Raw genomic sequence first — 125,166 nt, forward strand, 5'->3', positions numbered from 1 at the left:
GTTCCTTTGGTTTGCTACAATTTTCCAACTAATCAAGGCATCAATGTCAAACTATTTATCCACCAACATCCAATTATCACATTAATTGGAAGAAAATACAGTACGAGTGATTATAATAAAAAATAATGATAACAAAATATGCTGGATTTAATGTTCACAGCTACAAAACTTGATTCAATTTTTTACCCAGAATTTGTTGTATTTATTTTTTGGGTAGGTATGTACACAAGTGAAAAATAAAAATAATCAAGTAATGTAGAGTAACCACAACTGCAGATTTCTCTCGCTGCACGTTTGAACGTCCATAGCGAGGAAGAGACGCGAGAATTGCGACTCGATGAAAATCTTATCGGCCAACGGCTATCGGTGCAGTTATCTATTCACGCGCATGTTCACGATCATGCAGTTATACGCTGGAAGATTATGCACTCGGTTGCCGTAGGAAATTATTGTATTATTACGATGTCAAAGTACGCGTTGGGTCGCAGGTGATTCGTACGTGATTCGCGAAAGTGCAAGAATTATTTTTTGTTTTTCTCCAAGAGACGGAATCGCTGATGTGTTGATATCAAGCTGTTGAATTAATTCACAAAAATTAGATATTAGAATAATATCATTCGATAGTTGCTCATCATTCTGCAAGAACTCGTTCATTTTTATCCTTCGATTTTTTCACCAATTATTACTATATATGTGAAACGAATGATCAGACGCTCTTTTATCGTAGGAATTGATATCGCAATTTTTTTTTCCCCTTCTTCCTTCAAATTCGTTCAAAATTTATACCGAGTCATCTTCTAAATCAGTATATATATATATATATAATAAAAAAAAAAATTGCGATGTCAATTCCTACGATAAAAGAACGTCTGATCATTCGTTTCAGGGATTGACCGAGGAATTTTATTATAGAGGCAATTAATAGCTGCATCGTTGATATCAGTGATCTGGCATTATCCGAGAGATAAGATAAACTATTAATCGAGAAGCCCCTGGCATAAATTTATAATCAATTTTGTGGCTATCTCAACAACCGCGTTCTACATTTCTTGAATAGACAAAGCACTCGGTGTTCTCGAATATTTACAATAAAATATTATTACATCTTTGTGTTTTAACGGTGTAAAAGCAGTCGTCCTGAGCAAAGAAGGTGAGCGTTACTCAATTACATAATATATAGATAATCGTACAGAGATTCGCGTCATCTCTTACATGTCGCGATGAATCTGCGCCGTAAATCAATTAATACACACGCTCGGTGAAGCATCTGTGAGAAAATCATCTCCAGGAATTCGCAGATCGCGCAATTTCTCGATCGTGAAATCAGAATCCATCTTACTCGCGAAATTTGTGAAGCTTTTAAGGAAAAAAATAAAAATTCTCATACATCGTATCTTTGTTTCTAGTTTTTACATTTCGGAATGGAGCATCACGAGGGAATCCGGGTGGCGACTTCAAGCGCAGAAATGATGTGCAGCGAGCGTAGAAACGCGACTTCGTTATGCTGGGACAAATTTCGATACCGAACTCTTCTCACTCTGATAGCGTTGTTCGTTGTCTGGGCGGCGGTTTTCTTCTCGGTCGGATCGACGGTCGACGAAACGGAGGATCACACCGGACATTGATAAAAATATTATCCACCCTCTCTCGATTCATCGCCGAAGCTGCAATTTTTAGTCACAAGATGTAAACCGTAGTGAAATAAATGAAATGTAATTCCTGATGAGAGTTGATTTTCATTTCCCAAGAGGCAAAGGAGCCTGGGACGTCCTTTTATCCTCGGATCGCCAGGACGACCCGCGTCTGGAGTGACAGGAGTCATCGCAGGCTGGAAGGTTGGAGCATAGAAAAGCGGTGATATAATTGCGAAACGCTCGGCTCGCGGGTTCGCGATCTGTAAGTTTGTAGCTCCGGTAATTGGACGCAACTGCAACCGTTCGTTTCTTTATACGACCGAGTGAAGATGAGCCAAGAGCGTGAGAGGCGGTTTCCTACTCGTCATATTTTCTGACGCGAGAATCTCCGGCTGCAATCCGTATCTGTGCATGCAACGGATGAATATTAATACACCGACGCTTGTGAAGAAGGATAAGAATAAGAATAAGAATAAGAATAAGAATAAGAATAAGAATATGATAAAGCCGAAGGGGAAGAAGACGAGTCGAACCGAGAAGCCCGCGGGCATTTGGTTCGACTCTTTCAAAGCATCATCTCCAACGATTGCATTACATATCGCCGAAGAACCTTGGAGGATGATCTATGCTCACAGATATCGCCTTTTGTTGATTGCCCTCTCTCACTTCCAGTTTCTTAAACACTCCGAAGGACATTTTCAGAGGAAGATGACGGGGGAGGAGGGAGAAAAAAAATCGTTCGCAACTCTGTTAATTGAAAATTGATGCAAATCACAGAATAACGATGTCTCTGTAGAAATTCTCACTGGAAAGTTCTGCTAATTATCCTTTGCTCAATGATCCGCGTGATCCTTGTTAAAAAAAAATAAAACAATCAAATACAAGCAGAGATTTTTCGCACATATTATTCGTTGAGAAGGGGTCTTTATATAACATTTTTCAATGCGGTCGACGATCGATAGCAAATACGAAATAATCTACGCAATCTGTATTAATAATATCGTTTATATTACGGAGGATGAATCATCGATCGACAAATTATGCACATCATCCGTGTCTATTTTACACGCTTACAGCGTACGAAGTTACTTCGATCTTTTACGTTTTCATAATTGATAATTATACCTGTCTGTTATATTTTATGGCTAACGCACAATCGTTATTTTATAATATATACCTGATTGGTGCTGAGCGGTACGGAAGAAAATTATTAAATGAATGAGTTTTCAACAATTTTGCATCAACAATTTTTTATCATTCGCGCGTATTATGCCTGACTAATATTATTACGTATGTTCGTTCGTTGGAAAGGTTAATAATCACTGGTAAAGTACTCGTAACACGCGATAATTAATACATCGGGTACAATGGTTCTCACAATATAAAACTCAGCGGCAATATACAAAGTTTGCAGAAAATAATTGTTACACCGATGAGTTTTTCAATTTATTTACTCGTTCATTTATTTTTGATCAATTCGATATGTGGACAGATGTATTCTATCAATTCTTTTTGTTCGTTGAAATTCACATCTGCGATATTACGACTATCAAACATACATAACAACGCTATATTTTTACGTTTTTAATTTTAGCGAGAGAAAGTTGGTACGGCTGTCTGTTATACACGCGAAGGTGCATTAGCTGCGCGGTATCACTGTTACGCGATTGAAAAAAATCACAAAGTACCCAGACGTTTGAAGATCTTCGTTATAAGTATATTCTATTGGCCGAATGTTGGGAGATCCAGTATAAGCTGACACAATCTCCAATTACAATCGAGGATTCTGTCGGTGATGAGAAATGGAATGAGAGACATCGAGAAGGCTGAAGAAACTGGAGAGACCGCGGAATCCATCTCCCGACGTCCAAATGGATTGCATAATTTCTATCACAACAGCCGTGTGGCGCTAATCTCGAGCACAAGGAAATGCTTTCACCCACATACCGCGCCGCTCAGACAATTAACGACAAAAGCGTTTGAAAAATCGGCATCAGAAGACACGGCCGGGTGGGGGAATAACAGATGCGGAGATGCGAAGATGTAATCGGCCTGAGAACCGACAAAGAACCTCCGGAGAGTATAAGAATCATACACGAGCACCAAAGGTGATCCCGGCGATGATGGAACTGCCCGTTTCTTTTATAATTGAATAAGAATCGAGCCCGGACTAAGACGAGCGAAGAACAATGGATTTGATTGACACGACGAACGCCGAGATTTGATATCCGTTCAATTGAAACGAAGATCACAATGACGATGATTTCATTCGTTAGAAATCGGTATAAGATTATTGTATAAAAATTGAAACGTGTATAATCGTTACGGTAACGAATTCGAAATTGTTGGAATTGCGAGAAGATTATGTACAAATGACCAATACTATACATTTTCTTCTTACTGCAACGATGAATCCGTTTGTTTGAAATATCACGAGTGACTGTAATCAAAAAGAATCGTATCAGAAACTACTTTTTTGGTTACGGTTACAAGATACGTTTTTATTTTTTGCGTATTCACTTGTTGAAATCGCAAATCACTTTGGATAGCGGTCACTTTAAAATCGCTTGAAATCAGTTAATATGATTTGAAATTGTTTGAAATCACACGAAATCGCATGAAATCGCGTGAAATTACATGAAATAGTTTAAAATTCTTTGAGAACGTTTGAAATTTATTGAAATCGTATGAATTTGTATGAAATCGCATGAAATCGTATGAGATCCTTTGAAATCACATGAAATAGTTTGAAATTGTTTGAAATTGAACGAAATCGTACGAGGTCCGTTGAAATGCCATGAAATCGCAAATCAGTTTGAAAAGCAGTCACTTTAAAATCGCCTGATATCGTTGAAATCATTGCAATCGCTTGTCCCCCGATCTACGAGTGAACACTCTCTCGGTTTTCCCGTTAGGGTAAAAAATGGAAACAGAGATGATGACTGAAAATTCTGAAAAAAGCAGCGTCCATCCGCGGCGCGGGCAGCGCACTTCCACCTTGACCCATTTTCGCGTACTTTCCCAGCCGAGTGTGATAATCGCCTATTATGCGTCTGCACTCGGGTCTGAAGTCTCGGTATCGTGGCGCTATCGCCGGTTTCGAGTTCCTCAAGTTCACCTGGCTAACATATAAGCGCGTCTTTCGCCGCTCGACTTTCGACTGGTTTTATAATGCATACATGGCTGCTCGCTTCCCTGTTTACGGGACTTCGATTCCAAAATTTCAAATCTAATGGATCTCGCCTTGGCCCACTGCTACCTGGACAAACACGGAGAACAATAAAGATCGTGGCGCAAACTCGCAGCCTTTACGCCGTTGCAGGTTTCTCCTATCGTGTAAGCTTATTGTAAACCGTACCAAATCCACACCGCATTGGAAAATCACCGGTATTGTTAGTCGTTTTCTGCTCTAACGAGACCCGCGTCGATTTGCCAGTAATAAAACCCTGCACGATCGATCGACGATCGCGAAAACAATTTTATACATCGCCTGACTGAATTACCTGATCATTGAACTTGAATAGTTGAATTGATCGGAGTCGATGAAACGCGGCGATTTTCTCACGTTCAATTAATCCACCAGTTTCTCGCGGTTTTCTACATCAACGCGAAACGAAAATATGTTTTTCCCCTTAATTGTAGGCGGCGAAGATGCCCGAGTGATTCCGTGAGGTTGGGTCGAGTGCATATTAAACGTACCTTACACGATACGCGTATAAATTAGATGGAAATCTTTCGATCTAATCAGCGTAAACATATCGCACAAACTTGGTAAAAATATCCGCCATCCGTGATACTCGCATAGTCTGCAGCAATAATGCCTTGTACCGTAATTTACTGCAAGGGAATTTGTATAGAAAATGATTATGATTAAGCCTGCGGTTTGGAGTAAACAAGATTTGTCGCGTGTATGTAATAATTCACGCGGCGTTGAACAACGAATTATTATACTTTTTGAGGTCGGAATTCAACCTTCTCCTTTGCGCCGTTGTCACTGTCATATCGAAGCCGTCCGACCCGTGAATTAACAATTAAAACACCTGCGACGCGAGACGAATTAGTACCGAGTTACTCAAGCTTGTTACTTTTTTGCTCGAAAAGTCGGACACCCAAGTAATTTTTTTGAATTCGCGGGCGGGGAAGACGAGAGGGGGAGGGGGAGGAGGGGAAATTCTGTCGCTTGACAGCCAGACGTTGAAGATTGTATACCGTGCAAATTGACCCTGTCAAAATCATTTACTTCAGCACAGTGAGATATAATTGACTTTCTAGAAACTGCACCGAGTGAAAAATGAATAATATGCGTCACCCGTTTAGCAAAATGTTGGCAAAATTGTTTCAGAATTAGCAGACTTTGAGTCGTCGTCATCGTGATCAATAATAAGTGTACCGCACGTAGACGAAAGAAGAGATGGGTAAAAAGGAAATGTTTCTTGTAAAAAGAATCGGGCTTGCGAAACGAGTGGGCGTTCGTTCGGCGATTATTTCAACGGTTAGACGGAATGCAAATGGATTCATTGAACAGACGCCCGAGGATAACTCGCTCGTGAAAGAAGGTTCGCCATAGTTTCAGGCTTTATGCTGTTAACCGGAGTTACGGACGGGCTGGCCAAAGGATTTCTAGCTGCACCAATCCCCTCCTCTAGCATCCCAGTCCCGGCTGCTTTCGGTTTCGGATGAGCCAAGGCCGTCGCATTGTTTCAGAGCCATCATACGCGTTGATCATTAACGCTCATTTCCATAACACTTTTCCCCTGAGAAGATCATCGGCGTGTCTATCCTAGCCGCAGACTCCGCTTCGAGATCCTTGAATCGCTTACACGCACCGAATCGAGACGAAATTATAACCGGAAACGGAAGCGAATCAGGGATGAAAACAAAAGAAAAGCACAGCTTGTTAACCACCAGCGGTAATTAATCGCGCTTGGTGGTTATCGTGCCTGAGCAGTCTTGTAGTCCAAGTATCTGAAACTTTGGAAACGTTAAGCGGCGTGTTGCAGAATGCTGAAGATAACCGGGTATTTGCATATTTACGAGTAGAACCCGAGAAAGGGATAGCTGCAGCAGTTTGAATCGTTAAGTACTCTCTGTCCCGGAAGAGCAATGCGATTTTATACAGCGGTAACTCCAGGGAAGCGGGAACAAGTATTGACAGTAAATTTCATTCCAATTATAAATTCAAATAAACCACCTAAGAAAATTCTCGTCCTGCAGTGTCGTTAAAACGTTGTTGTTTTTTCTTTTTTTATTTTTCTTTCTTTTTAATTATTTTTCATTCCTCTCCCCTTCAATTCTTCTAATCTTATCCCGCTCCCACGCGTATAACGTAATCTCAACTTATCTCGCACGAAGAGAAATTCGTTTTCATATCACCTCTGAACCCCCGAGCCTGATCAGCTTTGATCATCGTTTCCGGGAAATCGGATTAGCATTTTCACCCACATTCTAAAAACTCTCAGCCGCGCATATAAATACAATTAATTAGCAGCCGTGCATCAACTGGCCACAGAAAACAAAAAATAAATATATAAATAAGAAACGTTCGTGAGAATTAATGACGAGTTTGGTAATTCTGGGTTAAATTTCGATCCATGTTTCATCATGAAAAAAAAAAGAAGAAAGAAACGTTGATACTCTCACGAGTAGATCTCGTTCCCCGGTTTCGTTTACACCGTCAAACAACGGTGCTAATTACCCGCGCCCGTCGAAATTCACCTCTCGAGTAACATTCGTTCCTTGATTCGGCAATGCGTTGCCATAAAAAGGTGTAAAATTGAAATCTCCTATCAGAACATGGCGATGCGAAGAAGAATAATCGAAGAAGGATCGATCGCGTGCGGTTAGATCCGATGCACGGATGAGCAATGACGGTCGATGCGAAACGAGCGAAACTCAGAGACAGACGCGGACTTTGAAGCAGGGGGGAAATATCGCCGACTGGGGGCAGCAAGCTGGCACCGTGAAGATGTTACTCTACTTGCGGTGTTTCACTTTCACTAACCCCGGCCCTCCCACGAGCCGATCTCCCGGGTGTCCCGGAGATGGGACTGAGGCCCCCACCAGACTGGCCCGCGAGGCTTCTTCCCCTCGCTCCCCGGGGCGGGTCAGTGGCGTCGTGAGGTCGAACCGTGCTTTGGATGGCTTCGGATGTTGGCTATGGCGACGAGGGGCGGAGGGGGGCGCACGGCGGTAGACAGAGCCGAAGAAAAGTCACCAGGAATCAAGTCACCCTGATGATCATCGCGCGGGTTCGCGCCTAACACCGCTGCATTTGATATACTCGGTGGATGGTGGGGGGCCTCCTCGATCCCCGGACACTCTGGGTTCAATCGTCGGGGTGAGATCTACGGAGGTATATATGTACCCCGAATACTCCTCCGTAGTCAGTCACCTTCTGACTTACCTTTGATCGACTCTTCTCGAGAGGATCAGTCAGGTGAGTTTCTTCTACTTCTTCTCTGGTTTTTTTTTTTTTCTTGATATTGTGAATCGCTTATGGCTCGCACGCAGCCACGAGTTTCGCGGTTTGTTTTTGTGATAAATTCACCTCGAAGTATCGAACTTTGATCCAGTTATTGAATTTTCAAAGTGGCTACGTCGTTCAGAGTTTCGTTTTTTCTCAGCATCCTACTTCAACCCAGTTCTTAATTTCAGAATTACACCTTAAGGGAGGCAGCACCAACAATCATGAAGTCGTGGTCGCTGTGGATAGGTGAGCCTGAAATTTGTGACACTTTCACTACTCTGACACTTTTGTTTTTTAATCAAAATATCGAACGTTTCAAAAAACTCGATCGTAAACAATTTTTCGCTACTATAATTACACTAGTTTTCTCGATTTCGAAAATAATATTTCGCATAAATCGAATCGTCATTTCTCTTCGTAGAAGAGAAAATATCTAGAAATTCGAATCGAGGGCGAAAGATTGACCCTCTTGTGCGTTATGGCATCATTGTGTAGGCAACATGACGGACGATGTGAGATGGGGTAGACAGTCGGTATTAAAGACGGTCGCACGAAAGAAATGAATTGAAAAATCTGTGACATAACTTCCCGCTAATTAATCAGGGGCATTGTTCTCGCTCGCTGGATTCACACAAGGTATTAAGCATATATATATATGTGTGTGTGTGTTCGTACATGGACGATAGTTCATGTACTTATGCATAGGAGTGGAGGCGAGAGCTGTGTGTTTCACATCTGAGAGATAAACAGACCAGATCTGGTCGCGCGTGTGTTGTTTGCGTGACCATCGGTGTTAATCACACGCAGCATGGGCGAAGTAAATGAAGGAACACGTATCCTCAGCGGGGATTATATAGTGTCATGCAGCGAAACGCAGAGCCGCGGGCTGCTGGTCTGACAATGAGATCGCTTATCTAAGTTTCGTAATAGAACTTACCCGCGATGAGCATTAACTTGGCAGCAACCAACCAACGAACCAACCAAGCAAACAACCGAGTATAAGGATGTAATTGTAACATTTCCTCTGTTTCAGCCTTGCTGGCTATCGCCCGTACATCTTTGGTAAGTTTGTGTACCCACATGCGCGTGTAAAGGAGCTTGGCGATATTGCAACATATTTAAATTACATACCCGCGCCGCTTTGACCTCCAGACCTGCGTTCACAGCTGCCTCTGCAAACGGCACATCAATCTCATTGTCTTTTCATCCTTTCAGGCAGAAGAAGGTTATAGCTATCCGCGTCCTGTCAATCCCCTGATACCCAGTACGCCTGGAAGTCCTCCAAAACCCGCAAGCCCAGGTGGCTTTCCGTCCACTCCATCCACCGGAAAACCGGAAGGTCCAACCAGTGGCCAAAATCCCCAAGCAGGATATCCTAGCTCAGGATTCCCCGGTCAGCTTGAGACCCAAGGACCCACTGGCTACCCATCCGATGGTCAAGGATACCCTAGTGGGCGCCCGGGTGGACAGGGACCCTCGCCAGGCTACCCCAGTGGTCGTCCTGGTGGTCAAAGACCAAATGGCGGACAAGGACCAAGTGGAAACTACCCCAGCGGTGGACAAGGACCGTCTCCAGGATATCCTAGTGGGCGTCCTGGTGGCCAAGGGCCCAGCGGTGGACAGGGAACAAACGGAAACTATCCTACCGGTGGACAAGGTCCATCACCAGGATATCCCAGTGGTCGTCCAGGCAGTCAGGGACCCATCGGTGGACAAGGACCATCAACGGAATATCCTAGTGGACTTCCTGATGGCCAGGGACCCAGCGGTGGACAGGGACCGTCGACTGGATATCCCAGTGGACGTCCCGGTAGCCAAGGACCATCGACTGGATATCCCAGTGGACGTCCCGGTAGCCAAGGACCATCGACTGGATATCCCAGTGGCCGTCCCGGTGGCCAAGGACCAAATGCTCCAAATGGTGGACAGAAACCAAGTGTGAATTATCCAATTGGTGGACAAGGACCGTCGTCTGGTTACCCTAGTGGACGTCCTGGTGGCCAGGGATCTAACGGGGGTCAAGGGCCGAGTGGAAATTACCCAAGTGGAGAGCAAGCACCTTCATCTGGATACCCCAGCGGACGTCCTAATAGCCAGAGACCTAATGGAAGTCAAGGAACATCATCTGGATACCCTAGTGGACGCCCTGGTAGCCAAGGGCCCAATGGGGGTCAAGGGCCGAGTGGAAACTACCCAAGCGGAGGACAAGGACCGTCATCTGGATATCCGAGCGGACGTCCTGGTGGCCAGGGACCGAATGTTGGACAAAGGCCAAGTGGAAATTATCCAAGTAGTGGACAAGGACCGAGTGGAAACTACCCAAGTGGTGGACAAGGGCCAAGTGGAAATTACCCAAGTGGTGGCCAAGGACCAAGTGGAAACTATCCTAGCGGACGTCCAGGTGGTCAAAGACCTAGTGGTGGACAAGGACCTCAAGGATCGGGAGAGTATCCTAACGGAGGTCAGGGTCCCCAAGGACCCAGTGGCGGATTCCCAAGCGGTGGACAAGGACCAACTGGCGGATTCCCAAGCGGAGGACAAGGACCAAGTGGTGGATTCCCCAGCGGTGGACAAGGACCAAGTGGTGGATTCCCAAGCGGTGGACAAGGACCAACTGGCGGATTCCCGAGCGGAGGACAAGGACCAAGTGGTGGATTCCCCAGCGGTGGACAAGGACCAAGTGGCGGATTCCCAAGCGGTGGACAAGGACCAAGTGGTGGATTCCCAAGCGGTGGACAAGGACCAAGTGGTGGATTCCCAAGCGGTGGACAAGGACCAAGTGGTGGATTCCCCAGCGGTGGACAAGGACCAAGTGGTGGATTCCCGAGTGGTGGAAAAGGACCAAACGGCGGATTCCCCATCGGTGGACAGGGACCAAGCGGTGGATTCCCAAGTGGTGGACAGGGGCCTGATGGTGGATTCCCAGGTGGGCAGTCGGTCCAATATGACGAAGGTAGCCAGGATGACGGTGATTACTCCGCGATTCCGGGTGAACCTGGTCGCGATTATCCCATCTACGCTGACATCCCCCAAACTGGATTCAGCTGTGACTCTCAGCAATTCCCGGGCTACTACGCAGACGTCGAAGCGCAGTGTCAGGTGTTCCACATTTGCTCCAACAACCAAACCTACGACTTCCTCTGCCCGAACGGAACGATCTTCCATCAGCAATACTTCGTGTGCGTGTGGTGGAACCAGTTTGACTGCAACTCTGCGCCTAGTCTGTTCTACCTGAATCAAAACATTTACGATTACTCCATCACGGGCTCCCCTGGCCCGCAAGGACCGGTCGGAGGTTATCCGCAGCCTGGAAACCAACAGGGCCCATCCGGTCCCTCATTCTCATCAAACCAAGGTCCTCAGGGTGGAAGTGGAAGCCCTGGCGCAGTATTCCCAGATAACAATGGACCACAGGGTCCCTCAGGACCATTCGGACCATCAAGACCATCTGGACCATTGGGACCATCAGGACCATCAGGGCCACTGGGACCGCCCGGATCATCAGGACCCCAAGGACAGGGACAAGGCTATCCCCAAGGACCCCAGGGTGGAAATGGCCCAAGCGGATATCCTGGAAACAAACCTCAGGGACCCCAAGGTCCTCAGGGAAATTATCCATCCCAGAGCTTCCCGGCAGGTAACAAACCCTCAGGTCAAGGATACCCGCAAGGAACGCAAGGATTCCCCGGCAGCAGCAAACCTCAGGGACCATCAGGACCGTCTGGATATCCTCAGGGACCTCAGGGTGGAAGCGGTCCAGGAGGTTACCCCACCTCAGGTTTCCCTGGAGGTAACAAGCCTCAGCGACCATCAGGACCCTCCGGACCATCGGGACAATCCGGATACCCTCAGGGACCACAGGGTGGAAATACTCCCAGTGGATACCCACAATCAGGCTTCCCTGGTGACAACAAGCCTCAGGGACCATCGGGACCATCGGGACCATCAGGTCAAGGAACGCAAGGGTTCCCTGGCAGCAGCAGACCTCAGGGACCATCGGGACCATCGGGACAATCTGGATATCCTCAAACACCTCAAGGCGGAAGTAGTCCAGGCGGATATCCAGGATCAGGTTTTCCTGGAAGCAGCAAACCCCAGGGACAATCAGGACAAGGTTATCCTCAGAATACGCAGGGAGGTTTTCCAAGCAACAGGCCTCAGGGACCATCGGGACCTTCTGGAACGGCAGGCCAAGGAGGTTCGGATGGATATCCGAGCGGTCGACCTTCCGGACCAGCATTCCCAACAAACCCGTTGGGCTTCCCGGGCGGCAAAGTTCCTCAATCGGACAACCCGTTCCCCTCCGAGGGACCTTCGGAACCAGACCGTGGATACCTACCACCGCGAGCTGGATAGGTGAGGTAGCGTGAACCGTTGAATTAAATTTAGCCAAGACCCCACAGCAGCCCCAAGAACCATTGGTGCTGAACCTTAAGTGTAAATACGAGCCTAATTCTTTTTTAATACATAGAAAACGCGGTAAGTTATGACAAAAACGGCCCAGCTGTATACCTGAACGCGTTTTATCCGTTAAGTAAATGTAATTGTGTAACTTATTTGTAACTGCCTTTCAATATTATACTGTCACAAAGACGTGCAGAGTCTCTGGGCCTTTTGTCGAGAAACCACTGTGTTCGGTAATGTTATCTGCAATTTTTTTCACTGCTGGCAGAAGAATACTATTTAAGATGCTTTGCTGACGTATGTCAACTTCGAGTATCACCGCGACATGTGAATTATTTATTTCGAATTGAACAAGAATTCCGCCCAATTTCCAGCTCACGGTCTTTGCTGTTCTTCGATATTCTATCGACTCATCTTTTTTAGCAGTTAGATAGCCGGCGTGTGACGATGTTGGTACTCCCATGCACAAAGTCACACCGAAATTTCAATGAAACGTATCTTCGAAGTTTCACCAATCGCGTAACTCGCGGTGAGACTGCGAACATACGAAATCACACCCGGATATCTTGTTTATTTTTGTTACTTTCTTTCTTCCTCTCTGCATGACGTCTGATTCTCGCGTTATGTGTTATACCTCTGAAGGGATTGATACAACCGAAGTTGAGCAACGCATGACATAATTGTAATTATATATATATATTATATATATATATATTAGTATTATATATATATATATATACATATATATATACACACATATATATATTTTTGTAACAATGGTCTTGATACTCCGACGGTGAGATGCCATTATATGTATATTTAATATTATGTGAAATAAAGGAAACACCTTTGCAACCATTATCTTATTGTATTACACGGTTACTTAATTCACCCTGCCCGCTCGAAGACGTGCGTGGAAGCAGCCGTAACCCATTACTGCACGTCCTCACTTCATATATACCTTTCCCTCTTATTACTGTAATTAGCAGAACTCCGCGCAGACTCTTAGTCGCTGAGTTACATAAATTTCTCCACGTTTCTTAACTCGCCGTAACGTCCACCGTCTCCAAACGCCCTTTACAATTTTATTATACAAACTATACGCAAATCGCCTCCATTTCGTCCATCCAGCCATCCATCCACAACAGTGCGTGCCTGCGTGCGATGCGTAAGGTATGAAAATTGTTTTTCAGCCCGATCATCATTTTGTCATTTGAGGTGAACTCTGGCTAATGAGTTGGCGTGGGATAATGATCTGATAGTAATTACATTCCGGAAAATAATTTCTTTTCGAATTCTCAGCCGTTGTTTGTACACGGATTGAGTCCTCATACCTTACACTTTGTCAAAGGTCAGATCTCGAGTCTGTAACAAGCCAGGCATGATAGCTTGACCCCTTGACTCCGTAATTATACCATATGTAATACCTTACCAAACAAAATAGCTCAGGGTATTATCAAAGCGTATGCACGCGAACTCTAGCAGCGTGTGAGATGTTTACCCGCGATCCCGGAATTCAGGCATAAATTTCACCAAAGAAAAGGTTTCAGGAATTTCACGATGCTCTCTTAACGTTGAACCGGCAAGATGAAGTGTGGTATGGCTTCGGAATAATGATCGTCTACTGCTCTCTTGAGCGTGCCGGATCCTATTTACGACGCGGGTAGGAAAAAATGAGCAGGCATTATGGGAGAAATTACCGCATAATCATTGAGGTAACAAAACACGAAGACCTTCTTCTAATGGTGCAATAAAAGAAAGATACCACCGGCTGTTTACGAGGAGGATTATCTTATTCCCTGTACTGTTGGAACAGTAGGGCTTCGATCACTTTTGCGGATGTAACATGCTAATTGAACGTTCGGCTATGACGTGGTCGAGTTTACGATGTGACGCCATTGCAAGACGGCGATTCTTCCCGCAAACCGATGGCGTAACGCTAACTGTACTCTGGATGTGTGATGACCGCGTATAGAGCGCGATTTATACCGGCTCTAAGGAGCTTCACGGCGCATTTCGCAACGCTCATTACCCGCGAACTGCTAATTATCATAAATTTCTGAGCATTGTTTGGTTGAATCTTACCCTCAGCTATCAGGGTCGGAGACTGCCGTCGGAGATTTCGTCCTTCGCCGATTCTACAATAATCCGCAGCTTGAATTCTCATCGCCGCGAAATTCCTCGCGTTAATTAGGAGACAATGATCATTCAATCAGAAGTCGATCGAGGCTGGGATGACGCGTTCATCAACGAAACGCGGTCAAGAGAAGCGGCGACTTTGTACCATATTAAGGAATACCTCAGTGACGAGAATTCTGGCGCATCTTGCTCGTCCTCAGCTCCTCGTCGCGTTGCATCCAACCGATCGAACGCATCTCGATGAGAAAATCAACTGCCGTTGTAATTGGACTCGAATGTGTGCTAAACGTTCATCCGTTGACATGCAACCGATTCTGGTAATATTTTTTCGTTTGATTACTGATCAACTTTTCTTTCCGATTGAACCCACCGAGATCTCTAGCTCCGGTGTAGCGGCACTTGACCGTACTGAAAACCGGTTGGTCCCGGTCTTTGCAAAGGCTGTTCACTATCAAGGTCATCAGGGTCGACCGGAGTTCATCTGGTTTCGCACTTTTCACGAATGCAAACTGATCGCGGAGGATTTGTAACTCGATGCGGTCGTGAGATGAGCAATGGCCGCGGGTTTTGAAGGTGCCAGATCCATCGAAACCCTTTCCAATGGATCTAGGCTTTGGAATCGGAGAGACCGCGACGAGGGGAGGATGGATTCGAGGTGGTGACCGCAAAATCTCGAAAAACTCCTCGGCCTCTGAGGTTTCAAAACTTTCAAACAGCCTCTCTGGTCTGTAATCACCAATCAAATGAAGATATCTCTATCCCAGAAGCTACTCAGCAATGAACAATAAACTCCTGCGGTCGCGTTCCAGGTTGGCTTTTACAGAAAGAAATTCAACGCCGCATCCGACTGTGTCCAATTACCTTGTATTCTCATCTAGCTCTTCTGCGAACAGTAATTTGAGCTTCCACCATCTCGTCAAGAACTCCCATTCCCAGAAATGTTGATAAATATGTTGGGCCGACAAGTGAGGGTCTTTAACTTGTTCGTCGTTACCAATTTTCGGCCAACTTGACTGACGCAAAATTCGTGGCAAGTTCTCCTCGGAGACGCCGCGTGTTGCCTTGATTGAAATTGATTACTTCCCGTGGGCGAGTTTAGTAACATTGCACGTAACTGCCAACTTCGTTCAAACGGCAAAAAGCCTCGGGTGATACTTGACGGGTTGCTTTTGTGTAATTGAGCTTCGGAGTGTCAACCGCGTCTAACGACGATTTAATGATTCTCAAGCGTAATACCAGGTGGATCATAATTTCCTGAGAGAGGAAGCAGGTATTAAGTAGGTTTGAATTTCTGCAGGTACAAACTAAGTCGTCGTTCTACGACTCATTAATCGCAATTTTAGCTTCAATTAGTTTTTTGGTTACATTAAGTCGTGTTTATTTTTCTAATTTTATTTTCATTTTTTCTTTCTCTCGCGCTGAAACGGCATTACGTAAATCACACACCGAGATAGCAGGCAATAAAATGTAGGTACATAAGGAATACGCGGTGAATCGATCCGATCGAAGAGTCTTGAAGTACTTATACTTGCATGCACCGTCTGGTTATAAAAAGTTCTTCCGCGATTGTAATATTCCGGTATAATTAGGCAGTAACTGATCATTACTATTTCAAAGCGTGAGAGAATACACGTTTATTACATGTATCGTACCCTTAATTATATACGGCCAATACACAGCTAGTTTGAAATGCTAACCGAGGATAATGAACGACGCGGTATTTATGCAAGCTTAGGCTCGACCAAATTCATGTGCAAAAATCGAAAGTCGATTACGGGTAATCGCACAATTTTTTGTCTGTTATTCAGCTTGATGGTTGCATATATTTGTATAGTACAAAAAAAAAAAAAAAAAAAAAAAAAAAAAAAAAAAAAAAAAAAAAAAAAAAAAAAAAAAAAAAAACTGTAATGTGCCCGCATTAACGATCCGGCAATTCAGGCTTTCGAACAAACACGATCCTCTCAATTCCGCTTATTGTGATAATGCAAAAAAAATCATCTGAACTTTCTCCACCAACTGTGGAATCCTTTGATAGATTCCCGAGCGGCTTGCTTTGCTCGATAACTACCGCTTGCTTTGCCTGTCCGCCTGTCTGCCTTTATGCCTAGGCATCCACCTTATCACCCACGCGGATACACGATCTCGAACTCGGCAAATATTTGCACAGAGTCGGTATAAGCCCGAGCTGTAAGGCTAGTCGGATTACATCTTCATTCAGTCCGCGTTTTTCAAAAACGGTAACGAGGTAGCTCGTTACTCCGGTACAAATCCGCTTCCAGCCAATCATTCAGGATCCGGATGCCAAAAAGTCTAAAACTGACTTCTCGGTTTGCTGTTTGGTGCAGCGTTAGGCAAACTTGCAATTAGCTAATTGAAAATTTATTATCATAATCGTATTTTGCAATTGGAACGAAATTTGGATACTAATTACAATTGTAATTTGTAGTTGAAAAGAAATTCGATACTGATTACATTTATAGTTAGCAATTAAAATGTAACTAATTACACCGTGTAATTAATGGCTCTGAACACTGCTTTGGAGGTCGTTCTAATGCGTTAGAGCGACGGCGGCTCGTTACTTAAACGAACATAATATTTTTTATCAAAAATATTTACAACGCTGAAATACCGATCTGGGTGATAAGAAATTCATTAAAAATTTACATGTTTCTGCAATAAAACAAAAAAAAAAAACAAAAAAAAAACCGAAACAAGTGGCTTTAGATTGGCTTTCAGCCAGTCCTCGAACTTTTAGTTTTCACACCGAAGGCTCCAAGTTTGTAGGGAAAAAAAAAGAATAACATCCTAGTCGAATTTTGAACTATAAAGTCAGATTTGTCATTAACGATTTTAAAGCCCTCGGATACCATATTACATGAAAACATGACGATTTTCTTTATTTTGAACCTGTATAATGGATCCATCATTACAGATTTTAAAATTCTGACTTTGGATTCGTGATCGGTGATCCAAAAATCCTCCGCCTAGGATTTCTAGCATAATCGAAATAATTTTACATTATTATCCACCATATTGGATCGCCATTTTCAGATTTCGCAATTTCAGATTCTATATCAGCCATCCGACAAACAGACGAGTAGCAATTTTCATCAAAATCCAAACGTTTTTAATTTTTTTTTTTTTCAGCTCATTGAATACGTGAAATTTAAATTTTGCAAATCTGATCTTACATTTATGATTAGCTACCCAAAAAACATCACGTTACCAATTTTCATTCAAATCCATACATTCATTCTCCAGATATCATCATACTTATTTTGTTTTTTGGAAGTTGGTTATTTCAATAATTGAAAAAGCACTGAACGAATCAAAACCAAAATCTAATCAGTTCTAAATTTGAAAAAGCCGCGTCGATTGAGATCAAATCTGAAAATTTTTTGAGGCAATTCTCCAAACTTCAAAACATGGAGATGTAGTTAAAACTCAATTTTTCATTTTCGGGGTGATTAGAATAACTTTCTTTTTTTTCCGCAGACAGAGAAACGGGAAATTAAGATAGAAAAATGGAATGGAAAAAAACACTTAGGGTGAAACAAGGTTGTCAATACCCTTCGCTCTGGTCTTGTAAAAATTAAAATCCGACGAGTAAATAACAATATAATGATTATGAATGATCAATCGAGTGCATGTATAACCCGAATCAAGACACGGACATTTACACCGATCAAAACGATAATTGGACAGCTGTCTGTCAATTACCGAATCTAATTAATTCTTCGTGGGATGGAAAACGGTTCAAATCCACTGCGGCAACAGCGGCATGAACCAGCTGACTAGCATCTGCTCGTTGCTTGACGCGTACTTGACGGTAATTAACGCCTATCCGTTAAATAATTATCCTCCACGTCATTCGCACGGCGTTCCGCCCGAAGCTGTGCATTTGACGTCGACCACCATCGCGATAAACATTGCGAAACGCGTTGTTCTCGGATTCAATCCACCACCCCGAAAGAAGAATGTTCAAACAAATTCCCCTCGGTTCCGCAAGACTCGAGGAAAACGATCCAATGGACGGAGCTAAATCCATTCCATCCAGCTCTCTTGATTCCGAGGTGAGACGATCTCGGCTTAGTCGCGACCAACCGTGGAGTGAAAAACCGCACAACACCTAACAAGAAGCCCCAAGGCGAAGTGCCTCTTGCAAAATAGCATTCCTACACCGCAGATGCATCGCGATCAACGCAAGCTACCAGGCATAATTTTATGCGCCAAGTGATCCATCCCATCTAGTGAAAAACAAACTGAATAATTGACAGCGAACTGCGGCTTATTTATTTTAATCTCAGGAGGAAAGAAACACGATTTAAAATTTTTTGATTTTTTGGCTTTCTTACTCTCGTCTTTCCCATGTCGCAAGGGTCCGAGTAGAATTTGCAAATCTCAAAAGAAAAGAGGATTTTCATTACCATTGATCCAAAAATTCGCTTTCCGCGAATCCGTTCCTTAGACTCGATCCCTTTTTCTCCTTCGGTTGTTCTTTCGCGAATCTATTTTCCGGATCCGTTTGTCGGGAGTTTGTTTGTCCGATTCGGGATGTTTTACGAACGGTGAAAGGGAACAGAGTTTTAGGGACTGTAAATTTGATATGCAATCATACCCGTCATCGATCTCTCAAGACGAATTCAGACGCGTTTCGAAAAGGTCACAAAAGTGATTTAAACTTCGGCCGCTGCGTCTTTGACGTGGGGATACATAAATCCTTCAGGGTATTACAACTACCGCCAATTTAAGGATCGGAATTATTCACGCCGAGGGTCACGCCGTTAATTAATATTTAATTAGCACCCTCTTGGGATGGCCCGAAATGCTAGTAAATTAACCCTCGACCCTCAGAGCTCGCGAGATTTCTATCGTGCTTGTAACTTTCCGGAAGTGATTCGAATTCGCACACTACCAAAGCAATTTATTGGAATTTGAGTCCCCTCTGAAAATTGGAGCTCAAGTTTTTACACACAATAAACAATTTGCCTGATATGTTTCAATGATAGTTGAATGGTTCAAGTTATCAATGGATAAAAATCTGGATAACTTTGTTTTATGACTAACAATTTTATTCGATCTTCGACGAATAAAAAATATACTGTTTTGCTTGTGATTATTTCGGACTTCGTTATAGTCAAAATGCGTTTTACTACTGACGGATTAATATTCACATTATGATTCGTACGGAAATCACATCAAATTGGTTTTTTAAATGCAATTTTTTCTCTTCTGCTCTCGTTACCATTCCCCTTTTCAAATTACCGGGAAATCCGCAAACTTCAAGATTAAACGCAGAAGGATTTCGAACTGCAGCACGTCGAGGATGTAAAGGCATACTTATCCTCCTTCGCTCGTTCGAATTGTCGTAAATTTTACGCCAGGTTGAAAAGCGTCTTAATTTACGATCCACTCTGGCGTGACTTTATACAATTGATCAAAAAGTAGGAAAATTTGCCTGCGGCGGGCTGTGATTCTTGTTAATTTACCGCTCACCTTATCGCGAATATCAAAATTCGCTGAAACACGCAAAAATCGAATGTCGACAAATTGGGAAAATACCGATGGTGAAGAAAACAGACATTTTTTTTCGAACGGTTTTTCCTTACACTGAAACGTATACTTCTTCGCTTTCGCATGTTTCCCATACTCGTTGCTTTCACAGGGTGAAAAACGAAATAAAAGTATAAATTTTTCTACATTTGTGTCTTAAATTTTACGAAAAAAAAAAAAACAACAAATTATCAAAAAATAAATAACAATCTTTGAAATTATATTGAGAACAGTAAAATTCATTGAAAACTGAGAAGTACCTACTGAAATAATCTGAAGTTGATCTTCTTTTTTCCATTCTATTTCTATTGTCGATTCAAACGAGTCCTCGAATCAAGTCTCTCAATTTGATTGTCCATTTCAGGGCACTTAACCGGCACCGTATTTTACGGGTAACATCTAAATTACAAAATAATTTCACCCTCAGATTAAACTGCATATTTTTTAATAGGTATATATATATATGTTAATCCAATTACCTTGCGTATACCTCATAAATATATTGCACATGGCCTGGATGAACTGGAACACAAGTGAATTATTTTTCGTTTTCACCTCGTTGTATAATCTGGATGAATTTTTTTTAAGTAACCATATGTATAATATATACAAATATGTTTGTATACAATGTAAAGTGTACGGGCATGCGTGTGGAAATTATCAACTATGTATTAACGCGTGCATGGGAAAGGAAAGGCGGAGTAAGTTATTAACAAAACCCTCGTTTCTTTTGTATTCACATTCTGTACAAACATATTTTACATAATTTCGGTATATACGTATATGTAGGGTACATATATATGTATATATATATATATATTTTTCTGCTTAGCTATTCTCATCTTCGTGTTTTTGTGTAGTACGTTATACTTGAGATTTCTTTCAGCACATACATGCCGTATATACATATATAGGTATGTGCTGTCTACATGATTACATACTATACTTATATAACCTCAGTATATAAGCACGCAATTAGAATTCTATAATTTTGTTTCCCTCGTCGAAATTATCGAAAAAAAAAACAACAAAAATTCAAAACTTGTGTTTAAGAATTATACCAACACCGATCGTATTTTCTAAAATACTATTTTAATGGTATTAATTCGCTAGGACTCATGTATAGGTAAATATTACGCTATATAATATACCATGACATATTACGAATTGAAATAAATACTTGATGCGTACCTAGATTATATATTACCTAATAGAATCGTCCGATTCTCAGTATTTCATATTGCCATTTCAGAGATAAAAAGTCTGCAGTATAACGTTGGAAACGGTTGAATTGAAATATGAATTTAGTAATTCGTGTCAAGTTGTTCGCTCGGTGTTCATCACAATTAAAAAGCGAAACTGTTATTATAAAATTTCGAAAGTTTTTTTTCCACTCAACTTTTGTCTCGGTTTACTTCGTCGTTCTCACGTTCTCCTGCTACAGTTCGCATACTTCCGTAGGTGTGTATACATTGCATCAATTTATGTTTTTTCCATCTTTCTTCCAAATTTCCATACGTTATTAATTAACCGCCAATTGTTACAAAATTTGTTCTCAATTTTTTTTCATTCTTTTTTTTCCCATATGAAAATCAGAAGTTTTTGAAACGAAAATAACAACAAATGCATCTTCAATGAGACTGTCGATAGTGCGAAATTTGAAAATCTGATTTCTTCTCAAAGTAAAATAATTACGTGTATCATACATATGATTCTCTGAAAAATTCATGCATATGATGATTGAATCTGGGAAATAATTAGAATGCTGTTGACAAATTGGATAATTTATGCATTCAGTATTATTATACGTATTTATAAATATTAACGAAGAAATTTCCTCGTCCTCCTTATTGTATATTCTTATTCTTTTTAAATTTATATATATTTAAATTTAAATGAATAACCTATGCATGTATAGAACCCTATTTCAGTACGTATGCAATGATTGCTTACATACCTTCAATTACACATATCGCGTCGTTTGCAATTAAAGAATCATATTCACACTCTGGGGAAAGCGAACAGCGCGATTTGATTGATCATCGAGCGCTTTTCATTGGTACTATTTGTCTTTAACGACAGAACGCGGAACGTGTTTCTGGCTACCGATGGCAAAGAAAATTAATTGACGATGAAAGTAAAGTAAAATCCAATATGAACAAATTCAAACGGCTTTGAAACTTCGTTATTATACTTCGATACTTACGTAGTAACTTTTACAAGTACTTTGCGAATGTTGGCCAAACGTACGTGTATATTATTTATTTATACTATACTTTTGATTCGGTTTATATTTACTCGCATCGAACTGAGCGACGCTATTGACCCACTTCTGTCCTCCTTATAAATGTGTATGTATTGTATTATATAACATGCATGAATAAAAATATTGTGCATTGTGTCACAGAGAGTTATTAATTATGCGTTACCCTAGATTTTTATTCCTCTTTTTCCATCTGCCCGAATCATTACTTTCACTCGACTCGTACAATATGTACACCTATTTGTATGATGCACATGTTCATAAGAGACTCCTTAGCCGTCATTATACGTGTATAATATGAGCGAAAAGCATGATAAAAATGAGCGGAATGACGAAGTGTCTCAATCGAAAATGGATTATGCCTGTCTAAAAAGCTGTTTTCCAGAGAAGATTTTTTGTGTAAGAATAAAATAGAAAAAAAAAAAAAAAATAGAAAAAAATATTCTTCGTATAAAAGTGTGAAATTTTTCCAAATCTCTGTCGACAGTTCTTCCCACTTTTTGTTAAATCGACTACGTTACAACCGATTGTGATTTAATGCCTCAATATATAACGTATCCGATCAGGTGACGGCTCAACCCCACTTAGCAGCTATGGTGTAAAGCGAGCGTAGAAGTTCAAGGGCTCGATTATCAGCGGGCGATTCTGCTTCTATAGACAGTGAATTGTCCGCCTCGGACGGATCGGTGTCGTCCGATCTAACGATCGGGGCCGGAGGATCGGTGGTGGGCCTGAACTTCCGGCTCATTCTGGAGCGGAAAGTTGTGACGGAAACTGGCGTCGTGGTGTCGACTATTTGGAGATCGCCACTTCCGGTTGAGAGGCGAAGGTTGCTGATGCCGTTCACGATGTCGCGGGACTCCTGGGAACTGAAGTCATTTACGGGAGTCCTGAGGAGCGCGTCGAGTAGCTGCTGCCTCTCCTGCTCCATGGTCTTGTTCATGGGTCCTTTGCAGTGGCTGATGAGAAGCAGCACGAGCTGTCGAACGGTGGAGTTGTTGTCAGCCTGTTTCATCACCCTCATCAACCTACTCGAGCTGGTCGAATTAAGGGCCCCGAAAATTTCTTGGGCTCTGATCACCTCGTTTTCGGTAACGTTGAGGGCGCTGACACTGAGGCTTGGACTCGTTGCCGAACTCACTGACGACGTGATGGTCGTTACAATGCTTGAATGTGTCGTGTAGCTCGGCGACGGCGTCGCTGTGTTCTCCGAGTAGGTCGTCGGTAGCAGGGTGAATGCCGTTGGCGAATCATTTTCACTTTGAGACCATCGCCACTGGGAAGAGTCGGTGGCCAGAGTTTCCTGACTTGGAGTCGGCGTCGTCGTGCCGAAGACGGCGTCTTCACCTAAGCCCGTCAGTCCTTGGTTGATTCGTTTCGGGTCGAAGAAGACGGTCGTTTCCCAGAGCCTCGTAACGGTCGGCGAAGCGGTCCAGTGAGTCGTCGACGGCTGCTGAGTATACTTCTGCGGACCGTTTTCAGTCTGTAGAGTCGTTCCGGCACTCGGATAGTCCGTTGTGGTGGTGGTCAGTTGAGGCTCCGGGGATTTTTCCCCGCTCCAAAGATCGTTGAAGCTGTTGCTGTACGTGGAGTAGGCACTGCCAGCGGTGGCCAGCGACTCGTCGTTGTGCCTCGGACTCCGTGTGGTGGTGTCGTAATAATTTATCCTAAAGGGTCTTCGGGTAGTAGTGAAAAGCTCGTTGTCATCTTGGTAAGCGAAGGAGGTGGGATTCGTGGTGGTCGATTCCTCGGTTCGGAATTCTTCGACCGGTTCCGGGGTGATGACAAAGTTGTCGACGTTTCCGTAGTCCGCGAAGAGGTTCGTTTGGACTTGATCATAAGACGCGGGTGTCATCTCTGGGACGTATCCATCTCCGATAGGCGTCACACCCTCGGGCTTCACTCCTTGTCCGTACGGTGAGTGAGTGAGCGCACTATTGTTCTGGAAACCGCCGAATCGGTTTCTCGATTCCACCGCGCCAATTGGAACGTAGCTGTCATAGTCGGCAGTCGCAGGAGCACTGGGTCCGCTAGCCTCGGAATTGTAGTTGAAAATACCGTCATTGCGGGATGATCTGAACGCATGATTAACCTCCTGGGCGATATCCTTTCTGGCCTCGTCATTCGAGGATCGGAAGTCACTTGACTGAGCCTCGTTCAACGACTCGTCAATCACACCCGGGGTAGTGTACAAAGTTTGATACGTGGTCTCAGCGGGTGTGAAGAGAGTCTGAGTAGTCGCGGGGTATGGAGTGGTCAGCTTCTTCCTTCTCGAGGTCTTCGTCACGTCGGAAAAGTCCAGTACCTCGTCCTTCTCCTTAGTCGCCGATGGATACTCGTCCTGGGTGGTCGGGTAGACAGTCGTGCTCTCAGTGAACTCAGACCCCGTTGATGTGGGAGGTTCGGTGGGTCTGATTTCGGTCAGTACCTTCCTGAAGGTTTCGGGGTCTTGGAGGTAGGCGGATAGGGCGTGAGTAAAGACCTGAGCGAGTTCACGAAGTTTTGGGTTATTTTTGCGCTGATTGGTCCCGCTAACCGGTCCCTGGCTTTGCTGGAGGTCGAGGTCATTGTCAGGGTCGTCTTCTTCAGCCAGCCTCGTGTTAGTCGTAACATCTTCTACCGCCTGGATGGCAGAGTTGATATTGAAGAGGTCAGAGTACGATTTGACGGTATTTTGAGTGAGCAGGTTCGTCGGGAGTTCAGCCGATGCGGATTTCTCCGTAGTGACGACTTCCTCGCCTTCCCCGTCGCCTATTCTGACCGCAGTATCGGTCGAAGTCTCATTCGAGTCAAAATTGTCGCCAGCAGTAGCGAAATATAAAGCCAAAGTGTGCAAGGTAGCTGGACCGGAAGAAGGTGGAATACTGAGTCCATCTCTAGTTCCGTTGTGCATTCCAGTAGTCGGCGCAGTCGCTTCCAGCTCCTGAAGAGAGTGCAGCATGTCGATGGCGTGCTCACGCTCCGTTTCAGCGATCTCGTGACCTGCTCCTGTCCTCGTCTGATCAGGAATAGTTGGTACCGTAGCCGTGTACCCAGGAGGCTTGCTGGTGGACGTCGACATAGTCGTAGAATATGCGTAGTTTTTGGTAAACGGAACGTAGGGTCCGATGGTGGATCCGATCTTGCCGTACTTGTAAGTGAAGCTCGTATCGTAAGGGCTCAAGCTCTTCCCGGTGACCGGGGATTGGTAAGAGTTGAATGGTTCAGTGGTCAGAGTTGTTCCTTCTGTAGTAAAGGCCGCGGAGTGCCTGGAAGTGGTTTGATCAAAGCTGGACCACGTCGTCGAGGCCTCGGTTGCTGTCCCGCCGCTGCCGCCGAGTCTGTACGTGTCAGTATTGACATACGGTCTCTGGGTGGAGGGAAAGTTGGTCGTCTGAGTGTAGCCCTGGGTATAAGTCTCCACCGTCGTTTCCGAGCTTTGCTGGCGGCCGGGACTCGCAGTTTGAGGATTCAAATATGGCGTCTGGGTCGCGGTGTTGTACCGGTAAGCATCGGTGTTTACGTAAGCTCTTTGAGTCGTAGTTTCGAGATAGGGAGCTGGCGTGGTTGATGTCGTCCGGGGCACGAAGATCGGTGCAAAGGTCGGAAATGGCGCTTTCTGAGGCGTCCCGTTCTGCCCGAAGGCGTCCTTGTATCCCTCGGTGCTGCTGACCTGGTTTGGTGAGTAAAAGCTGTTGAACTGGTTGTACTGGAAGGCCTTGTTGTACCTGTTGTTTCGACTCGTGGCAAAGGCCGCGCTTTCCGCGGGTTGTTGGTACTCTCTGAACGGACTGGCGGTCGTCGTCAATTCGTTAAAGTTGTTCCTTGACTCGCCAAAGGCCTTCGGATTCCTGTAATTCACCTTTTCATCTTGGGGAGCGTTGGAGTTTGAAGTGGCACCAAAGTGGTCCTGGAAATTAACCCCTTGCTTTCCCTGACCAGTTCGAGTGTTGAAATTCTGTCTAACATTCTGCTGGTTATCGATATTCCTATCGCCCTGTTGATTAAAGTTGTAGCTCGGAGCGGACTGACTGCCTCTAGACTGCTGCTGTTGACCAAATTGGTTCCCATTTCTTCCGATTTGCTGCGAGTTCTTCTCTCCACTCTCATTTCCAGCCTCCTGATTCTGGCCGAATGGATTGGTCCGTCCGTTCTGCCTTCCATCATAATCGATGTTCTGGTTCTGCGTCTGGTAGTAAACCTGCCCGGTATTTTTACCACTGGCTCTGTGGAACTCCGAGTTCATCTTCTTTGCCTCTGCACGTTTCCGATCATCTTCAGCTAGCTGCTCGGCGCTCTGCTCGTATAGTTCAGGCGACTTACCGCAGTCCACTTTGAACCACCAATCGCATATCAGCTGCGACTGTTGAAATACCGTGCCGTTTGGACAGAGGAACGAAATCTTCCTGCCGTTGTCGCAGATGTGAAAAACCTTAAGAGAAGAAGAATATCGAAAATAAGAAAACTTTCCCAATCACATTGCTGTGGGATCTGAACTATCTTGAATGGAAATCTCCCTAGCTCACCTGACAGTTCGTTTCCGGATCCGCGTAGTAGCCACCCTTGACGCCTCGGCAGCTGAATTTCGTGGCTGGAATCGTGGTCAGAACGGGAAAGTCAACACCGGGTTGTCCCATGACTCCTAAAGGTGTTAAATAGATTTATTTTCTGTTTTCTACTAGCGGTACTGACGAATTTAAGAATTCTACGATCGAGACAAGATGCCAAACCGAATCACGCGACGGTCATGCGAGGTCAAGGAGAGGAGTGAAATTTGGCGCAAGGTCAGTAGCCATTTCCACGTGTCTACCGTTTCAGAGAAAACCAAATGGGTCGCAGAGAGACGTAGGAAGTTATTTGAAACACGTGCGGGATTAACTACAACGCGCCCAAAGATCTCATTACTGATTGTATTTAGAGCCAATTTAGCCCTCACGAAATTCACATCATACCAACGTTGAGCAACAGGGATTAGTAAGCCGCTCTGATTAAACCCGACGCTTTGAACGTCTAATAGCCATGAATCGTTGGCGTGGATATACTGTTTCTTTGAGCGGTCACGAGGGAGAGACTGATACAATTAATGGCTCATGCTGGATTAGGGATAAGATAAGAACGAAGGATCATGCACGTGCTGAAGATACTAATGATGAGTGACAAACCCGCGCCCTTGAGCCACTCCTTAAGCAAGTCCTCGTTGCCAAAGAAAACTAAGAGACGATAGCGATTAAGAGGTGTTCGAATGGCACTTAGGCCGTAATAAGATCCGTGGTGATTGTGGCATCAAACCTTGGTACATTAGGTACTCGCCATTCTTCGCGGGCGCGAGCCGCTTGACGACAGTCTTCAAGGACTCGACATCCTCCTGGGACGCCTCGACACTAGCCAGATCCAGTTCCGTCAGGAGCTCGGGCAGTCTGCCTCGCTGATCATCGTCCTCACCCTGTAAAAATGCACAAGAATTAAACGGAGAAACACGATCAGTTGATGAGAAACGAGAAGCGAGACACCAGCGCGTGCGAATAATTATTTCCCAGTGTTCCTTCCTCTCGGGGAAGGAAGTCCCAGAGAGCCAGGAAGTCGATCAAACCGCTTCCCGTCGCTCTCGACTAGGTTATATAAACACGAGCCGGATCGGGTAATCCTCGCAGAACGAATGACGCTCGCAGGTTGTTTCCCAGTTCAGAAAGCCAGACTCTCGTACGATTGCTCGACAGTGCGCAATGCTGATGCTTCCAGCCCACCAGATGTGACTCGGTAAACTACAACGAGGATTAGGTACTGGAAACACGCGAAACCTTTGTCAGCGAATAACGGGTCGAGGGTGTCACGCATTTTAACGAGACATCCAAGATTCGCTTCCCCGAATTCACGTACATACCTAACATAAATCTAACCCTCTCCAAAAAACTGGATACTTTGAAAACGATTCCAGTTTCTAAATACTCTTTATTGATCAACACTACGTTACCAATTCCAGGATGAACGTCACATCGTTTTTTTCAATTCTTCAACCCATCTTTAAACCTCTGGTTATCCATTTCTTTCGCCTTTCCTGCCGGTATTCCTGACGGCAGTAGCTAAACACCCGACTTCACTGAGTCTCTAGGAATGTGAGTCGTCGATTAGATTTCGCAATAAGGAGTCGAGGGATCGAGGAGTCGTCCACACTCTCTCACTCCGTTCATCGCTCCCGCTACTCAGCTCCCATCTTTGAACGCTCTCCGCGAAGAAGCTGCTGCGTTCACACGAGCCAAAGCAGAGGAGCCCGGCAAGCGTGCTCCAGATTCTTCTCGGCCATCTCAAGGTCCAGAAAAGGAAAGGCCGAGATCCCCCTTTGGTCCCAGGTGGAGAGTATCTTCACCGCTAAGCGAAACTCGCTACCAATGATGCAATTAGTCACCAACCTTGCCGTTTATCACCCATCAAGAATTAAAAGTTCACTGAATTCTAACGGTTATCAAATCGATTAAGTTTAATTTTCACCAGGAAATCGATTTCGAGTTTCAGGCGCCTTGAAGCATCCGTGGTAGGTACAAGCTCCGAGAGTTTGAAAGGTCGCGAATGGCGTCAGTTTACGACGAGTCCGTGATTCCGTGAACCCCGCATCATCATCCTCGTCGTGATTCTCGGTGTGCGAACGACTATTAGCATTTCGAAGAAGAAGGAGGAGGAGGAGGCTGAAAATGTGCCAAGGCGAAGTCGAGATTTCATTCGCCGATTATCGAGCAACGGTCTGTATCGCGATGCCGCGAATACTCGGTCAGAAGGCGATGACGTGGCCTCGGCTACGCTTAATTGCGTAATTCCGTTCTGCCCCTGCCGCTTAATTCCGAACCTCTCAAGAGTACAGGTTCTACCGGTTCATTGCGGTAGTGGATCTGTCTGAATATTTACGAGACGCTCGAGACGAGAGCTGGGAGCAAGCTGTCCGGGAATTATAAAATAGGTACTCCGAATGCTCCAGTTATCCTGCAATGTCCTCGAGCAAATGCCTCGAACCCGTCTCCTCCAGAGCTTAACCGCTCCTCCGACAGTTTTACTTATTCTAATTTCTTCCGTTTTATTTCCCAGCTCGATGAGCGCGCACCGTGTTTTTTGTTTGCCAACTCGGTAAACGAGTCCCTGTTTCTAGTTAAAACGAGACAAATTTTTATCCTAGAAAAGCTGCGCAAGGATAAAAGCTCGAATCGAACATACACGAAAAAGTTGGAATTGATCGATCATTCTTCTTTCAGTCGCTGTTTGTTATATCGCTTATTACGCGCCAGACGACCTGATTATAAACTCATTGTCAGTGTGTAACGTGCAACTCGAGATAATTACACCAATGCCGGAAGACGCCGACTGGCAAACAATGGCTCGTTTTCGGCTATAACTTACAACCCATGCGTGTAAAGCGAACGCGCATGGCGTAGGTGAAAAATGTCTCTGATCCTCTCTACCGATTATTTTCGTCGTGATTACTCTCATGTTCCTGTCTCAACCCTTTCAGTCAAAGAAGCCACTACAGCGCCACCCTTGATATTTATCTTTTTCTTTTGTATTCCATACGAAATCTTGCATTTTTTTTTTTTTTTACATATTAAGTTAACTGAATTTTGCCTGACCGAAAGTGTTAAACAGTCGTCAGAAAAATATATTTAAAACAGATTTCAACATCGATAACAGGTGTGAAAAATCCCATCACTCCAAGCTTGGATGTTTTTTTTTTTTCATTTCCCCTTATACTGCATAGTATAAGTTCCTGACAAGTCCTCTTCTCTTTCCGATTTCCATCCTCCGGGAGGAAACTTTGCACCCGGCCGTGTTTACGCAACGATCGGATCAAAGGCGGATCAAGAAGCGACCCTAGTCGTAATTCCGATTGTCAAGTGGAACAAGACCGGCGGCTGCTCGTAAGAATTCAACGAGGCGAAACAGCGATCCGTCAGAGACAGACTCCGAGGGACGATCCCCGGTTGACGTGGTTCCGGCAGGCATCCTGTTCTCTTCTCTTCGCGTGTTTCGCCCATTGTTCCATGACGGATATTTCTCGCGCACTGACCACTCTACCGCGGCCCCTTTCTCCACGACCGATAGGCCTCGCTTCCAGAGCTTCCCGTTCCCCCAAACTTCACTCCGAGCTTCCTGTCTATGGACGTCAATGTTCAGACTGTCAAACATTGCCCCATTCGACGCTCTTCCATTGTCTAGCCACTCCGATGAGAGATATAATCGATAAGGCGGGTTTCGCAGAAACTTGGTTTTGAGAAAGCCGATTGGCCAAAAATGAATCCTTTATCTTCACTTTGCTAAGAGATAGTCGTAAGTCAATTATTTATCGAATTGTTACGCAGCGCAGGTCTCTTCAAAAAAATACAAAACTATTTATTTCTTCATTTCTGCAAAGATAATACTCATAGCTTACAAATATAATATGGTAAACTTGATAAGTACTCGATGTGCAACGACTATCTTGTAATAACTTCATGAAATGTATTAAATTTTGTCCAACCAAAGTATTTAACATTACAGTAATCTTGGATGCCACTAATTCGATTTCTTTGAAAAATTTTACTCTATATTTCATGCCGAGATTTGGCAAGAAATTCGTTTCACGAATTTCAAGATTGCAAATTTCAGGTAAACACAAAATTGAGAAATCCATCATTCGTTTGTTGCATGAATGTTTGAATACCACCACACCAATAGTAAACCACTCATTCGCCGTCTAACTTTAAAATAAATTTCGGACAATTTTATTTATTTATTTTTTTTTTTATCATTCCTGAGAGGATGAAGTCAGGAATGTGAACTGAAGGCAGTGCGTCAAGTTAAGCCAAGAATGCTTTATATACAGATCACAAAAGTATGCTAGAATTTATCGGCCCGAGTTCCTGAGGGACTCGATGGAATCTGAGAGGAAGAGTATAATACGATATATATATATACAGACATATATAGATATATAATATCTATATAAATCGTTTTTTTTTCTTCCTCTCAGATATATATTGTATATATATTATACACACATGCATGTAATGCTTGTGCTATGTAAGGCCGCGGAGGAAGAGGTCGTGCGAGTCACATCGACGGATCGATATGTACATAATAGTATGTACCACATATGTATATATGAAGGGAACTTTCATCTTATCATATCGCGAGAGCTTATACGGAGCTTATTCGATTCTTTACCCGTCACATACAATCCGGCATGGAAAAGACCCAAGATATCAAAAATAGGTATTATATCCTCATACGCGTCGTTGAAGTAAACGGTCAGTTTCGCAATGTGGTGAGAATTCGTACCAGATTTGTAAAAAAGCTCCGTATCAAATGGGGAAAAATTTCGGTGCCCCCCCTTTTTTTTCTAGAATACTTAATCGAAACTTTTTCTTTCGTCGCTATAATTTGTTCCAATTTATAATTTTTAATATCGTAGAATTCTTTGTCTCTCTAGATCGAGTTTAATTATTATCAGTCTGGCAATAAAATGGTAAAAGAATTCCACGTCAGAAAAATTATTCAAAGGGCGTACGGGAAGAAAAATTGCTGGAAACGAACCACTCGGCAAAAACGAAGAAAGAAAGCTGGGGCAGAAAAAAAAAAGGTAAAGAAAACTCAGCGAGAAACTGAAGCTGAATTTTCTGCATTTCGTAATCGATTCGCTGATCTAAAAGTCAATTCCTTATCTTTGTTGTTACTGGATAATATTATTTACACGCCGACGATGCAGAAGTAAATTTTCTTTTTATTCTTCAGCATCTTCTTTAACCCCTCTTTGAAATCGTCTCACATTTCATCAACATTCGATACTTGCAGCTTGATTTTAATTTCAACTAAATTCAATTTCTTATGATGAAAGCTAGGGGGGGAGGGAGGGGGGGGGGAGTAATAATTATTTACCAATGCTAAAATATTACCTTTGTTTTGCAACGGACAGATGCGACGATCGCTGCGAACAGACCTGAAACAGAAGAACGAAAATGAAAGCGTTAATAGTTACGTTACGCAAGAGATGAAGAGGTTTAAAAACGGAGTACAAGCAACTGAATTGAATGGTGATGAAAGGGGTTAAGAAAAATATCTGTCGATCGGTAGATCGTTTGATGGATTAGCCGTTCGAGCAGACTCGTCGGGAACCTAATTTAATCCCGACCAAACGGAGATTGCCCGAATCGACGAACGTAATCCGTTTAAAGCTGTGTACGGTATATATAGTGATACGCTCTATGCTGTATAATCTAAGATTCGCTTTATCGTCGGAAGCGAAAGAGCAGGCGAGGCTTTCTGCGTTCAGATAAACGAAAACGAAAAAAACGCCATCAAAGTTACGGTCTTGATTTTTTGTTATTTCCTCTCTTTTTTCTTGCCAAACTCATGAATCGAATATGCAAGGCTTAAATTCTTTGATCGTTTTATAGACCGACTTGCTACGTAATTATTGAATAGCTGGATAAATTCCTTTCAGAATTAACGTGCAGTTGAAAAAGGCATACATTAAAACAAATGCAACAAAAATTAAAAACGCAATTAACGTGTTGGTAGGTGTAATAAATTTGAAACGATCGAATTTTAACTGTGACTCGGAAGGTTTCTGATAAAAATATATCACCGAAAAATTGGTTGAATATCGATTTTTTAATTTAGAATCTTTAAAACTTTCGCGCGAAATGCTCAATCTTCGAAAAGAAATCGAAGAAGAAGAAAGAAGTACCGCAAAAAAAAAAAAGAAAAAAAAAAAAAAGAAACTGCACATCTTCTAGTATAACTCGTAATAAAGTAAGTACAGAAAATAAAAGTGAAGGGAAAACTTTCTTGACCCCGTTGTTTCTCTGGTGCGAGTAGTAAAAGCCAGAAGAAAGTTCGAAAAGTTGTGTTTTCTCACTTCTTGTTTTTCCTTCGCACCCTCAGAGTATTCGATTACCTATCACCGCGAGATTCTTTAACAGGCACGCGTTCAAATTACAACTTGTATACATATATACATCGTATAAAACATGGCCGAACAAAGTGGAATTTCGTTTCTCGATGAAGGCTGGAATATTTCTAGCCACTCCCGTGTCTCCTTTGTAAATACATATTTTTTTTTTATTTTTAATTTTTTTTTTTTCCTTTCTCTCCCTATAAAAGCGTCCTTATTCTCCTTCCTTCTTCTCCTATACTTTGTTTGTTATTTTTTATTTTTTTTCCTCATCATCTCATCCCCCGCTTGTTCCCGCACACTTTTATCCCCTTTATTTTCGCCCCTCTTCCCGTGTAACACGCTTTCTTTCTTCCCTTCCCCCTTGCAGGACTCTTCTTTCTCTTTGACTCGCTTCCTTTTTCCTTCTCATCTCGGATAGCTGTAAGAAGATATTTCCGTCACCGGTAGTTTCAGCTTCGAACACTTGCCCTCGCTTGGATAGAAAAAGGATTCGATCCCCCGCGAAAATCACACCGAGGATGAGATAACGCTGCCCTATCGATAACCCGGAGACGGATTTCGATCGTCCTCGACGACATGTTCGGAGGCTCGAACCCGATCCGCCTTTCCCTCATCGTCGGGGATTTGGCAGGGAAACAAGAAGTTGAGAGAAATGCAAAAAAAAAAAAGATGTGAGAAAAACTTTCTCCTCAAATTATTTGAAATCTTAATTTTCACGCGCTTTCGCGATCTTCATCCCTTGATTGCGAACCCTTGAAGTGAAAATTAGCGGATGAACGAACGTCTTGGCTGGTTCAAAATTATTATCATTATTATTCATATCCCTTCAATTGTAATTAGCACCGTATCTCAATTAAGCGAAATTGAGGTTTATCGAAGCGCGTTGATATCGTCGATTAATTAACAGCAATCACATTAACCTTTCACGCAGTTCAAAATGTTTCACAAACATGGGTTTCATCGCCTTGACTCATCTCCCAGCAATTCTTCTGACCTGATTTGTTTTTTTTAGATCGATTTACAAACGTTTCCAATATATTTCCACTAACGATCCATCCGAATAAAGTTACATCATAATAAAGTATCCCTAACTCGAATTTTACGATAAAACTTTATCGACTGTATGAGATGCATAAGTTTATCAACTCTTTCCTAAGAAACTTTTTTTTTTCACGAAGATAAAATACTACGACGCACTTGTTACAACCATCCAGCTCAACGTTCCGCTTCAAATATATTCAATTCTCAATTTTCTAACGATTGGGAATAAAACTTTCGTCGACAATTCATCGTGTGCGAAAATATGATGAGGTGAAAATAAAAAATCTCATGGAATTCAGAACCGAGATAATAAAGTGTGACTGGTTTTAGTTTAATAAGAAATAAAAAGCTGCAATTAAGCTCAGGTGAAAAAAAAAAAATTACAACGACAGCAGAAACACTCGAGTAGTTCGTGATATATGTTATGTTTTTTTTTTTTTTCATTTATTTCGTCGCCAATGCTAAAATCTCGTTTAATTAAAATCAACTTGATCAGCTTCGTCCATAATTTTTGTTGCTTCGACCAATCCTTTGTTACATCACTGGCGAAAGTGGTAAGTTCGAGATTTTCCTTTATTCCTGTACCTACGAGGATCTTTTCCTTCAACGTAGCGTTAAAATCGCAAATCCGGAAACGGGATACGTTCAAAGTCCGGAATAAATTCTCAGCGGTGGTTTGGACGCGAGCCAGCGTTCTCTAAGAAGAATTCCTACTCAGCTTCCGTTTTCTCCCTGTACTTTCAGTTCTTCTATGCGCCCCAAGCGTCGTTATCTCCGCTCGTCAATCCGCAAAACGAACCCATGTAATCGCCGTTTGAGTTACCGCGAAGTAAACTAGGCGGAACAGAATTATCTCGTCCCTTTGCGAGAATCAACGAGGGTGGAAAACAGGGAGGAAATTAATCCGGCAGTCTTGATCCGACGAATGAAACCATCCGCCGTAAGAAAAATGAAGCAAAAATTTTAACGCCATAATTTACCGAGCAAAGAATCTCGGTGGTAAAATCCGGTGAAGGGAGTCAAAAATCTCGACTCAATTCGCACCGGCAATAAAAGGCGAAAGGGAGAAAGGAACTGCCAGCTTTTCCCACAAATTTATAACCACTTTGTCCTGCTGTGTTGAATCGTGTTAAGGGAAAAAGGAAAACTCGACGCTCAAACTTCCGAAAGGGAAAAATTTCGAAAGGGCGTAACTCCGACAAATCAAAGTTCTAAAGTGCGAAAATGCGAAAATTTGAAAATCCGAAACATCTGAATTCAGAATAATCCTGTGAATTTCTGCCTCGGTGAAATTTCACCACTTTGATCTTTCTTTGTTTTGAATTTTCGATATTTTTATTTTCGTAATCCCGGTCATTCCGATCATTCGAAACTTTATTGTTTCTCCAAAGTTTGCTTTCTTTACTTCAAGTTTCGCCACCAAATAATTCGAAACTAGAAACTTTCGGAACTTCAACCCCAAAAATTCTGCTGGTCTTTTTATTTCACCCGAGTATCGTTCAACGTAAATTTGATCCTCATCGAGTGTATTATTTGACAAATTATCAATCAAGAACGAATATTTCTCTCCAACTTCGTCATGTTTAACTGTTGAAAAATTAACATCAGCAAATTTTCACGATTTTAACTCTGATCCTGATCCTAATTGTACATTTCAAATGAACTTTTTTCCACGAAAAGTCACTTCTAATCAATCGCTGATTGTTTTCATTAAATTTTTTCAAGTGTCTACTGCAATCGTATCGAATTATTGCGCAGACGCTTTCGATCCTCATCCTGATCCTGCGCCAGATCATCTCTTCGTTAAGTAAGCTAAATGCACGATTTGAGCGCTCTTAATTTTAATCACCACAAAATCGTTCACATCCACTTTCTCCAATTTCACCAAAGTTTCTATAAAATGAAAACCGTCCCAAGCACAGTTATTTCTAGATCCTGGGAATAAAAATCCATCAATTACCAGCCGAGGAATCCTTTCACATTTCGATGAACTTGCCTGGGGATAAAAATAACCGAATGTCTTTAGACTCATCTCTACGAGTCAGCTGATGATCGGTTATCGATAATTCAAACAATGTATTTATCGAAAGCGTCGTGTGCAGGATGCAAAACGACGCGTCGTTAAATCATCTTGCGTAACCGGATTGTTTTTTACGCATCTCCATGCGCGTTAAAAAGTTTCGGACTATCCGCGCTGTTGAACCCCGAGAATTCACCTCCGCATATCTAAAAATCCATCTCAAGTTAAAATATACGCGTCAAGTGTGCGTGACCTTTCCTTTTTCCCTCTGCAGATCTCGATTTCTCGATTAACTTTAACACTCCGACATGAATTTCATGCCTGCGTTAACATGATGAATAAAATAACAGCGTTAATCATAAACAATTTCCAAATATTGTCGGAACTTTTTTATATATTTCACTGAGAGAAATTTTAATTTCTTAGAGTGACTAGAAAAATTGATCAAAACAGGTATCGTTAAAAAAACTGTTTGAATATTGTTGGGATTACGAAAAACGAGCTATTGTCGATACTTTTTTGGTAACTTCAACGCAAAATGAGTTTCTGAGGTTAACTGGAAATAAAAATTTCTCTCAGTGTGTATATATTTATCTTATATGAAAATAAGAAACTCGATATTTTTTTATCAATCATTTATCAATAATTGAGAAATAGATTACGAGGAAAAGTTAGAGGCGATTTGAGAGGCTGATTCAACGATCGTGGATTGTTCGGACGGACGGAAATACATTCATCGTACGTTATTCACCCGTTATTACCAATTTCACAGTTCAGTATGAAATTGGCGTGATGAAATTTTCATTCATTGTATCTCGCCGGTGTAACAATGAAGTCTCAATATCTGAGAATCGCATCGGTGTATTAAAAATACTCGTTATACGTAAGTGAGGGGAAAATAAATTACGCGCGTTATGATACAAAGAAGCTATTTTCTCGTTATTTTTCTTCCTCTCCAACTATTGAAACTCAAAAATTCACAATTTCCTTTAATTTAATTAATTAAATTTCTGACTAAGTTGGAGAAGAAAATTGAGCATTGAAATTTCCCTCAATAATATTTACAAGAACAAATATCGCATTGGTATAAAATTGATACAGATTCTACTTTATAAATATGGTTGATATTGAAAAAAATTACAAAAAAATTAAATCAATCATCTCTTGTATTCTCGGTGCAAGATTTTACCAAGAAAATGAGAATCTTCAAACATCGCGAAATATCATTCCTTCGCTTTAACGGCAAAAAGGATGCAATTTATCATTGAACTATCCATAACCATTTGACCTTTTCAAAGCGCAAGAAACGAGAAAGGAGAAAAAATAAATACTGGTAGAAAAAATCGAACTGGTCTTCGATTATACCGGTGAAAAACTGAGGCAAATAGAAAAAAAAAAAAAAAACAACTCGAATCATAGAAATTTTCTTCACTTCCTCATTTTTCTCTTTTTCATTCGTCCTATTTCAATGTTCTCCTCTTCATTTTTTCCCCCTGGTGTTACATCACACAACAGAGGAATAACCGTTTGCACCGATAAAACAGAAGGATAAGAACATTCTTCGGCTTAGTTTTATTTACGATGTGTCTTATTTAGGCTTTGTTTTTTTTTTTTTTTTTTATTATTTTATTTGTTTTTATTCTGGGTCATCGAAGCTTGAGTTATAGACGTAGCGTGTATCGTATCCTTGAACCGCGTAGTGAAGATCCGCAAGGCAAGGATCTATCCTCACGTTTTCTCACGGTCAGTAAAAAGTGCCAAAGGCCATTCATCTTCTCATTGAACCCTTCTTCCAGTTTCCAGCAGTGTATATATGTGTGTGTCTATGTGTGTTTGTATGTGTATGTATATATATATATATATATATATATTAAGGTGAGCCAAGAAAAACTACACCTATCAAATCTATGGTCTTAAAAGGACCTATTTACTGAGAAAAAAATTCCCCCGTTTGGAAAAATTTTCAGCTCGGTTTTAAAAGGTGCTACTGGCCATTTGAAATTTCCCATTTTAATAACACGCAAGAAATTTTGTTTTCATTAAAAGTGCTATAACCATCGAACCGTTTGCGATGGAAAAAATTTCAAGGCATATTATTGTAGGGCATTAAATTCTTTAAAAAAAGACCCCCGAGTTGATTTTCCAGACTTAAAAATTCGCATACTTACGGGCCGTGAAAGTCGAAGATAAGCAGAAATATGCAGTTTTAGGGCTCTACGATTGAAAATATCTATACTAAATAAAAAAAACTTAAACTAAAATGAAACAGGGTGTTCGAAAGATGTTGTTCATAAGCTTGACTCGTCAAAGGAGTAGAGTTTTAACTCATTTATTTATTTTTTATTGCACTCTTGAACAATCATATTCTTTTCAATTGTTGATAAAACTTTGTTCGTTACGATCAGGATATCACTCGCGATGTAATTCCACTGTTTGCAAACTGGACTTTTTTGTTCTTCATTTTCTGTTGAAGTTTGATTATAATTTTGTAGAGAAAAAAAGATATCCGGAAGTGATAAGGCGGTAATCAAGCGCCGTTTTAAATGGCACGCAACGAGACGCCCATGTTTTGTACAAATACAGACCTTGTAACAGAATCACTCGTCTGTACAGTCCATCTTCACACCGCAGATCGGCGCAGAGAATTAACAAGGTCGTTCTTCCTCAATCCAATCTCTTTTAAATTTTTATCTCTTTTCCTTCCTTTCTTTTTCTTCGTTTACACTTCATACACATTTTCTCCGTACGTTAGTTAAAATTCAAAGATAACAAATAATTTCAATAGTTCCAAATTTTCTCCATCGAAGGATTCTCGTAATTATTGTATTTTCGGAAAGTTGACAAATTTTTGTTTTTCGTTTTTTCTTTTTTCAATACTTTTCAACGCGCATTCTCGTTATTTCCCGAATCGGTTCTACGTGCGTATTAAGCGAACGTCGAGTCAAACAAGTCTCGCACGAAAGAATAACATGCGAAAATGCGAATATATTTGGACAAGAAGTACTTTTGTTAAAGTCTGGAGACTCACTGTTATTACAATAATATTGGTTGGCCAAGTAACTGCAGACTAAACAAATGATTAAACATTTCGTGAATAATTATACCGGCATCGGCCGGGCCACGGTGTCTAACAGGTTTGAACACAACTGCGTTACAATATACCAAAAGTCCAAAATATTCTTCGAAATTACGAAAAACGGACTTTGAATAACTTTTGAAAGATTAGATTCACTATTAAATGATGACAGAGCTCTTTTTCAGAGCGTTAAGTTACCTACAAAAATACGTTTTGGTCTTATCAATACAATAATTACAAGTTATAAAATGCCAAAGTTTAAAAAAAAAATGTACATATCCCATGTTATTTAAATGGGAAATAGAAAAACGCGGTGAGGCACCTCTAAATATTAATATTGAGAGCTCAAATTTGGACAGCATCTTTTCTTCAAATCAATTAATTTTTATACAGTCAAATATATATTATATGTATATGCATATAATGTACATATATACACGCACGTACATGGAATTATATGAATCGTAAATTCGTGGGTGAGCTTTCGGTAAACCAGTCGAGAGGCAGCGCGCGAATTTCCCATGAGGTGGGAATTTAATCGGCTTGAAACGCGTGTGCATTGCTGAGGCATTAATTGCTTCGGTCAAATCCCTGGAACGGTATTCGTTGAAATTGCACGGCTGCGCAAAATATTTGCAATAGGTGAAGTTACGCCGATCAAAGATCGAATTGATCGGTTATTCCGCACATGTTTCATTGCTTTAGGTCGCACGATTTCTCGTCGAATGTGATCATAACGCTCGTTTGATACGTCGACGTAATTTTTCGTGACGAAACGATTTCGCAAAGTATCAAGTCGCTACGAGCTTCGGGTCGCAGGGTGACTGCCGAAAAACGATGATTTTTCTTCGTGTTTCCTGCGACGTTTTGAATGTCATTTCCGAATTCTTTGATTCGTTTCTGACCGTATTCCGTCGCGAGTGACGACCCGTTTCAAGATTCGAATTTACCGACGTACAATTTAACAAAAAATTTTGGCGTTGAAATTTTTGTCGTCAGCTCAACCAACCGATCATCGAGATGCGATTGTACGATGCGCGTCAAGTAGCCATTTGGCATGTCACTTGTTTAAACATTATTTACGATGTTGGGATATTTTCTTTGCCGAATGAATACGGCAGTGATGATTATTCAATTTGCATACGCTGTGAAAATTTGTTTACTATGTATAATTTGCGTCACAAATATAAAACAGTTACGATGTCATTCTGTGTAAACCGTCAATTGTGGTTTAAGGGTGTGCCCTGGCCGATTTCCACGTTGATGTGTACGTACATATATATATGCAAATATGGAAGTTCATGTATTTCAAACGCGAAAAAGGGCTTAACAGCCCCATTTTATGTATATATATACAATTCCGAACGCAAACACTCCAATGCATTTTCATTTGACGCAGGAATCAAAATCTGAGCACCTTTTTACGTTCGGTAAAGTTGCTCGGCGAAGATAGAGATTATTGCTATTTTTTTTGCTGCCGTCAATTAATACTGGCTTAGCTTGATGTTAATCATAAGTTTTCGATGCGATCTCATTGTGTGGAAAGATAAATAATTGGCTTAACGTAGTACACCTGTCTTAAATTGAAAAAACATTAAAAATACTGGAACATCACAATACGGAGTCGTCCGGAGCTTTCGCTGAGTCTGGGCAAGAGAAGCTGGTATCAGTCGAAGCAGCGCCTCAAAGGTGGCAAGCCCAAGGTGTGGATATCGAGAATTCGGATTGAAAGCCGCTCCGCAGCTGAAGTACAGATTTTTTTAAAAAGTGTTGAAGAAAAATGAAGAATCGACCAATCACTGACAATTACATCTCGCATCCTCTCAAGACCGAATGTACAGAGGAAAACGACGACACGTTCAGCGGCAGTCCGTTAAAAGTCCGGGTTTTCAAAAGACGATGGCTTCAACTATTCTTATTTGCTTTGTGCGGCATATGCAGCAGCTATCAATATCCTCAATTCGTCGTCATCAGCCACATAATAAGTCGGTAAGATAATTATTGATCACCCGTAACGGTATTCTTATTCTTCGTACAAATATAGATGAGCCACTAAAATTTGAAACGGAAGCGAAATCAGTACTCAAGACCTTGACTCGTGCTGCTCGTACAGAAAAATTGAGTCCTCAGGTACTACGACGTCTCGACGTTGGCGGTAGCATCGACCAACATCATGTTGATGGTAGCCTACGCAGTTTTCCTCTTCCCGGCCTTGTTTTTAATGGAACGGATCGGCCTGAAGTGGACGGTCGTGATAGGAGCCGCATCGACGTGTCTCGGAGCTTGGATTAAGGTCTTTTCGGCAGCCAATGATCGTTTTCCGTTGCTGCTCACAGGGCAAGCCATGGTCGCGATCGGCCAGGTTTTCATTGCTCCTGTTCCGGGAAAATTGGCTGCATTCTGGTTCGGGAACGACCAACTCGCCCTCGCCACCGCCATCGGCTCCTACGCAGCTCACGTTGGCTTGTCGATTTGCTTCATGACCGTTCCGATTTTCGTCCGAAACCACTACGACGTCGAGGAAGTCAGATACCGATTGTCCGTCATTTACTGGACAGTCGCGATTGCATGTTCAGTCGTAACGTTGGCCGTACTTTTTCGTGAGTCTTTGCAATTCTCCACCTACGAAGACGACGAATTCGTTCCTTAACCGACCCTCTTTTCCCATAAAGTTTTTCAGGACGAACCTTCCGCGCCACCAAGCGAGTCGCGGGCGCTTCAAAAATCCACGCACGAGCGTTTCGACAAAGGAGTTTTAGTGTCCTTCAAAAAGTTACTAACAAAGAACAGGAACTTCATCATTCTTTGGAACACCTATGGTCTGATTGTTAGCATATTTAACTCGATGGGGGCAGTTTTGAATCCGTTGTTCTTAACTCACTTCAAGGTAACGCTACTTCCGACTCTGCGCGTTCCTGCAGTGCCCTCAGTTATATTTAACCGTCTTTCAGAACTGCGAAGTTGATGCAGGAATAATGTTACTTTTGCTGTGCTTTGTGGGTACCATAGGTTCGTTAATCATCGCATCAATTCTCGACAAAACGAAGAAATTCAGGTTAGTTGACCGTGGCTGTGACGCGTAACGACTTGAACGGTTTTAACTACAGCGTTCAACAATTACAGAGTCATCGCCATCACCGTGAGCAGTTCGTCCTTATTTTGCGAAATACTTTTCGCTACGACCTTGAATATGGAAATTAAATGGACGGTTTTTCTGTCAGTTTCGCTTTTCGGGTAAATATATCACCGTGATTAGACTACAATTTGAACGAATCTTTATGTTATACTCACGTTTCTCAGTGTGACTACACGCAACCGTTTCCGTTTCAGCATTACTCTGCTCAGTTTCAGCGCGATTGGATTTGAATTATGCGCCGAAGCGACTTACCCCGAGTCTCAGGCACTATCGACAGGAATTTTGAGCACAGCGGGCCAAATATACGGAGCTTCCGTAATTCCTCTTATCCTCAAGGTGATAGACGTTTACGGCGACACGGCTGGACACGCGGTCATTCTAGCAATTCTCGGCCTAGGAACTCTGTTGACAATATCGAATAAAATCGATCTGCGTAGGCAAAGAGCTGAAGAATCTGCCATGTGATATAATGCGCTGAGCCAAGCAGTATCAGACGAAATAGTCAAATGATTTTGATTCTAATAGCCTTCGTCGACGATTCGAGTTTACTTTCATTATTATACATAACAACCGACAAAAGTGATCGATTGAAAACTCTTGCCAAAAGTCGAATATTCTCGGCATCCGCAAATAAACCATTAGGAATTGAACGTTGCAGAGATCAGAAACCAAGATAATTCTTACTCACCAAGTTAGTTGATTCGTCGTGTTCAAAGAATGTGAGAAGAATTTTGGTGCTCCTAATCCGCACGTGAAGTGTCGCCGAAAAAAATGGAGTAACTTTCTCGCGTCTCACTTGTGTTTTTTATTTTATACTAATCTTAAGATGAATTACACGAATAAGAATTTTCATAATCATCTTTTATCCAAAGTATTTTCTACAATTTATTGAAATTTATTCCTCACATCCCTTCCCTCCTCTTTGTAGAATTCATACAATATCAGTCCTGGATTGAGGAGACTTTCTGTTTCTGCATCCAGGCGGCTGAACGTGATTCTATATTATTTTCAAAAGTTGAAATGGCACCACGTTGGCAAAATGTCAAAGTTAAAAAATCCTGCATTAAATTATAAACGTTGGTCCTGACCGCATTTGGTGGTTTTCTTAACTCAGGTATATTTAGCGAGAAGTAAAAAGAGAACGTAAATTTTGACCCCTCAACGTTTGCGCAGTAAGTGTTATAAGCTGTGGGTGAAATCCTCTACGTACACGTGTGATTAAAATAATTTCGATTGAAAATTTTGGTACCCTCAAATTTGGTTGATCAGAAGCTTTGAAAGGCTTCCCTTATTACCCGAATTTTTGATCATTTCTCACTATTTCTTTACGAAATAAGCATCCTTTTAAGCCGATTCTTCTGTACATCCGAAAACCGATTGTTCGTAACGAATACGAGATTTTGCATTACCTGTAATTTCGAAATCAATTTATTTGAATCTGCAAGGCATTGGTCAAATTTACGTGTCCAATCAAACGAAAATTAGAAACTTTTTCATTTTCAAGACTCAACAAGAGTTTTTCATTCATTGCCATCACGTTGCATTGAAATATAAAATTACTTCATTGGATAAACTTTATTCTATATTTGTACGATTGTTCTTTACATCGATATAAGTATGAGTGGTTGCCAAAAAACTGAATAACAACCAAGCAGTCTAATTTCTAAGCAATGAGTGTAATTCAAGGACTAAAACTCTATTGATTAATACTGAGACTTAGATTGAAATAAAAATCTGAATGAGGTTAAAATTTCTTCGTACCATCATCCTATTTTCTCAGCTGTTGGTCCGACGATGTTCTACATTAAGCTTATTTAATTTTTCAAGTATTCAGTTAATCTGGATAATATTACGTGAATCAATTCCAGAAAATTGGAGTTTTCGGGTCCAAGATGACGAAAAAAAGGTTTTCAAAACGCCATTTTCAATTTTTTCGATCTAAGATTCGTGGCTTTCAAAAAACACTGGAACAAATTTATTCAGAAAGACTGTGATAAATCTGCAGAATTTCTCCCGTCTTGACGATAATTTACAAGTTTGAAAAAACTAGAAGCTGCGGAGAATGAGAAAAAAAAAAAGAATAAGGGTCAAACCGACACGAGAGTTTCACAGATCTTCTTCGACCTTTACATCCGATGTAAATTCAATGCAATTTACTAACGAGACCGGAAATTTCTCCAAAAGACGATCCGTAATCCATAAATTACGTGTCGTTGGGAAATTGGTAGCCGTATAATAAAAAGCATGATGAAATTCGTTCAATAGAGTTCAACCTTGAGCTGAATAAAGGTATATATATATAGTATATATATATATATATACATTGAATGCCTCAGACCGAAACGAAGCAATTTAACGAAAAATCCTTCGATTGCAAAATCATTTTTCGAATTGTTATAATATAATTTTGAATATTCACGATACCTGTTCTATAATTAATTCGTCAGTTTCGCGAGTCGGGTGATAAAAGAAAACAAAAATGTTCATTTATCGGATGATTTATCAATTGAAAAAATATTTGACTGTTTGATTCTTGTACAGTTTAAGAGACGAGTTTGATGCAGGAAAAAAAAGAATGTCGTTTTACAGTTACTTTTTGTTTCGTTTTTTTTTTTTTATTTACTCGGTTTTTTAGTGAAATCTTTTCGATAATTCAGATTTAATATGGTCAATTCCTCGATGGCGCGTCCTTGACGATTCGCGAACCTTGTCGAATCCTCGAGTTTGCCGGTGCAACGATTAATCGAAAACAATGGCCTGAAACGTCGATTGAGGACAAATTTATGCGCGGGAGGCTAAGAATGACGAAAAGTAATCAATTTTCTATTAAATCGATTCTTTTTTTTCGGATGAATCGAGTAGAATCGATTATTTTTCAAACTCTATTAATCGACACATTCGATTAGTTTTCCTCGCGATCGTTTTTTGTTTCCTGCTCGTATAAAGGACGCATTGCAATGTCAATTCATGCGATTAAAGTATCGATTATTATCATTGTCCTGACATACTAATTACCAATTTGACGTAATAAGTGAAAGACAAATGAATATTTTCACCTAAAATTGAAAAATATTTTCAATGAAACTACAAATTATCGAAATAAAACTTTTCCGCTATCAAGACCGCATACTGAAATTTACGAGATTTTGGTTTCGAATGCGCCGTTTCAAAAAAAAAAACTTACAAAATATTGGATTAATCGATTCATTTTTACCAATGTAATCGAATCGTGTTCGATTATTTTTAGCTTAGTAGACATCGCGTTTGAAACAAAACGCCCGTTTTATTACCAAACCTTCAAGCAGCCTTCCGAAAAATGGATGGATGCCCGTGTAATGTAACCATTGTAGAGAAATTATTTGACAGGTGAAATAGACGCTCTGTTACTTGACCTCGACTAACGTCTTCGCATTATTCAAAAGCATCGACTCGAACACGCACGATATTCCCATTTATCAACGCGGCTTCACGAGACCTCATTTATACGACTACTAAAAGCGAATTTTCACCCTCCTCACCCTCCTGGCCGTGAATATTTTTTACTCTTCTCTTCTTCTCCCTCCTCCCGACATCGTTTTCCCAGAGATAAAAGTGCGAAATCGTATCTCGGATAGACCGTCGTGCAATTTCTTACGTGTAAACGATTTGAATCTGTGTACATACATGTATTCGCTCCTTTTTTTTTTATCTAATTGTTTTTTATTTTTTTTTTTTTGTTTTTTGAAGTACTCATATTTTAGAATCCTTCTTTAAAACTCTCCTCGCGAATACAATTTTGAAATGATAATCGAATTCAAGCCTGATCAAAGGTTCGATTTCTTTGAATAATGTATCAGGCAAACGAAGAAGCTTGATTGCAATCCCGAAGAATTAGCCGCCGAGTGAAGAGAAGAAAGCAATTCCGTCTAATTATTATGATTGGATGTACTTACACAAGAGTGTGAATAAATTGGGATCCATTGTCCCAAGTAAATCGCTGCTCAGACCTCCTGAAACATGAAAAACGAAACACGTGGATTAATAAAAAAAAAGTATAAGGAATAATTATCGATAGAGGAGAAAATAATAACAACAACAACAACAACAACAACAATAATGATAATAATAATAATAAAAATGGCGCACGTCTCTTCTTCCCCCCTTGAAGGTCTCCATATTTATTCTTGTCGATATCGAATTACACAAAATATGCGCATACAAATAAATGACGATTTATTATTCATCAGCCAGAGGAAGGTTCGATTGTTCGTCGAGAATAATGGTTCGGTTAGAATCGGTATTGCGGCCGTTACAGGCAAACGAAATACGGCATCGCTGTAACAATGGCGGTTTTAGCTGGCGCGGCGCCTCAAAGTGCTCGAGACGATTTCGGAACAATTGGAACAATCGAAATCCCATGCATAGGTACATATAATTATCAACGCCTCGTGTTTTCGCCCGGAATTAGCATAAGAGGATTGCAATTAAGACCCGGGGAAACCGGCTTTGTTAAATTATTCAACTTGGTCCCAACAATTCGTCTCGCTGGGTAATAATTCGGATTATACACGTACACTCGGCACGCTAAGTATGCGGATGCTGTTTCGATAGATCGTTACGAAATCGAGAAAACTGAAGCTGAACCAATCGATCGTCGTGTTGTTCAATTTGCATACTGAGAAAAATTTCGTTTGTTACGGTAACTAGAAAAATTCAGTAAAACAGGTATCGTTAACAAAAAGTGTTTGAACATTGTTGGGATTACGAAAAACGAGGCACGCCTGAACATTTTGCGATATTGTCGATCCTTTTTTCGGTAATTGCAACGCAAAATCAGTTTGTGAGGTTTAATCTACTTTTTTAATTAAACGAGGCTTTAACGTCAATTCATTCTTGCACGAGCGTTAAATTTTCGCAACGGTTGCAAGAAAATATAGCAACGGCGATCGTAATGAGAAAGAATAGTAACGGATACTAGATAAAACTAATTTTCATTTTCTACCTAGAACAATATTTTTCGATCGTGGTAAAAAATGAAAATAGTTAAAGACCGAGCGGTAACCGGAACTAAAAATTTCCCCCAATGTAAAAACCGACTTTCTGGCCAAGTTCTTTTTCGTTTCTTATTTCTCTGTGTTCATGTTCAATCAAAAATTAAGAGGGGCCTTAATTTCGGTCAAAATTCATAATCGCTTATACACTTGAAACGTGTCTCTTACAGTTTTTTTTTTTTTTTTTTTTCGAATCACCGCGCATCTCTGTTCGATTTTCGACATCGTTAATCGTGTACGTTTATTGAAAAACTGCATTAAAAATTACAAGCGTCTATTAATCAATGACAATGGAATAAGATTTGGAACAAGAAAAAACCAAAAGAAAAAAAAAAAAACGAGCGCGGGACATTTAGCGAATAATTGATAGTTCTCAACAATGTTTTGAGAAATACATTTGTAATCGGTTTTTAAGCGTTGCGTAATGGCGAGTAAAACATTTCTGCCTTGAGTGTATTATAATTATACACAACGATATTGCGCATCGTTTATTCTTTAGGCGTATAATTTTCGTACAGGAATAAATCTGGCGTCGCTTCAATTTCGCACGATTCTTATAAACGATGTATAATAAATCCTCCTATTCCCCGTTGCAAGATTTATCATTAGATGCAACCGCGGGACTTTCACATTATTCCACAACAACAATTATTAGAATATAAACGTCGAATGCGGGGTAAATGTGTCGTCTCGTCATCGGCCGATCCCCGCTAAATGATTAATGAAAACGATCAGTGAATTTGAACGACACGTATACGAGGTATAATATTATTACATATATTCAATCCCTGCGGCGTGCCGTTGTTATTATACAAACGATAATTAACAGCGAAAACGACATTTATCCCTTTCGACATCGTTTCGAATATTGTTTAAGCCTTTGTTTAAAATCTTCGTAACGTTGAATCGGCGCTTCTTACGGTACGAAGTGCGGACCTCAAGGGCCGATCGATATAGATCGGTATCAAACGCCGAATGCCCGACCGGATACCGCAAAAACCCGTTGAGTCGTATAGAATATCAGAAATAAAGATAATGATACGTGCGAGGAAAACGATTGCGTCTGCAACGTTGTGAAAGCGGCGTAGAATCGAGCCTGGATCGAGAAATTAAACCTAAGCGCGTATAATTATAAGAGAAAAATTATATCGATACATCTGATTGTGAGATAACGGAACAAGTGCGTCGAGGCGAAATGAAGTGGAAAAATAATAATTGTACGTATTCGTTGATCACACGCACGTCGGTAAGAGCGTGGGATATTTTGAAACCACGTATTATAAACGAATTCGTATGATTATAAACAGTGAAAGCAGTCGATTATGATTATTCGCACTGTACAAGTACGACATGAGATGGGAAAACAAAGTTCGCTTACAATTAGGGTGTGGATAAATAAATAAACAAATGATTAACTACGATAATATTAGCATTGTGCCACCAAAATTTACACTAATTTATTGACAAATATTATGTATTGTTAAAAATTATTCAATCTAAAGTTAATGTAAGAAAGGCGAATTCAATTGAATCGTTTTGCACTTCTTATGTATTCTTTAAAAAATTGGCCAACTCCTAGATTAAATTTGGCTCAAGAGTTGATTAAATACGGTTAAAATTTTATTCCGATAAACATCAACTGATTAGTGTAAATTGGGTCGAATTAAATCGTATCAAATCGAAAACGTTACCGTCAGCCGAAATAGCTCAGTTGGGAGAGCGTTAGACTGAAGATCTAAATGTCCCCGGTTCAATCCCGGGTTTCGGCAGTCGCATTTTTTTTTTCTATTTTGCAATTTGCTCAACACACGTTATTTTCACCGGAGCATATAATAAACTATTACGATTTGAAAAACAATTATCATCGCACTTACGTATAATAACATTGAATTGTAAATAATTTTACAAGGTACAACTGCCAATGTTTGTTTTTTTTAAAAATACGACAAAAAAAATTAAAATTCCTTTCAAGACGAGCGGGCAAAATTACCATTAGAATTGGGAGATATACGGTTGTTTGAAATATTTCTCTATCGTAAGCGAGATTCGCGAATGCATCGGCGGAAAATTCTTAGGACGAATCAGATTTCCTTTAATCAAGCGCATCGCGGAGTGCATGTACATCAGCCTGGAGATATCTTTCTTTCTCCGGTTCTGATTACGCTTGGGAAATCAATTCGAGTGTCTTTTACAGACAGATCATGATCGCGATTATTAGATGAGGTTGACGAGGTTACGAAGTCCGCAATTAATAATCCCGCTGATCGTGGATTCAAAGCTACGGCGCGTAATCGCAATGTCGATTTAGGTGCAGTCATATATACATATGTGTATATATATATATATATATTTGACGGACATGGATGATTTGCCTGATTGAATATTACTGCATGTGATGTAATATAGACTAACGAAAGGCTGATTGCTAAAGAATTTTAGTGTACACGCGATTACAAGGATTCAAGATTTCGTAAAGATTTTACAAGATTTAACGAGACTCTGATAAATTTCCAGGGACTACGAAGGATTTCAAGTGATTTCAAAGAGTTTCATAAGACGTAAAGTAATTTCAAACGATTTCGTGGATTTCCAAAAATTTCAAAGATATCAGAAATTTCAGCGATTTCAAAGGATTTCAAAATACGTGAAATTATTTCAAGGATTTCAAGGGATTAGGGATTTCAAATAATTTCAAAAGGATTCTTAAGAGGTAAAGTAATTTTGTACGATTTCATAGATCAGCAAAGATTTCAGTGATTTTGACAGAATTTCAAGCGAGTACAATGGATTTCAAAAAATTTCAAAGGATTTAAAAATGCATCAAATTATTTTCAAATATTTCACCAGATTTTAAACGAGTTCATAGGTTTTCAGAGATTGCCAAGATTTCAAAGATTTCAAAAGGATTACAAAAGATTTCAAGTGATTTTAAAGTAATTTCAAGGGATTTCAAAAGACACTAAAGAATTTTAAAAGATTTCAATCGTTTCAATAAAATTTCGGATAATTTGAAATGATTTCATGGGATTACAAAAATTTCAAGAATTTCAAAAGATTCACGTAGGGTTGTACAGCAGATTTCGCGAGTGACCGAAATCTTGCAAAGAAGTAATTAAAAAACAAACGAGAATGCGAAAAATGGTAAGCGAGTAGACGGGATTTAAGGCGGCGGGAGAGACCGAAGATGCAGAATCCGAGAGGCGGAAATGAAATTGCGGAAACCGCGAGCACTTTGGAAGTTCGCGGTAATGCGGCGGTTTAGTTGCGGGATTAACAATGGGAAACTAGGCTACAACGTTACAAGTTCGGTAGGCTCCAGCTGCTCTCGGCCTCAAAACTAATTACGAGTTTATACCCAGACGACGGATGGATCAAGTCGAGATATATCATTTTCTTACTCTAATTGCGCGGATATATAAGTCATTCCCGGCGTGTCTTGGGTATGCGTGAATTAATAAGGAAAAATTAGTCGAATTGAACGAAATTATTCTCATATTGACTATTGCTGATTATAATTGTTTTGTTTCTATTTGAAAAAAGTTATCTTTGATTCCCTTTTTTACCATCAAATTTTATCAGAATTCGAACAAATGTGTTTTCATTCGTTTACATGTTTCTGAAAACGAGTATTGTCCACCGCCTTATCACGATTTGTAATCATCTACATTTTCAAGTAAGCTACAAATTAAGCGTCACCATTTCTTAATCAGAGATAAAAACAAAAATACTAGTTGAAGTTTTCGTCTCTTAGTCGGAGTGAGATATGAAATGCAAATTATAACACTCGATGTTTCGTAATTGCGAAGTAGCCAAATGGATAATTAAAAATACAGCAAAATACAAATTGTTTTTGTATATGTCAATAGACAGGAAATGAAATAAAAATTAAATTTGCATTTCGTTATTTTGAATTGAAACAAAATTAAGTTAATATTATACAATTTTATATTTTGCCAACCGCGGTAAAATAAATATTTAATAAAATTTGTATTGCGCAAGTCGGACAAAATAAAATACGAATAACATTATTTTATTATAATTAGCACCGAATAAAATACCAATTACGGTGTAAACGTAATTTGTACAATTTCATTGCGGTCTAAATTACAAATCACATTTGTAATTTGTACATATTTTGATCGACTAATTACGATTTTACGAAACGCTGTTTTCAACCATCTAACCAAAATTGCACAGTTTATAAAGCAATTTTAAACCGTGGTTTATTAAAATTTCAAATTAAATCTCGTCATTAATTTAGAAATTCAAACGATGCTTTTTTAAAGAATTTAAATTTTAAAACTGTGGTTTTTTGTACATACCGATTATTAATTTTCGCTACAATGATCGCGTTAAAAGATTGAAATTTTCACGCCATCGTTGAATACAATTAATTCCTTCGCAAATAAATAATTGCGTCCTCTCGCAAAGTGGAAATTAAATTTTCCCGAATCGTTTGATCCGCAGGCTACAACTTCCGGCGCGTAAATAATTAAGAGTGGGTAATAAGATTATCGATCTTGACGAAGTGATATATACATGTACGTGTGTGAGTCGCTTCACTTCGTCAAGATCGATAATCTTATTACCCACTCTTAATTATATATAATATTTATTAAATAATATATATATTTATATATATATATTTTATGCAGGTGATAGACGCGAATGGAGAAGTGCAGTAATGTCGTGGTGAGCAAAATACTTACTCGAGGGTTTCCGCAGAAGCGGGCGCCGAACCGAACCCAATTTACAAACTTGAATAATTGGATTCACCGAGCATGAAATATACATATATCAATATTATGTCTGTATACTCCTCGCAATAATTTAATAATCCACGTTACGCAAGCGTCAATCATTCGATTGTTGTGAATTTGGCAAACACGCATTGCACGGTTGTCCCTTTAAAAAACGAAATAACAAATAAAGCTCGGCGTAATTTTCTACAAATCATATTTTAGACCTGTGCAATTTGAATAATTTTGTCGCCTGTACGCGGGAATATTTATCACGCTAGGAAACAAAAAAAGAAGACGAGTTGAGTAAAAAAGAAAAACTTTGTATTTAGTTCAGATTTTTAACAATAATAATTTTTTCAAAACTTAATTTCCGTACCGATATTTGATAATTTTAGAAAAAACGTTTATGTGAAACTCTTTTTCGTATACCTATGTCAACTGGTTACGAAGAATAGTTGTAAAAATCTGAGAATTAGGAAGGAGTGAATTTAAACTCAAATGAAATTATCCACGACGGGCAGCAACGATTATATATTAAGTATAATATGAAAATACACCGTATGCGGTGTAAGAGAGAAAAGAGAGAGAGGCTCTGTTTACCCGTAACAAAGATATAATTAGGAGAAAGTGCTACGTATAAGCGTTGAACTATCTTTAATGGTTAGAAGGATAATTGTTGAAAATTGTTAGCATGAATACGGCTCATTACCGCATGTATCACGTGTCACAGGACAGCTGCACGTGATGCGCGCTTTTAATAATTATCTGCGAACAAACCTGCATAAATTACAAACACTCGACTCGAAGTGAAAAAAAAAAAAAAAAAAAATTGACGTCAAAAAAGGTCCAATTCTCTTAATCACGTCAGCGAGATGAGCAATAAATTGTCACAATCGTGTGTTTATTTTTATTTTTTTTTTTTTTTCAACTATACAATATTCTTTGGTTTTTTTTTTCTGTTTCCCTTAATTTTTGCCACTTGAACCCATTTTTTTTTTTTTTCTTCTTAACGAATTCTTTTATCGTCGGTTACGTTCTGTTTTTCGCATTGCAAATTTAACCGCGAACGTACGATTTGTAGATAAATATTAATACAACTGTTAATTTTGATAATTACCGCATAATTCGTTACGCGGTGCTATTAATTATGTTACAGTACTCCGCGGCGTCGTTTAATTATATTTATTATAAATAATTACACGACCCGCAGCGCGTAGAAATTACATTGCCGATTGTTTCTATTCGTTTTTTTTTTTTTTCGAACTGTTTTTGCTCCGGTTTATTTTCACCGACGAAAAACGGACGTCACCCCTTTTATATTGCCACAATTACGATATAATTGGCGATTTTTTGGCACCCGCGGTTTTTAATTGCAGGTCGGTTTAACCTCGCCGACGTTTTTTTTTTTTTTTTTTTTTTTTTTTTATCTTCTCTTCTCACATAAAACGTATATATGTATACATATAAAGACAAAAAGTGAATTGTCAAATTAAAAAATATGGAAAAAATAAGATGACACGTGAAATAATTTACTTTCTTTGTCTTCGTTTCTCTGCGTCTCCGATCCGTTATTCAACGTCAATTTTCAACTGTTTTAAAAATGGAGACTGCGTCAGGGGGGGGGGGGGGGGAAGTTAGTATCTAAGCGAATTTACCAAGGAAGTGTCGAAAGAAGAAGATGGAAGAGGGAGGCAAAATCTTGTTACGTACCAAACTTTCGTAACCTTCTATCAACGCCTGGTACTAGAGAGAGAGAGAGAGAGAGAAAGAGAGAGGAAAGCGAAGCGAAACTTGAAAAGGAAACAATATTTCTACGTGATTCGTACGATTTAAGGAAATTACAATAATCAAACTAGGGATTTGATCGGTGATTGCCAAAGAATGAGGGGAAAAATTCCGGGGGAAAAAGGATCAAGAGGATAACGACGAGCAATAAGATGGTAACATTGATCCAGGCGGATTGTCTCCGTAATTGAGCGATTAGCCCCGAGACTTCGTTGCCATGGTGCATAATTTACATGCATATATATATATACATACATACACGAGGCCAGTGTTTTTTTTTTTTTTTTTTTTAATACAACTTTTTTTCTTTTCACGTCCCCTCCGGAACCTTGATAGTTTTTAACCGCAAACGAATCCTCGTGAAACCGGAACTCGTTAGTAAAATTCTGAAAGATGAATCATCCGACTTGAATTTTTCAAACAGTCTATTAACCGAAATATCTTGAAAACTATGCAAGTTAGGAAGCTGTTTTTGGTTTTATTTATCAGACACGCAAATGTTCTTTTAAAAAAATGTCGTGTCTGCTGCGTGAAATTATTTGTATCAGGTTAGAACACGGTTGAGATAAAAATTTACAAGGTAATAAGCATCTTTTCACGTATTATTTCTGAAATCAAGAATTTGAAACTACATTATCACGATGCATATCTTTTTTTTTTTTTTATTTCTACCAAAGTACTAATTTTGCAGACTTACATGCAAAATAACATCAATTGCTTCATAGATTCTTGAACATTGAGTAAATGTTTTGTTTCTTCATCTCACGGATTGATTTTCAATTTCACATCGATCCCTGATGATTTCATCGTATTGAATAAAACGACAATAATATTTTGTGATTGGCAGATATTGTGCAGAGTTAAAAAAAAAAAAAAAAAAGTGAGTAAATTCGATTACTGCCAGCAGCTGATATCGAAGAGAAACTCGCTAAATAAGGAATAATAACAACAATAATGATAATAATACTACCTAAATCCTCGGGCTACGAAAAAATACACATTTCGCATTAAACCTTGTTATATACGTTCAGGCAAAAATTCGGCCATACAGCAAGTCGTTTTTCTTTATTTTTATCGATCATTCGAGAGCGCAGTGCAGAGAAATGACTGTGATTGTCGTTTCGTCAATTAATCACACGTACACATGTATGTTTGTATTTATTTCCACATGACCCGCATGCAGCGAAATCGCGTAAGTAAATATATATATATATAAAATACAGGTAGATTTGGTTTTTTACCACTGTTATCCTCCCCTCCCCTCCCTGTTTTGCCGAAATAACTCGCAATGCTAAAAGAAGCTCTCTCCGCGCAGCGAATTTCAATCTGCGCTAAATTGATTGAATATGCGACGATAGAATTTTTTGCCCATAGAGAATTCAAAAAATACGGTGAAAAATTTTGTCGCAGTGTGAAAAAAAACTTTCCACACGCGTACGGTTGTGGAAATTTTTCGTATTAAACGGCAGGCGATGATTCAATAGCGTGCGAAACGCGGAGAAGGAAAGTGAAGATGATCGAACCTACATCGTTAAGTGAAAGTCACGAAGACGTGTGATTGTGATTGACTTTCTCGGACATCGAAAAGTCGATGACTATTGTATTACATACACATATATATATATACGTGATGTAGGGAATTGACGCTAAACATCGTCTATAAACTAACATTATCATTATATTTATCGTCTATTATATTCCGCACAAAATTTCTCTCAAGGATATTTTGACGATTTTATTTATTTGTTTATTTTGTTATTTTTTTTTTTTATTTTGGAAGCTCTTTAGAACATTATTTTTTATCCCATGTTGCATTGTACTCGTCGTTTTGTTTATTGTTTCATGTATATTCTAAAATTATCAACACGATTCAGAAATTAATTTTTTACAATGAAACAAAATTACAAGCATCGAGTAATGAGATTTAATCGATTCATCGACCATTCGTGGTTATTATGGTAATTTAATAATCAATCGTGACGAAATTATTGCCTTGTGAAATCGATCGATTGTCAGATATCGAAGAGAATATTTGTGAAAAATGTTATCCTTTATTGTTTCCGTTCAGCTGACATCGGAGATTCAATTTCTATTCGATAATGAAAAATGTATATTTAAAAAGGGCATTCGCTGTCTCTTTGCTTTTGATAATTTAAAAAAATTCGTCACGTCTATAGACACCCTCGGTGATTTTATTTCTTCCTTTTTATTATCTTCTTTTTTCGTTCCATCGATATATCAGTAGGGTAGAAAAAGATGTTGTATACTTTCGAACGCAGTTTCGCCCGCATGAAAGAAGGAATTAAATTTCTAAAGTCAATTTGCTTCTGCCGCGCGTGAAGCGATAATTCGATTATTGAAAAAGCGAAGAATCTTCCCCGTTACAGCGGTGTACAAAGTTACGAGGGTAAATTTGCCCTTCATTGTACCTCAAGATGGTTAAAAATAAACAAAAAAAAAATAATAAAAAAATAATAAAAAAAAAGTAGAAGAAGAAGAAGAAGAATGAAAATTAAAATGAAAGAAACGCGTTCATGAAATTTTTATCAATTCTTTCTTTATAGTTTGCAGTTTGAGTTTTTTTTTTTTTTGTTTCTGGAAATGATATAATTTAAGCAGTTTCTTCGATTTATTCGAGTATATTTGTTTGCTTATACGTTTATACATAAATATATATATATATCTCTCTATTTATATGCAAAGATAATTTACATATAATTATACACCTCTAATTAATCACCGACTGTATAAAAAATCGTCCGTTAATGAGATAAGTGACGTGAATTCCGCAATGAGATTTTAATTTTTGATTTACAATTACGAACAGTTGTATAAAGATACTGTGAAAACACCGTTTTTATATTCCACGCATCCCGATCCTAAGCCAGGCGTAAAAAAATTCTAATCCCTCCCATGCATAACTTGCAACGATCATGTATAGCAAACACGGCGTTACATCCGGTCCAGGAATTTCAATTAACTCTTTTCCCCGGCGATGATCGACCGAACAAACGTCTAAGCTCGAAACACGGACGAAAAAGAAAATTAAACCAAAACGTAATAAAATGTGGAACACGCGGTCATCGTGTTTAATTACTACGATCCATTTTTTATTTTTTATTTTACCTCGGGCCAAAAAAACTTGACGCTACATTATAAATTCGACTAATGCAGTCTCTGACCTGTAATAAAATTCCTTATCGCGCTCTTCAATCCTAACAATTTGTGTCGGTTGGTTGGAATTTTAAAGCTAAATTTATTATTCGTTGAGAGTTTTGTTTAAAAAATTTTTTTCTTTCATTTTATTACACGTTGATACTTTCCGCGGAAAGTATAAAATTCTGATATTATAATTTTGTTGCAATAATTTGAATTCGTTTTATATCAATTACCTTCTTCGGTATCTTTTCTCTTTCTCTCTCTCTCTTTCTCTCTGTGTAAAGATTGCAGGTAATTGTATATATTATTATCGTTTTATGTTGTTGTTGTGGTTCTTTAAAAAAAAAAAAAAAAAAAACTTTTAACGCAGTCCACTTACGTTGAAAAATAAAAGTGCGCATTGCACAGAGAGGAGAGACGGACACGATAACTTTCCTCATTTTTCACATTTATACACCTACCTAGGTACAAACCCCGCTGCACTAAATGCAATTACGGTGTTTCCCATACAGACGTAGAATAGAAGCGGAAGGAATTCAGGTGCAGGAATTCAGAATCGCGGTAGAAACCGGGTTTCAATTTATCCCCTCCCCTCCCCATCTGGAGGCAATCTGCAAGATTTCTCGAGATAAAAACGCGAGATTCACTAGCTTTCTTTGAGACACGTGCTTCCTTTTCCTTCTTTATCTTCTTCCGCCTACTTTTATTTTTCACACCTTTTTCCTCCTCGAACGTTTTATTTTTCCCCCTTATTTACGCCTCCGCTACGATATCTTATCCACAGGACTCCTTTTAACTTTTTACCAACGAGCTTCTTCCTTGGCAAATTTTTTCGACGTGCCTGAACAATCGAAAAAAGAAAAAGAAAAAGACGGAGAGAAAAAAAAATAAATAAAAATTAAACTTGACCTTTCCTCCTGCAAAAATTTCAACTTACGCGTTAAAGGCGATAAAAGATGATAGATTCAAATGACTTGCTGATATTTTTTTTTGCCATCTATAGTACTCGGCTCAATTGATAAGAGGAATTCTTGGTCAGAGAGAGAGAGAAATGCTTTCCAATGAATCACGGATTTTCGGAATAGATTAAAATTTCAACATTGTTGAGATTCGATTAACGATAAATCGTCAGCGGTTGACTGAAATTGATCAATTAAAATTCCAGCACATTGATTTCATTCTCTTTGTTGTTACATAATTGATTCGTGATTAAACCCTCTTGTATGCACGGCTTGAAACTGCCTGCAAACCTAAATACAATACGCATGCCGGACAAATCCTCGTCACTGAATTCAGTCTCAGCGAGTTTCGGAATTTTGACTCTTCGAGTCTTTGGTCAGTCGTTATGTTGATAAATTCGGAACCGTGTAAGTTTTGAAAAAAGGCACGAGTCCGACATTCGAAAAGCGAACTTTTTGACTCTTCGTTATTTTCGCGATTCAATATTTTGTCCTTCGTAATCTTCGTGACTCTAAAAAAAAAAAAAAAAAAAAAAACTGCGGGTATTAATTTATTTGTACATATTTGCCTTAGCAATTTAAATCTTTTCAACAAGACAACCCCTCTTACGTATTTTTCTCGTTTCTCTACGCTTTCAATCGACGGTAATTTGACTTTCGGAATTTTTTTACAAACCGTACCCCTGGCTTCTAAACTCGAGTTTATATTTCATCCATATCATGTGTGTGGTGACGCTCTATTTGCTCCGCAAATACAAACGCACCAATGATTTCATTAATTTTCTATCGCGGAGGTACAATGGACGCGTCGAGTTCTATTCACAATCAGTCCGCTGTCGGTATCCCGTAGGGAGAAAAAGAGACAGAGAGAGAGAGAGAGAGAAAGAGAGAGAGAGGGGGGGGAGGGAGGAGGGGGACAGAGAGATTAATTTAAACAGAGCTACCGGCTAGCAAGGATCTCCTTGCTTTGTACGAAACACAATGGACGATGAATAAGCTCTTGTTTCTATTTGTTTTCTTTAACAATTTATTATTACTGTTTACCCGAGCTCCTCGATCGCTAAATCGAATTAGAAATCGTACTTGTTTTTTTTTTTTTTCTCGTAAATCTTTCTTTCTTTTTTTTTTCTTTTTCTTTCTTCCTCCAAAGGTCAACTATTACACATAAACAATGAGGACAATTTTCGGTGAAAACCGTTTAGCGAATTAAATCGGAATAATTAAAAACCGAATGTATCGAGAAAAAATAATACGCGGAATATCAAAAACTTTCAATTGTTTCGAACGTTTTGGAAACCATTCGCGTTTTGTGGCGTGATAAAAAAAAAAAAATAATTAAAAAAATGGCAAAAATTTTGCCGATTATAGCGAGTAAATAATTGACAAAAAAAAAAAAAATAATAAATTCATGCGGACTTGTGAACCGTAATTGAACTATGCTAAGCGTGATTTCTTCTTTTTTTTTCTCTCTCTCTTATTTTCTTTCCAGGGTTTGAGATCCAGGAAGAAAAAATCGTTGAATGTAGGATAAAAAAGTACTAGTGTAATAAAAGTTTAGAAACTGTAGAGCGGTGATTAATTGAAGGTGGATAAATTCGCGGCCTGACCTAGTCCTAAATTTTAAGGTATATGTATATATGTATATATATATATATATATATATATATATATATATGTATAGACGTGATGTTAAATCCGGGACACGATGATCGTCTAATTCTTAAATGCTAAAATTAGGAAGAAGAAAAAGAAGAAGAAGAAGAAGAAGAGGAGAAAAAATGAAACGTAAGAGTAATATAAGAATAACGACAGTCGTAACAAAAAGAGTAATAAGAGGTATGAGAGAAGAAAAAAAAGAAAAAAAAAAAAAAGAAAAAAAGAAGAAGATAAACGGAGTTAATTTAACGCGGAAATTGTCCTGGGAGTAAAAATATACAAGAACTGGCAGAGTAGAGTTTTTCCGTCTCTTCTCCGGTCTTTCCATATTTTTCATTCTTTTTCTTGGCCGCCGGAGGATTTATGAAGTACAGTTTATCAAACCTTTTGAACAGTTTCGCCTTTCACCCGAGTTTGAATGGGCACACTTTATAATGTCTGTAATATACGTCAAACTGTGGCTACTTCAAGTGTAAATACCGTGTGATGAATCCTTTGAAGACGCATCGCATTCCTGGCCTCAAAATCTCTGATTAATTTACCACCTTGGGATGTCAACGACCCGAGGAAAAATTAGCCCGCAAACCCAGATCTGGTTGAAAAAAGAATGCAAGGAAAAAAAAGAAACGGTGAAAAAAAGCAAAAAGATAAGAAAAAAAGAAAAAGGCACGTATCCTTGGGTCATTTGACCATAAAAAATTACAACCCAATTGTTTCTAATCTTTCGAAACTTTTTTTTTTCCTCATCTTTATCTTCTTTTTTCTTTTTTTGTTTTCTACGCGTTATTAATCGATGTCAATTTAATCAGTCACAAGAAAACAAAATATCAAAATCCACCTGCTGTGAAATTTTATTCACAACGGCGAGTGAATTTTGTCGGTGAATTTTTTTTTTTTTTTTTTTTCTCGCAATGACCTGGAAATGAAAAAAGAAGAGAAGAGAAAAAAAAAACGAACAAAACGTTCGTCCGAATTTGCGTAAACTGACGTGAAACGACGACGAAAAGAAAAAAAAAAAAAAAAAGAAAAATAGAGAAAGAAAATCGCGTCTCGACTAAAAATTTGTGTTTTTTGACTCGTTCCTTTTTTCAATATTTTCCTGTCTCTTCGTAAAAAGCATCAAATTCCAATATCCGTGTGACGGAATCGTGACGTAGTAAGCGACGTGCCCCGCAGCGGCTCGACTAACGCTAAATGTCAGCGCATCTTCAAGGGTCAACTTTCGCATTCGAGTTCCCGCGTTCTTCGCTCTCTCTCTCTCTCTCTCTCTCTCTCTCTCTGTCCGTGATAGCCGAGTGTAGGTGTACGTGAATTACCTGATTCTATCATAGCTCTGTGTGTGTGTGAGTGTGTATAAACAACCGATTGTAAAAAAATACTGTGCAACTAGCAGTAGAGACTCTACGAGTTGTTAGAAACACGTCACGACAATCCCTGGCTTAATTTATAACTCGCACTATACTTACTGAACTCGCACACCGAATGAATATTCTAGACGCGTATTAGACGTGATTAATTTATCGAATAAGCGTGTAATTATCTGGATTTTATTTTATCGATCATTTTCGAGAGTTGAGGAGGAAAATTGAAGAAGGCTGTGAGTGTTATTTTATTCGATATATACATTAGACTTTATAAAAAAAATCGACTATTTGTTTGTTTTCAAAATTCAAGTCGAAAATATTATTCCAAAAGACGAAAAAATGATGCTGTCCAAGTTTCGGCTCTAATAATATTTAGAGGTGCAGAATCGCGACTTTTTATTTCCCATTTAAATAACATGCGAAATTTTTATTTTTTTTTCTCAACTTTGGAATTTTATAACTCATTAATGCATTAGTGTTATATTACTGATATCATTTTATGATAAATCTACTCATCCAAAAGATATTTAAAATCCTTAAATATATATATATATATATATGGGAGATTCCATACGAACCCAACAAACGGCCGATCCTCACCATTTCTGATTTTGTTCAAAGCTTTTTTTTCTGCAATTGTTTCAACTCCGAAACGCTACCTTGAATTTTTTCCGATTATTTATCCAGCTGGTTAATTATCTATAAATATTGAGAGCGATTGTGAAAACGAACTTATTTAAGATTCTCAAAAAGTTTTACAAAAACTGTATTTTCTATTCCATACATTTCAACAGCAATATTTTTTTAAAACATTGTTTAAACGGTTTGAAAATAGCCAAAAAAAAAATTGCTCAAAACTTGTATTTTTCAGTTCAAAAAATGTCTAAACCGGTTTCATTACGATATCGTTGAAAGAAAATCTGAACGTGCCAAAAAAATAAACAAAAATCGCTCCACAATGGAACCGGTCTATAAATATTCCAAGTGAAAAACAGAAATTATGAAAATCTTTTGGAAATTTTCAGACAGTAAATAATACTGGCTGTAATCTGTAGATCATAGTTTGACTTGAATGGAAAAAAGGGAAAAAATAAAAAAAAAAAATTGACGAAATATTTTCGAAACTGGTCTGCATTTGTAGTCAACGATTAAGAATCGTAAGACCGAGAATTGCAGAATCAAATTACAGGTTTTGCACGTGGCGTAGTATATTATTCATTAATTCCGACGGTATATGTGGGCGATTTTTTTATTTTCATCCACTTGGTAGATAAGTGGCGTTTTGCATTAAAGCGATTATATACCTACTGCAATTTTCAGACGTGTATTTTGTAGGCATATAAGCCGGTTGTACGTACATACGTATAATCAGAATCACCGCCTATGATTAACGGATCAATCACTCGACTCGCCAGACGGACGCAAATATATTTAATCCATCGTCCCGTGATTCGCATGCCGGATATATATTTACAGTAATTACGATAATCCGAATAAGACAGCTTGATTGAGTCACTTAAATTTTTGACGTCTTACAGGAGAAAGATGAAACAATAATATTGGTGAAAGTGGAGGAGAAAAAAAAATGTCAATTTTTTGGTGAAAGAATAAGGAGGAGGGGGGGGATTAAGATCAGGAATAAAATACATCTGCAGTCTTTATTTCGATTTTATTTTCACTTTTCTTTTATAGCAAGTATAATAATCCGAATTAAACAACTTGATTAAACTTTTTAAATGTTCAACGACTTATAGGAGAAAGATGAAAAGGAATTAAAGGAGAGAGAAAAAAAAGTACATTTTCCAATGAAAAAATAGGGAGTTCGATATTAAAATCAGGAATAACACGAATATATATCGAATGTTGCTTTGACTTCATTTTTATTTATTTATTTTTTCTTTTCTTCTCTCTCTTTTACTTTGGAGAGGTAGGTATTCGTTATTTTTTCATCACCGCGTTTCTCAACGCGCAAACGCTGGCATACGTATAATAAGAAAAACCTTGCAGTACGTACGTTTTAAAACAAGAAACTCTCCGTTATTCAAGTCTGTATGATTATTATTAAAGGATTACGAGTTCGGATGTACTTCCGCGGCGGCTGAAATCTTCCCACATACTAATTTACGCGCTCACAATCACGTCGAAACACGCGCACGCAGCAAAGTGGAGAGAAAGAGAGAGAGAGAGAAAGAGAGAGAGAGAGAGAGAGAGAAACGAAACGGATTGCGGTATCCGGGGAAACAATGCGTCTTCTTATAGCGCAAGAAACCGATTCCCACATTATGCAAATTCTTTGCCATGAATCAAGTGTGCGTGAGCCGCTAACTTGCAGTTCTTTCTATGTTTCGAACATCCTACCGACTCTCCAATTATCCAATCAGTGGCAGAAATTTCGTTGATCGACGTTATTTTTTTTTTTTTTTTTTTTTTTCAAAAGCAATTCGTTATCAATCGATAACACGAGTCAGCAAAAGGAAATTTTTTTTTTACTTACTTTCGGTTTGTATTTAATTAAACAAATTTTAACTTTGTCTTTTTTACGTTGATAAATAACACCGATAAACAATAATTACGAGTCTCTGTTCTGGATGTCAAATTTTTCATGTTGTTTCACGTAATTGGTAAAAGAAAAAATGGTCTTGTTAGATAAAGTTTGATTTTGTAGAGACCGGAACGATATTTCGGATTGAAAAAAAAAAAAATCACACATTTTCTCCAAACATTTACTGTAAATAACAATTAATCACACTTCGGTTTCGCATTTAAATAACTTTTGTTCGAAAATTTTAATGTAAGACTGAAGTTTGTTTAACTTAAAATAATAATCATTAGCGACTTGATTTCGAAGGCTTTGAACAAGTATGTTATTTTTTTGCGAAGAGACGATACATGATCAAAATACGGAATTCGTATCGAGTGAATATCATCTGGTTTTTATTATCTGCGCTATATCACGGCCTCTTCTTCAATGTATGTATAACCTTGGATTTTATTGCCTATAATTTGGAGAAAGCAGTTGCGTCGTTCGGCAGGAGAGTAAATTTCGTTAGGTTACAATTTTGTCACGAAGATATTGAAGAATTTTCGTCGAATTTAAATTACAGATCAAGAGAAAAGGAAAGTAGTATCGAAAGTTATAGATAAATATAGATAGACAATTATATAAATTATTGAATAACATCGAGCGTGATTTATCAAGCGATATAATTTCAATTTTTTGATATTAATTCACAACGGATCAGCTTTTTTGCATAAATAACGTTACGAGTTTAGAATTCACTCGAAAGATCGCATTTCATTCATTTTTTTTTTTGTTTTTCTTTACATCCATTTTCATTTTATCTCCGTCCAGCCTTTTATTTCCTCGTATAACTTCCGTTTCCGTATAAATGTACAGCTGTGTCAAAAACGCAGGCACGAATTTAAAGTGAAAAAGTTTCACCTCGCACTGACCGATCTCGCATCTCTCTCGCATTCCAATAACCAAATTTTTATCAATTTTGACCTATTTGTTGGATACCGAATTATCCACGTTTAATGTCAGCAGCGCGGATCGTTAATCGCGGTCTTTAATCCACCCATCACGTTTTATTTATTTTTTTTTCTTCCTTTCTCAACATCACTTCTATCTCGACGGAATGACAAACTACCTTCTCTCGTACCCACTTTTTCACAGCCTTCTAATCCCGTCACGGAATATCTAAAATTACGAATCCCGTTAGAAATTTTAAACCCAAAATTTAACCTAAAGCTTAATCAACTGACACGAAAAAAAAAAAAGAAAAAAAAATATTTCATCTGTTCCTAATATTCTTCGCAAGAATTCTTCGCAAAAAATATACATTTTATGTTAATTTATATTGTTTTACGTAATTTTCAACATACTTTTTCGCTCGTCGTTAGCGGCGAGTGGAACGAACGGTTGATTTAGCTAACATATCGAATGCAACATGCAGCGCAAGTGTGTTTTTATTACGATGAACCTGCCCGAGAAATTTCCACACGCTTCCCTCGAGCCGTAAAAGTTATACCGTCCATTGTGCATAATCCGACTCTGCGCGTTACTGGTGTTGTAAAAATGCACTAATCATAATAAAAAAAAAAAGAAAAAAAGTCGAGGAAAAAAAAATCAACAATAAGTACGGAAGTAAACAAGACCAGATTGATCGGAGTAAAAAAAATGTAAAAACTTGCGCATCTGATGCAAGACTTGGGCAACTTATCATTGATTATTTATAAAGTGTTTGTGCCTTTAATCGTGAACGGATTGTTAAGATATGTATAAATTTTGTATCACAAGATCAGAGCGTTCGATAATATTTATGTGATATTTTATTTTCTTACAACCGTCATCTCGATCGAGATGAATGATTTTTTTTTTTTTTTCGTCATTGGAGTGATACTTTTTATGGTTACGGATAAATGGTTAACGATAGGTTATCAAGGAGACGATTTACTTGGAACGAAAATTTTATTCTCTGTCTTAAGGTCGGTGTACCCGGCATGACTATAAAGTAAATCCCTGCGGACACACAGGTGACATTAAAGATTACGGCTGGCCTCTTTGCGACATAGCGAAACTGGCAAATCGTTATTTGTTATTGCCTTGTTCTCGAGAAGGTAAAGTGTGAGAGGAGAAAAAAAAAAAAAGAGGTACAAGAAGAAGAAGAAGAAGAAGAGAAACTCCTTCAAGTCAAAGGCAAAAGAGAATAAAAGGCGGAATGCAAACGTAGAAAGAAATCGGAAAACTTTCTTCGAGAAGCTGAAGAATTTTCTCATTTCCCGCTGAATTTCCTTCCTTCCATTAGATATTGATTCTAAGTATCGCATTTCCATTTTGTAAACGGGAGTTTTTAATTATCTTAAGGTTTTCAAAAATGGGAAAAATTGTTTTCCCCAAAATTTTGCGGAAAATAATTGATAAAATTCTGGGATAATCTTTAAATGTTACATTTCAGGGCAAATTAATGAACTTTAGCGTAACACAAAATTTTTGACGCGATAGAAGAAAAAAAAACATAAAACAACGAAATGTCGGAAAATGAATCAATCTACTCGAAAAATCATAACTCACTGATTTTTCAATATCTCTGAGCTAAAAATTGACCGAGTGTAAACTATCAAGAAAAAAAATTATTCGAATTACTGCGCGATAGAATAAAAATTTCTAAATATTTACCGTTAGAAAATAGTTATCAAATAACGATGTTGGGTTGCAAATTCACAAATTATTTGCAGTGACGTAAACAACTGCATATTTGTCTTAAATTAAACACAAAAATGTTTGACGTAACGAAAATTTATAAGAAAAACCAGAAAAAAGTAATTCGAATTTACTAAATTGTGTGGTAAATTTGTTCTATTTGTAAACTGAATATTTGTAAATTCACTCTTCCCTATCCGCACTGAAATTTTTTGTTCCGGTTAACGCTCGGTCCTTAACTATTTTCATTTTTTACCACGATCGAAAAATATAGTTCTAGGTAGAAAATGAAAATTAGTTTTATCTAGTATCCGTTACTATTCTTTCTCATTACGATCGCTGTTGCTAGATTTTCTTGCAACCGTTGCGAAAATTTAACGCTCGTGCAACGATAAATTGACGTTAAAGCCTTGTTTAACTAAAAAAAGTAGATTAAACCTCGCAAACTGATTTTGCGTTGCAATTACCGAAAAAAGGATCGACGTTAGCGCAAAATGTTTAGGCGTGCCTCGTTTTTCGTAATCCCAACAACGTTCAAACAGTTTTTTTAACGACACCTGTTTTACTGAATTCTTCTAGTCACTGTAACAAATGAAATTTTTCTCAGTGCGAACAGGAAATTCCATCCGTAAATATTTAACAGTGTAAGCGCAAGAATTAAGAACAAATCCGTGATGCGTCGGTGTGTATAAATCGGGAGTTGATCATTGGACCCAAACTAATTACTACCCTCGCAGAGAATGCTTTGTGAAGTTGGCAGGGAAGTTTTCAATGCTCCTAATGAGCCCGCGGCCGACAAAATGTTGTTCGTTCCACTTAGCAGTGGCACCGGCAACCGCGTTAATTAACGGTTTAGATGATCCGAGGAATTTTCACAACACCGCGGTTCCCGAATCCCTCCCCCGAGATAATTAGTTTTCCATCCGAAATCAAGCCTCAAAGGGTACGGCATAATTCAATACCCCGACTTCCTCCTTCCGTCAACACCGGCTGCACACCCGTGGATTTATCCTCATCGATCCCGACCCAGATTCGAATATTCCCCAAGCCTGTGGAAGATCCGAATGACGCGACGTCGGCGAAAAATTTCAATAAAGATAATTCGCATTTATCATATTTATACATTTTCGCCAGCATTTTTATCTCGCTTTTGTGATAAAGATAATATTTTCATATAATTTCGGCAATTTTATAACAGAACGTCGCGAGATTTGGAAGCACCGTTGTTTTTGTTTCTTTTTTTGCGGACAATTTTTTTACCACCCTTTTCGGTTATCGATTATTTATTTATTTATTTATTTTTTCTGGGTACCATTTAACTCAAATTTGATTATCCTTGTGGAGAATTTCAGTGAATCAATTCAGTATCGAAATTTTGGAAACAACATCCCAAATGTATAATATGCAAATATTCGGGCTGTTTATAATTTTGGAAAATATCAGTTGATCGGTAAAGTTGGAAAATAAAGTGGAAAAATCGTAGTTTGGTCAACAAATACCAAATTTATAAATTTCTTGACGTTGCTGTTGAAGGTTTTGATGATTTTTTTTTTTTTATGAAAGTCGAATTTGATGCTTATACTCTCAAAATTAAGTGAATATTGAGTATAAGAATTTCGGAATTGAATTCTCCAATTCAAAACGCATACTCGTATTGCTTATAAATTCTCAAAATATTAGCTGTTTGAAAAAATTCGAAGAAGAAACCGCAGGAATAGCGATTTTCACGGAATCAAATTTTATGAGAATTGCAAATACGAATTCTTGTTTTCCGAAACGAAAATTTGTATCTACGGGTGTGGGTTATTATTATTATATACGAGTATTGCAAACATTTTAATTCTCGTTTTCACAAACTATAATTTACATACGGGTGTAAATTAGTGTAAATGAATATTGCAAAAACGTGATTTCTTGTCCTCAGAAGCTAAAATTTATTAAGTTTGTAGAAAACCAAAAAAATTATCACTAAGGCAAAAAGGCAAAAATTAGATCGCATTTGAGCGTATAATATTACGACGAATGGATAAAAACCGAGGCACGGAGCGGTCGTTTCGATCTTGATAGCACAAAGCGGATTCGTGGCGATAGGTTTTGACGGGAGTTGGCGGAGTGGTAGCGGTAAAAGGCGGTGGCGGAAATGGTTGAATTCCCAAGTAATACCACGGCGTTGCAACAGCATGAATATTATACATATATATAAACCGACACAGCTGCAGCGTCTTGGTGAAACGAGAAACTTGAAGATGCGAAGCAGCGCAGTGTCGTATAATTTTATTTAACGTTATTACGTCAATCTTCGATTTTTATTCATGAAAGGAACGACGGAGAGAGAGGAGAGAGAGAGAGAGAGAGAGAGACAAAGAGGAAAGTGCGAAAATTTCGTTTGACAAATTTATTGGACGTTTTTGTTTCTTTTTTTTTCGTAAAACGAATATCGTTGAAACAACGGTTTAAATGCTGTTTTAATTTGAAAAGTGAAAATAGTTACGGACTGTAAAATAGCCGCAAAGGAGAGAAATTTTTCTCGGTGCATCCCGCGCGAGTAAAAACTGTGAGAATCGGTGCCGGAACTTTGCAAGTTCCGCAGTATTTCCAGATTCAATTTTCCACCACTCGTAACGCTCGATAAATATCAATTGCAGATTCGTTTGTATTCATGAGGGGCTCGCGCTGAATCGAAATTGAGCCGTTATAGCCGGCGGCCTCATCTCGAATAGCAAATAGTTCCAAAATTTAGAAAAAACGAATAGAAAACTAAAAATACATCGTTTACAATCTTTGCGAAAAATTATGAAACCCTGGTAGAAAAATTGTACAGTTGTAACAATTCTTTTTCACCATCAGAGAAACTTCGAGTTATATGTATAACGCACACGCATTTTTGTGAAAAATTGAGAAACAAAAAGTATTTTGCAAAATATGCTCCCGGGCGGGGTTGAAGTTCCAAATTTAAAAAGTTCCGAAAGCGCTTAATTCCGAGTTATTTGGTCGCCAAATTTGAAGCAAATGAATCAAACTTTGGAAAGCCGACGACTCAAGATTTTAAAATGAAAGATTTTGAAAATTCAAGTTACGACAGAGCAGAATTCCGAAAAGTAAAGTTTCGATGGATTAAAATTTGGAAAATCAAAATATACTCACACGGCGTAATTTACTCGACGAGTTGGTGAAAAAAATGAGAAAAACAAAACAAAGAAAGATCAAATTGGTGAAATTGCACAGAGCCAGAAATTCACGGAACTGAAAATCTTGGATCATCTGGAATTTCAATGTTTCAGATTTTTAAATATTCTCATTCTGATTTATTTACTTCAAATTTCGCGCTTTCGGAACTTTTCAAATTCGGAATATCAACCCCGACCCAAAGCTCCTCGCCGTGTGATTCTCCGATAAGAAATACCATGGAAATTCATTTCGTTCTGTTACCCGGCAATAATAATACACACGCATGTTTCCCCAAAAATTTTAGAACCGAGTGTAAAAAAAGCTTTCGAAGATACATTTGTGAGTTTGAAAGCTTTCGAAATTCGCTACAAACGCCTTGTAGCAGTCTATACAGCTACACCCATACAAACCGGTTGTTTACCCTACAAGTGCGGGGAGGATTACAGTCGAACAAGTTCCGAGAATATCGTAACTTCCGCTCGACTTCCTAGGACGTTATAGAGAAGGAGAAAAGAAAATCCATAGCGCAAAGTAAACGGGAAATTGAAAAATGACCTGATTTTTCCGCAAGCTCGAAATACTTTACGAATTACAGGTAAAAAAAGGTACCGGAAAGCGTCCGAATAAAAATTTGTAAAAAGAAAGAGAGAAGAAAAAAAACATAAAAAAAAAAATACTACCAAAAGCTTTTTTCCTTTTAATCGCGAACGTTTGCGAAAATTCCCGTATAATATTCATCGACGATGTAATATGCGAAATTAAATTTTTCGCAATCGTTCTCTGAAGCAACGTTGTCGTAAAGTTATCTCCAACGATTCGCGTATTTGCAGCTTAGGAAGGAATGATTACCGAGTTCAGACCGAGATTATCAAAATTACAGACGACCGCGTATTGCGAAGCGAACCCGCGAATTTTTCAGAAATTATAAAAAAAATAAAATAAATAAAAAGGAGACTCGTGACGAGGCGAGGATTCAATTTACGCTTCGCGAAGCCGCGACGACGCCCAAAACCAATTACTGCATCTACCAACTTATGTACGTTTCAACGTCTTCGTCCTCGCATTTTTTTCTTTTTTTTTTTGGCAGCGTTCGTTTTTTTTCTTCCCTCTTCATCATCGCATCGTAAAGAGAAATTCAAATACCGCAAATGCGGTTTTATTATTCCGTAGCTGCGTCGCAACTTGAAAGGAAGATGAAGAATAATTATGAAAATATTGTAGAAGAAATTGCGATATATATATATATATATATAGTCGAAAATTTGAACTGAACTTGAAATCTTGTCTGCGGATTAAAAATTTCTCCGTGACTAATTGCAAGTGGCGGAAAATAATCGAACGAAATCAATGAACCCAAAAGCTAGACGAGGTGTTCCAGATACATTTATATATATATATATATTTGTTGGATCAGCCTCGATTCGAGTTGCGTAATCGAAAACAGGTTTTTCAATCTCGGTCTCGGCTGACAATTTCTGTCAAGTCGATGCTGCAGCTGCTACCGCGTGTCAAAATTCATCCGTATTCATTATCTATGTATGGGGAATTCCATGCGAACCCAACCAACGTCTGGCGAACCTCACAGTTTTTGATTTTGTTCAAACAAAAATTGAAAAAAATGTTCTGTGACTGTTGAAACTCTGAAACAGTACCCCGAATTTGTTCAGATTTTTTTTATTCAACCGCTTATCATTATTCAAAATTATTTTGAAAAGAAACTTTTTCATAATACATATATATATATATATATGTATGTATGTATATTATGACTGTACACTCAAAGAAAGTTACAATCCGTCGATAAGTATCTCTCGTGTAAAAATTCGCACACTTGTATAAATCGAGCGACGATTCCTTGCAGAGTAAAATCGAGAAACGACTCGAACCGGTTTTATTTTTATATAAATAAGCGTTGAATAATAATTACACTCTCTTCGGGAAGGAGGACAAGAAGCAACAGAAAAAAAAAAAAATAGAGAAAACGAAAAGTATGAAGAAATCAAAATCTACGGTCGATTCCGTTGTTTGTTGCACGCCTGATTTTTTTATTTATCTACTTTTTTTTCTTGTTCAATTTTTTAGAGATTGTCATCTTCGCAAAATAATTTTCGAATTTTTCTTGAATAAATAAATATCATTTCCCGACGATGATTCAAGTTATGAGTAAGAATATATTTGCCGAATCAGCTGCAAAGCAATTATATGTACATGTGAAAAATTAGAAACGATTTATATTATATTCCAAAGAGAATTTTATATTCCAAAGAGAGGATAGGGAAAAATAGAAAAAAAAAATTTCTTAATTGTCCCGTGCAGAAATTTTTTAATCACCAGAACAATATTCAAACAGTTTTTTTTTTTTTTAACGATACCTGTTTTACCGAATTTTTCCAGTTACCGTAACAAATGAAATTTTTCACGGTGTCGTTCGAAATTCAAATTGCATATCATTCTTTTTTTTTTTGTCTCTCTCTATAAACTTGGAACCTGCGGTTTGAGAACGGAAACTTCGCAGGCTGGCTCATGGCCAGTCTAAGGCGCCGTGCCTTTCGTTGTTTTTTCTTTTAAATATTTACCAAACTATAGCGGAAGAAATGCAGAAATCGACGTATATACACAAGTATAAACATATTCGATTCAAAGAAAAATAAGCAAAATTTATCCTAAAATTTTTATGCGTCGCTGAATCGAATGTCGAATATTCTTAAACCGTCGCTTGTAGATCTCGGTAAGAATATATAATATTTGTTCGGTAGAAAAGCTAGACTTCGTGCTTGGTTTGAAAATATTCCCTTTTACATTTACATAATGTACGCATATATAGGTATGTATAATACATACGTATACTTATATATATATATATATATATATTTGTATGTATATGTACATGTATACACGCACACACACTTATCGAAAGGGAAGAATATGGAAGTTGGCAGCTTTTGTCTTTGAAAGAATGGCTAATATCAGCGGGACGACGGTTTTCAAGCCTTACGAATCCATCTGCGCAGCGAGCTTTCGAGCTTCGCTTTTTACGCCTCTGACACTCGCTGACGCCCAGCTGAGAACGGCTTAAATTACTTTTAGGTTGAAAAAACCCCCGTTCCCTTCACCTCGCACTGTTCACCAAGTAATTACCGTATTCATACAGAACAAGGAATTTTCTCATCGCTCTTCGTCATCTTTCTAAAAACAAAACACGACGTTTTGGCTAATAGAATTATTAAATTCATGCCAATCGATGACTGATGTGAAATATTTATCAAATTCATGATGATTGAACGGAAACGGATGAACAAATTAATGGAAAATCGATACTATGTTCGTTGAATTTCAGTGGTAGGCCGATAGATGTGTTTAATAGAAATAGAAACACAACGTCTGATTGAAATTGAAATCAATACCACGTACTGTGTGAGAGAGAGAGAGAGAGAGGGAGAGAGAAGGGGACGATGATCCCCGTGATAATCGAAGCATACATATATGAGGGAGTAATTCGTGGCATAGATGCCAATCAGTTGTAATTAGTAATTAGCTTGTAACCATAAACTCGGGGCTGCTGAAAGCAATGCGCGATTCCGGTTTCGCATGGCCAGCAAATTTATACCTACATGTGTATGTACATTAGTGCCGACTGTGAAGGTATTATTGAATATCAGCAAAAACCAACAAACCGCCGATAATTACGGTCATTAATTATAACCGTAATAACCGAATCCTCGAACATCTCCGTTACCGATGTATAACAAAATAATAATCATACAGCCGTTAGCTGCTTTTGGATTATTTACTCGCGATAGTTTTAGTTTAGTTTCAATTTTCCGCATTCATTTCGAACACGCCGCGAATTAATGATCGATGAGCAATTTGCGTCTAAATTTTCTTTGCCACAAATTTTTTCCAACACTTTTTTATCTCGTTGCCTCAAATTTAAAACGAGCTTTAATTATTCTTAATATCGATTTTACCGTCAAGTTGTTACACGTATATAATACTGCTAAAGTATTTGAGCATTGATGTCGGTATATTTTTTTTTTTCGCTTTTATTGTCATTTTGTTTTGTCAAAAACCACGATCGCTCAAAAATTCTGACTTTTATGATAATTTTAACCGTTAATTCGAAAAGAAACGGCTACTTTCCAATTTAGAAAATTTTGTAAAAAGTAGATCTGTAAATAATCATGAAGTATTGGCTATAAACCGAAATTTCCAAAAGCCATTCCACTAAATTGAACCAAAAGAAAAAAAATAAGAATTCGATCGCAGGATTCTTCACATATGTTAGAGAAAGCGAAAATGAAAAAAAAAAAAAAAAAACCCCTCGCGCACGAGTAAAAGCTCGTTAAAAAAAAAAAAATCTGCTGGGGCGCCAGTCTGAATAAAAAGCACAAAATAAAATTCCTGCAAGTATAAAATTAGATGTATACGTGTATATATATATATATATATATATATGCGTGACGGGGTTGAGCTTTTCTCGTGCAGAATTTGCTTTTGGGGTTGTGAAAAGTTTTGGGTTATAAAAATTCCTCCCTTTTAATCAACTTTCCGATAGCCTCCGAGAAAAAATTGGGTGGGGGGGGGGGGGGGGGGGGGTCGAAGCAGAGAAGAGATAAAAATAAAAAGAAGAAAAGAGTTTTCATTGGTCGTTCGTCAGGCGAAATTACGAGAAGAGAGAGAGAGAGAGAGAGAATTTCGAGGGTAGTTTCGTAACGGTGGTGGAAGAAATTGGAAGAGCTTTAACCTGCATCGGCCTCGCTTCTCATCGGGAGAAGGGTAAAAGTAAGCTACTTCTTAGAAGAACCACCCCGACGCTAAATCCCCTCGATATCCAACGGCATTATGGGGAGGGAGGGGTAAAGAATTAGGAGACCTCGGCCATCAGCGCCAAAGTAAAAGCCTCGACGTGATTTTGCCAATATTTTCTGATTTTATTTTTCAAACGTTTTGAATTCAGGTTTTGGTTGCACATTTTTTTTTTTTTTTTTTTTCAGGAATCAAAATTATTTCCAGCTTGCGTAAAGATCAATAAATTTTTACATTCGCACTCACCGTTTCAAGCCAATTCTCTTCGTTCCAAAAGCCACGATAATCGTCCCACTTATGGTTGGCGAAAATTCCTGAAAAAAACAAAGAAACGGAGTAATTAGCTTGAGGAAAAAACGAGAATTGAAATTCGAATGAACAACTTGTGTCGATATTCGGTATTTGTACGAAGAAGGTGAAATTAATTCAGTTGTTTTGAACAAAAGTTGTGTAAAATACAACAGATTGAAAAACCGACGAATTCGCGTTAATCTATATTATATTACCCGAGTCGAAAAAAAATTTGTACAATTCAAAATTCCTTCAAATTATCTCCCTTGCAACGAGATTGTTTGATAGGAAGAATTTTTTTCAAATCGAACCTACAATCGTTCTCTATTTCGCTGTTTTAATACGCCAATCGGAAATGTTTAATTGCCTTGAGAATTTCAACACAAATTATTCCACCTGACTAGAGCAGCTCAAACTTTGACGTCGGCTAATTAGGAGCTAAAATATACAAAGACTGAAATACAATATACAAAGATTACGGCGGTGTCTCTGACTTTGACGCCTGTCGTAATGAAACTTGGAGTTGATTCTTGGAAGGTTTAATCGTGACCGTATCTGGGAAAGACAAACGCTTCGGGTGACACTTTCCTCGTATCTTTTGATCTCGTTTCCTCCGTGAAACGGGATCTTCTATTTCTTTCAGGGAGAAAAAAATTATCGGAAACTTGGCGAAAGCTAAAGGTTGAAAAAACTTTCAGGCTAACCGTTTAGGTGTAATCGAGAATCGACGACCGATTCGCGAAGCTCTGATTTACGGAAAAGCTTAATTGTTCCGAGTCAAATTTTATGAAAAGATAGTATTTTCTGGCTTTTGGGAAAACAAATGACAAAAATTCATCACAAAAACCAGTCGTTGCATTCCTCTTCCCAATTCTTCAAATTGATAAACTCAGCTCGACCCCCTCTATTATCCCTATCAGTTCGGTCACTTAGTTCTGGGACACCCTGTAGAGGCGGTTTGTTACACGCTTATGCAAATTCGAACCCTTTAGACTTAAGTGAAAGTTCACCCAAGTACTCGACCGGAGAATTTCTCTTCCGCGAATTCTCGGGATGAACCTACTGTTCAGAAATCACGAATAAATTCATCTCCAGCTCCTTGAACTTCAACGATTTCTGTAACGTCGAGTTCAACATTTTACTCCGAAATTATTCACCGCTTTTATTTTTATTCTTTCATTTGTTACTCTTTCTTCTACTTCTACAGACGGAAATTATAGAGTCGAAACGATTTTTCCTGCCAATTAATTTTCTCGTCAGAATTATACGAATTGTATTTTTATTGACATGAAATGAAAAATATTGCCATCGAGTTTCTAAGCGTTCGTTGATTTGTTATTCCGTATTTGATGTAACTTTGTAAATTGAACTACTTTCTTTCTTTCTTTTTTCTTCTTTCCTACATTAATATTTTTTATTTATTTCTTTTTTTTTACCTTTCTGTGATTCGGTTGCAATGTAAAATGTATCGAAATTCAATTATAATTATAATTTTTCATTATATAACGAGTATTCCATTTATCGATCATAATTTTTGCCTACTCAAATTCTATCGGTATAATAATATCTATGAACGCTGACTTTTTTAATTTCGCCAAAACTAAGGTACGGTAATCAGCTTGCGTAGGAGAAGAAGCAAAAAAAAAAAAAAACTGAATTCGTTAATGAAAACAGGGATCGGATACGCTTCAACAATTTTCTCGAATGACATTTACGCGGCGATGAGAATTTTATCAGGTATCAGGCTGAAATTCGATCTTTTCCCATTCCGGATGAGTTTCGACTTCGCACCAAACTGTCCCAGGGTTCAAAATACGCGTTTCAAAATTAATTCGATCCCACCAAATCGAGTTTCGATTATAATTCCCAGAAAAGCCTAATTTTTGCGAATCTGATTCCAGATCGAGACGCGATTCGAAAGATCTCTCAATTTATTGAGCTTTGACCGTCTCTACATTTTATCTTATCTTATTTTATTTCATTGATACGTTACTTTTCTACTATTATATGTTTTTGTTTTGTTATATTATGTTAAATTTCTATACTGTTTTGGAGGACTTGTCTCAAGATAAATGAATCGTAATTCTAATTTTATTGCTCGTATTTTTACATTTATTTTTTATTTGTCATTTGATTTATTTATTTACCCATTTCTTAATTTTTTCTCTCGACTTATCGTTCATTTTCGTTTTATTTACTTTATCTTCTGTTTTCTCTCTTCTTAATTGTCTTCTACTCCCTACAACTCTAGTTTTAATTTTAATTCTAGTTTGCTGTTTTAAACACACATTTCATGTCATATCATTATATGTATTTTACATGTCATAACAGGACTTGTGCTTGCATAAATAAACGCTTCTCTCTATCTGTCTCTCTATTATTGTTATCTACGTATTGTTGTATGTTATTTATTTATATTCATTTATTTACTTATCCGTTTATTCATTATTTTTTTTTTTTTTTGTTTTTCTCCTTAATTTTTATCTATTTACTACCCATTATTCTTCTATTTATTTTTATCCGTTAACTCTCTCTGCTTTTGATATCTTTTCTAACTTTGGTCTTAATCTTGTTGTTGATTTTATTGTAATTTGTTGTATTGTGATTCGTTACAATATACCCATGCACATTTCACGTTTATACGCGTGTCTATATACCGCCTAAAAGGACTTGTCCCAGAATGATTAAAGGTCTCTCTCTCTCTCATTCTCACTCTATATCACCCCTATCAACTTGATCCCTTATTTTTGGTACACCCTGTGTACCACAACTCGGTACCGCTCCGTATTCTCAACGAGCGATTCTCTCGGTACGCGAGGGCTAAATGAGCCGAGAATTCAGCCCTTATCACGCAAATCCCTTCGAGCGCAGGTCTCGGTTTTTTATTTCACCCTAAGCCTGAGACTGAGACTTAAGCCTCGTGTAAGAAGGACGAGGAGGAGGAGGAGGAGGACGAGGATGTCGCATTAAAGCGCGTGCGCTCGTCTTATACGCGCACATACTCGTATTTACACACATCCTTGGTGGGAAAAAAACAAACAAAAAAAAAAAAAAAAGGAAGAAGATATTTATACCTCAACCCTGACCTTTGAGGGCCGACCTGCACCCCTTTCCGCCACTTTTCACCGTTAAGCTCACGCACTTGAATTAATTTCACAGTTTAATCTTGAAACTCGAGAGAGAGAACTTGGGGCTAAGTGAGGGTTGGTTTAATTTACACACCGACGCTTCTCTCTCTAGCTCTCTTCTATCTCAATGCAGGGGGTTAATTTTCCCTCCGCAAATCCGGTTTATCATTGTTTACTCGACGCACCGGGATAACGTATCTTTCGTATGTTGTTGCATTATTCATACAGAGAATATTTATTCGCAGGTGAAAAATTTTAAAAAGTTCAATTAAAGGTCAGAAATCTTTACTTTAAATTAATGAATAATTTCCGAATCGAATTAAACCGTTTTATTTACGTCAAATTTCCACATCTCGCGGTCCTAGATTTATGGTGCATCTTATGATGCCAAAAAAAAAAAAAAAACCTACGAGTGTATGAAAAAAAAAAAAAAAAAAAAGAGAAAACACGAAGCGGCGCACGTAGAAGCGAACATCTCGGTATTTCTCGGCAGAGAAATAGTTTTACACAGAATGTACGAAATTGAACAGAACTGAGAACGGGTTTCATTTGTTTTCAAACGCTGCAAGCTCTCATGTACAATAAAGCTGCACTTTTCACGGAGAATTCCATTTCCTTCCACTTTTCTTCGTTCCGCGGTAAAACACAGGCGAAATGTAAAAATGAAATTCCCTTCTCGAAATGGCCGACGAAAATTTATTTGATGAAATTTCACTCTACAAAGGAGGAAGAAGGAAATTTTTAAATCCAATAAGAAAAAGAAGCCTTAGAATCATTGTTTTCTTCTCCTTTTCATCACTGTTCATTTATCCGCAAGTGAGACGATCCGAATTGAAATTGTAGGATTGCGGGGAAATAATGTCGAATCAAACGTATCGCTCCGCGCGATTTATCGCGATATTTTCGGTACAAGGAAAACCGTGCAGGGATAAATAAAGTGGTGTCTGAAAAGCTGCAGTGTCGAGGTGAATGGGTGAGCTTGCGGGAGGCGAGTAGAAGCTTGCAGGTGGTAAATTATCGGTCGCATGTGGCCTGAAAGCACAGTGGCTAATTTACTGTCTTCCATACCGGAAAAGTGCAAAGAACCGGACATCGGATCCCTTCCGCAAAGAGGAGAACAAGAGAGGAGACGAAGAGAGCGGAAATATAATGAAAGGTTATTACACGTGAAACTCAAAGTGAGGGAATTTTCCATCGTACGTTATACGCATACATATATATATATATATATATATTATATGTACATTGTATACACGTGTATATATGTAAGGTTTTCATATCGCGTCGCGCAAACTCTCTCAATGTATATTAATAAGGTGAAAATAATTCCTCCGAAGAATTCGAGCTCCGACGAAATGTCAACGACCAAAACCTTCGGCCCCAGGGGTTCATCGCTTACTCATCGATTTCATGTATACCTGATTTCAATATTACAGGGATTTCAAGGAATTACAAAGGATTTCAAAAGATTTGAAATCATTTCGGAGGATTTTTAAATATTGCAAGAGGCTTCATGGGATTTCAAAGAGCGTCAAAAGATATTTTAAAAGATTACAGATGATTTCAAAAGATTTCAAAAGATTACAAGAGGATTTATTTGTAGGATTTCAAAGGATGTCAAAAGATTTTAAAAGATTACAGATGATTTCTAAAAATTTTAAAAGATTTCAGAAGATTTCGAAAAACTTCAAGAGATTTTACAAGATTTCCGGAAAAGTATAACAGATTTCACGAGTGATTAAACCCCTCGAAAATTTTTAGTCATCGATTGGAAATCTGTGTGCAAAGTTACGAGATAACAAAACAGATTTTGCGATAAGGTGAAGAGAAGTTTTGGGATTCTTGTTTGGTATTTCTTCTTTACTTTTTTGTTTGTTTGTTTGTTTTTCTGCATTAGTGGGGGACCGATTGTATACAGAAAAATAAATGCGAACAAAGAAGTAATCAAGAGAGAAGAATGTTGGGTAAATAATGTACAAAACCTGTGTAAAAACATAAGACGGCCAATTAGCAGGAGAAATATTGTAATACGAGAAATTAGAAACAGACGCGAGTCGACTATCCAGGGGTGCGGATCAATACAAAGAAAAAAATACTCGCTGTTTTTTTTTTCAATACAAGAATAGATTGTGTAACGAGTCGAGATTTGAGACGAATAAAGAACGTTCGATGTAGCAAATGTTCTTGAAAAGAGAATGAATAACCGAGTCACAGGTGAAGCGGAATCAAAGTTTTGCAATTTTTGTTGCAAAATTTTACAGTCTTTGTTTTTGATTTTCAGTTTCATTACCGTTCGGATTGATATTGCTTTTTCCTTTTTCCCTCGTTCACCGTTTCACGGTGAAATTAGATACGGCAGAACCGAGAAATACTGAGAACAGAAATAATAAATTCAAACCGACGACGAGACGGAGAAGAAGACAAATATTGACGCGTGATTGTTTCGAGATATTCGGAGACACGAAGGACACGGCAAGTTGTAATCTGCGAAATATTGTTGCGAAATTTCTGGCAATCTTCACGAAATCACGACGCCATTTAGAGAGGAGCCCAACCTTAAGGTGTAACGAGATCGAGGCGTGAGAGAACACCGTGGATAATAATAATTCAACGAATGAATTGCGTGAGTGCGAATAAATTTTTATATTTAATCACGTATAATGTGTAATTACATTTCTTTCTTTTTTTCTTTTCTATTTTCAATTGTGTTACTTTTAATTTCTATTTGTTTCACTTATTTCTTTTTTTTTCTTTTCATTCTGTCATTTCAACACCATGTTTTCAAATATTTGTTTACATCTCTGCAATAGGTTGATAATTAACTCAAGTGAATGAATATGCATAATGACAATATCAAGATAAGCAGGTATTCAACGGCTGTACAAAATATGTAAATATATAATGAAATTGTGTGTTGTACGGGAGGATTCTCCCAGGCAAAATCCGTTAGAATTCCTCTCTGATTTTCTTCTCGCTGTGCGGTGTTTTTTTTTTTTTTTCTTTTTTTATTTTTTCTTTTTTTATCTTCTCTTTTTTTTATTCTTCCTCATCTACGTCAAGCAAGTCCTAAACTCGTTGAGTTGTGAAATATATTCGCAACGAGGAACCTGAAGATGAAGAAAAAAAGAAACTTCTTCCAGTCGTTAATTTTCCAATGAACTGAAATTTATCACACGACCGTCGATGCGCGGAAATAAAAGAATGAGAAGAAATTGGAAAAAAAAATAAAAGAAAAAATGAGCGACAATAATAATCGGCGAAGAAAAAGTAGAGGGAAAAACAAAAACTAGATCTCCAAGAGACGATGAAGTACGCATAATACGATAGAAAGCGTAAAATAAAGTAAAGAAGAAAAATGACACGGCAATTCGTCTTGTTAAAATTTACCAACCGGCGAGTTTCCAACGCCGTGAACAATAAAGCTCTCAAGCTTTTGTTTTCCCTCCGATAGTCTTCAACTTTTCCATTTATTTATTCAATCCTCTTCCTTTTCTATCCTACTCTCATTGTTATTTCCTCCGATTTCGCACTGAATTACTTTTCTTTGATTCTATTCCTCGTTCTACGATTTTATTTTCCAATTTTTTCTTCGCCGTGTTCTTCCTTCCTTCTTATTCCTCTCGTTACCAACCCCTTTTCATTTATTCTCTTGCCACTTTTAAATAGAAGAATAAATTGCGAAATTCATATGTTACCTGAAACGTTCACAGCTCTGTACCTAAGCGTATATCAACACCGGGTTAAAAAAGTTCCCATATTATTTCATACTCGTGTATACTTGTATATAAACAATAAAATCAGACAAAGAGTCAGACATCGGTATCATTCCGACATTCGAGAAACGCTGTAAAAATATGAGCAATAATGACCGAAGTGTAAAAATTTCGAGTCCTTGAGTAAAATTTACACACACACGCACACACGCACATATGTATATATACGTATACTTACGTTAATTAGCTTATTAATGATGAATTATTATAACCCTATTCTCATATGTGATTCTTGCGCCATATTTTTTTATCACCATTTTTTCTTCGTCATTATTAACAACGTTATACGCGATTATATTATATTATGTTTATACATATTCACCCTGAATTGAGTAAGTGTATTAAATCAGCAAACAAAACAGCTGAGACGTGTGACTTGGAAATATAACCAACACGTCGCGTGGGAGAAAATTTTTGCACAATTCTTACTCAACGAAATACGTGAATAAGTATGATATATCGTATATTACGCATTCCTATATCGTATTCTCTTGGTACAATAAATAATACTCTGTATATCCTTGCAAGCTTCACGGTTCCGTACGTTTCGAATTATTTTTAAATTTTCTTACTTAAACTTGTGCGTCAAACGTGTAAGTAAATAAAACAACCGCGGTAAGAAAAACGATTTCAACAATCGTTGGAATTATTATAGTATTTCTTCGATTATTTCATAGCTGTAATTAGATAAGCGATGAAATTTTTCCGCATATTCGAAAGCTCTTGAAAATTTGTTCGATTATTTATTTTTCTTTTGCTAAAATTCACAGAGAAACGACCGCGCTTTGACTCCAAATTCAAATCGTTTGGACGGTCGGTCACACGAATTGAGATTTTGGGGAGTAAATTAATCGCAAGCTCGATCCAACCCGCGACTTTTGACAAATCCAAACATCACAACGGTATTGCATATCAACGGTTTGCGGTGTCGAGCATTCAAACCATCTGACAGACGGCTTGACCGCAGGAACAATGGCAGATCAGCATGTATTATATTATAACGTGTAAGCCGTCTCATAGAGCGCAAAACTGTCGCGAAACTGACGAGGAAATCAACAATTGAACAGTTTTTTTTTAAAACTTTTTAAACTTCACGCATAAGCCGATAGAAGGAAGAATAAAACAGGATAATAATGTGGAAGTATTGGAAAGTCAAAGGTTACAAACAATATGAAATTTATAGAAACGTGAGAATCCGTTACTAAAAACTTAAGACTTAGACTTGAAACTTGAACTTGGTAAGTCAAAATATCGATAATTAAACTTTCCGATCTTTCCACATCTTCATTTTCGATCCGAAGAAACGAGTGAATAAACGGTTAGAATTAAAAAATTTCCAATCAAATTCGCTAAAATTACAGATTGAACATTGACATGAAACATTCGATGTTAAATTTTTCAAAATTTGATGTCACATTCTCCAAGAGAAGTGTAACAAGTAATAAAAATAAATTGTAACTGTCGTAACGTCATGTTTAATTGCTTCGTACAGTGTGAAAAAATAAAAAATAAAAATTTCCCACCCCCGTAAGAAAATCGCTCTCCCTGTGATAACGAGATTCGTTTTTAATCAAGACTTAACAATGATACGAGACGCGTATGAGTGAAAATCCATTTATTTAGGGAGAAAGGAGGGACGGCGGATGGTCAATTTCATTTGGGCCTATCAGGTTACACCATGAATCAACCCCTCCCGTGTGCGCCGGACAAGAGAGGGGAAGGGCAGGGAGGGAAGGAAAATCCTGCAGTGTATTACGGAACGAGGGTGGCGGCGAGTCGAAGGGAGAAAAAATAATAACCTCACTCGGAACAACCACCCCCTGAGTATAACATTTATTTCGCTCTATGTACTCAGCCACGCAAGGAGAAAGAAAAATGAAAAAAAAAAAAAAACAAAAAAAAAAAAAAGAAAAAAAACCGTCAATTTCTGAACGGAATCGATACACCACCCTCCACCCTCGTTTAAGTCCCTCGGTTATAGTTATCGGTTATCGTACAACGTTGCAGGGATTCCTGAATATTTCAGATATCTAATTTCAAGAATTAAAACGATCTGGAGGGATTTTTCTTTTTTTTTTTTTTTTTCTCTTGTTTCAAATTGCTTCCGCACAACCGTGTTTTAGAAACGCGACAAATATTTTTGAATAAATGTGCAAATATTCAGCTGAGTAAGATAAGGTAGACAAAAAAAAAAAAAATTAAGAAATAAATAAATTTTTGCTACATTTTTTTCCTCTCACGTTTCGACAGTCAACTTTGCCAAAAACATCGATTCCCTTGTACCGAGCAGTTAACGAAATCGTTGAAACGGTTTCACAGCATAATGAAAACAAAAAAAATAATTAAATAAATAAATAAACAAATAAAAAAAAAAAAAAAAAAAAGGTAACGCTACATTTCACGCGAACCCGGCAAATCGAGCCAATTCAAACCGTTTTACGAGTCTGTATCGCGATGCAGAGCGTTAATTGGCGAGGCAGTAGTACGACTCGAGTTTCGTCGGTCAGTGGTCAGTCCGCGGTTATGGTCGGACACGAAAACGTGACCAGTTCTACGGCTGGCGCGTCGACATCGGCGTTAACCTGATAGTTGGATGGACGGATATGAAGGAAGAATTGGTCCGATTTTATTATCGTAGACTTTCCTTATTACCCAGATCATAAATAAAGGCCTACAATTACCAATTTCGACGAATTCTTCCTTCGTATATCCGCCAAAGTCGCTGACTTCAAATTGATAGACGAATAGATGGATAGATAGATGGATGGATAGTTAGACAGATAAATAGACATATTTTATCATGCGCGTAGCAATGTTGGACAAGTACCTTCGTGGAAGTATAGAAAAGTCATACCGAATATTAAAAAGCGAACGGAGCTGCGATAAAGTAGAGGACAGAAAATAAAAACAAAGTAAACGAGTAAGGAGAGAGAGAGAGAGAGAGAGAGGATTTTTGGTAAAAAATTTGCCGAATCGGGACCACGATAGAATTGGGGCGAATTTTTCTCCCTCGTTTTGAACCGTATTCAAAATTTTGCTTCCGTTTCTCTTTCTTCCTTTACCGTTGTTCCAATTTTCACTAAAATTCTTAAAATTTTTTCAATTAGTTATCGCGTTGCGTGCGTGACATTTTTCATCCCTCGTAATTTCGAATCTATTTATCCTTTTACCCTAAAAACCAGCCAGCGATGTTGTTGTTCTTATTCTACTGCACGAACCGCTAATCAATTGGATTTCCCAGGGATCACCGGCGCTAAAAGCTTCCGCGTAACGCTTCGTGTTATGTACGTGGTCTATATATCTACAGAGCTTTATATACATACATATGTATATTTGTATTTATGTATAGGGGCTTGTGTTATTACATATACCTATTTATAACATAGAACGTACGTACGTGTTTAGCTGTATGTACCTAAAGGTCGGATAAAATTTCACGCAAGCTTCAGCGAGCGAGCTCGACGAACAATTACCGTTAAAAGTGAAAGCAAGACTCGACGGATTCAATTTTATTTCTTGAAAATGCTTCTCGTTGTAAGAATGATCTCGAATTTATATCAAATCTGTTGAAAAATACGCATCTTGCCAATTTTAAGAGTTCAACTGTACAATTATCATAATCAATGATGCTCGGTATACACCGAAGGGATAAGATTTGCAAGTTTTATCGAAATCGTATCAAATGATATCGGGAAGAAGAGTGAAAAGCGTGAAGAATAAAGAAAAAAATAAATAAAAAAAAAAATAAAAATAAAAACAACTTCAGACGCATTGTGAATTAGATCAAGTTTTAAAATTTGTTCAAAAATTTTTTGGTCGTTCCGTTCATTTGCTCCTGTGAATTTTTCCAGTGAAAATACATCTGGCGAGGGGGGGAAAAAAAAAAAAAAAAAAGTTGTCCGATAAAAAAAGCCTACAATCCGCGCAGCTTCGCGAAATGTGTTGAAAGAGAAAAAACAACGTTCGATATCTCTATAAAAAAATGTCGGTTACAAATCAGAATTCATGAGAATTCGCGTATATGATAAAGCTGAACCGAAAGCTCGCATCCTTGAACGAAGAAGATTTAAGCCGGAGGCTGTAAGGTGCAGCTAAGGACAGGAAGGTTTCCATTCCGCGGGTCGCTGGCAGAAGCCTCACAGCGGAGCTTGCGCGCTTGCGTTATACATACATACGTAATAGTTTTAGTTCAATGGTGTGTTTGAAACAGATAGCGCGTACTTAAACGGTCTCACCGGAGGGGGCGGGGAAATTACTATCCTGCAAATGGGAAAGCCAAACTCTCTCTCTCTCTCTCTCTCTCTCTCTCTCTCTCTCTCTCTCTCTCTCTCACTCTCACTCTCTCTCTCTCTAAGCTAAATGGCTACACCACGCGTTTATTTACGACGGATCTCCCGCAAACTCTGACCAAACTCTTAATTACAGGTGCGTGCATTATTCTGACGACTATCCTCCGGCTCCACTGTTTTTACTCTCATTGCCAAGCCATTGCTGCACTCAGTCCTAATGAGAACCGGACAATAATTCTGCCGTTCGAGTTATGATTATTGTTACGCGGGTGGAAAATTTACATTATTATTAAAAAAAATAATACAAGTTTTTTTTTTTTTTCTTTTTTTTAATCGCCTCATTTTCAAAACTCGACACATTCACAAAGAAACAAAAAACAGAAAAATAAATCGGTTTCACTTGTTCTTTGTATCATTTATACACATATTTGATCAAGTTTTTGTTTTTTTTGTTTTTTTTTTGTTGTGCCTGTAATTAATGATCGATGACGAATTTTTTAAAAAACTGGAAAATATTGTAGCCAATTATTGAGAAAGAAGTCAGAGGTAGAAAATTTCTTTGAGAAAGTTTATCTTCGTCTGTTTTCTTTTAAATTCATTCCAGGAGTAGCTGAGATTTGCTCTTTATTTCAGGTCGTAGAAATTTCTGAGACTGCGGGATGAGAAATATTGTTTGGAGGTATCGAATTTCGCGTTTGCAAACGAACGCTGCATTAGATTACTCTCGACCTGTTTCACTTCAAAGTTACAAGTTGTCCCTAACCTTTTGGGTAATGTTCGCGGCATTCCTCGAAACATCGATTAATATCAGAAATTGAGATTTAATATATGCCCGAAGAATTTTCCCACGAAATTGTTAATTCAAAGTTATTTTCAATTTTTTTCAACAATTTTTATCTGAATTGCGAATTGATTTGTTATTTTCGAATCGCCCATTTCCTGATATTTGGGAAAAATCTAAAAAAAAATCCAGTCACATATAATTGAGCCCTTGTTTAAAATTGAACTTTCATCGAATCAACTGACATGTAATTTAAAATAACAATTGTGAATATTAGCAAGTTAAAAAAATTTGATGTCACAATATATTCGCCAATTTCCGATTCTCGAACAGGGCTTTTGTTTCAACCCGCATTATGACAATCTATTTTCGCCACTTTGATGTAAAAATTTCATTCCAATTATTGTTTTCTCTTGCACTCATCATTATTCAAAATAACACATCGTTCTCTGTAACAAAGACCCCATGTTTAACAGTGACTCCAAAGTTTTGTTACATTTTACCAAATTTTCTAAAATTAGTTCAGATTTTATATAACGGGCGTTCTGGAAATGGCAAATTGAATCGTAACTCGGATTGGAGTGGTTAAAAGAATAAATAAAATACAGCCCATTGTTTTTTCGACCACAATTCTTATAGAAAAAATTCTAAAGCAGGTATAAAATCTCAAGTTTCAATCTCGACCGCTACTTCGTAGAATGCCCTATAGATACTCGACGCGTTCGCAATCCTGCAGAAAAGCCTCTTATTCTTATGCCAAGATGTTCGAGAGCTTTCTCCTCCCATCAAGTAAGTATTCAATTTTGAATTCGTGTCTGATATAAAATCGCGGAGGAAAAGTTAGATAATAAATATTATTATTAATATAATTATGCAAGTTTCAAGGACTCTTCGAGCCATTTAAGCTCTCTCTTTTTTTATTTACGACTCCTAACTTTTGTTTTATTTCATTAAATCAGAATTTTCTTAGCATAAAAATCTTCAAACCGAACTTCTTGCTTTATCTCATCATCGGAAACTGATTTTGGATATTTGACACTGATTTATTTTTCTTACGCCTTCTTTTGCACGACTACTGTTCCGGTTTTTCTCAAACAGAAAAACGTCTGGTTGTCAATAACACTTGAAACGAGGAAAACTTCCAGGTCTCCGTTTCCCCGATTGTGGAGGGTAAAAGCTTTGTGTGAAATATGCTCCGCCAATATCGCAACATGCATGAGAAATCGGAAATTGCGATCGAATGACTCGACAGTTTCCGTCCTTATCGATAGTCGGTAATTCTCTGAGTAAAAGCACGATCGCAGAAAATAATAGAATGCCTTTTGATTTATACATTTTCTCTTGTTCGTTACTTTTACCCTCCCTAAACAGAAAAGCAAAGCTCGCCAAAAAGCTCGCCACTTTTGTCTCAGCGGCGAACGAATCGCGTGTGATTGCCATTTATTCTCTATGACTTCGCGTGAGAATTTCCCTGCGGCAGCAGCACGCCGCGACAAAGGTTTATAATCTTGATTCAGACGGTTGAATATTTCTCGCAAGCTTGCACGCGAAAGCACAGAAGCGTTTCGACCCAGCGAAACCTTAAACGTTCTATCAAATGTCCGATGGTGAATCGGTAGTTAAACCTTCAACGTTCCTCGTCCTTTACTTTTGTTACCGAGCAAACATAATCGGAAAAACAATTTTTCGACCTTCCGCGGAAATAAAAATTTCAATTAAACATTTTCAAGTAAGAAAAAAAAAAGTCCTTTTCTTTTATACGCGACAACTCGCCCAACGAAAATATATTGCGCATGCAACGGAAATCGTTAAGTACACAAGTTTACATTTTAACGATCAATTATCCATAGCTGAAATGGAATTGAATAATTTATTAGAGTACCTTGCATGGGCAAACCTAAAAGCTCACGGCATTGAAAATAAAGCTCAGGGTTATCCCGTCCAGGTTCAAATTTCAATTTTGAAAAAGCCCAAGTTTTTTTGTGATTTAAATTCATCCCTCCTCATTATTTGCTAAAACTCAAGTTTCTACGGAATGATCGCATAAGTCATCGTCGGTAATAATCAGGTTTTAATTACCGTTATAAAATCTTATAAGGATGAAATATTTTTTTTTTTTACTTTCCTTCTTTTTTACCTTTTCAGTTTTACAATTCAGTTTTCGTCGAATCTATACAAGAATAACGAGGCTGGTTTTTCTCAACCTTTTATCCCAGAAAACCTGAAAGCGCGGAAACGATTATCCCTCAATTTGCGGGAAAGTCGAAAAAGGCTGATGCGAGCTTTGTTGTGAAATATTCGTGATGGCGATAAATTCGGATAAAAAATGAGCGCGACTCCGTCACCCGGCGAAATATTGGCAAGAGGTAGATTTTGGCGGTAGAAACCCTATATTTCAATCCCCATCCCTCGGTCCTCCCGCATCGTACGAATTCTGGGCCTGAACTGGGTGTATCTTCGCTCACTGGTGCGGATTTTTTGTTTTTAATTTTTATTTCTTCTTCAGCTCCATTTTTCACCAAATTTTATACCCTCTTTATTCTCGTACGATTCTCTCAGAGACAGAGACGCGAGCGCGCGAGAAAGAAAAAAAAAAACAAAAAAAAAAAGTGCTATACAATCGTCAAAAAGACGCCCGTAGTGTTCTTACCGGGTAAAAGAAAACGCTGTGGCAAAAAAATTTTCACCACAAGAGAACGAACGGAGGAAAAGTAGGAGAAGAAAATGTAAATGAGAGAAACGAGGGGGTGAGAAACGTCCCAAACACCTCGCGGAACGCGAGTTCAAACAGAACCCGCGAAAATCGTGTAAATCGTCGAATTCTACTCTCTCGGTATATTAAAAGTTACCCTAAAAAATTCATTTCAATTACCGTACGGAAGAAAAACTTTCGTTTCATGGAAAATACAACGTTATTCACGGTCATGTTCGAAACGTTTCAAGATAACAAATAGCAGTTTTTTTTTTTTTAATTTTATTTTTAGACTCCATTTTTTATATCACAAATATTTGTATCTCTAATAAATGAATTGAAAGTTTATCCTCAAGGTCTAATAACTCGTGACAAAATTCGTTACTCCAAATTTTTTCGTTCAACGTTATTTTTTTAATCTTTATGGTTTCTACAATTTTTGATTTCGAATTTTCCCCGAAATAAACGGTATCGAATGCTGTCAATTTTTCCAATCAGTCCTGTCCTATGTTTTACTTGAAAACACAAAAGGGAAGGGCGGTTATCCTGTCGCGATCGGGGGTTGTACAATTATTATTTCAATTACGTAGAACCTGATTTTTCTGGGGTTTTAATTCGATCCAGCCGCATATTAACAATACCAACAACATTACGATAAGTAAGACTCACCAAACAAGACGATATCTTCCTTTCGCGATATTTCAATAATCAGACTGAAAAAAATCACGACACACTAAGAAGAGAAGTCAAAAAGAAGAAGAAGAAGAAGAACAAGAACAAGAATCTAGGTATACGAATACCAAAAAGACTTTAGCCAATGAGAGCACAAAAATTGCAAAACTAAGAGAGTCGCGAACTTAGCCAGAGCCGATGTAGTGATACGAAAGCCAAAAAAAAAAGAAAAAAAAAAAAAAAACAATAAAAAACGAAGAAGAAGAAGAAGAAGAAGAAGAAGGAGAAGGAAAATATAAATCTGACACACGGATTAAAATTCTTCCATCGTAATTGTCGTTATTCGATACACGAGGCGGCTCATCGCAGGCTTGTTAATTAATATATTGTTGATGTTCAACAGTTTCGAGGCGTGTTGATTCGCGCTGAGATGCGACGTGGTCGAAACGCGAGAGTAAACTGACGGGCGAACGCCGCGGCGTGGAAACCTCATGCCTGATGCCACGACGTCCCCCCCCCCCCGCCCCCCCCCCCATCTTTCCCCCCTCGACACCCTGCCGACGACGCTGGCGTCGAGACGCCGCCGCCGATCTGCACTCCCACGCCTCGATCCCGGCCCTCCAGGTGAGCGCATCTTCTCTTCACGTCGGGTTCACTTTCATCTCCGGCCTCTGAGGATCAGCCGGTCGGTGGATCGGCCTTCTCTCTCCTCGGAGCGAGTGAGTGAGATGGGGCAGGGTGGAGGGGCGAGGGAGGGAGGGAGAGAGAGAGAGAGAGAGAGAGTCGCGGTCCATTCCTTTCGTGGACGTTGTCGGGCAGCATCTCGCTTATATCTTAGCTGGAGATTATTTCTCTATGAGACGCATTAAAGACTAACGGTATATTATCTCGTCCTGCCTCATCCTCGTCTTGTTCATTTTTTTTTTTTTTTTTTTTCCCCTTTCCCTTTCTTTTCGTAGTAGGTTGTTATACCGACGGAGAAAAAGTGATCCGATACGCGTTACGAAAAGTAGAACGAGAAGAAGAAAAAAAATTAGGCGCATCAATCTCATTTTGGTTTTTTTTTTTTCATTTATTTATTTATTTTTTTTTTTTCATTCATCATTTTCTTTGCTCTTCTCTTTTACTCACGGTGTGGATTTATTAGTTGCGGCGGTTTTCGTATTTTCGAGAATCGAAGAGGGTTAAGCGAAAAGGGCTGCAAATATAATTTTCTTTCGCTAATTGATAACTACGCGGTGTGAAAACAGTTTTTCTCCGTTTTTTAAAATTCAAGTACCTACTTGCAGCCTTTTTGTAATTCTCATTTGCAATTGTAAGTACCAACGGCAAAAAATGGGATCCGATACTCATTATGGAAAGCAGAAGAAAAAATTAGGCGCGTTGTACGCATTTTTTTTTTTTTTTTTTTCGTCATTCTTCTTCTTTTTCTCTTTTTCTTGCGGTATAAATTTATTAGTTGCCGCATTTTTCGAATTTTCGAAAATTGAAAAGAGTAACCGAAAAAGGCTGGAAATACAATATTCATTCTTTTTTCTTAACAGAAATTCCAGCAACGAATTCAAATACTGAACAACTACGCAGCGTGAAAACAGTTTTTCCCAGTTTTCTAAAATTCAGGTACATGCAAACTTTTTTAATTCTCATTTACAATGAAATAAGTATATCATAGAGTGATTGAGATTGATTCATAGCTCGATGATCGTAAGTTGTACTCCAAAATCTTATTGTTAATTTGTTTGATTTTTTTTCTTTGCTGTTGTTTCGCATTCAAATCTAGCAATTATTGTATTTTCCCCCCTCAGAATTCAACGATCTTATGAATTTGTCTCATGAGGAAATTGTCCACAATTTTTCAAAACGTTTGACGAAAAATCTTCCCTCGCGTATATTGATTTTGGACTTATTTATATTCACTTTTTTTACCCTCCAGGAGATAACTGAAAGACTTTCAGGCATTGAAAAACGATTATTGATCTCCAATCTTTCTTCGGTTCACTTTATTCACACTTTTTTTCTTCTATTCGTGATACTATTCAAAGTTCCGAGATACCCTAACAATCGTCGATTCTTATAATTTCTATGTTTTTTATTCAACTGTAATTTTTCTTAAGTTACGTACACAGAAGAACCCTTCAAATTTTCACTTCAGTTTCGTTGTTTAATTTTTTATTTTCAGCAACATCGAACTCTTTTTTTTTTAACCACATTTGGCGAAAAACCCTTCTTTCCAACCTACATATTTTTCATATTTTAATAAATTACATGTACGAGGCACGCATACTCTCATTGAATTATACACAGCAATCCCATACTTTCTATGCAATCTACCGTTATTATTTTTTTTTTTTTTTTAGTTCTCGTATGAAATTATTAAATATTTTATCCGCATTTTACGACGATAGTCATACAACTCGCAAGCTAATCAGTATCTCGTTTGTTGTTTCACAGAAACTTACCACGTATAACAATCTTTTCAAATATTTATTATACTTGCACACCGTAACGGACGCTTCCTTTATTTCATTTCTATATAACACATGAGACTTGAAAAAATTTTCCGTCACATTCGATTCATCAGATAATCTTAAAAATCCAGAATAAAATTGGTAAAAAAGAAAACCACCGCAGAAAAGGACGAACCAAGAATCACAGTATATGTACACGGAGAAAACAAGGAAAAATCCTCAAGCTTTGAAATAACGCTTTCGCCAAGCTGGCTGGGGATAATAACTGGGCGAGCAATATTTGCCAAAGACGGGAGCGTATCGGTCAATCCTTGCGTTATACTTTCCTGCTCGATGTGTGCGCATTCATATTTATATATGTATATATATGTGAGTTATATATTAAAGCGCAGAAACCTCCGTGCGTGGGATACCGTCCACTTTTCTCCGGACACACGGCACGAGGTCCTGACCCCGCGTCGTTCGGCTCCAAAGAGCCATTCATCGATCTTTCAAATCCGAAGAGGAGACCCGCGACGTCTTTCTCCCTCGATGCAATTCAACCGCTGCTTCCGCATTCCCCGTCTATCTTTCTCTATTTATCGTTCTTACTTTTTTTTTTTTTTTTGCAATTGCAATCGCAATTCTGCAGTCGAATTGAAAGTAAATTGGCCGAAAAGTCTTTGTTCTCTCAACGCCATCAATTACGAGTCAAGTATAGCGCGAATTCGTCATGAATATATATAAAAAGAGAGTTTCGGCCGCAGATTCCTGTTACCGACATTTACCGACCCTCGTATGTTGCACGTATTAAATGTGAGACGAGTTCTGGACACAGATTCCTACTACCGACACTTACCGACCCTTGTATATTGCATACATGCAAGAAGAGTTCCGCAGATAGATTCCTATTACCGACAATTATCATCCCTAGTATACTGCATATATGGAAAGAGAGTTCCGGACATTGATTTCTATTACCGACACTTACCGACCGTCGTATTTCTACGATCACGCAAATTAGATTCTGGCCAATTTTCCATTCGTACGTGTACTTTGAGCAAGTTCCTGTTTCTTCTGCTTTTATTTCTCTTTCGATTCTTTCCTTTCTTTTCTTCGCCAGTTCTTCTTCTCAGCTTTTCGCTACTTTATTTCCTCGCACGTCATTGTATATACATATATATATATATATATGTACAAGTATTTGCGAAGAGCTTTTATCCCCGCTGAGAATCGAAGCGATACATCTACTCTGGAGTGTCTCCTTATCCAATTGTCGAAGTACCGACGTACGTATCTACATCACGTCGGTCGCTTTACCCTTGATTTTATCATTCAGTTGAGATTATTATCGATTCTGCATTATCCCGACAGGGTAGAAACTATCGTTTGCATTCTCCGTTTCAGTATTGAAATTCTCGTTCATATAATATTCAGTCGATCGTCTCGGTGATTCTTGAGATCTAATTCGTAGGAATTCTTTTCAAGAGATTTCAATCAAGATTCATACAGAACCAGCTCCTTTTGGAACGTTGAAAAAATTTCTTCGCCTTAATAAATTAATCATAATCGTATCGTCAAAAACGATCAATTATTTTATGCGAGTATACGTGGATGATTAATCGATTTCGAAACAGCTATTTCTCATTCGTTTGATCAGAAATTGCAGAGGCCAAATTTATCGGGTTAATGAGGACGATAAACAAGAGATTTAAACAAAATTGCAATTGGCTAGAAAAGCGAGATTATTTATCCTTTTTATTTCAAATGTACGATAATATTGTTTGAAGCGAGTTTCTCAGTCTTCGATTATTCACAGAATGCCATTTTTTTCATCAACGTGTGAGTTTTTCAACCGTCTGGTTCACGTTCGCAATAAATGAATTCAATTCCATCCGTGCATTTGACGGAAATATCAGGTTTGACGTTGCCTGCCGTTGTGCGGTTTTTCCGCTATCGTATTCAATCGTAGTGATAGAGAGCAGGGACGTTGACAGACATTCCTAGAATTGTTTCACTTCACGAGGAAAGTTTAAACGAGGCGCTGCAGCCACGCCCCGGTAAAATAGAGAATTCACTTGTCTCGTCTAATAATCTTACACAGTGTCCGGAGTAATTATTGTAATAAACAATATCCCGTATCGAAAATTCTCTCACATAAATTGAGCCGGAGAGGCGGATTTTCGGAGCGCTGAATAGCATTTCGACTGTCGTTGAGATTCGGTGAAAATTTCTTCGTCACTTCAGCCGCGTATAAATTACCATTAGTTTGAAATTTCACCTCGGTTTGCGGGAGGTCGTGTTTGCATATTTTAGTTTTGCGGAAAACCCGGAATCGGGGGATGGAAATTCAAGTTTAGAACGAGGCGCGTCGATCATTTTGCAGCGGCCGTTTAATAAGGATATATCAAACGTACAGTCGAGTCGAAGAGCTGTGGAGACAGAAATATCATATAACGAAAGCTTGAAAGTGCCACCGAAGTTCATCGAGTTGAATTCAGTTGAAACAATATTCTCTTGGGAGAGAATTGCTCTTTTCTAACCATAAATTTCAGCTACAATAGAATTATTGATGACTGAAGAGATCCCAGTATTAAATCGTTTTCACAATGAAATCATCGCTTCATTTGATCAACGAAGAAATATGATTAGTGAAATCATTGAAAGTGATAAACAACAAGGCAAGTTCTCAATAAAAAAAAAAATAATCCCTTCATTCAGATTTTATTAAAATCGTACAAAGGATGCGATTTTTTTTCCTTTTCTTCTTTTATTACACAAATTATTCGATAATGGAATATCTTCACAGCCATCAATAATCGTGTTATTGTAGCCGAAAGTGGTTTTAAAATTTTTTACCTGTCTCAAGAGAATATTGTCTTAACTAAAATCAATTTGTTTAACTTCAGTTTGACTTTCAAATATGCGTTATTTCATATATTCGTCTTTACAACTCTTTGACCGAACTGTACGTTTGACAGATCCTTAATTCCAGAAGCGACGAGACCGCAAATCGTGGATTATTAATTAACATCCGGTTGAAAATTCAGATTCTCAGATCAATTAGGCGAGCCGAGGCTGAGCTAATTGGGAAGCCGTCGGACCTAATCGGAAAGCCTTACCGGAAACGACCATCCTTGACATTTCGATTCTCGGAAAATTTTCAAGCTTCTAACAGCTCTTCGAATTCCATTGTTGTCTTTAGTGCCGCTAGTATTATCATTGTTATAACCATCATGACACGAACTCGATTTAGGTGGACGCTGTTAAGCGACAAAGCGGAAACTTGTAAAGTGCTGAAAAAAAAAGGAATAAAAAAAAAAAAATTACAGGACATTGACGTCGCTGCATGGTTTCGGAACTTTGCTAGAATCTCTCTCTCTCTTTCTCGCTCTCTCTCTCTCTCCTTTTCCCTCTGCGTCGTTATCCGTTGAAATTTTTACGATAGATACAAGGACAAACGGGAACCGATAATATTACATAAAGTTTAAAATTAATGCAAATGGTTATCCTAGGCAACTATTTCGCCCTGTAACGACGATAAAATCGTTAAATCCGCGCAAGTTATGCAAAACTGTGGCGAACGTTTAACTCGCGAAAAAAGTAAGAAAGAACGACGGGAATGCAAAGATGGGAAGAGACGGTGTTTTATAAACTTGAGTGCTGAAACCTCGCAAGCTTTTAAGCTCGTTTAGTGCCGTGCATATAAAACCTTGTACATACCATATACGTACGGGAGTATTATTATCCTTCGGAAATTAAGCTCTGAAACATGGTTCAAAGTGTCGTGATAACCTCGTTATGCAGGTACATAAAATGTTTGCATGATTGTTATTTATTAATATTATTATCAATAAATACCGCATTTTCGATCATTCGCACATGAATCTTAAACTGATTTTCCTGCAGCGTAAACGGTTTTATTTTCGTATCATTTAACTCAAGTTCTGTAATGTTTATAGTCAAAGAATGATAAAGAAAGAAAAGAAAACAATTTTTCGAGTACACTCAGAAAAAATTGAGTAAAACAGGTATCGTTTTACTCAATACAAAATCAGTTTCTTCGGTTTACTCTACTTTTTTAGTTAAACGAGGCTTTAACGTCAATTTATTCTCGCGCAAGCATTAAATTTTCGCAACAGTTGCAAGAAAATATAGCAACAGTGATCGTGATCAGAAAGAATAGCAACGGATGCCAGACTTTCCGGTAACAGCTGGAAAACTAATTTTCATTTTCTACCTGGAACTATATTTTGTCGATTGTGGTAAAAAATGAAAATCGTCAAGTACTGACCGTTAACCGTAACGAAAAATTTCTCTCGGTGTATTAAGAATATTCGCTCTGATATTCAACCTGAATCACGATCCCGATAGTATTTTAGTCACGGAATTTTTCATCAGGGTTCTTCTCTACTGAAACCGGATGTTAAATTTGGGCGAGTCAAGGTTGTCGCCTGTTTAAATCGACCCGGGTTTAATTGCGTCGGTCGCAACGATAGACGATAGAAACACGACGAGGTGGAAAAAAAAAAGTAAATAAAAAATAAAAAGAAATAAAAGAACAGTCATAACGAGTGACAGAGGATTGCAGACTCGAAGAAATCGAACCCGGACCCCATTAGCTTACGTACGAGTTATTATAATGATCTATGAAACCGCTGCATAGATCTCGTTGGGTAATAAATGCATATCGTGAACGAAGGACAAAGCTAATGGATCAAAGTAACTGACCGATCTTTTCGCATGGTTTGACAAATCGGGTTTTCAGAAGCGTCAAATCAGGGACGAAGGACGGTGTTATTTATTATTCGCCTCGTTGGCAAAAAGTCAGTTTATACTTAATCCCAATTCGCAATTTTACAAGTAAATTATTCCGATTTCGCGAGATTTCTACGATATTCAGTTTTGTCTGAAACAAGTTTTCTTAAGGAAGTGATAATCGGATTGTTGAATTATCGATGGAACTTTACGAAACGATGAGCTAGAAATTTTTCAAATTCTTGTATAACTGACGATACGCTAGTTTTCGAAGCCGTAACTTACGTAACATTTGAATCGTGGGAAAAGAGATGGTGAAAAATGATCATCTTGCCCGGATAATGAGTGTAAATTTTGTTCCTTTACTAATTTGATCGCGATCTTGCCGGTTATAAGTTTTGCAGTGAGACGTGTTTTAATTAAATATTCAAAAATATGGAAATTTAAATTCGACCAATTCTCTCCAAAACCGCAGGGGTATATAATAAAACGTTACAAGAACAATGCAATAAGCCTGGGTATGTGGTAAAATATTCATAATACATAACATAATTTCCGAGAACAATAATTGGGAATAAGAAAGTGAGCTCGAGGTAAATTTCATTAACGGTATACGTATAATATTCTGCAGCTTCAGCTGCCTAAAACGCCAAGAGAATTATAGGCTGCAGCTGCTGTGTCGAGTGGTCGAAATTAACAGGTGCTTAATTAACCGTAGAAAATTATATATATATATATGTACATAAATCACAAATTTCCAAGGTAAATCCAATTTCGTCGAAAATTAAATGAAACGAAGGGAAACTCTAACGCAAAAGATTGCGCAATTTGTTTTTACAGTTTCGTACGATGTTTCTTAAATACCTGATCTGATCGATCAGCATAGATCTACATACAAGAATTCTACCTTTACGGATATTAAAACTAGTTTAGAGTAAACGAAACGATCGAAATATCAACTTTCCCCAAAGCTCGACGATCGATTTCGTTTTTCTAGTTTGCTTAGCTTCTTTCACGCGATCGTGGATATGACATATTCCTTCGCTTTTATTTCCAACTTTTACGACTGAGGAAAGAATTTTTACGATCCTTCACAGGATACATCGGCCTACTGTTGATACCTAGGTACATATATACATATATATACCTAGATCTGAATCCCGAATTTTCCTCCTATCGAAAATGAAAATGTTAATATAAAAAAAGAGATGAAATCAATTTCGGGAAAGTTTGTTGCGCGAATTTTTTTCGTCCTTGTTATAAATTAAAAGGAAATGAAAAATGTTGGCAAGATTTTTCCCAGTTATTTGAAATCGAATTTGATTCCGCCTACGGTGGGATGGAATTCGTCCTTCGAAAAGACGAATCCTTGACAAAGGTAAAAAAGCATCGATTTCTGACTTTCGTTCACCTGCGCGTGCCTGATTTTTCCTTTGTAGCTTTAACCGTTAAGAAAATCCCGCAACCCAAGCCCGAAAGCTCTGTTTTGACAAAAAGGGGTGAAAGGAAATCCCGGATTTGAACCGTGGAAATCCGCCATTTTTCTTGTCCGAATTTCCAGCTAGTAAAATCGGCGCTGCGATAACTCGTAGAAAAGTCTCGTCGAACTTCTCGAATTTCGCAATAACCCGATGAAGTCAAGTCTCTGGAAATATTCGCACCTCGTGAAAAAGTTGCGAGTTACAATTGAGCGAGAGCAAATAACGCGCCGGGTTAATTAGAAGTTTATTCTCAAGGAAACCGCGTTTCTCACCTCCTTTCAAACTTTGTACAAAAATTTTTCACCGCAACGATCGAAGAGTCGCAATTTACCAAAATTTTATTCGCGCGAAAATAAATTATTATATGAAAAAATGAGTCGATAAATAAATAAAAATAAACTTCAAGTAAATATATAATTGATTCGATTTTTATTTTTACGCACGCCAATTTTTCACGTACTTTTGCAGCTCGATCAGCCGACACGATCTTCGTTTTATGACGTGTGCAAAACACGTCGTACATTCCGATGGAATTCGCCTGGTTTTATATTTCACGGTATTTTCTTATCAAATAACGTTTCGCATATGAATTTTTTTCACGTATCAAATACTTTTATATCAGCGGCCGATTCGCACGGCTTTCGTTAGGATGTTTTTTTTTTTTTTTTTTTTAGCAGTTGATACACTTAATCACTACTTTTTTAATTAATCTCATACGCAATAATCGCATAATGGATATTATTAACATTCAGCTACTCGTGAGCTTAGATAATTTTCTTTAAATCACCCGAAAACAAATCTTAAAATTATGAGCAACAGCTCAAATATGAATTTTTCATTTCAAAGTGTTTTTAAATTAAGAATAATCCATCAGATTCGATCGATTTCATTCAACATTGTCACATTTTGTTCAGTCAACTATTCTCCATAACTTGACCGGGAAACCATTCTTTTTTTTTTTTTTTTTTATATAATGTTTTGTCGTCCAATATTCAATTTTTTAAGATTACATGGACATCAGTTTGGATCAATTCAAAACTGAGCATTGGAAGCAAACATTAATTGTTATGGTGAAATTGTAGAAAATAGTCAACTAAACGAAATAAGCCAAGATAAAGTGAAATCGATAGAATCTGATGGATTTTTCTTAATTTTAAAATACTCTGAAATGAAAAATTTATATCTAAGCCATTGCTTATAATTTTAAGAATTGTTTTCGGTAGATTGAAAAGAAATTCTATAATCCACGAGTAGATAAATGTTATCGACAACCGATGTGTTAATTATAAAAAGTACTGATTTTCGTTTTTCATTATCCATACAGCGAATTATTGGTTTGTGTAAAAATATGCAAAAATGCGTTAATATACAAAATAATACCATTAAATTATAAATATCGACGATGTAATGATTTGGACGTGAAAATGAATGTTAAATTCCGATAAAAAATTACCTTCCGCAAATATTCTTACCGAGCAACAGCAAAGTGTAATGTATAATAATTTTTTCACCTCGGTATTGTTTTCTTTTGAATTTGTTTTTTTTTTTTTTTTTTTTCTTCTTCTCTTCGTCCGATATTCCCAAAGGTATATATAATATATAAGAAACGCTTGGGATATAAGAAAAAAAAAAATAAAAGACGGCTATTTATTTTCTTCTAGTTTTAATAAAATTTTCTCCGTTTCCCGCAAAATACGCGTCTGGAATACGGGAATATGGGAAGCGTCGCAACGACGTCTCGGAGGCGTGATCGGGAGAAAAAGAGGCGAAATGCGCGGAGAGACGGCGAGAGAGAAGGGAGAAAATAGGAGGAAGAAAAAAGGATTGAAAAAAAAATCGCATTATTATTACAGCTATGGGTGGGCAAATATTCGCACGTGCAAAATCACCCCTCCAACTCTCTACGTCAAACTTTTCTGCACACCGCCTGCAATATTTTCGCACACCTAGGAGCGATATTTTTCCCCGCATCGGTGTTATGAATGGGGTGTTTTCACAACACCATCCTGAGTTATGTGTTATTCCCTCGCTTCTCTCGATTTTCAACTTTCATCTATTTTCTTCTCTCAACGTCGCTTAAAAATTTACAAAAATCTCACTCGCCTCGCGCGCAACGATTTTGCAATTAACCCGCGAAAGCTCCGGCTGAAAATATGCGTTAAAAAAAAAAAAAAAAAAAAAAAAAAAAAAAAAAAAAAAAAAAAAAAAAAAAAAAAAAAACGCGAAAGGTAAAAAAAGAAAAAGGTCCGACCTGAATTTTAAACCTTCTCGCGGCACTGAAATGTTACGCATTTTTGTTGCGAAAGTTTCAGAAGCATGTGTCAATTTAAAAAAAGAAGAATTTTTGTTTTTTCATCCGGTTTCTTTCTTCGGTTATTTCCATCGGACAAAACGATCCTTTGAGTCCTTTCGCACTTGGATTTTATCATCGTGTGGTATGAAATTTATTCACTCACAGTTATTAGTCGCAAGATCTGTGTGACGAATTTGCAAAATTCCTCTCTTCCGCGAATAATAATCTCTATTATTGCGTTTACGAAACTTCTGCCGTACGGTTTTGTGAAATTTTATTTTGCGAGGATTTGCAGCTTGAGTCGGGAGAAAAATCGTGGAAACCGGCTGCAGCTTTCCCGAAAAGTTACGGTTTTAATTTCGAAATGCACGCGAGTTTCGTACCTTCGGCTGCCGGAGAATTTCGCAACTCCGCACGTATACTCGTTTTCCGGCGGAAACTGCAGCTGTGAAACGCAAAATTTACCACCTCGGAAAGCTAAGCTTCGTTCAGCTCCGTGAAGTGCTGGGAAAAAAAATGCGAAATACACGCTCTCGTATAAAATTGTAAAACGTGATTTTTTTTTTTTTCGCACTGAATTTTGGCGGATTAAAAAGAATTTTATACACGTGAAACGATGAAACAAGCGAACGAGATTTTATTTTTCCAATTACTCTATCCTCTTGAGGTTTGATTTTGCAAAAATTCGCAATTAGATTCAGAGACTTTGTCGTACGGTTGAAAGAGATCGTTATTTTCATCCCGCAGAAGCTTCGCAGATTTTTTTTTTTTTTTTCCTCTATGCTTCTATTTTCTTTTAAAAAAAATAACACGTGGTTAAAATTTGTTTAACTTTTCCAAGTGTATAGATTGAATTCTCTATTTTTGCTCGAAGCCTCGAAATCAATGTAAAAATAGTGAATAAAAAATTCTGTAACAACATTCCCCGAATCGTAGAAAATTGTCGCGCAAATTAATACTGAGGAATAAAATAACTGTTATTTTCTTATCGCGGTTCGTTTTCGATGACGGAAAAGTTTTTATCATATTTTAGACTCCCCGAGGGGTGAATTTATTATGTATACCTGTATTTTTTTTACCGTTCGTTGAAGATTTGAATATCATTGAAGAAGGAAATCTGCAGACGACACGACGTACGTTGTACACTTTGACATAATTGTGAAAAAAAAAAGAAAAAGAAAGAAAGAAAATCCTTTCACATCTTCTGTTTATTTTACTTTTACGTTCTTCTTATCTACTTATTTTCCGCAAGCATATATAAACATGCGTCGTTAAAAGAAAAACAAAGTTCTTGAGAGCAAATTTTTTTTTCCCCTTACAGAAAGAGAATTCTTCCTTTGTCTCGTTTTCTATATTTTTCTTTCTCGTACAAAGATAAGGGTAGAGAATTTAACTCAAGGGTCGGTTATATAACATCGTATATAATGTAAGTAAATGAAAAAGAAAGATACAATTTAATTCTGGATCTCGAAAAAGGTTTGGAAACGAACGTTAATTGACCTATTTTAATGGAAAACTATCTCTTTCGCAAATGATTTTTTAACAAAGCATTTTCGTTTACGTTTATTTTAATTTTTTTTCATCCGCCAGCTGTTCGGTTTATTCCTTGAATATTAATGCCCGTATATCTGGAGGCCGTTCGATAGCCGAAGCGGCGTTTAACAGCATCGCGGATTCATTACCATAGAGACAAAGAGCGATTGGTTCCGCCAGCATTGCTTTACACCCCTCGGCTCTTGTGAGGTAATAACACAAGCCAGTACGATGCGTATATTTACGCGTCTGTACGTTTTGCGCAACGCGCCGCGCATCGGATACGTTTTTTTTTTAAATTCATTTTTGATTCCCAAAACGAAAAAAAAAAACATTGTCCGTCCTTTACTTCCATTTTCAGCTCGATCTGAATGCGGGGCATTCCTTTGTTTCGATAAAAAACAATACCTCTAATTTTTCGAAATTTTTCAACAATTTTTCAAAAGTATCGCGACCTTATCGAGTGAGGTAAAAATCCTTGATACGAAAATGGACATTTTCAGAATCGATGAAACGTTTTCGTAAAATCCGGGAATCGGAAACACATTTTTATGTCATGGTTCCAAAATAGGATGAAAATGTTGAGTGTTTTTTTTTTTTTTTTTTTTTTGTCAAAGCTTCGTTTGAAACGATGGGGTAAGAAATTAAATTTTTTAAAAACCCTGCTATTGGTAGAATTTGATTTTCCTTTTGTTTCAAGAGTGAAACGAAGAGAGCGATGCTTGATTCGAAAAAAATAAAATAATAGAAACTCGATCAACAGGAATTAACCTCGAGCGAAATACATTATTTATTTAAGAAAAATACGTAATATCTTTGAACAAACGATGTATTTTATTCAAGGATAATTCCTGTTGCTTGAGTTTCTATTATTTTCTTCGAGTTGAGCATCGTTTTTTTCATTTTACTTTTGAACAGAATGGAAAATTGAATTTTACCAAAACGAAGTTTCTTTATTATTTCATTTTTTACCACAAAAAAAACTACCGTGTGAAATGAAACAAAAAAGGATAAAACTTCGATATTTATTTAACGACAACACGTGACGTGAGGTTTGCGAATCCCACGAATAATTTGAATACTTTGCCAGTGAAAAATGCAGATTTGAAAATACCTGAAAAAAGTCAATTCCTCATTCCTGCTTCGCCGGAACCTTTATCCTTTGAAGAAAGAAACCGACGAGACAAATTCCAAAGACGATAATACAAGGAAGATGAAAAATTCCGGAGCGTTAATTTTCACGTTTACTTAATTTTATTTCATCATAACGAACTTTTTACAAAAGAGAGGAATCACACAATCGACCATCCAGAGTTTGTAGAATTTTTAAAACATTGAATAATAATCGACAGACGCGTAGGACTTTTTATTCTTCGTTTCACGTGCGAGTAGCTTCGGCTGACATATTTTATTTACCCTTTTCACGACGAGACGTAAAACGACGTACCGTTTGAGCGTAACAGACGACAGATCCAATCTCGACTAGACGCGTGGCTCCATGTTTACACACGTAAACGTACATACTCGGTCTTCATTCAGCATTTCCTCATTCTCTTCTTCGCCATTCTGATATACTTGCGTTTTTCGCATTCCGACATCTTGAGCCAGCGACAAGCAGCCATCCTTGCAACTCTCGTGACTCTCATGCGCGGCTTGCGCTTCAGCATTGTAAGATAGAAAATTATAAAACCGTTCGCCCGCCTCTTTTTTCCGCTGCGACTGCACTTCGACTTTCGTCTTCGTCTGCACGCCATTCTTCTTATTTATCAAAATATAATACGCGACGATTTTCTTCTTTATCTTCCCCGCTTCCGTCTCTCTGTCGTTACTTTTACGTACGCTGAAAAATTTTCACAACCATTTCCAATCGGCTCACATTTCACGCGAATTTTCAACAATTTCAAAACCTTTTTTCCATCTTTTCAAACACGCCCATCTGACTGACGTTTCCTCTTTACGTTATTATTTTATTTATTTTCACGTCTGTTTTGTCTTCCATTCTCTTACCTTCTCTCTCTCTCTCTCTCTCTCTCTCTCTCTCTCTCTCTCTCTATCTCTACCATTCCATCTTTCTCTGCCTTCGTAGAGCGTTTGTCGAAACAAAAAATATAGGTAGGTATATTTTACACGTCGCATATTTGTGAAATTATTTTCTGTATTTTTATTAAAAATTTGAGATTCTTGAACGTCGGACGATCGGTAGAAAAAAAAATAAAAAAATTAAAATAAGAAAGTGCAAAAAAAAAAATCAGCTAATTTGTTGGTTTGTCTCTTTTCATATTAATTATTCCAATACTTTCACGATTTCAAATTCCCTCTGCGATAAAACTTACGCAATTCTTTTACTTGAATGACTTGAAAAATGTTCTTCTGTAAGAAAAAGTACAAGAAATTCTTATGATTAAAAAAAAAAAAAAAAAAGCAAATCAGTATATATCCAACAATTTTACCGATAAAAAAAATTAAAAGACGAACAAAAATAGAGTCCTTTTTCGATCCGATTTCAACGCGATGTTCAATTTGTATAAATAACAGGTAATATTCGCAATGAACAATCAAGGGGCGAATTTTTCTAGAGGCGATCCGGTTACCTGGAAACTTTCCCCGGTCGCCTCCCGTAGTTTCTACGTCCGAACCATCGGCGTAATAATAACGATCGTCGGGCGTCGGAAAATTCCGCAGCCTCTTCTTGCACGCAGGCATTGCACCGGAGCCTCGTAATGTCCCCGCAATTAACGACCTCGAGGCTTTTATCGTCAAATAATGAGATCGCTTAGGTCTCTGATCGTTGCAGCTGCGGTGAGAACTTTTTGTTACAAACAGCCAGCCGATATAACCTCCGTAGAGAAAATTACCAGCCGGTCTACCGTTTATTTTCTTCCCGTAGTTTCGAGGCTTCGTCACCGTCGGACGTTACTGTAAAAACTTTCAACGCTGATCCCGTCATTTTATATTTCTTTGTTCTTTTTGTTTCTCAGCTTGTCAAAGCTGCAAGTTTTTGCTTATCGCGCTACTTAAGTTGCTCGTAGTTGTTAAAAAAAAACACAGCACTCGGTATAAAGAAGCAGAAAATGAATGCCGCGTTTCACTGATATTATTAACGACGATAAATCGTTAGATAATTTATTTCAACCGTTGGTAAGATTCTATGTTCGAGCAGTGATGAATCGATGCCAGAGTCTCGCTGGGTCGGATAAATTTAGTAAACACTGAAGAAACAGACTTGAACATTCCGATAACCATAAAATGGAGTATTAAAAAGTATTAATAATTGAGAATAAAATTTTTTCCGTAACTCCAACAAATGAAACATATCTTTCTCAGTGCAAATTCCCTGGCCCAGCTGTCTGGGAATGGTTGCAGGTTGTAATCTCGCCGGGTACAATCGGTCAAATTGCGACGCTGTCTGCTAATTGCACGCCCTTTCACAGCTTCGCAATTACCTACATCGATTTCCGTTCTCAGCTGCCTGAATCCTCGTCTCTTCGCGCTTCTTCAATCAGCACCAGTCTCTCTCTCTCTCTCTCTCTCTCTCTCTCTCTCTCTCTCTCTCTCTCTCTTCAGCTCTCTTTTTTAGCTTTTTAATTTCTGGGCCCTAGTTTGCTTCTCGTCCTCCTTTCGATTTTTATTCATCCACTCATTCGTTCATTCATTCATTCATTCATCCCTCCATTTGTCCATTCATTCATTCGTTCAATTATTCATTCATTCTTTTTTTCACTCATTCAGTCATATATTGATTTGTTCTTTCGTTCGTTCGTTCACTGGATCATCCATTCACTCATTCGTTTATATGTAAGACCGTTCAATAATTTAATCATTTATTTGGCCTTTTGATTATTCATTCTTTCCGTTTTATTTTATTTTTCATTTTATCCCAATTTATTCCGTGCTATCTTTCAATACATCATCATTCTATTTTTCTTTTCACCTTCGTACTTCTTCATTTACACCTGACTCAATTTTATTTCTAATTTCTGGATACCTTTCATCCGTTACGTATCATATTATATTGCCACTGTCTTACACACGCATACATGTATGTCACTGCCTCTTGTTCAACATTGCCGTGGACGTATCGCAACGAATGATCTATCTGTCTATCTATCTATTTATCCGTCTATCCGTCTATCAGAATGTCTATCTATCTCCCTACCAATTCGTACGGCTCTACTAAATGCCGGTGAGTTATTCAAAGTCACGAAATGCCTAATGGATTTTGGCTCTGCAATGCTTGAATGCAGCTCACTCGAACCTCTTTCTATCTCTCGTACCTTCCTGCTGGTATAATGAAACCATTCTACCGGAGGAATGTTAAATTCTACCTTCTAACCTAAGATTATATTTTAATCCAGGATGACGAACGAATCGATTCATTAATTGAGACTCCTTAGGAAAAGAGAACGGATAGGACGAAGAATGAGATAGTGAAACAAACGAGGTAACAAAAATATTTTCAAAAACAGACAAAAGACGCACCGGCCGCCTTCCTGTTTCTTCTCATTCTTCTTATCTCCTCCTTAACTTTTTTTCTCCGCATAATACATAATTCCGACAAGCACAAAAGAATTTCCCAGCTTCTTCTTTTCACGTAAGAAACGCGAAAGCGGCATCAAGGAAAACACGAGAAGGGATGACGGGATCAGCACCGAATGCTGATTGAACGTGTTAATATCTCATTTACACGCGAGTGATTCTTTTCCTCTCTATAATATAGACACACGTCTATTTTGTTTTTACCTTTCTCTTTCTGCTTTTTATTTAGCTATTTTTTGCCCTTCGCTATCGCATTCGTCGCGATTCTTCCGCAAATTTTTATATATCAAATAACGATTCAGCTATTTTCCGCGCGTTTAAAAATCATCTCGAATTGTCCCTGCGCGATTATTACGCTTCTGCATAAAGTTCATCACCGTCTCATCATCAACTTTCAACTCTGACTCGTCCGAGTCTCGCTCGAATAAATCGCTACGGCGATGATAATCCCCGATAAATCATCCGGGATGGATCATTAGTCCTTGATCCAAGCGGAGAGATAATTTCCGATCGTGTGTTGGTACCTGCATCCTCAAAGGTTTGCAAAATCTCCTAGAAGATCCGGGATTCTAATTTATACATATATATACAGTATACACCCGATCGGTGGAAAAATTATGTTCAAAGGAACAATTCCCCGAGTATATACTTAAGAAAATTCCGGCGACGAAGAGAATAAATTGCAAAAGTTTCGAAATTCGCGAGGATATGGAACAGAAGGCGAATTCTGAAGAAGCGTGAGGTGGAGAAAATGGAGCGGTAAGGGGGAAAAAAGAAGAAGAAGAAGGAGGAGGCGCGAGATAAACGAAAGGAGTGAAAAGCTGCGTTACTTCATTCACTTCCTTGTTCTGTCACGCAAATTACATTGTTTCGCAATTTCTTCACTGCGATTTGTGTGTGTGTGTGTCTGTGTGTATTTGCAGAGGTATAAAACCAAAGTGTTAATAGCCACTTTTAACGCTTTTGCGGTATTTCTTTTAACCTATTCGAACCTCAAAATTATGCCTTCTCTTTACGTTATATCCAATTTTCAGCGCTGAAGTGGCGATATAATTAACCGTAAGCCGTACAGAAAGGCGGTGAGATATTATGCCGTAAACGGTGGTAATTTGTGCAAGATGGAAGAAAAAATCAAGAAATTTGGGAGCAACAATTGTGACGAATCTCCGTAAGGGGTTATAGCTAGTCAGGAACCCGAAAAAAGCGATATTTCAAGAATTTTTCACGAAGATATATCTCAATTTATTGTTATGAAAATTTATATGCATATTCGAGCGACATTGAACTTCATTCTGATATTCTTTACTTGCAAAAATAATGATTTTCAAAAGCACCTTTAAAATAAGGCGTCTTGCGGTGAGCGATGAAAAAAACGAAAAAGATTCAGTTGATACGAGGTATTGTCTGGTCTTCAGTCGAAGGCGTAAGCAAAATATCAATTTTTAACAAAACGGCAGCGTCTCAAATTAAAATTTTCAATTCTCCATAAAAAGTTTCGCCTTAGTTTGTTTATAAAATGGAAAATATTTATCAGCAAAGAAAAACCTTTGATCAAGGACTGACAAAATCTGTTCATAAAGCTCGGCTGAAATTTCATACTTATCGGTTGAGCATTTTCCGAGAAATCTTGCCCACCGTCTTTGAAAACACAATTTTGAGAAAAAGGCGTTCAAAGTTTCAAAAGCACTTTCAAAGGTTCCGAAGCGTCTCTGCAAACGTGCGCGTAACTTCGAGAATATTTGTCGAACCGACGTAAAATTTTCTGTGTATATACTTGAATACACGTAGGTGCATTAAAAAATTAAATTGAAAAGAAGATCGATTTTTCTGAAAAATCCCGACCAGGTGTAACCTTCGGACAATTCGATTTTTCAACCCTCAAAGTCTGAGGCGAAATTATTCCGACACGGGTTAAAGCCAGACGAATCGAGAACGCCGCTTAAGCTCGGTCAGGCTGGAAACGATATTGATGGAATTGCATTATTCTTTCCAAACAGAGATGCAACCGTCGTAGTCTTCGCTCCACCCTCGCCAACGCGTTATGCATATCAAAGAGCGACGCCATTTTACCCCTTCTTCTCCATCTTCATCTTCTTCTTCTTCTTCTTTTTCTACACCTCGACGAATTATTTTCAGAAGAAAATCCAACGTCTGTCGTAAGCGGTGTAAATTTCTCTCTTCGACATGTTTATATCATTATACGCGACGAAACGGGTATAATTTTCCTCCCCCTTGCATCAGTTCGCATTTACAATATAAATGTGCAAATTTAAATCCGAGCTTTAATTATTACCTCGTAGATGAAAAGACTCGGCAGTCTTAATCGCACGGATTTCTTCATCCGTCATTTATTACCCTGTCGGAATAGTTGAAATGAAAAAAACATCTCGTCCAATGTCGTTCGATCGGTCAAGATCGGTTCATAAAATTCGTTTTTCAAATTTCGATTATCAGACTCTAAATAGCGGAAAATTCAAATACAACCGCAATCGTTTCTGTCGAGCAATAAATCGTAACGGAATATTTCCAAGAAAGAGAAGTTGGCTAACGATAAAAGGATAAAAATAGACAAGCGTCGTAATCTGCAGTTAGAAAAATAAAAAAAAAAAGATCGTTAATTTTTTATCGATAAAAAGAGTACAATTTTCATGTTTATTTTGCGTTTCCGGTTCCGGATACTATCAAGCGGGCAAAGTTCTAAACAATATCACGAACGATCAAATTACCGATTACCGCCAGCACGAGACACGGCGGGGTGACTCAACGATCGTGACACAGACGCACACTTGCATGACAATATGTCATAAACGCAGAGAAATATTGTAAAGGTAAACGCTTTCACCGTACGGCACGGTTCGAACGCAAAAAGACAAAAAGGACGACGCGACGATCTCTGACCATCTTCAATAACCCGAGAGAGCCGCTTGAGCTCCGGCAATTATCGATTTTATTACACACATCTGCGTGATCTGTTCGAAGGATCTCACGACACTTTGGCGCCATGCAGCGATCGGCTGAATGGATTCGTTCAAAATTTTATCACATTGCGGTTGATTGTTAAACGAAACAATGCGATCTTTGTTTTATCACCGATCGTTGCTGCGCTCGGACGTACAAGCGATCCTCAGTTTTTCCAAAGTCGATCGAATAATCGGTGTAAAACCGGTCGAGATAATCGTTATATATTGTACGAGAAATGATAAACTCGGTCAAAAATCTAAAACTTGTTGTGCGGTAATTGATTATACGGTTGGAAAAAATCGGTAAAGTTGGATTATTATTATTATTATGAAGGTATCGTCAAGATTCATACTCAACTATACAATTGGAGACTTGAACGATTACTCAATGAATCCTGCGCAATATTATTACCGATGAGAGATCGCGATTTTTATCCCCCCTCTCGATAAATTGCGACGCGAATTATATCCTCGTCAAACAATCATCTTGACCTTTATTTTATTGTGCGCAGCGGCAGTCGACAGTATGCAAACATGTAACAACATAACGATAATAATATAAGGTTAAGGCAGTAAAATCTTTTTCAAACTTCACTTCTTCGATTCGTTTCGACCGACTTGAACAATTTTACCCACCATTCTGACCGACGACGTCTGTTCTAGAATTGCAAAATCGGTCGAAAAATCAACGAAACGCGATTACGGATGGGGTTTGCAAAAATCGGTTATAACCAACAAAGAATGGTTTTCAATTCTGAAACCGGTCGAAAAATCCGCTGAACGTGATTCTGGATCCGGCTTGCAACTATCGATTGATACAAATAAAAAATGGCTAGTTATTCTGAAATCGGTAAAAAAAAATCGGCAAAACGAGATTCCGGATCATGTTTGCAAATATTGGTTGAAACAAACGAAGAATGGCTTTTCGTTCTGAAATCGGTAAAATAAATCGGCTAAAAGCTGTTCCGGGTCAGGTTTTCAAAAACCAGTTGTGAACAACAAATAATGATTTTCAATTCTGAAATCGGCTGAAAAATCGGCTGAACATGATTCTGGATCGGATTTGAAAAAATCGGTTCGAAGAAACGAAGAATGGTGTTTAATTCTGCGAGAAACTTCCATCGTTCGATGTTTCTTGTTCCCAGTTGGAAAGCCGCCGATTTTTTATCGTCACAAACTAAATTTTGGGGAGGGGGAAAATCGCGAGGTAAAAAGGATTCGATTATCCCCTGCATTATCGGTTCTAGAATCGCTGACGGCTCAAACAATTATCGGCGTGTAAATTTTCTCCCCGCGATTCCTATTCAGCACCGTTCAGAAACGATCTACATTTCCGGCTCAATCAAGACTGTATAATTAGCTGGCAATTAACGTCGCCCGCTATTTAACTAGATTGAGAGTCCGCCTTGCCGATTTAACCCCGGCCGGTTATTTCGCGACCCAATCGGTTCACCAGGTCGTCGGCTTCAATCATTGACACCAACTTGCTCGCCTCGGTTCTCTCTTGATCCGACAATTCGCGCCTTCTCGGACGACTTGATTGGATTAGAAAAGCGTTTGCTATTTTTTTTCTTTATTTATCGTTACATTTTCACGATTAAAAATGTCTTCTTGTTAGAAAGAAGTTAGAAGCTTGTTAAAAAACGGTTCACTTCACGATTTACAAATTTATCTTTTTATCGAAATGAATCAAGTGCGTAGAGTGGTCTCCACGTGATATGGGACTATATTTTGAAACAAGATTTTTCGTTTGCTTCAACTTTTTTTTATCACAATTTGCCTGTTGGAAACAGCATTACCGATCTTTACGAAATTTTTTATCTCAATTTTTTCTTCAGTTCTGTTACAAATTTGCGAAAAATTTCCCGTTTCACCTTTCCAAATTGATATAACTAAAAATCGAAACAAGATATTGATAAAGTTATTAGAAAGAAATTGTTTTTTTTTTACTTGACGGTCAAGTTTTATTTTCTCGCCAAAAATATGCTGACAACTGTTGGTTTCTTCACGAATTTTAAACCATGTATAATAATGGATCGAACATCGATAACATTTACATTATTTTGCTATTAGATTTGTCAATTAATCTACGTTCCAAGGCACAAACACGTGTGTCAAATTTCGTCTACATGACCTCATTTGCGTTCTCGAGCTAACAGAGAACTTCTTGGTAAATTTCTAACTGAAGTGCGAATTGAGAGGAAAATGTCGAAAAAATTAGAAAAGCTCTTTACAATGGATAGATTGGAACAAAAAATAAATTGAGGAAATCAAAAATCTAAAAGTCATATATTAATCATATATTGAATTAAAACCCGCCAATTATACGTTGATTGAAACTAGATTAAAGTCTCACGCCGCAGCGTTCGAAGCGAAGATTAATTTAGGAAATCATTGAAACGTCAGCAACGAAGCTGTTAAATAAAAATTACAATACGGGGGAATATTTTTCAACTCTGAACTCAAGTCGGAGTATTTTTAACCGGCAATCGGCTAAATCGGCAGGCATTGCTTGTGACTGAACTGAACTGAACTGTGCGGCTGAATATATAGACCACTCTTAATCCGAGACAAGGATGGATTAGGTAATCAACTCTCCTGTCCCTCTGACGCTAATGGATTGAGCAAAGTTTGGATTACCGTTTCGTCGAATAATAAATTTGCAAATTGAATGTAAAGGCGAAACGGGGGGCCTCCTGTACTCGCGCGATTTCGCCCGACTAGTTTTTCCTTTTTCACTCGGTTTTGCAGAAAAAAAATGCGTTTTACTAATAAATTGTTCGCGGTTTGAGAGATTTATTTTTTTCTCGTTATTTAATACAATACTATGAGAGAATGCTTTTCATGTTATTTTTTTTTTTCTTTTTTTTCAATCTTCTCGTATCATCATATTTTACTGATATGTTTAATCACCCTTTTGTTATTCTCACAATTTTGTATTTTTTATTTCTTTTTTTTCTATTTCGCACTTTCCCTTTTCTCCCGTCAAAGCCAAGTTCCGGTTTATCTATCGGTTGATAATTCGTGCCTCTCGGTAATGAGAGACGGAAAAATCCTCGATTTAAATTCAAAATCGTCATGTTTATGTCGTAAAATTAAATCTCACTCGTCGTGAGATGAAACGCGATTCCTTTAATATCAGCTTGAATTAAATAAATTTCAAGTTTTATTTAGAACCCGTTTAGAAAACAGGTTGTGCAGATTCGACGCGGTTACGTAATGAAAGTGAAAAGAAGATGTATCCGTAAGTTTTCAGCATCCGGATCTCGGTTCTAGAAATTTTCGATCACTGACAAATCGCGGATAAGAATTATTCCAAATTTTTGCAAAGAATTGTAAAACCGATATCTTAGGCGATAACAAGAATTCCGGATCAGATTCAAGATTCAAAAATCTGAGCTTATCGCATAAATCGGAAAAATTCTCCCTCCGATGTTTCAAGAAATTTTACTGTTGCCGATCTTTTCGGAGCCGCAGAACGAGAAGAATTCCTGATATCCTGAGCTCTGAAAAGTTCTTGACGGTAGTTTAAAGCTTTAAAGCTACACACCGGCCGCCGATCGATGCATAAATATATACGAATAAGCTTTAAAGCTTTCGGCGAGAATGCGAAACTCGGTTCTGAACGAAAGTTTCCTTCGATCACACGTGAATTTAATTATTGTATGGGTATAAATTTATTCTTGCACATTATACGTATACGTATGTGAATATCTTTCTCGGTCGATCAACCCGCCGATAATTTCAAAACTCAATTACGCGGATAATTATCATATTATACCCAAGTCTCGAAATAAAATTCTCGTAATTGTGTTTATACAATTTTTTTAATTTCAAATATTTTTATTTCGTCGTACCTACAGCATTGTACACGCAACATTGAAAGCGCGTATGTAACGAGAATCGCTTTTACACTCGTTGTACGATAATAAATTTATTGCCCAATTACACACGTCAACTTTCGACAGTCAATGTATTAACAACGAGTAATTTTGCAATTAGAAAATTTCGTCCAAGGTTTTAATAATTCATTGTTGCAGAATAGACGATCATTTTTTCACTTCTTTTCGTCTATCGCGCAAATTTGTAATCTTACCTATATGCCAACAATATGAATAATTAAGCGGGGCGGGGGGGGGGGATCATACCTACTTTTAGGAATTGTTTTTTCTTCTTTTTTTTTTCTTTAAAGAAAATGACGACACTTGGAGGAATTTGAGCTTCGAGACTTTATTATTTATAGTTTCAAGATTATTTTAGAATTTTTTCATTGATATTAATAACAAAATGGCGGCATATCGGATATAAATATCAAAAGACCACGTTTTCAATCCGATGGCGCAGATTTCTCGATCAATTTTTATCCGATCGAATTGAAATTTTGGCACATTCTTCAAAACTCGTTTATCGATTCGAGGTCGTGGCTTGATTTTTTGAAAATCAATCCCGGCGTTTGTTTGTAAAAATGTTTTTCAACAGTTTTCCAGTCTAAATGAGAAATCTTTTGTTCACAATCGTGTATATATTCGACGAAAGAAAATATTTTCTCATCATTTGGGCTATTTGAGCTCGAGCCTGAAAAAGTGTTTTTAGCTCTGAAGAATTCTTCTATTTATCACAAGTTGGAAATTGATGCGAAAAGATGCGCCACAGCGAAAACCTTCGACTTCGTAGTCGTTTGCTACTTATACGCGCCATGCCGCCATTTTGTTATTAATTTGAATGAAAAAATTCTAAAATGTTGTCGAAACTGTAAATAATGAAGCCCTCAAGGTCGAATCGCAGAAAGTGTTTTAATTTTCTTCAAAAAAAAAAAAAAAAAGAAAAAGAAAAAGAAAAAAAACTCCTAAAAATAGGTATGATTTCAGAGAGACCCCTTAAAAAATTGTAAATATTTTTCTCGTACTTTGCTCGTACGTAGGTGTCATTTAAAAAAATCGTCCATACAATAAGGTCGCCTACGGGATAAGAGGAGAATGGCCGTTTGACGTTGCGAGCTGGCTAAGCCAGGAGGAGTATGTTGGTATTTGGTAATGAATGCGAGTTCGAAAGTGTCCCGAAGAGAATTCCGAGAGTCGGTAAAGGAGCCGCGGTCACGGTTTTTAAATAAACAGTATATGCGCTAACGGGCGCATTTCGTACGTTCGGAACGGGCGCTTGTTATTATATACCGGACAAAAGCGAGCGCCTCGGATTTTTCTGCGTCCAAAGAGAAGCCGTGTAGATATATACACGTAAGCTTACTTCTACATTATATACAATAACAGCTTGTCGCCCATTCTCGTTTTCGGAAATCAAAAACCGGCGACTATTTTTTAGCTCCACTTTCTCCCTCACTTTGTGATTCAAATAAGCCCGTCTTTTATAATAATAATAACACAACAAACAACGATCGTTTATTTATTTTTTATTTCATATTTTTTTTTTTTTTTTTTTTTACTTTTTTTACTCGCTTTTCAAATCAAATTCAATGCAGCCTCGACCGAAGAAAACCAAAAAATTAACACCGCGGAAACTCTCTTCTCAACGCTTCCGATCAAATTACTGTTTAATTATTATTATTGTAAATAATGACATTATTGTTATTGTAACAATATCTCTTGGTTATATTGCAAGTTGCAGAGAGTGAGAGTGAGAGTGAGACTCGTTTCGATGCTTGGCTATTTTACTGTCACTCGATAAAAATCTATGTATATTAAAACGGTAAGAAGGGAAAATCCGGGTCTAGGCTTGAAAATTTTGATGTTTGACGCAGGATTTTTCGGACGTTTTTTTTCAAATTTTTAATTATGTTCGGTCGATAAGATAGTTTCCAAAAATTGTACAAAATTCAAATCGAGTCGGAAAAAAAAAACAAAAAAAAAAAAGCAGAGTACCTTTCAAAGTGAGAACAATCGTAGAAAAAATAAAAAAATCGCGCGTCAAATCTGAGACGTCAACGGTAAAACCCGGGTCGAATTGGCGTAGAATGCCCCATATACATAAATACACATATACATATACGTTAGAATCTCCAGGTGCTTAAACGTGAGATTGTCGCTTAATAAATTAACCTTCACCGGTGTAACGTGTCAACGATCTTGAAGACCGACACTTTCCTTGAAACCGATTTTCAAATTTCTCGTCTTTTTTTTTCAGCTACTTGTTTCTTCTTTTTTTTTTTTTTTTGTTTATTACTAAACAATAATAACAACGAGAAATTGATATTACGTGTTATTTTATCACTTTTCTTCAAACGATAAACAGGGTGCATCTTTGTGCAGTTACAAATTTTGCAATAGCTGTTAAAAACGACTGGTCGTCAAATTATCCGCTTTCGCCTATCGACAAAATTCTATCTACCCACGATAATATTATAATTGTACGTTTGCGCAGGTGATAATAATAACAACGACAACAACAACAACAACGACAACAAATACAACAACGAAAGTTTAACTCGGTATTAAAGTCGAAAGGAATTTTCTCCATCGGCACGCGACGATGGCGGACAAATAATAAGAAATATCAATAGAATTACAGAGAGGATCGATTAATTGTTCGCGACGGTGATGCGGGGTGAAAATTCAATTGTCGCTTGCGTGATTAGCGTGTGTAAATAGTATTGTAGAAAAAAAAAAAAAAAAAGAAAGGGTTTTTAAGAGAGAGATTCCGCAACCGAGTAATTGCAATTTGTTTCACGTTTTTTACGCTCAACTTAACGATGATTGTGTTTTTTTTTTTTTCTTTCAATTTTTCTCTTTCTCTCCCTGCGATTTCCATTAACATCTCAATACCGTGCAGCTTTGGTTCAAGCGTTTCGTCCTTTTACGATTTCTCACTCAACTACTCATATCCTAACCTTATCTATCTTATTATCAGTATTTTCATGTTTTTCCTAGTTAAGTTACATAATTTTCACGCTTTACCGTCTTGCTGAACTTACTCTTCCCCATTTATCATTTCTTCCTTCTGTCATTTTCACTTCACTCTATCTATGTTTAATCGGCTCCAAGTTTTCACTCTATTATTTAGTTACTATTATTTTCTAATCTCCTCTACTTTATAATAAACGTATATATTTATTACCAGGAATAAATTACAAATGTATTTACATGTAAGTAAAAACGTACAAAAACCTACAATAAGTTAAAAAGAACCTGTGCGTAGGACTGGTGTACCAACGCGAAAAAAAAAAAAAATAAAAAAAGGAAAAGAACAAAATCCTGGACTAAACACTAAACTAAAAGGAAAAAGAAAAAGAAATTTAATCCAGCTAATTATACTACAATAATTTATGATTTGTTACTTTACTTCAATGAATTTCGTAACTCTATTTGTCTTCGTTACCGTAACGCTCACGTTTTTTCTAGCTTATTGTTACAGTCGTATAATTTACTCTCGTTATTTACAATTTCTCGCTTTTGCGAATTTTCATACCGTTCTCTATCCATACAATCTTTTTCCCCCTTTTAATTTTTGCCAAAGGCACGACGAGAAACGACAAATCAAATAAAATCGAACGAAAATCTCTCTCGTTTATTTTTCGACCGACGAGAATAGCTCGGAGAAATTACACGAGTGCAGCAACAAACAATTATATTATGTATTCTTCTTTAACAGTAGTTAAATCCGCTGTACCTACTTCGGCCAAGTTGCGCAATATTGTTAAATAACCAAATTCACCTCTCTTCGTTTCCTCACCGTGCAACAGCAACAGCAACAGCTACGAGCCGAGTTTTGTTGGCTCCGTCGGTTTAGTCACGCCCTACTTTGCGAAACAACAATTATCCGTTCTTAATAAAGATAAGATTCGAGCTCCGTGGGCGTGGCTCTTTCAAACCGAGGAATTAAATTCCTTCAACTTGCCGTCGCGTTTCGACAAACCTCGCTTCGTTTTTTATATCTACCACAAACCGAATCCCATTATGCATTCCTCGAACAATGAATTACACGCGTGCGTAATCGATACATACGCGCATACGCATGTGTGGTGGTTTATTTTTTATCAACATTACGCTTCACGCGCTAATTAAGCTTCGCACGACTGAAACAAGGACTTTCCAAACGTCATATTTTAATCCCAACGTTTTTTTGCACCGCATACATATATGTATATACATATATATATATATATATGTATACCGCATCCCTTGCCAAATTCACAAACTCCGATTCGATTCGTACACTGAGAAAATTTGTTCATTTGTTACAGTAACTATAAGAATTCGGTAAAATTGTTGGAAATACGAAATCGTCAATATTAAAATAAAACTGTCGACTGAATCAAAGAATGTTGATTCAATTTTTCAGTTAAACTGGGTCGAAAAAAAAAAAAAAATGAAACTTTTTAAACAAGTGGCAAATAATTAATTTCCGTTAAAAAAATCCATTGGAAAAGGGAAAAAAAAGTGTGCATCAAAAATTTGACAGCCCGTATTTGCGTGAAGACAAAAGTCTTTCGCGATTGCGCGAGTCGTATAATAACAATAATTATAACAACGACAACAACAACAACAACGATAATAATAATAATACGGTAGTAAAAGAGACTCTCTTCCGAGATCTTGTTAGCGATCGGCGATCCGTGGATCGAAGTTGAAAAAAAGGATGTTGAGAAAACAGCGCTTCTCGGGGGTCACGTGAGGTTAGCCGGGGTTATTGTCTAACAAAGAAGATTATTATATTACATCCAAGGTTCCGCTTCGCACGGCTTTTTCCCCCCCCGATGGTTTGAAATTCATTTCTCACCCCCTCTCACGATGTTCAATATTCGATTATCGATCACTCGGCACGACGCGACGGTGCGAATATTATTATCGAAATCGTATTTTCGAAGCGACAATTTTTCCTCCCTGCGTTAATCGAGGCGCGATCGATGATCGATATTATTAACATCGATAAATTTAACCGTAGATTTGTAGGGTTTTTTTTTTATTTTTTTTTATTTTTTGATACAGGTTTTTTTATTTAAAAAAAAAAAAAATCTTTATTCGGTTATATTTTACTTACCTCTCAAACGTGTATTTATTAGAAATCAATCGAAAGTTTTTACGTATCATTCATTTATGCGTACGACGTACAAAGATCGATCGGCTGCACGGATCGATGACGATTTTTGCCATTCCGGCAAACGCGTAAACACGAATGCCAGTGTGTGCGGTTATTGATACGGAGATGAGACGACGGAGAAAGTTGTCGACATTTTCATTCCTCCGCATCTCGTCGTGTATTTTTACGCTATTCGATCGTCGCGTGCAGAAGCGAACAAAAAAAAAAAAAAAAAAAAATACACATATTTTTGCCATTTTACGATCAATTCGAAGGAATCGTCGATTTAATTCAGAGCAAAACGTGAAGCGGATTCTTTTATTAATGAAACGAAAAAGAGAAAAGAATAATCTCTGTACGGAAAATCAACGTTTATATCGTCATGTCCGTTTTTCTTTTTTTTTTTTCTTTTTTTTTTTTTTTGTCGCACTGAAAGAAATTTTTATTTCCGGTTACCGCTCAGTCCTTAACTATTTTAATTTTTTACCACAATCGACAAAATATACTTCTCGGTAGAAAATGAAAATTAGTTTTGTAGCCGTTACCGGAAACTCTAATATCCGTTACTATTCTTTCTCATTACGATCGCTGTTGCTATATTTTCTTCCAACCGTTAGGAAAATTTAATGCTCGTGCAAGAATGAATTGACGTTGAAGCCTTGTTTAACTAAAAAAGTAGAGTAAACCGAACAAACCGATTTTGCGTTGCGATTACCAAAAAAGAATCGACGATAGCGCAAAATTTTTACGCGTACCTCGTTTTTCGTAATTCCAACAATAATTCGAACAGTTTTTTTAACGATACCTGTTTTACTCAATTTTTCTAGTTACTGTAACAAATGAAATTTTTCTCAGTATGTTTTTGTCGTACGTCAACTGCTGCAAAAAAATAAAAAAAAAATTAGCGTGGGTTTGAAACCTAAAAAATGACGGCACCGTGACGAAATCTGTGCCAATTACGAAATAACGGGTAAAAATAGTCCAAATTCAACGAAATTCATAACGCGTGTAAACTGCTTATTTAATTAAGGAACTAATTGTTGGAGTTTCAATATTATGAGAATAAAACATTTTTGCGCGTGTATTTAACGTGCCTAATCTTAATACCAAATATGTATTTAAATAATCCGGAAAATTATTTTGGTACTCATATATCGGTGTATTATATCTACTTATTTATGCAGATTATTGCAAAAGCTGCGGAACGACCGTGACTCCTACAGTTTCTGCATTGACCGAGAATTGAACGCGTGATTTTAACCGACTTTCTAGACGGCGCGAGGCGTCGCGACGCGGTTGGCGGAACTGGAAAAACCTCGGCGATTCCAGTCCCTCGTCTTCGGGGACCGGGGTCAAAGGTTATCTCGACATAGAGATTCAAATGAAAGCTGAACGAGAGGAGAAAGACTCGAGGAGCCGGAGAATAGAATCCTTTGAATCGGCTGACCTCCTCGGATCTCGTTTTCCTTGGCTTATGTCGAGTCGCGAGACTCGAAAATGGGTTTTTTTTAAAACTGCTAATCGGTGAGAAAGAAAATTGGAAAATATGCGACAAAAATTTAACGAATGTTAAATCAAAAGCGTCGGTAAAATTGTGTCCTGAAATTGCTGATCAAAGTTTTAGGTTTTATTTTTTTTACGAAAACAGATTTAACGGTATCCAAATATTTTCAAATGTTTGAATGAAAAATCTAATACGGTTTATGTGGAAATTTCTTTACGCTACAGGTAATGTACACAAATTTGAAATAATGTTTGGAGGTGTGAAAATTTCATTGCAGGTCTTGCCCGCGTGAAGATTGACAAAGCGGGGTTGAAGTTCTGAGTGCGTCTAATTTCGAATTATTTGGTGACGAAACTTGAAGTAAATATATCAAACTTTGAAGAAACGACAAAGTTCCGATGGAGCAAAATTGCGAACAATAAAGTTTCGACGAATCAAAATATACTCAAACAGCTCAGTTTACTCAACGAGTGGGTGTAAAAATTGAAAAAAAAAAACCGAAAATCGGAACGAATCAGGATTCCTAACGTAAAAATATCGAAAACCCAAAACAAACAAAGATCAAAGTGGTGAAATTTCACCAAACCAGAAATTCACAGGACTGGAAAATTTTTTTCTCTCATTTCCGCCCTTTCGGAACTTTGAGCGTCGATTTTCCGACCGCTCGAAACTTTATTGTTTCGTAAAACTTTCACTTCTCTACTTCAAGTTTCGGAATCAAAAAATGTTCACTCATCAAATTCGTAATTTCAAACCCCGCCCCCGAAACATTTCTGAATATTCGATTTTCACGATTCTTCGACGTTTCCTCCATCCGTACAACCAATTTCTAAAAGTCGGAAATGATAATAAAACTAATCTACCGTCTAATAAAAGTCAAGTTTCAAGAATTACGCTTCAACCACGCAACAATAGATACACACAGATACAGACGGCCGTTGGGAATCGTTGGCGAGAGGATGTCTTCCGGCAATTTAATATTCCGCGCATACATACACGCGTATTTATATACATGCACGCACACACAAAGACTTCGAGCCGGTTTTCTTTAGGTTCGTGATGCATACCTGTGCAGGGGAGACAATGAGAGCAGAGCATTCTGGGACGGCGGAGTGGAAGGCAGCAGGGCAATTAAACTTAGAGCGCAATCAGTCCCACGCCTCTGTATCAAGACCGACGGTGCCTGCTTCCTCTGCCCCAACTTTTACCGCCGGAAATCACGCCTCCTCGAGGATAATGTCATTCGCGAATTACACGGTCCGGGCATCGAAAGCGAAGGAACGATAATCGAAAATCGAAAAGACCCGCAAACGAGTGTTCGAAAAACGTGACTCGATCGGTCGAACGGTGTTTGATTTATTTCAAAAACCTATCACTGACGAAAAAGAATTTTTTCAAATCCCACAAATTTCGAGCAAAAATGCGGGGTCTGCAATAATTTCAAAATACCGAATCCGGTTTTGCATGATAGTTTTAAATTATAAAATTTGTACCGTTGGTTCGATTCCTGAATAATTTTCTGTTTTTTCTTATTTTTTTTTTTTTTGTTACACGTGAAATCTTTGTCGATGATCTAACAGAAATTTTTTTATCGTGATTGAAAACCAGTTTCAGGTGAATATACGTTCCGTAAGAATCTAAATAAACCCTGATTCATTGCAGGAATAAATAATTTAACGGGCCGGTAAATTTTAGCGTCAATACTGTCACAGCAACATTTTAACTGTCCAAGTAAAAATTTTCACTTCAACGGCAAAGGTTTCACAAGCATAGCCAAGTTGAGTTTCAATGTAGCAAACCTGTAATATTCAACTTGCAAAATTATAGCTATTGCAAAAAATTTTCTCGCACTGACTGTACCAACACTCAGATTTGCAAATACAGAGAATCATTTTTTTCGATAGATATAAACCGAAACCTGTATAATCTTTTGAATATGAATTTTCAGCTACGGATTTATTTCCATACATATGAATGATCGAGGATAATTTTTTTCAATGAAATTCTCCTGAGATCATTGTTTTAAAAATTTCATCACATTGTTCTGCTATTACAATTAATTTTCAATCATTTTGCGATACAACAAAACCGTCAAAAACCGGAATATTCAACAAAAATTAATTTTCACGTGATTTCTGCTTTAATCTTGAATAACTTTCGAAAAAGTTGTTTAATCATCAAAAAATTAACACAAACCTTTTTTTTTTTAGAGCATAAAATAGCTTATAAAATGTATATCGGACATTAATCTACGTTTATTCGTTACTAGGCTAAAAAAATTTAGAAATAACTAAAATTCTTTTCTCACATATGTTAATTAATTGGAAAATTGAAAATAACGTTCGGCAGCCGCTGAATATTAATATTTCCTATTTCTGCGACTATTAAACATGTGACATTGGTAAAAAAAAAAAAAAAAGGAAGAAAAAAAAAAGAAATAGGGCCACCGAACGGGGAAAGTGTGAAGTACCAGGCATAATCCTGTAATTTAGCAAAGATACAGTTACGCGTATGTATATATGCAGAGATGTACGTATGCCGACCGCGATCGAGATCCAAGATACCTATACTGTGTGTGTATATATATATTATATATATTACGCGGGCGGACGATTTCTGAGTTATATACAGTTGTTATTTCATACTTGGGAACCTTGGAGATATTCGCGTTGTGCAGCGTATGAAGCATATATAATGTAATCTAGATCGAATACGTCAGATCCCAATGTAACAATGAGACCATATACAGACCTGAATAAATTGCGCAATAAGAAAGCAGCCGACGCGATTACGGTGAAAATTTCACCTCCGCCTGCGGAAGCCGCGAGATTGATGATTCAATATTTGTTCTGCGAATGTCAAGTATTACATTCCCTGTCGATACGATACCTCGAAGGGTTAATCGCTCGTAAAATCTGGTGTGAGTCTTTTTATACCTTTGAAATATCATGAAATTGTTGGAAATATTTTGGTCGAGTTATTTGAAATCCCTGAATTAACGTGAAATCTCTTGATATCATTTGAAACATTGTGAAATCCTTTGAAATCACTTGAAATCGTTTGAAATCTTAAAATCCTGGACTCAGATGTGTACCAAAATTGATGAGTTTATTTGATTGATCAACCCCTTGTAATACCTGGATTCAATTTTTTGTCATTTTTCGCACTGAAATTTAATCGTTATTCGAAATGTGCGAGATTTCGTCAAGTTTTAATTGTTGCACGATTCGCATGGTGATTGAAAAAGAACATGGAAAAGGTTTACGTGTCGATCATTTCTTTTCCCGAAGTATATTTTAGCGGACAAAATATATTTACTTTTCTCTCAAGTTTCAGAGAAAGTGCTCCAGGTTTCTTCGGCTAATTAACGTCGTGTGATATTACTAAAGGACGAGTTCATCTATTCACGAGAGATTTCATCAGCGTTAATTGGCGCCTTTTAAGCTTGCGGAAAATTCGCCCCGTTGAACCGACGCGAAAAGTGAAAACCCGGTGTGACGCCACCTAACGAGCCCGTTTCCGACGAAACCATGAAAAACTGAAAATATTCAAAAATTATGAAATCTTTTTGATGATTTGATTTTCAGATCAGAGATTGAGATGAAAGTTTCGAGTCTTTCGCGTCCCACGAAAATGTCCAAAATTTATTACGTTAAGAGAGACTCGACGGTTGGAAAAGCCTTCTGTGTCCTTTTCGTCGTTCGGGAAAATTATTTCCATCGGTAACTTATCCGGCAATATTCTGAAGATCATGGTACGATCTATAAAATGATCGGTAAAACGGGTTGATAAAAGGTGTTCAGAACTTATTCTCAAGGTATACAGACGGTGAATGAAGGTCAGTCATCAACCTGAAAGTTACCGTGTGTAGCCTCACTAAAGCGGTAGATAATACAGAGCGCATTTAACGTAGTGAAAATCTCATTGCCACGGTTGAAAATGTACGAAACGTAAACATTAACAAATGATATTTGTGTCATTCAGAGAATTTGAAAATTAAAAAATTAGAAGCAAGGAGAACATTATTACTGAGAAAAAACAATCCGCAAAGTTGGTGGAATGAAAAAAGAAAAAGAAAACAGTGTGTGTGTGCTTAAGACTATACACGACAAAAGCAAAAACTTATACATTTGTAATTCTAAGTGATAATTAAAAATTTGATTCAAATCTATTTAAATATCTAAAAATGGAAAAAAGAAAAAAAAATCCATCAATCTTCGTGCCATGTTATGTTGTACTTCGTACAGAACATTTGATACATTTAAATTTTATTTTGGTTTGAAAAAATAAAGCCAAGGCTTTGATTCGTCTTTTTTGAAATAAACATTGAAATCTCCACTCGAAATTCGATTGAAAAGCGGAGATCCGGCTTCGGTGTAAGTGAGTAAATTTTCATGGTTGAATTCGATGATTTTATGTATGATTTAATTGGATGAGATATAAACAGCAACCATTACAATTACTTGCCCATTTTCTGCTTCACATTTCGCTACATAAGTT

General features: G+C 37.9%; 3 protein-coding genes, 1 long non-coding RNA gene and 1 other non-coding gene across 17 annotated transcripts; 4 read left to right on the forward strand and 1 right to left on the reverse strand.

Annotated features, from left to right (window-relative positions):
• Positions 1-386: 386 nt before the first annotated feature.
• LOC107224781 lies at positions 387-1,720 on the forward strand. Of its 8 annotated transcripts, none has more exons than XR_001525671.2 (3): positions 387-495; positions 913-1,150; positions 1,407-1,720. It is a non-coding gene; the product is annotated as an uncharacterized LOC107224781 (long non-coding RNA). The 8 variants fall into 8 exon arrangements; XR_006905179.1 differs by having other exon boundaries at positions 408-488; XR_006905180.1 differs by having other exon boundaries at positions 416-561; positions 887-1,150.
• A 6,215-nt stretch (positions 1,721-7,935) lies between these two features.
• On the forward strand, positions 7,936-13,359 carry LOC107224786 (collagen alpha-1(I) chain). Of its 3 annotated transcripts, none has more exons than XM_046744715.1 (5): positions 7,936-8,070; positions 8,289-8,346; positions 9,134-9,162; positions 9,316-11,814; positions 12,100-13,359. In XM_046744715.1, exons 2-5 carry the CDS (start codon positions 8,322-8,324, stop codon positions 12,454-12,456), a joined length of 2,910 nt encoding a protein of 969 aa, XP_046600671.1. In that variant the 5' UTR covers positions 7,936-8,070; positions 8,289-8,321; the 3' UTR covers positions 12,457-13,359. The 3 variants fall into 3 exon arrangements, with proteins under 3 accessions (XP_046600671.1, XP_046600670.1, XP_046600669.1); XM_046744714.1 differs by having other exon boundaries at positions 9,316-10,609; positions 10,709-13,359; XM_046744713.1 differs by having other exon boundaries at positions 9,316-13,359.
• Positions 13,360-21,631: 8,272 nt separating this feature from the next.
• On the reverse strand, positions 21,632-90,558 carry LOC107224771 (mucin-4). 4 transcript variants are annotated; one of them, XM_046746193.1, is made up of 9 exons: positions 90,435-90,558; positions 90,122-90,165; positions 74,745-74,812; positions 46,559-46,615; positions 32,350-32,393; positions 27,728-27,881; positions 27,601-27,648; positions 26,965-27,080; positions 21,632-26,870 (listed from the first exon to the last, which is right to left on the reverse strand). In XM_046746193.1, the coding sequence occupies exons 4-9, from the start codon at positions 46,584-46,586 to the stop codon at positions 23,034-23,036; spliced, it is 4,227 nt and encodes a 1,408-aa protein (XP_046602149.1). In that variant the 5' UTR covers positions 46,587-46,615; positions 74,745-74,812; positions 90,122-90,165; positions 90,435-90,558; the 3' UTR covers positions 21,632-23,033. The 4 variants fall into 4 exon arrangements, with proteins under 4 accessions (XP_046602149.1, XP_046602150.1, XP_046602147.1 ...); XM_046746194.1 differs by lacking the exon at positions 90,435-90,558 and having other exon boundaries at positions 21,632-23,148; positions 23,185-26,870; positions 90,122-90,365; XM_046746191.1 differs by lacking the exon at positions 90,435-90,558 and having other exon boundaries at positions 90,122-90,363.
• On the forward strand, positions 41,266-43,420 carry LOC124295609 (feline leukemia virus subgroup C receptor-related protein 2-like). Its single transcript, XM_046746198.1, has 6 exons — positions 41,266-41,479; positions 41,621-42,090; positions 42,163-42,377; positions 42,442-42,545; positions 42,614-42,724; positions 42,821-43,420. Exons 1-6 carry the CDS (start codon positions 41,271-41,273, stop codon positions 43,089-43,091), a joined length of 1,380 nt encoding a protein of 459 aa, XP_046602154.1. The 5' UTR covers positions 41,266-41,270; the 3' UTR covers positions 43,092-43,420.
• On the forward strand, positions 49,353-49,425 carry Trnaf-gaa. The gene has a single exon. It is a non-coding gene; the product is annotated as a tRNA-Phe (tRNA).
• Positions 90,559-125,166: the final 34,608 nt, after the last annotated feature.

This window comes from Neodiprion lecontei, chromosome 7 (genome assembly GCF_021901455.1).
Source record: "Neodiprion lecontei isolate iyNeoLeco1 chromosome 7, iyNeoLeco1.1, whole genome shotgun sequence".
Classification (NCBI taxonomy): domain Eukaryota; kingdom Metazoa; phylum Arthropoda; class Insecta; order Hymenoptera; family Diprionidae; genus Neodiprion; species Neodiprion lecontei.

Excerpts from the sequence above, each read along its gene's own strand:
- LOC107224786 (XM_046744713.1), top strand. The coding sequence starts at position 8,322 with ATGAAGTCGTGGTCGCTGTGGATAG. Across the intron at positions 8,347-9,133 it reads GTCGTGGTCGCTGTGGATAG|CCTTGCTGGCTATCGCCCGT; the intron begins GTGAGCCTGAAA and ends CCTCTGTTTCAG. Across the intron at positions 9,163-9,315 it reads CTATCGCCCGTACATCTTTG|GCAGAAGAAGGTTATAGCTA; the intron begins GTAAGTTTGTGT and ends TCATCCTTTCAG.
- LOC124295609 (XM_046746198.1), top strand. The coding sequence starts at position 41,271 with ATGAAGAATCGACCAATCACTGACAATTACATCTCGCATCCTCTCAAG. Across the intron at positions 41,480-41,620 it reads ATCAGCCACATAATAAGTCG|GTACTACGACGTCTCGACGT; the intron begins GTAAGATAATTA and ends TTGAGTCCTCAG. Across the intron at positions 42,546-42,613 it reads GACAAAACGAAGAAATTCAG|AGTCATCGCCATCACCGTGA; the intron begins GTTAGTTGACCG and ends CAACAATTACAG.
- LOC107224771 (XM_046746193.1), bottom strand. The coding sequence starts at position 46,586 with ATGGATCCCAATTTATTCACACTCTTGT. Across the intron at positions 32,394-46,558 it reads CAATTTATTCACACTCTTGT|GTCTGTTCGCAGCGATCGTC; the intron begins GTAAGTACATCC and ends CTTCTGTTTCAG. Across the intron at positions 27,882-32,349 it reads CTGTCCGTTGCAAAACAAAG|GGTGAGGACGATGATCAGCG; the intron begins GTAATATTTTAG and ends GCATTTTTACAG.